General features: G+C 39.0%; 11 protein-coding genes and 1 long non-coding RNA gene across 18 annotated transcripts; 9 read left to right on the plus strand and 3 right to left on the minus strand.

Moving 5' to 3' along the window:
- Nucleotides 1–4,995: 4,995 nt before the first annotated feature.
- On the plus strand, nt 4,996–12,092 carry LOC124639609. The gene is made up of 5 exons (XM_047177051.1): nt 4,996–5,084; nt 7,540–7,676; nt 8,247–8,571; nt 11,801–11,912; nt 11,993–12,092. Exons 1-5 carry the CDS (start codon nt 5,024–5,026, stop codon nt 12,090–12,092), a joined length of 735 nt encoding a protein of 244 aa, XP_047033007.1. The 5' UTR covers nt 4,996–5,023.
- A 213-nt stretch (nt 12,093–12,305) lies between these two features.
- Nucleotides 12,306–16,492, plus strand: LOC124639493 (O-acyltransferase like protein-like). The gene is made up of 7 exons (XM_047176881.1): nt 12,306–12,463; nt 13,415–13,600; nt 13,779–13,958; nt 14,248–14,398; nt 14,894–15,071; nt 15,378–15,520; nt 15,793–16,492. The coding sequence occupies exons 1-7, from the start codon at nt 12,318–12,320 to the stop codon at nt 15,898–15,900; spliced, it is 1,092 nt and encodes a 363-aa protein (XP_047032837.1). The 5' UTR covers nt 12,306–12,317; the 3' UTR covers nt 15,901–16,492.
- Nucleotides 16,493–18,025: 1,533 nt separating this feature from the next.
- Nucleotides 18,026–33,753, plus strand: LOC124639556. Of its 2 annotated transcripts, none has more exons than XM_047176982.1 (10): nt 18,026–18,304; nt 23,815–23,877; nt 24,270–24,436; nt 28,036–28,156; nt 28,466–28,587; nt 29,084–29,422; nt 29,726–29,851; nt 30,494–30,665; nt 31,282–31,368; nt 31,749–33,753. In XM_047176982.1, exons 1-10 carry the CDS (start codon nt 18,119–18,121, stop codon nt 31,839–31,841), a joined length of 1,476 nt encoding a protein of 491 aa, XP_047032938.1. In that variant the 5' UTR covers nt 18,026–18,118; the 3' UTR covers nt 31,842–33,753. The 2 variants fall into 2 exon arrangements, with proteins under 2 accessions (XP_047032938.1, XP_047032939.1); XM_047176983.1 differs by lacking the exon at nt 18,026–18,304 and adding an exon at nt 21,815–22,237.
- A 375-nt stretch (nt 33,754–34,128) lies between these two features.
- On the plus strand, nt 34,129–41,181 carry LOC124639413 (peroxisome assembly protein 12-like). Its single transcript, XM_047176762.1, has 7 exons — nt 34,129–34,377; nt 35,103–35,211; nt 35,555–35,757; nt 36,006–36,235; nt 36,724–36,865; nt 37,222–37,307; nt 40,327–41,181. Exons 1-7 carry the CDS (start codon nt 34,258–34,260, stop codon nt 40,436–40,438), a joined length of 1,002 nt encoding a protein of 333 aa, XP_047032718.1. The 5' UTR covers nt 34,129–34,257; the 3' UTR covers nt 40,439–41,181.
- LOC124639416 (poxin-like) lies at nt 41,180–53,691 on the minus strand. 5 transcript variants are annotated; one of them, XM_047176765.1, is made up of 5 exons: nt 53,555–53,691; nt 46,512–46,688; nt 44,767–44,880; nt 43,851–44,042; nt 41,180–42,267 (listed from the first exon to the last, which is right to left on the minus strand). In XM_047176765.1, exons 2-5 carry the CDS (start codon nt 46,677–46,679, stop codon nt 41,992–41,994), a joined length of 750 nt encoding a protein of 249 aa, XP_047032721.1. In that variant the 5' UTR covers nt 46,680–46,688; nt 53,555–53,691; the 3' UTR covers nt 41,180–41,991. The 5 variants fall into 5 exon arrangements, with proteins under 5 accessions (XP_047032721.1, XP_047032725.1, XP_047032720.1 ...); XM_047176769.1 differs by having other exon boundaries at nt 53,559–53,655; XM_047176764.1 differs by lacking the exon at nt 53,555–53,691 and adding an exon at nt 52,821–52,976.
- Nucleotides 53,692–58,094: 4,403 nt separating this feature from the next.
- Nucleotides 58,095–61,451, plus strand: LOC124639420. Its single transcript, XR_006985465.1, has 2 exons — nt 58,095–58,741; nt 61,038–61,451. It is a non-coding gene; the product is annotated as an uncharacterized LOC124639420 (long non-coding RNA).
- Nucleotides 60,359–63,560, minus strand: LOC124639417 (protein GUCD1). The gene is made up of 5 exons (XM_047176770.1): nt 63,337–63,560; nt 62,932–63,118; nt 61,534–61,624; nt 61,005–61,192; nt 60,359–60,612 (listed from the first exon to the last, which is right to left on the minus strand). Exons 1-5 carry the CDS (start codon nt 63,452–63,454, stop codon nt 60,411–60,413), a joined length of 786 nt encoding a protein of 261 aa, XP_047032726.1. The 5' UTR covers nt 63,455–63,560; the 3' UTR covers nt 60,359–60,410.
- A 53-nt stretch (nt 63,561–63,613) lies between these two features.
- Nucleotides 63,614–66,413, plus strand: LOC124639414 (2-methoxy-6-polyprenyl-1,4-benzoquinol methylase, mitochondrial). Its single transcript, XM_047176763.1, has 7 exons — nt 63,614–63,992; nt 64,158–64,307; nt 64,490–64,616; nt 65,059–65,197; nt 65,436–65,524; nt 65,743–65,854; nt 66,231–66,413. Exons 1-7 carry the CDS (start codon nt 63,809–63,811, stop codon nt 66,330–66,332), a joined length of 903 nt encoding a protein of 300 aa, XP_047032719.1. The 5' UTR covers nt 63,614–63,808; the 3' UTR covers nt 66,333–66,413.
- A 440-nt stretch (nt 66,414–66,853) lies between these two features.
- LOC124639418 (serine/arginine-rich splicing factor 1A) lies at nt 66,854–74,155 on the minus strand. Of its 2 annotated transcripts, XM_047176771.1 has the most exons (5): nt 73,832–74,155; nt 71,351–71,714; nt 69,828–69,910; nt 68,993–69,101; nt 66,854–67,816 (listed from the first exon to the last, which is right to left on the minus strand). In XM_047176771.1, the coding sequence occupies exons 1-4, from the start codon at nt 74,008–74,010 to the stop codon at nt 68,999–69,001; spliced, it is 729 nt and encodes a 242-aa protein (XP_047032727.1). In that variant the 5' UTR covers nt 74,011–74,155; the 3' UTR covers nt 66,854–67,816; nt 68,993–68,998. The 2 variants fall into 2 exon arrangements, with proteins under 2 accessions (XP_047032727.1, XP_047032728.1); XM_047176772.1 differs by having other exon boundaries at nt 66,854–69,101.
- Nucleotides 74,156–74,552: 397 nt separating this feature from the next.
- LOC124639419 (dynein light chain 2, cytoplasmic) lies at nt 74,553–77,400 on the plus strand. Its single transcript, XM_047176773.1, has 3 exons — nt 74,553–74,699; nt 75,828–75,951; nt 76,325–77,400. The coding sequence occupies exons 2-3, from the start codon at nt 75,844–75,846 to the stop codon at nt 76,484–76,486; spliced, it is 270 nt and encodes an 89-aa protein (XP_047032729.1). The 5' UTR covers nt 74,553–74,699; nt 75,828–75,843; the 3' UTR covers nt 76,487–77,400.
- A 3,463-nt stretch (nt 77,401–80,863) lies between these two features.
- LOC124639658 (phenoloxidase subunit 1-like) lies at nt 80,864–93,569 on the plus strand. The gene is made up of 15 exons (XM_047177101.1): nt 80,864–81,587; nt 82,606–82,725; nt 83,261–83,453; nt 83,876–83,978; nt 84,314–84,434; nt 85,389–85,594; nt 86,491–86,619; nt 87,029–87,152; nt 87,594–87,758; nt 88,918–89,046; nt 89,669–89,847; nt 90,366–90,511; nt 90,868–90,950; nt 91,347–91,499; nt 91,963–93,569. Exons 2-15 carry the CDS (start codon nt 82,615–82,617, stop codon nt 92,173–92,175), a joined length of 2,055 nt encoding a protein of 684 aa, XP_047033057.1. The 5' UTR covers nt 80,864–81,587; nt 82,606–82,614; the 3' UTR covers nt 92,176–93,569.
- Nucleotides 93,570–106,777: 13,208 nt separating this feature from the next.
- Nucleotides 106,778–109,824, plus strand: LOC124639898. Its single transcript, XM_047177409.1, has 2 exons — nt 106,778–106,795; nt 107,761–109,824. Exons 1-2 carry the CDS (start codon nt 106,778–106,780, stop codon nt 109,822–109,824), a joined length of 2,082 nt encoding a protein of 693 aa, XP_047033365.1.
- Nucleotides 109,825–112,212: the final 2,388 nt, after the last annotated feature.

Below are 112,212 nucleotides of genomic sequence, written 5' to 3' on the forward strand. Positions count from 1 at the left end.
TATTCAGCTTAATAAAATATGTAGGAACAAACGCTAGATTTTCGTTTACCAAAATATTGTAAAGTTGCTGAAAACTGGTTGTTTGATGCCGACGATGCCGTTGAGACATCTCCCCGTGCTACGAGACACCGACAAATGATATGGAAATATCTAACCACAGGACAACTGGAAAACCAGACATTTTGATTTTGATTTTGGTGCAATAAGTCATTACCACAGAACTAGTGTTCGAGATTTTGACAAAAATGAGTTCCCGGAGTTATGTAAACACGACAATTTTAATATCAACCTTACTGACAAGGTTAATAATTTAATTTGACATGCCCTGCAGGCTGGCTGCATTTCCGAGTGCACATTTGTAGGTTGCTCTCGATATTATGCATTTGCTCTGATTAAACAGACAAAGTTACCTTCGAAACTGCTATCCTCGAGTTTCATCAACTAATTAGTGGTTCTTGGCAGTCATTTGCATTGAACACATTTGGCATTCGCCCGAAGCCAGTCTTTCCAGCATCAGGTGGCCCGGATAACTGGGTTGAGGAGGTCAGATAGGTAGCTCGACAAAAACGTAAAACACTGGCATTCAGCTGCATCCGGTGATACTGAAAGCCAACTCCAACATAGTTGAGAAAAAGCTAGGCAGAAGATGAATACCTAAGCAGCTTAATTAAATATAAAACCGATACCACATGAAATATAATTCTTTTAATACATACAAACAAAAGCTACACATAGAGCTTTTGAAAAACTCCGTTACGAAAATATCTGCTCTTGACATTGGATAGCAATCACAGCAATTAACTCAACGACTATCACTCGAGAATTTGCAACTACTGGCCGGGATACGTGAACAGGTTCACCCGGCTTACAACTTGTAGGTATTACTTTTAAGTTGTGTCGTTTGAAATAATTATAGACAATCCAATAGGTTATTACTATTAAATGTTTTTTTTTTAAGAATACTTAGGGATATTTAATGTACTTTTGCATAAGTACGTTCAAAGCAGTTTTTGAAATATTTATTCCATTCCAAAGTGGGGCTAGTCAAAACGGCCTATTTGCAAGCGTCAACATCTTCTTCAGGTGTGCTGAAAGGTAGACCACGAAGAATTTGCTTAATTTTAGGGAATGTAATAAAATAGTTAGAAGCTTAAGTAAGGGCTGTCAGGTAGATGATCCAAAATTTCAACATTTTGGGAATTCAAAAACGTATTTGTTTGGCGGGCGGTGTGCGAACTTACACTGTCATGGTGCAGGATCATTCGTTTAGTCGTATAATGCCTAATTCGCAAAATGGCAAACAGTCGCAAAAAGGCCAATTCGTGAATGGACTAATTCTCGAAAGGACTAATTCGCGAAATGGCTAATTCACAAAAGGACTAAGTAGTAAAATGCCTAATTCGTAAAAGGACTCATTCGTAAAAGGACTAATTCGTAAAATGGCTAATTCTTCAAATGGCCAACTTTTACCAACTCATTCCATGAGTTAAATGACATGAAAAAACTAATTTAATTTTCTAGTTTATGTTCTATTTTATAACAAATGCAAACAAAACAATAACTTAGCAAATAAGCATTTATTATAAAACAATCCTAGATTGCGAAAAACACCACATCTTACAACATGTCATATAACTAAAAAAAAAAACAATTATTACGGCGAAAACTAAAAAAAAACATAATTATTATGGCGAAAAAGCGTTAAATCAACAAATCGCCTTACAATCATCATCTCAGAAATAAAATTCGCATTTAAAAGAATACAAACAAACCTTGCTTCTAGTAGCCAACATATAAAATATAACAAACGTCAAAAGGCACCTTTTAAACGTCATATAACTGAAAAAAACATAATTATTATGGCGAAAAAATCAACAAAGAACCTTACAATATGTCAAATAACTAAAAAAAAACATAATTATTCTGGCGAAAAAGCGTTAAATCAACAAAGCACCTTACAATATGTCATATAACTGAAAAAACATAATTATTATGGCGAAAAAGTTAAATCAACAAAGAACCTTACAATATGTCAAATAACTAAAAAAAAACATAATTATTCTGGCGAAAAAGTTAAATCAACAAAGCACCATACAATATGTCATATAGGTAACTAAAAAAACATTATGATTATTATGGCTATAACGTGTTAAATTTACAAAGCACCTTACAATGTCTCAAAAACAAAAAAAATACAACATTATAATAATAGTTGGTAATAAATTATCTTTTGAAAAAAATATTCAACAGATATTTTTTTGGCTTTTAATTTTTCTAATAATTTATTATACTGTGTGTCAAATTGTATATCTTTATTTCTACGATTTTTTCGTCGTATTGTAAAAAGATTCTTTATCATGAGTATGTCAAAATGTTGGGATTCTTTCTTTAGTTTATGGATAAAATTAAATAATGTTGGACCTTTTGGAATCAAAACATTTAGTCGATGGTGCCATCCTTCCAGTGCGTTTGTCGTACGATGACGTTGTCCAGCACAGCTAAGAAGTGTTGACCCCAATCTGATCCACTGCTTTTCAAAATACTGAAGGAAATTGTCCATATTACGAGTAGCTTCCATCTTTTCGGATATAATTTGCCACCCTTCTGCGATGAAATGTGATGGTAGAAGTGGCAGAATAGCTGCTCTCCGAATAATATTTCTGTGGTCACTTGTTTCGTTAACTTTTAGTTCTTTAGCCTTCTTCCAAACAGCTTTTTGGTAGTGATGAACAACCGCTGACTTTAACTAGTGGAAAAACTTCTTTGACCGCATTCATAGCTGCAATTTCATAATCGCTCTTAAATGTTTTTATCGTCACCCACAGGACGTCTCTAATCAAGTGAAAAAACCTAGTGTAGGTCATTTTACTTTTATCAGGTAGGAGTGCATACACGACAGGAACTAGTGATGTTGTATTTACATCAGAATTCAGATCTATGTGTAATGTATAAAGTTGGTAAAAAGGTTTTGGAACACTCTTGAATGTTCCATCACCGTACCAATAATGGTTACTCGATCCTTTTATAATTTTTCGAGATAATTTTGAAGTGAAAACCAGCATTTTATCATCTTCTCCATCTTGTGCGTTTTGGCGATGTGTCAATAAAAACGAGTGTATGGGGTCGGTTACTGTGGATAAACAGTTGAAGAAAATATTGAGGAAATCTCAGCATAAATGTTTAAACTGTATGTCATCCTCATCCTCCGAGCCTTTTTCCCAATCATGTTGGGGTTGGCTTCCAGTCTAACCGGATTCAGCTGAGTACCAGTGCTTTACAAGAAGCGACTGCCTATCTGACCTCCTCAACCCAGTTACCCGGGCAACCCGATACCCCTTGGTTAGACTGGTGTCAGACTTACTGGCTTCTGACTACCCGTAACGACTGCCAAGGATGTTCAATGACAGCCGGGACCTACAGTTTAACGTGCCATCCGAAACACAGTCATTGGTGGTCTAAGACATACTTAGAAAGTACATACAAACTTAGAAAAGTTGCATTGGTACTTGCCTGACCTGGGATCGAACCCGCGCCCTCATACTTGAGAGGTTGGTCCTTTACCCACTAGGCCACCACGACTTTTGTTTAAACTGTATGTATGCATGTAATTTAACTCATGGCAGGAGTTGGTAAAAGTTGGCCATTTGAAGAATTAGCCATTTTACGAATTAGTCCTTTTACGAATGAGTCCATTTACGAATTAGGCATTTTACTACTTAGTCTTTTTGAGAATTAGCCATTTCGCGAATTAGTCCTTTTGAGAACTAGTCCATTCACGAATTGGCCCTTTTAAGAATCGGGTGCCATTTTGCGAATTAGGCATTATACGACTAAACGGATCATTCGACGTCTTGAATATTTTTTTCTTAATTCGGTGATGGCTTGTGCAAACAAATAGTGGTATACTAGGCAGCGGTAACCGTTTTGCAATATTCTAGTATAATAGTGGCGAGGTGGCCACTGGCCACCCGTTGCCACAAACGAGGCAACCATTTTTTTTTAAGTGATTCTTGAACGAACGACTCTGGTCGGTTTTGGCTTGTCTTGGAAGACCCAGACAGTTGACTGCTGCTTGGAATATGGATCGCAAGCATACATCCAAGACTCGTCACCTCTGACTATATCATAGACATGCTTTGACTCTCCTCGGTTGAATCGTTGCGGAGTTTTGCGACATCAACTTACACGGGCTGTTCGTTGGTCGCCGCTAAGCAAATGGGGTGTCCAACGAGAGATCAACTTTTTTACGCCAAGTTCTTCGTGCAGAATTTTTTGGATAGTGGTCCCTGAAATGCTCACGGATGCCTCTATTTCACAGTATGTTACATATCGGTCTGCGAGAATTAGTTGCGGCAAGGCGTCGATATTATCTTCCGTCATGGCGTTTTTTGGACGACCTTCACGTGGCTTGTCACTGAGGCTAGAGTGGCCACGCTGAAATCCTAAATATTAGCGTTCTACGGTCCTAAGGCATGGTGCTACATCATTAAATACAGAACTAATCTCTTCAAAGCACTAGTAAGTCGCGACAACCCCCTTTTAAAGTTCTAGAAAATTATCGCTCGCAAATTTTCCTTAGACATTTCCATTTTTACAACCGACCTGCCACGTTTGAATGGACGATACAATAAAACTATTCGACCATTCTTTTGTTTTCGAATTCTAAATTCAAGAAGATGAAAGGCATATATTTTTTTTCTAATAATCGCGGGAAATCAGCAAACGACAGAACTTAAAAGGCAGCCTTACGTATGTAACGAAGAAGACAGTGGGGAGATCCTCGGTACAGGACATAGCTCTGAGGTCTGAGGTCCTTGCGTCAGACAGGTGTCAGACGCAGCGGAGTGCGATACTTAGTATAAATATAAGGAACCTCGTCGGCGCAGCTCATTTATACAAAATACACTAGCGTTTAGTGGTCAAATCTTAGACTGAGAAAAAGTAAACAAAATAAATAGTATTATAATATATTATTTTTAAATAGTGTGTGGTGTTTATGTGTTTGTTATAATAAGTGTCAGTGATGGTCACATGGCTCCTGTTAATAGTGCTGGCGGTTTCCGCCGCCGGCCTACAACTCAATGGTAAGGCGGTTTACTGTCTTTTCGAAAACTCTATAAATGGCCTGTGTAAATATGTGTCAAAAAAGTAAATGTCTGGTAAGTAGATATACAACACATATTGTGGTGTAAGTACTGGTAACCTTTAGAAAATAACTTCCGCGCCAAAGCTGAACTGCAGAGCTTGAGCTACGGTCATTCCACTCACACAATAAATCCATACAATAAAGTTTATACAGTAAATAGTGCCTTTCTTTTGTTTTTAATGTAAACGATAAGTTCTATTCAATTTCAAAGATTACCCCTGATCATCTTCTATCATTCCTATAAACGATTTTTGCATAACGTATCCAGTACCTATCCCCTTTTTTCGCATAATTTATTTTGTCCCAAATCTAACAGTTACAGTTTTTTGGCATACTTTTTTGAGACTTATTTACTACCATAATGATACAGTTACCGGCACGGATGTCGAGCCCTGACCTTCACCTGCGCACAAGCGATTTACTGCCTTAGTGCCTCATGCGTACGGGTGCGCAAAGCGACCCCCACTCTTCCGCCGAGAGCCCGACATCCGTGCCGGTAACTGTACTTTGATCGTATTTTGGCATAAGTATTTCTTTTTTAAATAATAATTAGCATACTTTCCTGATGTATAATGGGTCCTTTTGGCTATAAATTAATTATCATCCTACCACCTTTCTTTCCAAAAATACAATCAATACACGGCTTAATTACATTATCATTATCTCAGAGAATAATAAATAAATATAAATAATGATTTACAGAACCTACAACTCTCTTCGACATTAGCAATTGCTAATTTGTGTGATCTGAAACCCAGTTGTATGATCGCTTCCTCATACCCAGAAGCACTTGCGTTTAATGATTAATCCAAACGTAGGCAAATATTATTACCTATTACCGATAAAAAGTATTGCTAATCATTTCATTATTAAACACTAGTATTATATGCCACCCACTAAGGAACACACTTACAATAGACTATAACATTAAAGCGGCCATATTGTCCATTTCCCCATAGCCCGGCGACTGGCGGTGGCCACCCATCGCTTTTCCTGCAATGTTGTCACTTTACCGCTCATTGTGATCCACGCTTACCTACTGTCGCTGCGTGACCGCCAATATTACGATGCGGATATTTTCATTTATAACGATTATAGTAATCTTTTATTAGTTCCTAAATGCAGCAAGTAAACAATTCTTTTCTTAATGTTAAGTTAATATCCTAAAGTTTTTTTATTAAAAACATGGACTTGAAGCTTTAAAAATACTTGGATATTTTTATAAACTTTCTGTTGGAACCACGGAAGGCGTGTCCCAGGTGACGTCAACAATGTGACGTAAATCTAACCCATCATAGCCTCTAGACTTCTAGATAATTAGGTTTTTTTTTCATTTTATTTCTGTCTAGATGTAAATCTAGTTAATACGAATTTAAGAACAATAGTTAATGTTACAATGTAACTAAGTAATTATTTCATAATACGTGTTGCAGTTAAGTTAATTAAATAACAAGGAACATAATAAACACAATGGGTACAGACCTCTTATTACTTGATATAACATAAAAGAAACAACTACAAACAACATAAAATAATTACAAATAATAAATTGTATTTACCTTTTGCGCCGACTGGGTGCAGGTAAGCACGACAAGAGAGGTTCGTAATAACGTTCAAGTTCACCGGTAACTCGTCCAAAACCTTTCGGTCAATGTCACGCTAAAAATACTTTCTTTTCGAATATACAACAAGTACATACAATAACTATAAATATGACAGTATCTGGTTATTACTATATTAAGTTATCACAATCCGGAAGAATGACCTTATTTATGTCATTTAAACATGACAAATTATTATAACTGAAACACTGAAGTTTTAATGAGAATTTTATTTGCATGCTGAGAACTTTTTTTTTTTACGTGCTGCTGATTTTATTTATTTTTTTGTTTTGGAATTTTATAGCCAATCCAAAAGTCCGGATGCAAAAGTTGGTGGCTTTCAAGCCAGCGGATTTTCGGATTTTTCGCTCGTTCATCCGGTCAATATTACCGCGTATTTCCATACAACTGACAGCTACCGGTTTGTACTACGGCACCCGAACCGCGCTCTTTGCGAAAACAAATCATATTCAAGTCATTGGACTTAATTATGTCGCTATTTATATCGCAACGTTGTGATAGCGTAGGTAGGTATACCGAATTTCATGTTCATCTTAACGATGATCACCAGAGGTATCTCTTCGTACATGGTTCATACTGATTTTATAGGTAGGCCATTTCTGTGTACAGCAAATACCTACCTACTGGATGGATTTGCTTTATGTACCTATATCATCGGTCTCCAGCCAACATTGAGCACGACATGCTGGTTAAATGTCCAAGAGTGGGGTGATAAAAAGGCTGATAATGATGATTACGTGTTTTAATAGTTGCAATAACGGTTGTTCCCAGACGAGGAGTACTTCTCTTTGCCGCGGCTGTACGCGCTGGACGACTGGGAGGCGTGCGCGGCGCGGCGCGGCACCTACTGCCTCGGCGCCTTCGAGCTGCGCGCGCACAATAACCCGCAACTCTTGCATGTCGCACGGGTAAGCAGACAGACTTAAAAAAAACGTTATATGAATATTCATTAACTAGATATTGTCTAAACTATTTGCGCAAAAAATTAAAAATCAAACCAGAAAATATCTGCTGCCAAAAACTCCCCTCACTCGCACAAGACGTGCAGTAAAGGTGCGTCTACACGGCACAAGTAGCTTGCGCATGTTGAGGCACATGCGCGGGTTACATGCATTGTAAAAACGTGCGGGTCCACAGCCACAGCAAAATACCCACCCGCGTGGTTGTCACTTGTCACTTGCGCATGTTAACTTGCTTTAGCTGCATGCACCGTGTAGACGCACCCTAAATTAATGCATGAGAGGACATCACAAACATCTTAATAAGTAGTAAAGCTTTTGTATTTCATTTTCGTGATATCTAAAAGAATTCCGAATAATTTTGTTGAATTTTCATTGTTTGTTTTGTATTGTCTGGTTAAAATTTTTATAGGATTTTATTTAGACATCTTTATTTTTAAAGTTTGCATTGTAAACCACGTGACATTGGGTTAATGAATAACAAATTGTCATTGCTAAAAAATGTTTTCTCATTTTCAGCACTTTTCCGACGGCCCATACCAATACAACCACACGCTGATCCACCGAGGACTATGTCTGTCCACCTCCTGCAAGCACATGCCCCCCACAACTCCTGGAGAGACGTTCAGCCGCTGCGTGAACAACTTGACGATCGCCCAGTATGGCCTCGGCACCAACCTGACGACCTTCAACTATTGCAGCAGACCAGGCAGCGAAGGGAAGCCGGTGGATACCTGGGACATGGCTTTCTTGTACATCACGGGTCTGATACTGCTGATGAACGTGGTGGGGACAGCTTATCATGTCTTCAGAGTCAAGGACACAGAGAACGAGACAGAGAAACGTAAGTGTTTTTTTTTATTATCTGTGTTTACACTAGCTCTTATTCGCGGTTATTGTTCTTGTATGAAAAAAACAAGTGCGAATCGAATTCGCGCATCAGCTATTACGTAACATTGTTTATAAATAAGCAAAAATGCAGGTTTTTAAACGAAAGCTACAATATATTATAATTAGCATAAAGTATATAAGTCGCCAACACAGTGTATTTTAAATGTTAACAAATATTATGCACATAATAAAGAGTGATATCTATAAATACATACTTAACATGATTCACACACACCCAAAACTTTTGACTTTAAGTTATAGGTAGGTGCCTAATGCCTAATTTATACATAAATTCCTAAAAGATAATTATGTCGTAATGTGCTCTACCTATTTACCATCATCATGCCAAAAGAAATATTTCATAAAGAGTATGTCAAAACAAGGGATATAATAATACTTAACTTGACGTGTTGTTATCATTTTCAATGTATAAAAAGGCCAAAAACAGCGTCAGTTATTCGACTCGAACTTCTGCGATAGTTGAGGTTCGAGCGAGCGAAGTATAATCACTTAGATCATTTCCTAGTTCATCACTCGCTGTTCAGTCGAGTCAGTTAAGACCCTCCCGATGGCAACTTGCGCACTGCGCGCGCGCCGACGTCGTGTTGCCGCGGTAACGAAACCATAGCGCGATCTAACTCGATCCCAACGCCATCTATCGAGCCAAGGGGAAGCTTGAGATATTTTAGTTCACACATTTTTCGCAGTCTTGAAATATCAGTACAAAACAGGGATGGCGAACCAATGGCACGCGTGCCCGTGGTGGCACGTAGCTAAATAATTTGGGCACGCCATTAATTTGCAAGTTTTCAATTGTAGTTATGACCATAACGACGTACTATTAAATATGAGTTATTCCCAATTTGTCATTAGTACCGATTGGTCACCAACTATTTTTTCCATACACCAAATCCCAATTGGTCATTCGAGCAAAATAAATAATGATATTAAAATTTTGAGTTTCCTTTCGTCACCCGCATAAAATTTCACGTAGCAGAGTACCGTCAGAAATAAAAGTGTTAGAAGAAATTTTAAATGAAAAGCTTCGATGTAGGTAAAGGCTTCTCTATTCTCAACGATCCCTGTGCTCCTGATTATCTTCTAAATTATTTTAAGTTATTGGGCAGTTCTCATAGCCGTAACCTGCGTTCCTCTGAGAATTTGTTGCTCGAAATTCCATGTCACCGCACCGGATTTATGGCTAATTCTTTTGCTGTATCAGCAATTAAACTCTGGAACGCTCTTCCCCTTGACATAAAAAAGGCACCCAGTAAGTATTCCTTCAAGCGTAAAGTTCGCCATCATTATTTAAACTCTTTACCTAATTGAGTCGTCGTCACTCTTATCGATTTGATATTTTATTTTTATGTATATATATATATATATATATATATATATATTATTATGTATTAAGTATTTATGTATTGTAATATGTTTTTATTCATATCTATTCATGACTTTCTCTTTTTTTTTTTTTTTGTACTACCTATTTATTTTCTCCCTTTAACCCGATGGTTGACTGGTAGAGAATGCCTTGAGGCATTAAGTCCGCCAATGTACCTATTTTGTACATAAAGTATAAATAAATAAATAAATAAAGGTTTTAATAGCTCTCTTATAAATAATAAAATAATAAAATTTACATTAAAACACAGGTGAAGACAACATGGGCATTTTATAAATCCGAAAATGTGACTCGATACTTTTTGTACCGGTAACAAAAGTACCAGGAGCCCATAACTAGCAAAGAGATTGTATACATAAAAATATTCACAAACAAAAATAATTTGAATCTAGTCAGCAGTTGTGTTGCACATACTGCAGTTTTTTTTTTTTTTAATTCAACCTTGTTCGTATAAACAGAACGTTTCAGTTCAATTATCTTCTTAAACTTCTTGTTCTTACTATTTATTTAAAATAATTTTTGCACATTGTACAACGGCGGACTTAACGTCTTAGGCGTTCTCTATCAGTCTACCTTAGGGTGGTGGTGAAATAGACAATTACCATCCATACACAATTAAGAAAATATATTTATTTTATTTTATTTATTTAAATGTGCTTAAGTTTTGGTCGCAAATTGTGCTATTTACTGTTTTTCCGGTATTCATTTTTACTAACTCAACAACCAACTAGTAGTGCATTTAGACCACATGTTTTTTTTGCTAATACCGATAATAGTAAATAGTTACTTACACAAAACAATAGAAACCGGACCATACTTTGTCCCTTCTTCTATATTTTGTCTCTTTCTAGAAAACAAAAGGCTTCTATTTTATTACCTGATTTTATATATCGTAAAATCGTGACACTCTTGACTGCTATACTCCTGTAAGTTATGCGGTCCTAGTACACGGTGGGCAGTTCCATGGACACTCGTTGATTGGTATATTACTCATCTGATTTATGCGATCCTGGTATTTTGGTTTTGGCTGTGCGTTGTGTGACGGCGTTGAAATCGCGATTTTATTAATAATTTAATTAATCTTGCCATATTCGGAAAAAAACATATACAACATAAATTACAATATTGTAAAGCTTTTCTTGTTGACAGTACTTTTTACAAAATAAAGTACGGATGACGAATTGAGACTAAGCAAAATAAAATATTTTATCGAATGACAAATCGGGACACGTTTTTTATGGATGCCAAATCACTAAAATGACGAATTGGGCATAAACTCTTAAATATTGCTCGTGGATTCAACCGGATCACAAAGGAACTACGTCCTATATTCAGAATAGAGCCTATTTTATTTAGAGATCTGAGCTGATGTTCAAATATGTTAATAGGCGAATCAAAAACAAGTCCCTTCTTGATAAATGTTTTACTTTTTCTGTTAATAGAGGGGTAAAGCATTGTGTTTTTTATTTAATTTGGCACGTAAATCAATAAAGGTTCGCCATCCCTGGTATAAAACAATGTCGCTTTCTCTGTCTCTATATCTCTATCTATGCTTAAATCTTTAAAAATACGCAACGGAATTTGACGCGGTTTTTTAAATAAATACAGTGATTGACGAGGAAGGTTTATAATATGTATAATAACATTTAAATTTTATTTTTCTGTAGTGTGTTTAGTATCAGCATTGCACCCGTCCAAAGCCGGGGCGGGTAGCCAGTACCACTATCATATATTTTTACATAGGAATGAAACGTGAATGTACGATACATTTTTGCAGCTTACAAGCAATTAATGGCCTGGTCCGTCGTGGCGAGCTGGCAGCGCTTGACGGCAGATTATGGAGACAGCGACCCAAGGCTGAGCGCGCTTCAACCAGTGCATGGGGTCAAGTAAGGAAGACATTACTACATTCCTTTTGTAACTTAATTATTTTATGATACAGTGTTTCAGATTTTTCTGTATGTTTCAGAGCCTTGACGTTGATACTAGTGATCCTGGCTCACTCAGTTGTGGCCTACCACGGCGCGTATCTTTTCAACCCTCAATACTTCGAAAAGGTTGGTAATTGAACTCTATATTTTTGGCCTGATTGGTGAAATTGGTAAAATTAAAATAAACAACGATGCGATCTACAAAATTAAGTCTTAAAAAAATATATGAACAAAATGTATTGCCTCAAATGAAATCATTATCTTTAATCCCAATCATGCTCCAATTACTAGAGGACATAATTCAAAGTCAATCAATATCGTCCTCGTATCTTCCAGGTGGGTCCCCATGCCCCAGCTGCCTTCATGCAGAACGGTACCTCCATCGTGCAGACCTTCATGCTCATCTCCAGCTTCCTGCTGGCCTACAACCTGCTGCTGCAGTCAGACAACCCGAAGAAACAGCTCAGCATCACCATGCTGCCACGCTGTCTTATGCATAGGATCGCTAGGTTTGTCACTTATAAACTTTCTTATGGATTACGGTCTTGGGAAATGAAAAGGCAGCGAGCAGGAACCACTTCAGAATGGGTGTAACGTCTGAATCTGCACCATAGGATTCTTAAAAATAATCTACTTACATCAACGCGCTGTTTTAGATAGTTTACCGATGGAACTACACCTCAGAACGTCAAGGATGAACTTATGTGTAAACTGATGTCTTATAACCCGGTGTACATCTCCCGCCTACACTACACCACTAAGGCGGAGGACATCGTGGAGTACGTGCGCCAGAAGCTGAAGTACGCCCCGAGAGTGCAGCTGCTGGAGTCGCGCCATAACGTCAATTTCAAGGCGTTCGTGGTGCGAGTGCCGACGTGCTTCCTGCACCTCGTGTTGGACGAGAACTTCTGGCCACAGGACGTGGTGTTCCGTCGCTTCCGCGGACAAGTGCCACAGGACCGCACAGATAGTAGATAGTGCATTAAGTGAAGTGCTACTAACATAGTTTTAAGTTTTTATTTACTAACAATTTTTGTATAACATATGTATGCTAGTTTTAAGGTATTTATCTATGGGCCTTTGATGCCTGATAATAAAGATGATTTGATTTGAATAAAGATGATTTGATTTGATTTATAAAGATTACCTGCTTCATCTAAGTCCTTTTTTGTTTCCATTGTTATTGCAATAATTTGCAGACTCTTATTTACATAATACCTGGCCTGGTAGTGCTTATCAAATCAAATCAAAACATAAAAATAATCTTTACAGTTACCTTACCTCAAACCAGAATCACAACTTTCTAAATCAGTTGACACTACTGAATTGAAGGGATCAGCGAATTAGTTCAGTAAAATTCGTTTAAACTTAAATCGACGGCAACATAATTTCTAGTGTATAGCTATAATCATAATTTTTAGTGTACCTATGCAGATGATAGCTAATGCTTTTTTCGTCAGGATCTCCCCTCTGTACCTGTTCGTGCTGGGCGCGGCGACGTCGTGGTGGGCGCAGGGCGGCGCGGGCCCGCTGTGGCCGCCGCTCGTGCTGGCCGAGGTGGCGCGCTGCCGCCACAAGTGGTGGACGCAGGCGCTCTTCCTCGACAACTTCCTGCAGACACATGACAAGTGTCTCATTCATACCTGGTGAGTGTTTCACTGCTGTACTCCTCACAAGATGCAATTAATTACGAGTTTCACCGTTCTTTTCGATTCATTAATATGTATCAATGCTGATGCATCATTACAGCAGATTTGTGAGTTTTATTCGTAAGGATTATTATCTCTTTGCCCTTTATGGTTGATTCATCATCATCTTCCCCAGGTTCCTCACAGTGGACATGCAACTGTACGTGGTGTCAGCGATCCTGACGCTAGTGCTGGGCAGATGGCCGCGCGCCGCGCTGAGGGTCCTGCTGGCACTGACGCTCTGCGCCGTGGCCGCCAACTTCGCCATCATATACCACTGGCAGCTGCAGCCCATGGTGCTGCTCATGACTCCTGAGTGAGTAGGTCACACTACGTTAAACGAAAATAGGATCTCAGCTTCATCTTCCGAGCCTTTTCACAACTATGTAAGGGTCGGCTTCCAGTCTAACCGGATGCAGCTCAATACCAGTGTTTTACAAGGAGCGACTGCCTATCTGACCTCCTCAACCCAGTTACCCGGGCAACCGAATTCCCCTTGGTCAGACTGGTTGTCAGACTTACTAGCTTCTGACCACCCGTAACGACTGCCAATGATGTTCAATGACAAACTAACAACTAACTGATCGTTCCTCTCGTGTGTCCAGGAACATGCGGACCCTGTTCGTGGGCTCGCGCTCGTTCATCTGGCTGTACACGGCGCCGTGGGACAGCGCGCCCGCCGCGCTGCTGGGCGTCGCGTTAGCCTTCCTCCTCCGCAGCCAGCACAGCGACGGCTACCGGCCGCAGAATAGCCTGGTATGCTCATGCTAGTCATGCTTAGGTACATTATAAATCAACTGTCGCACCACAGGCGTCACTTGGAACTTGTACCTAATGTTGTATTAGTTAAAAAGTTGTTTAACAAGAACTTCAAGATCCACCATCAATTTCAGACAACTATTTATCGCCTTCATAAATTACTTTCTAAGTCAACCACAGCTTTAAGTGGTGAATAGGGTGATAGATAAAAGGTTTGCAAAGTTCTGCTCTGTATTCTTTGAAGAGTTAGGCCAAATTAAATGTATATAAACCCACATAAGGGTTCATCTACACGGTGCAAGCAGCTTGTGCATGTTGAGGCACATGCGCAGCTTACATGCGTTTTAGAAATGTGCGGGTGCGACTCGTGCATGTACCACAGCAAAACACCACCCGCGTGCTCTTGTCACTTGTTCCTGCTACTTGCATTGTGTAGATGCACCCTAATAAGAAGCAGACGCGTTATTTAGTCGCGTGTTGATTGTGTTCCAGTGCATCCGCGTGCTGTACCGCGTGTCGGTGCCGGGTCTGTTCGCGTGGGTGCTGGCGGGGCACGGCATGAAGGCCGTGGCGCACCCGCTGGCGGTGAGCGCGTTCGCGGCGATCGACCGCCCCGTGTTCTCCTGTCTCATCGCTTGCGCCTTGTACGGCTTCTTCAACAAGATTGACAGTGAGTACACCCACAGATTACCTTAATAGTTCTTCGTAAGTACAACTTTCAACTAAATGGTACCTTCATTGTAAAAAGTCAGTTCCATGGAAGATGTCAAAGTACATGGTTGGTTTCCGGATTAGGTACCGACATAATTTACTTTTGTCACTCTGGTTTTAAGCTTAATGGAATGTCAAAAACTTGCTCGCTGAAACCCCTTCGAAGTCTATAATTTGCCGTCAAAATAGCCCAGCGACTCGAGAGACATTATATTATTATCCTGTAAAATGAACCTTCTGCTTAAGCCACACTGATATTCCTCAGGACTCTGGTGGAAGTTCCTGTCGTGGCGCGGCTGGGCGGTGCTGAGCCGCATGTCGCTGTCCATCTACCTGATCCACTGGCTGTTCACCCTGACGCTGCTGGCTCAGCGCACCAACACCACCAGGGCTTCCGCCTTCGATATTGTAAGTTTTCAAGTCATCAGGAGTTACGAAGTCAAGGGGTTTTCTTTATTACACTTACATTCGGTTGGACTATGTATGCAGATGAAACATTGAGTGAGTTGGGACTCTCTTGAGGCATTAGTAGAATTTTTATCCCAGTTCAGAACGAAAATACACAGTCATTTGTTGCTTACAAAGTAATGTTGAACTGGCGTTAAAGTTTCGTATAAGAAGAGAATATCAACTAAATATATATTTTAAACAAATTAAACATATTATTACGTCTCTTGCAGGGTGGACACTGGCTCAGCACAGTTTTCCTGTCGTACTGTGCAGCGTTGCCCCTGCACTTGCTCATAGAAGTACCAGCGATGAAGTTCCTCCAGTCTATTAGTCCATAAGTACTAGAACTTCTATAATGTACATTACAGGTATTGTTGATTTCTCGGCAATATACTTACTCAGACTCCGACTTTACAGGGTAGGCCATCTATGCCAGGCTGGAAACTGATATCGATTTGTTTTTCTGACTGGTTGGCTGACTCTTAGAGCCGTGCTGTGTCTTCGTGATTGTTATCTAAGGAATATCTACCCAGACTAGAATAATATAGCATTTATAACGGGATGAAAATGTTTATAATGTCAAGAATTAGTACCGCTTAAAGCAGGAAAGCTAGCCTGCTTAAAGCGGCCTTTTTACTTAGGCATTTGAACGTCCGACATTAACGTCCCCACTCAGAAACATTTGATGGTCACTTAAGCCATTCCTTAGTGAAGGATTTGTATGACATTCCTGCCCGTTTTCACCAACTATCTCTTAACGTTTCCATAACTAAGTGTCACTTAGAATAGGGGCTCCCCCAATTATAAACGTTATAAGGGGCACTTAAACTTTGGTGAAAACGAAATTCGTATTAAGTGTTCCCTAAATGCTCGTAGGGGATCCCTAAATTTAGGTATTTGTTGGCGAAAATGGGCATCCGTCACTAAGGAGTGACTTAAGTAATCATTAAATGCCTCTGAGTGGGGACGTAAGTACTTACATATAAGTAAGTAAGTAATGCATATAATACCTACTGGTGTATAAAATGTAGGAAGCAATTCAGTGCATTTATTTAATAAACACTATGAGCATTTTTATTGTATGTACGTCTCTTCCAGACCTCGGGACTATAGAGTCCCGGATTTTTGGGAGGCGAACGTGGGGCCGAAGCCAACACGCTGAAGCCCTTTTGAGACAACTTTAATGAAATGGTGACACAAAACCGACGATTATTCCTGTATACACTATAGAAATGTACCCAAGGACAATCCCCGGTTCCGTGTTATACTATTGCTAACTGTGGATGAAAACTACTTGGGCTATTGTGATGGGATGCTATTGGACTGGTAATGGGGATAACTATGGGAACTATGGCACCTGCCGTTAACAATGTTTGCACACGTAAAAATGGCAGGTGGAGACTCGCCAACTCACTTACTGGGCCCCCGGGAATCACTGAATAGCAACAAGAGGGCAACAGGTACATGAGCGGCTGAAGGGTGAGGATACCTCGGCGGACTTTAAACGCAGATCACGCGCTCCCTGTGGGTCCAGCATCACCGGCCCACTCGCCACTTACTACGAGGCACCTACCCTCCGAGCGGGCTGCTAACCCTGCTCTTGCGACTCCACTCTGACCGGCCGATGAAGGCAAGCCAAGAGGCGGGAGACCTATCCCCCGTCATGCTTCACTCCGGCAGACCGGAGATGGGGGACAGTATACTCTCCCTGGAGCACTCGGGTATATAGCCCCGCGGGGTCGCTACTCCCCGCCATCCGCCTCAGATGCCCTGCGGGGCTTATTGTATGTACATATTATTATTATTTTAAACTAGCTGATCCCGCGAGCTTCGTATCGTTCAAACCTTCCCTGGACCTCTACAAACATTTTAAAACCAAAATTAGCTCAATCGGCCCAGCCGTTCGCGAGTTTTAATCAGACTAACGAACAACAATTCATTTTTATTTATATAGATAGATTACTCGATGACGATGAGCACATTATTATAAAAATCGGTACCTTATTGTGTATAAACTCGTAGCTGTAGATATGTAGGTATAGTTTGTAAGATAGGTATTATTGGCTGTGTAAGTGGTAAATTAATTTAAGATGGAAATACTGAATTTTGTAATTTATTGAATAAAAATAAACGAAACAATATAGTTTAATGAAAGTGCAGTTTTATTATGGTTTTATTCAACTCCAAATCAAAATATAACTTTAAAATGAATTTCAAACAAACCAGTGTTTCAATTTGAACTGTTTCTGCTATTATGTTTTACGTTTTCATCGCACACGTGAAATACTATCGGTCTATTTTTGAGCTATAATAAAAATGTAGTTAACTTCTTCGCTCTCTGCGTAATAATAATTCACCACTTGTGTGATATCCGAACGCGCCTTATTGACATTGACAGCGGACGTCAGTTGTCTGTCATCTCGTGCGTGACGTTTGTTCGTCTGATCACCACTCACCAGTTTATCAAGCTTCGCCATTAACTCGCAAATAGTTGTGATTGCAGGATCTGATCCTGCCAATATTGTGTTGTTAGGGTGCTAAAAGTGTGGTGAAGTGATGGGGAACCACCACAGTCACGAGACTAAGGTCGGTGGGGAGCAATCGGGCAGTGGCACCAGCACGCCGCGAGGCTCGCAGCGCGGCGCTGGCTCGCGCTCGGGCTCCGGCGGTGACTTGCAAGGCTTGGCGGAGGCCAAGGAGAAGGCGCCGCCGTCTATGGTGCCCGTGGAGAAGCTCGGCAAGGTGAGGATGCACTCGAGTGTGCGGTTAATTGGCGAGGGTCATCGTCAGGGTTACGTTGACGTTTCCTGTTGCTGTTTGTTTTGATTCGCGTTGATAACGATCGTATCGGTAAATCTCAGACGTTTGACAGATCGGGATTGGGTCGTCGACTGATTGAATCACGGAATGTTTTCAGAATATCAACGTGACTAATGTGTTAGTTGCTAAAGATTTGTAAATATGTATGATTGTAATGCGAGCGCTTTTTGGAGACGTCTCGTATCATCGTAGTTAAGTGTTATTTATGAGTGCTAGATAAAGATGATTCATAAAGATTCTGCAAATGTTCTTTATCTAAAGCTGGTAGGTTTTCTTCAAACAAAAGAGAATGATCATGATCCTAACTAGGAATAAAAACGATTACACTTGGCAATGTACAAGGCTGTTTAGTGTTTGTATTGAAACAACAGAATGAATGTTGTCTATGACTTGTAAATATTGTACAAAGACTCCTGGTGAACTTGACCTTGGTCAACAGCCTCCTGAGGTTGTTGTTGTGACCTCAGGTGCCAAGGTTGTCTACAATTGTGGATTCATTTCAACTTTGCGAAATCATAATGATTTATAGCTAAGTAGAGTTTCTACTTAATATTGTAAAAAATGAATAAGTAAGTAGGTAATTATTTATTTATTTATATGCTTTGCTGTTTATTTTAAGTCATAAATTTACCCATGAGAAAATAAATCTTCTTATATAACTGACATTAAATAACAATAAGTAGCTTGCCTTACCATTAAATATTAACTGCCATATTTTTTGGGAATAAAATGTTATTTCTTTATAAGTCAAAGTCAAAATAAAGACTATGAAAATTTCCAAACAGCGATAGATCCTATTAATAATTTGACAGTAAATCTATAAGATTTATGCTTCTGACCTCAATCAATGAGATGTAAGACAAGCCCCAGTGGAATGTTCCCGTCGCTCTATGATGTAAACTGTCAGTAATTGGCGCCCCAATCATAATTACATGCATTGAGTGTGAATATAGAGTGGCTTCAGCGGGCAGAATAACACAGAAGGTTTACCTATGTAAACAATAGTAATGTGAAAGATCTTAGGAAATCTTTTATCTTGAAGCCAATATATAAATTAATTAGCAACAAAACTTTTAAAATATCTTCTAAAATGTTAACTAAGGCAAAAGTAACTTTTTAGGTAAAGGAAAATATCCAGCTTCTGACTTAACATCAAAATATCCAGCTTCTGACTTAACATCAAAATATCCAGCTTCTGACTTAACATCAAAATATCCAGCTTCTGACTTAACATCAAAATATCCAGCTTCTGACTTAACATCAAAATATCCAGCTTCTGACTTAACATCAAAATATCCAGCTTCTGACTTAACATCAAAATATCCAGCTTCTGACTTAACATCAAAATATCCAGCTTCTGACTTAACATCAAAATATCCAGCTTCTGACTTAACATCAAAATATCCAGCTTCTGACTTAACATCAAAATATCCAGCTTTTGACTTAACATCAAAATATCCAGCTTCTGACTTAACATCAAAATATCCAGCTTCTGACTTAACATCAAAATATCCAGCTTCTGACTTAACATCAAAATATCCAGCTTCTGACTTAACATCAAAATATCCAGCTTCTGACTTAACATCAAAATATCCAGCTTCTGACTTAACATCAAAATATCCAGCTTCTGACTTAACATCAAAATATCCAGCTTCTGACTTAACATCAAAATATCCAGCTTCTGACTTAACATCAAAATATCCAGCTTCTGACTTAACATCAAAATATCCAGCTTCTGACTTAACATCAAAATATCCAGCTTCTGACTTAACATCAAAATCAGTTCAAGATAGTTTCCCTTTAAAAGTAATAGAACTACAGGCACACAATAAATCCAACAGTCAGTCAATCTTAGAACACCCCACATATTTGCCACGGGCCAAAAACTTAAAATCTAAAGCATCTGCTGTATGCAATCAAAAATGCGTTTTTTTGGCAATTAATGAAAATCTTAAGAACACTCAGTGATCAGGGACATATCAAATGAGGTTGATGAATATTGCAATTTATTTATTAAGATCATGTCTAGAATGCCTGTGCCCCGGTAGCAGGTAGGTGTGCTAAATGACATCTAATTTATCACAACAGAGCAAATAGACACATCCTGTACCAGATGTGTTGAATATTTCTGTCTTGCAGACCATTAATATAATTACTGTAGTGGTCTTAGTACAATGAGAATTATTTGAAATTAACTACTGAAAGTTTATGAGACGTTTCTTGTACTTCTGAGTTCCAGTTTATTGAGCATTTAGTAGCTGTGTTGTGGATGGAAATTAAACTTTTTGATTAGGACAAATATCATGTTTGATGTCAGTGTTGCAATATTTTTTGTAATATGTATAAGACAACTTATATTGCATCTATGTAGAAAGTTACTAAAATTGTTATATTTTATGAGGCTTAATTTTAGGGTTCCCTACTCATTTAGCCACGCATTTAGCAGACAATTCTAATCTTCCCGGATGAATACATATGTAAGTTAATGTGGGTAAATGTCATAACAAGCACGAAATCAGATAATTAAAGAAGATTGGCCACTATTGCCAGTTCGCAACCCAAAACACGACGTCTTACCTGTGACCGTAATATTAGCACGCATTACTGCCGGCTATCATGTGACGGTATCACATGACGGCCGACCGCCGACTCCAATTGATACAGATGCACTAATTGTCGGCGACGCTGTCACGCAGCTAATTACTTTATCGATTATTTACATTCAATCGATTAATTTGTATAAGGAACTTAGTACGACGTGAAGTCTGTCTTTGCAAATGAATCGAAGATATTTAGCTTCGTTGCTGTAAGGAACTCATATAGCATAGCTAGCTGTTTCGAATAATGTGGAAGTTACCCTTTCTGTTTGAGGTGGTAAATCATCAAAGGACGGAAAGCGAGCCACTCATTACCTACGGCGGACGCAAGTCTTTTGACACCTGACGCTCATGGTGTCACTCACTACTACCGGAGCTTCCGGGATGAGAGGAAAACTATTTCAAAGCGTTTGAGCGTCTTCATGACGTAAAACTCGCAATAGTCCCGCGTTGTTCGCTACTTTAGCAGGTAATGGCCCAATAGCCTAAGAAAACCTGTTCTTTTTGATCCACCACTACACACAGTTCTTACCTACTACGACGCATTAACGCTCAGTATTTACCAGGAATTCTTACCGCCTGCAGTTCTACTCAATAAGTTAAAGTATAGATGTGGTCAGGACCGCAGAAGGCTTATCCAGCCGTTGTGAACATGTCACATACATCCTACACACGGAAATTATTCGTTTTCCTGCCGATTTTAGATCCAACAACAAAAAATCTGGACACGTAATCGATTTAATCGGAATCGTGTCCACTATTACCTGCCATCACTATGAAATATCTTAATGTTTGTTAATATCGAGTAATTCGGCCGTGACAATCTTATCAGGCGTGCGTCGATAGATAGCCGTGATTCCATGCCCTCGCGACTGCCACTCACCACTCTGTTTATGTGGATAAATAAATACATTGCGTAAACTATACTCATAATAGTGGCACTAAGAAAAACTTTTGTAATCCAAAGAGTTAAGCCGTAACTCCGAGGTATTTTCAAGTTAAAATAACCGCAGAATCTATATGTAAAACAATCGTTTGAAACAATACAAGTGATAAAATATATAAACAATACTGAACCTTTTTGCGTGTGTTTAATTTTTTAAATAATAGATAGCTGTGAATGACTGAGGAGTAATAAGTAGAAGTCTGCGTGACAATGGATCAGTGGCAGAGCTTGGTGAAGAACATGCGGTTCTCCATCGTGGGCATACAAGTGAGCAGGATCAAGAACAAGAAAACTGCCTCTCCTACGTGTAAAGTACGTATATTTGCTGAAGACAGGTAAACACAAGAAGCTCGAAAGGGCAACTGTGAAGCTAGGAACAGCAAAATACATAAACGAAGTCCCAGAAGTCAAATGAATTCGCTAAAATCTGTCGTGAATTCAGCTAATTTAATTCCTCCCATAGCTTTTTATAGCTAGAGGAAATGAAACGTCAATAAACACCAAATGTATAATATTCCGCGCAGACAGGTGGCGTAGGTGCGGCCTTATTGCTTTTGGGAAACTTTACTGTTTCAGCTAGGAATGATGACGTTATCACATAAACAGTATTACCAATCGCAGTAAATAATTTAGGTACGTCAGTAAAATCTCCATTTCCTCAATAGTATGAGAGAAGTTTTTGATCCGTATCAGAACATATTCAGGACTCCGTTGAGCTCATAAGTCCGTTTTTGGCAGATTTAAATAACAAAATTTTGATATTTTTGTTCAAAATTGCTGTCATTATTATGTTTATCAACTAAAAGCTATGATGGATGGCCCTTAATCGTTGTTAATGACTGATAGCGAACCGATATTTGCACATGCACTCACTTAGATAAAGCAATACCATTCAGCATTGATTTTCAGACTGTCTGTATTTCTAAATCTGTATAAAGAGGTCAACAAGCGAACATCCGCAGAATAAAGATGGAAGTAGGAAATGATAGTTTAACACAGTTGCTCCACAAAGTGGCTTTCTCCGCTCCAGCGGTGCACGTTTCCACGGTGTGACGTCGCAATCAGCTGACTAGCGCGTTTCCATTGTTTGACGTGACGCCACAACATAATCTAGTGTAAACCGAACGTGGCGTAGCGTGCACTTGACATAAATCACCAATATCACCATTAAGCTATTAAGACGCTCGGATTATAAACAGATTAGGCTGTAATGGCTATCGGTAATGTGGAATATAAAATGTTTATTTTTGGATTTACCAGCTTAGCGAGCGCCATATGCTTTTATTTTATTACAAAAAGAATATACCTACATCTGAAGATGTTTACACACAGTAGCCTTGAGTGCGGTCGGATAGTGGTATCGCTAATAAAAATTGGATAACTCCTGTCCGTCTAGGACACTACACTCTCATTCTTCGCATTCTAATATCGTCCCGTAAGAGCATTTCAATATTCATACACTGTATGTTCTTTTCTTGATGTAGATTTAATGTATGATTACAACCTGTGAATCATATTCCCCCCTAAACAACCTCCTCGGCGTTACACATTTTAGCACATTTGGAGTTGTTGATCTTGCGCGGATATACCTAATTGTTTTTTTACGTATATACACGTTTGTGCGCAAGTTGCGTGTCAATTTGTATTGCCTGTAAAATATATTAACGCTCTATTGAAATTTTGCACTATTTTAAAATACGAGCCGGATATATGATGTTTACCTTAGTATATTGTATATCTCCTTAAGTAAATATGGAATTTAGAGCGTCACTAAAACAGGAAAGAACCTTGATTGATAAGACTAAGTTATGCTTTGTGATCCTACTTTATTACGAAGGACGGCAATCCTCTTTTCCAATCTCTATTTAAATGAAAACTGTTTGTTGCAGTTGCTGGTGCAGAGGTCACAGAAAGAAGATGGAGTTAATGGTGTCACAGAGAAATCCTTCACAGTGAGTAACAAACGTATTCTACCTAGCGATGACAGAACACTGAAGTTCTATAAGTACCTTGTAGTAGGATAAGTAAATCAAGTGCCATTCAGAGTGTAGTTCCGAGCATATTACGCATTCCCTTTGCGCGACTCAAGCGATGTTCTAAAAAACTATCCACTTTGGCAAGAACCACTATATACACAATATACTTTCAAATGGGCTATGAGAGTGAAGGAATAATGAGTGCACCTGTGTCTGCGCAAATGCTTGTGCAGTGTGCAGTTGTGCACTACAATATGTCCTGCGCAGTTGGCTAATCTCCTTATATGACAACAGCCGCCATAGCCTTACTTTCAAGACCCCTTGTCGTATTGTTGCCTGACCCACAAACCTCTGGCTGTGATCTCCAGAAGTACCTGTTCCCGATGTACCCGGAGCTGGCGCGGCAGTTCTTCCGGCACATCCACCGCGCCGCTAAGTGCAAGAACAAGCACATCCCGCTCACCGCCTTCCGACAGCAGTGCGAGAAGATCCTTGCCATGCTCGACGACGCGCTCATCATCGAGACATATGTCAGGTAACCGATGCATAGCCAAATAATCGAAGGTATATATCTAGAGAATCTAGAAAATAACAATAATTCAGAGACATTGTGCAGACACAATTTCTCTGAATTATTGCTCAATATGGAAATATCAAAGACTAGCCGTTTTCCCGCGGTTTTACCCGCGTCCCGTGGTAACTACTGCCGGTACTGGGATAAAATATAGCCTATGTTACTCGTGGATAATGGGGTCGTTCGTCGTTTCGCCCCACAAGCGATTGGCACCGCGGTGCCAATCGACGAAGCACAATTTTTGAATGGGTGGATTCGCACCACAGATTTTGTTTTGTTTTATTCGGGGCGAATGGCCCAAGATATCTTAAGCATAGGTCGATTGGCACCACTTAGCAAAACATTTGGTTAACTCATTTCGAATATTGTCAATTACAATTATTTATTTGTACTGTCGCTACGAAAATTGACATCATATACCAGGAGAGCAGAAGTGTAAATGTGAGTGAATTGTGTTGAAAAGGATTAGGGGGGGAAACCAAGGGAAGGTTCATTAACAGTTGGCTAGTAAACTCAGCCTAAAATGCACGGGCCAGATTACCATGAGAAGAAAGTAACGTTGGTAAATCGTCCCATTTTAATTAATTTCCTGAAATCTGGTAGTTGTGAAAATTTTCACAGCTCAAAATCATCAGGAGGCCAAAAGACTTAGATCTTTTTCATAATTTTCATCAGAAATATTATAAGTAAAAATATTCTTATCCATTATTTACGTTTTGCTTCAAAATTGAGATTATTTTAACGTATCATGGGTACTAGGAGTTCAGCATTTTAGACAAAGTCATCCTCATCCTCCGAGCCTTTTCCCAACTATGTTGGAGTCGGCTTCCAGTCTAACCGGATGTAGCTGAGTACCAGTTCTTTATAAGGAGCGACTGCCCTATCTGACCTCCTCAACTCAGTTACCCGGGCAACCCAATAAATACCCTTTGGTTAGACTGATTTGATTTGAAGGCGCATAGACAAGATGGCGACGGTGATAGAAGTTTTGCATCGAATGATCCGATTCGTTAAAATAAAGAATTGATTAATAATTTTATAATAATAATACAGGGCATCTGAGGCGGATGACGGGGAGTAGCGACCCCGCGGGGCTATATATCCGAGTGCTCCAGGGAGAGTATACTATCCCCATCTCCGGCCTGCCGGAGTGAAGCATGACGGGGGATAGGTCTCCCGCCTCTTGGCTTGCCTTCATCGGCCGGTCAGAGTGGAGTCGCTAGAGCAGGGTTAGCAGCCCGCTCGGAGGGTAGGTGCCTCGTGGTAAATGGCGAGTGGGCCGGTGATGCTGGACCCACAGGGAGCGCGTGATCTGCGTTTAAAGTCCGCCGAGGTATCCTCACCCTTCAGCCGCTCATGTACCTGTTGCCCTCTTGTTGCTATTCAGTGACTGATTCCCGGGGGCCCAGTAAGTGAGTTGGCGAGTCTCCACCTGCCATTTTTACGTTGTTGTCAAATAAGTGAGCTCTAAAGTTATAGTTAAAATACTTCTGATCAGGCATTACGGACTTAGAATTCATGTGTTGAAAGTTAGTACAAATTAACTTCCATGTCGCGATTCAAAATATCCCGCCGATCAACGGTAAAGACATATGTCAAAACCTTGTCGAGCAGAGGGGTTAATTCTACGTCGGTAAAATTATGGTCTCCGAGTAATGGTAAGCACAGTAAGTTTCCAGTTAACTGAGTTGTAATGTGATTGTTGCATTCAACAAGTCGTTTTATATTACCGACTTATTAACTGAGTTTTTTTTTAATGAAAATTATGAAAAAGATCTAAGTCTTTTTGCCTCCTGACAATTTTGAGCTGTGAAAAATTTCACAACTACCAGATTTCATGAAATTAAGTAATGGGTGCTTATGCTTTTTAACTTCGAAAATATTCTGAATTTTGTTATATTATATTATATTTAGCTATTCCACGCGGTTTCACAGACGCCCCGAGGGATTTACTTCAGGTATTTTATGCTGCCCTAGTACATTGTAAGATAACACTGGGTACTAGAAAAGTTCAAAAGTTCAGATACAATAATGCATTTTTTCGGTTTTGAAGTACACCACTTGGATAAAACTTCAGTAGGTGATGATACTACACTGAAAAATTTATAATAAAAACTGCTTATCTTCTTTGCTGCAATCACCCTTTCAAAAAAAGAACTGTTCCATATTGTGGGGCGAATCGACCCATTCCAAATGGGTAGTTCGTCGATTGGCACCGCGGGGCGAATCGACCCATTCAAAAATTGTGCTTCGTCGATTGGCACCGCGGTGCCAATCGCTTGTGGGGCGAAACGACGAACGACCCGGATAATGTAGCTTTCGAATGGTGAAAGAATTTTAAAAAACGGTACAGTAGTTTATGAGCCTATTCATTACAACCAAACAAACAAACAAACAAAGTTTTCCTCTTTATAATATTAGTAAAGACTAGCTGACCCAACAAACTTCGTATCGTTTGCCTAAACCTTCTCTAGACCTCTACAAACATTTTAAAACCAAAATAATCCAAATCGGTCCAGCTATTCTCAAGTTTTAGTGAGACTAACGAATAGCAATTCATTTTTCTATACAAATGGGAATATTAAATATACCTGCCATTCATTTATAAGGTGGAATGAAGCTGACCACAGTGGGACCAGAGCAGAATTTGGTGCAAGATTTTTTACTCGGACAAACTTTGTAAAACTTTACATATATTAAGATGTAGGTAAATGCGTTAATAATAACAGTTGCAGATTAGAATCGCATGTATCCTATCAGAATTACGGAAACAAACATCCGCCATGACTCATCACTTAGCTACTTTGATGTCTAGACTTGTCGACTTTAAAGTACATACCTACACCTATTGCTAACTGAACCAACTAGGTAAATCATTTATAGAAATAATGTACAGTCTTTACATTTATCAGTTTTGCGTATAAAAACGTACACCTGTCTATTGATGTCCAACGTTACACCGTCTGCATTGTGCCTCAACATCTGTCAAATGGTTAAACTTACAACAATTGCCTTCAGTTGCTTTTGTTTCGCTTCATTCACTCTTGAAGACAATACGACACAAATAACTGCAAGGTCGTTATATCAGATTCGGTTTAGTTCGATATTTGTTCACTTTACAAGACAACAATGCCTTTTGCAAAAATTTTGGAATTCGCTGTCGCAAAAGAACAGACTGACCAGGTTGAAGAGGCTTACCTGGCTAGGACTAGGAAATTCGCCATGGCTAGTATAAAAAATTGACACACTAACATTAGGAGAACCCTAACGGGTCTCACTTGTCTTGACAGCAGAAACTAATGAAGTTTGAAGAGTATCAAAAACACGTAATGTTATACACGACAATTTATGCAGAAATAACAGATCCTCACATACATAAATCATGGCCTATATTAAGGCCGCTACGTAACATAAAATAAGAAAAAACAATGAGTAACAGCGAAAAGACGCCCTTATTTGTAAGCCTATTTATTACATGGGCGTGCTCATAACGCTCACTACGGTAGATCCGCCACAAAGGTTTTAAAACTATTAGTTCAAGTGTCCGTTCCGTTTGTCAGGATGTTCGCTGCGGAGACGGACGACAACATGGTGATGCCGGAGGGGCTGCGCAGCCTGCTGTACACCAGCTACAAGCTCTCCATGGACCACTACCCCGAGGGCCCGCAGACCTGTCTCATGGTGAGGTCACATCATTACAAATACTACTAACCAATAGTGTTTCCTCCTTCATATCATACATCTTTTTATCATCTATCTCTCCACTATGTCAAATGTCGATGCCCAATTATATTCATCACTCTCTTTCTCTCTCCAATTTCTTCGGTGAATGCCAACATCACCTTTTCAACTGCAGTCCAATTACCTCAACTCTTCTGTCTGATGTTTTCTCCTATACATTTAACCAACCCTGTTATTCCATTCCTGTTATATGAGCTTGCATTACTTTGAGGTGTTATGTGATGCTATAATAGAAGTGAATGTATGCAGATCAACAAGACGCTATCATCGGTGGTGAACGGGTGCTTCAACAACAAGGACATGCACAGCGTCGGCTTCGTGGTGCGCTGGCTCGAGGAGCACTGCCACAGGCTCATATTCCCTGTACATAGGTGAGGTATTTAGTTGCTTTTTGCATTGCAAATATATAATTTATTACAGGTACAGAAATTGGATGTATCAGGCATTTTTTAAACTAATTCACAAGTATATTATTGCAAGTTTTTTCATCCGCAACATTGCAAACCATGTGGCAGCACGTGTGATTTCATCTGTCAAATGAGAAGATAAAAAAAATAATCGGTGGATGTATCCCTACTAATATTATAAATGCGAAAGTAACTATGTCTGTTTGTTATGCTTTCACGTCTAAACCATTGAACTGATTTTAATAACATTTGGTACAGAGATAGAGTTGACCTTAAGAAAGAACATAAGATAGTTTTTATCCCGGATTCTTGAAGAATTCTCTTGGAAACGCGGTATAAGCGAACACTACGCGGGCGAAGCCGCGGGCGGAAGCTAGTTAGCTATATTTTATAAAGGCGACATTCAAGATCTTCTTTTCAGCCCATATAACAAATATGTTTTTTTCTACTCCCTACTTAGATACTGCGTCCACATGCTAGCCACCCGTCACCGGGACATCGAAGCCTCAGTAGAATCGAGCGGCTCCGGCGCCGGCCTGGAACTAGGGACTCCGGTCCTGGAGCGCGGCAACTGGGCGGCTGGGAGTGCCCTGCTCCCAGTGTCCGTGGCGTGGCTGCTGGCGGGCACGGCGCCGGCGCTGTACTCGCGGCCGGTGGCGGCGCCGGGCGCGGGGCTGGCGTCGGCGGCGTGGCTGGCGCGGCTGGTGTGCGCGGTGCCGTCGCACTGGGTGCCGCTCTATGCCTCCAGGGATCATGGCTTAGGGGCGAACCGGTTCTTGCATCATACGCTGGCGTATAGGTATGTGGGTGGAGTTGGTTGTAGTTTTTCTTTTGTTTTTGTTTAATTGATTTGATATTTTTGCACTAATTCAACATATTATTTGTATGATTGTGACCAATATTTCCTCATCTCCCCGTGTTTAATATAAACTGCTCTGTAGGTAATATTTTTGCATTTAACCTTCTAAAAATGCATCATGTTCCTCCAGGGACACTAACTTTTGAATGGGAATCACAGAAATTTAAACTTATAACGCCAGAAGACTTACAATTTTCCTTGCTAATAGCTTGGTAATTGCCATTATATTATCTTGTCCTTCAGAGGTCCGACGCTGGTGCTGGTACAAGCCGGCACCCTGGTGGTGGTGATATGCGCGGCGGCGGAGTGGCGCGAGACGCACCAGTACTGGGGCTCGCAGGACTGCGCCCTGCTGCAGCTCATGCCCACGTCAGTATGCCCTGAAGATAGATCCAAGGGTTGACAAGCTCATAGGATACTGTCTTCGGAATTTTATATAAACTTCTTAGGGTCCGTTCAAACAGAACGGCTCGGAAAGCAGAGCCATTCTTAACACATTGAAAATTGAGTATTTAGTATTTGAAGTAAGGTTTATTTTTGCATGCGCACTTCTTTTGTCATTAAGAATGCTCGAATGCGCTCGGTGTGAAATAATAAGAGGTATCGTGTATTTTTTCTTGACGTTTGGCTCCGATTGCATGCTCTTTAATGCTCGCGCAGCCGATCGGCTCCGGTCTGTGTGAAAAGAAAAATGCACGCCGATGCTAACCGACCAGGTCTATCTGAACGGACTCTTAGTGTGCTGATGCGCAAAGAGTATGGCGCAATATTTTATGATCCAAAGAATAAATTGCTTACCTAGGAGTTATATCCCCTTTAGTTAAGTAACAATAACACATCATACTTTCAAATTGTACACTTAAAAAATATTGGTCTCACTACAAAAACTTAAACATGTGTCAAACACTTGTCTAAAAAAGTGTGGCTGCATAATGTTTTAGCCTCAATAATCTTATGTCACAACTACTATTTTTATGGCAAAATGTTCAATACAAGCTTTCTAATGTGCAGGTTCGCTGTGGTAGAGAAGGCGCCGAAGATGTTGTACCTGAACACGTGCATCCGCGGGTACCCCAAGGGGCTCCGCGCGGGCTCGGACCCGCGCAAGCCGCTGCTCAGCATACCGGAGGACTTCGACTCGCTCGTCTTCAAGGGGGTGCCCTACGAGCTGCAGTCTATTGAGGTAACTACAAATATTTACTCACACAGAACATGTCACAAAGCATTTATTAAAAAATAATCTAAAAAACAGCACTTTTAGAACATCAAAATTAGGTTAGTTAAAACCTTATGAACATTATGGAACACAATAAATGAATATGAAATTACATGATACAGCCCCCAAAGACACCCGCCCTTTAACATTTTCTACGTGTTTTTATTGGGAAGAAGTGTCAGTTTTGGCTGTAACCAAATTACTCAATTGCCTCCTCTGCTTAATATAGGTGTATACTGTTTTATTTCAAAAGTTAGATCTATTTCTGCCCATCATAAAGTAAACAAGTTGAAAAACCTATTTGTAAATTCATATTCTCTTATTAAATTCATAATTAAACTATGTATTTATGTTGTAGTTTACGTATATAAAACGGATGTAATATTTGAGCAGCCGTTAAATAGTCTTGAGACTGTAAGGCTTACAAATATAATCATCGGCAAGGATATTGAGCCCTGACCTTCACCTGCGCAGGAGCGATTTATTGCCTTAAGTGTACAGTGCGCAAAGTGATCCCCACTCTCCCGCCGAGAGCTCATTATCCGTGCCGATATGGCTAAGGCTTACATGTGTATGTCCGCAGGTGTGGGGCTGCGGCGACACGGCGTCGCGGGAGACGCAGCTGGAGATCAAGAAGTGGCAGGTCAAGGAGGCCGAGCGACAACGACATGTACGTGCACTTTATACTTCCAAGCATTGGACACATAACAACCAAGTTTTATAAATTCAGTTCGGAAACTAGTTATACTTGAAATGCGCTTCTAAAATTCATGTTTCTACTCCACGGTGTACGGAACAACGGACGACTCGCGCTTCACTCGTTTTATTTTACCCTGGCGTAGCAAAACGCCATTTCAACTTTAATTCAATTTCAAAATCTTTATTGCAAACTTAGTAGGTATAAAAGCATCCTACTTAAAACTCTCGTGCTTAAAACTTAGTTGCCTGTTAAGGCATTGCAATATATGTACATATATTTTTTTATGTTTGTTTTATAAATAAACCAACTTCAATTTATATAGTTCTCAAATTATATTTTTCAACTTCTAGGTGAAGCTGTCGGCTGCCGACTGGATCGAGCATCCCGACAGATACCTCCTGGAGCTGGCCGGTCGGCCGCAGTACAACAACTCGGCCAGCTAGTGATGTCACTCTCGGCCAACTAGTGATGTCACATACTCGGCCAGCTAGTGATGTCACACACTCGATAGTTAGTGATGTCACCTCGACACAGTGCTAGTGACGCGCCTTAAACCTCGGACTATACTTGTAACCACTTATATGTCGGTAACTCATTATTAAGGCATACGGTGGTATAGCCCAAGTGACTAGTGATGTACACTGCGGTATCGATAGTCGCAAGTGTTGAACGCTTTACTACGTAAGTAGCGCACAAATGTGCCGTCTATCATATCATACATTTGCTATTGTTTTTCGACCTTTCTATCGATTTTTATTCAGAATGTCTAATTTATAGGGCCCAAATTATCCCTTGAAATCATGTCTTATTTGTGCACTTTTCAACAATGTGCTTTAGGAAATTAAAGCCATAGGACCTAGTGGATCTATCCTACTATATATTTATGTTTAGCGGTGCTTCAAAACTTGTGTGAATTGTTTGTGAATCGAAAATGCACAGTCAAGTCGTTTATTGCACTTCTATGTTACAATCTTCGACACGTACTTATTGTTCGTACTTAAACCTTATTTATTTCACCTCTGTATCTATCAACTTAGTAATTTAAAAACTTTAATTCTTATTATTTAACATTGTCTCGCTTGTTTCCTCAAAACTAATAAATCTTTGCTAAATAAAAACCTTTTTACAGAAAATCATAATGTTGCTCAAAGAAAATTATATTTTCGTATGAAAACATTGCTTCATTTATATGTAATGTATCAGGCTGGGAGCCCAGGCGATTTTGAAGTGCCTTTTTCATATTTTATCAGTTTTTCAACGAAATCTAAAACAGGATTGATTTATCAGATTGAATTCGGCCTTAAAAATGTAGTAGTCTTATATTTTATGATAAGCCTTGCCTGATAGAAGAAAAATATTTTTATTGTAACACATGAATTATATAACAAGTTATTATAAATTGAACTCATAATATTTGTATTTATAATTAAGTATGGGTTTGTATTCAAAGCCTAAACATTTTGATATTGAAGCTCACTAATATTATATCGTTATTATAAAGTACCTACAAGTTGCTTTTAACATGAAAATGAATTTGCTCATTCAACAGTCATCTACATAAGGCCTTTTAGATACAGATGCATTTTACTGTATGATACCAAACAATATAACTGACTGGTAGAATGAAAACATGTTTGATAATGAATAGAGCACGAACTTATTAAGAAGCATTTGACGCAAGCTTCATATTAGTTGTATATCGTTATTCGTTCCTATTGTATAAGCCATATTCGCGAGTCACTTAGGATCTATGTAATTCTCATAAACGGTATTTTGTTATATTATAAATGGACCAAAATGTTAAAATAATATTGTATTTAAATGGTAAGCAGCCAGTTTATGTGTAAATGTAATATGTTGGCGTGAAACTAATCGCGATCTCAACTGTTTGGCGAAATACAAGATGGCCGCCACGAATAATTGTATTTTTAATATTTTTGAAAATTATTGATGAGATCTTATAAGTTTTAGTATGAATTTAGGTTAAAACCCGTTTTGTCATTATAACGAAGAAATGAAAAATAGTAGGACGAACAGTAAACTTATTTTAATTTAAAGATGGCGCCTGATTCGCTTGTGGACATCTCAACTGAAAATGATTCGTTGTCGTTATTGATATTATAAGAGATCGCGAGTAACATTTTATAGTGTTCAGTATAACAAGCTGTATTGCTATTTATATTGTTAAGGATTATTGTTTTATGTTAGACATCACAGGCATTAGCTTGACGTAACACGCAGTCAGTAACATGCGCTTTGTAATTGTAATATAGGTGCTATTGAATGCTTTGTAGATAGATAAGAATTTTGTGTATTATAAATGTAAATTATATTAATAAATGAAATATTTTATTATGGTCTGTTTTTTTTAAGTACCTACACTACGTCCAGCCTTCTTTATCTTCTAAAACTATTATCTCAAGGACTACCAGCCGAGCTCCGTCTTGTTGAAGGTTCTTGGAATTGGCTTGAATTTTTTTTCTATATATCATGCGCCTATGCGTTAGGCCTGGGTCACGTGGCACGGGAATGGCGTCATGTTGATGTTTCCGCCCGCGGCTGCCGGCGACGACCTTCTCAAGCTTTTAAGTATAGAATTAAAGTTGAAAATAATTTCACACTGAAAGTGCTAGCCGCGTCGCCGCCTGCCGCTACCATTCCCGGTGCGACTCGGGTGAAACTTTGAAATCCAGAAACAAAACTACACTGTTTCTGAACGAAGTTTGCATTCGTATTTGACAGTGACACGTTAAATCTGTCAAAATGACTGCCACTGACACTTGTTGGCTAAGATAATCCTCAAAAATGATAAACAAACTGGGATTGTGATTATATTGGTTAGCAACAATTAGCTGCAGCATGGCGGTGTACGCGGCGCACTTGACGAGGACCCTGCAGGGCACGCCGACCGTGTTCCAAGTCACCGCGCAGGAGGCCCTCGGCGCCACCGTCAAACCGGCGCTACGGAAAGTTGCTGAGGTGAACTTTCAACCTTGCTTTAAATCTTATTTGATGAGCTACCAGTCATCATCTATAAGAAACTATTAAGATATTATATTAGTGTACTTTACTAGCCTACCAAAATGTTGTGTGAATCGAGTTTGGACTTTAGTGTTAAATTTTTTTTAAATAAAATCAACTGGTGTTTGCTCAAGGTACTGAGAGAAATTTGTTTTGAGTCTCAAATTAATAAGTTCTGTTACATATTCACCAAGTATATTATATTAGCTATCGATATTTTTCTGTCTTTATAAAGAGTTTTCTCATTTATTGTTCATTTTATCTTTATGGTCGAGATATGATCCACCGTAAACTCAGTCACTCATTCATGCAATAAAAAATTCTAAGGTTGGTCAGTGGGTTGTCTTACAGTAGTGGAGTTTATGTTATATTCTAGTATTCATCATCATCATCCTGCCCATATCCCAATTTTATTTGGGGTTGGCGCAGCATGTTTTCTCCTTCCATACTCTTCTATCTACCGTCACCTTACGAGTAACATTGTAGTATTATATAGTTATCAGCATGGATATTGAGCTATCGGGGATCGCTTTGCGCACTGTACATATAAGGCAATAAACCAATAAATCACTTCTGGTGAAAGTCAGGGCTCAATATCCTTGCCGATGATTATACTGAATATAACTTACACTTAATTTATTGTCTGTTCCTATAATAATTTTACCTAAAACATCTGTTCACAGTACCTAGCAGCAGTGTACCCCAACAAGTGTGGATGGTGCGTGCGCTGGTATGATGAGGTGTTCCTGCTGTTTGACTCCTGTCTGCAATACTACTACCTCAAACATTATGGTCAGTAACCCTTCACTTAATATACTATGCTGGTAACAATCGTTTTACTGTTAATTCCAGTGGATTAGCGTGGCTGTCCACTGCCCGGGCGGTATACAATTTGCTGCCTGCCTCGACTAGGTATTGTGTAAAGGTTATACAGAATGTGGCTTTTAGGCTAACAGTTGTACCTAATTACCTATACCACCACAACCGATGAACTGAACAGATTTTGATAGGTGTAGATTCTAGTGGGCCTGGCGCAACTGCATCCGGTCTGTCTGAGTCGAGTTCTAACTGTTAAAATGTATTTCTTTTGTTTGCCTGAAGCAAATGATGATCATGATGATGATGATATTTTTAGCTGCATCATTCTCGGAAAGTTTCTACGACCTGATCCGAGTGCCGACATCTTCATCGAATGAGTTCAGCAGTGGGCAGCAGCTGCCGGTGTACCTGGAGCGAGCCTCGCTGGCGCTGCTGGTGCTGCTGCCCTATCTAAAGGACAAGCTTGAGGCTGTGGTGGAACACTGGAGAGAGGATGACGAGGATGGACGGTTGGGGAAGGTAAAACCTAGACTATAAGATTAAAATTTTATGCACATCTCAATACTCAATTCTTTATTAGCATTCTATGTCTTACAGGTGGTACATTTTATAAGGTAGACGGGCACAGCTTAAAGATAATATAGAGTTTTGCAGTAGCTTACATCTTATCTGAAGTTTTTTCTATCTTAAAACTAAATCTTTTCTGCAGTTTTATGTGGGTCCTTGAGGATATATTTGATGATAATTTATCCTGTTTCCTTTGATAGTCGACACAGGACCGTCTCCGCCGCGCCGCTACCCGCGTGTACCTGGCGGCGCAGTCGGCGTGGTGCTGCTGGCGGCTGGTGCAGCTGGCGCGGTACACGCGCGGGCGCAGCGCGGCGCAGTCGCCGGCGCTGTGGGCGCTGGGCGTGGCGCTGCGCCCCGCGCCGCCGCGGCAGCCCTCGGAGCACACGTGGGGGGATCTGCTGACCAGTGTCGCTACTGGAGATATTGGGTGAGAGATTCTTGTTTTTTTTCGAACTCATGCTCAATCTCTAAATATTTATTGCATGTTAAGATTGTTCAGTTGTTAAATACATATAATTTATAAGTTCAGCTTAACGGCCTTTTGCAAGTGTTGCAAAAATGTGAGGGCTAATATTCTACTTATTAGTAAAACGTAGTAGACTCTCACACAGAGGTGGATAGATTTTTTGAAATTATAAAAAAAATAAGATTCATCATTCTCATTATATTATGTTATGTACTTGGTCTTGATTAATTTATTTATAAACTTTCTATTTGAAAATTTTTTTTGCTCTGTTAATAACGCGCATGTTTTTCCGGACTATCAATCTATTTTTTTATTATTTAAACCTGAATCCTCAAAGACCAGGAAATTAAATACATACTTATCTCATTTTTCCAAAAAACTCCAAATATTATTTTGTTTTAAGATTTTTGTTCGGTTATCAACATATAAAACGCTATTGTATACCACAGTTCGGCAGCGGAGTGCCTGCCGCTCGTAGGCGGCGCGATGCTGCGGGCGGTGGAGTACGGCGCGTTCGGCGTGCAGTTCCTGCGCTGGTGGCAGGCCGCCGCCGCGCCGCAGCAGGCCTTACCCGTGCCGCCGCCGCCTAAGGTTTGTGACCCCCGATATTCAATATTTATCAACACTATATTAGCTTCACTTGTAACTAACTATTTATGTAAGAAAATCTTGTAATCTTACTTTGACCCACTTCCCGGTCTTCGGTTAGGGCGAAATTTTACACGCGCCCTGAGTTCTTATGACAATACATGACTAACTAAGAAACGCCATTACAAATTCCAATATGGCGGCCCTCCCAAGATAGCGGACTGGCTGTTTAAAATACACCCCCATGATTCGGACAATTTGGACTGTAGTTCCGAGATTAGCACCATCAGACAAACAAACTCTTCATCTTTTGATCAACGGTTCTATTGCTATATTTATTTATATATCTATTATTCCAGCGGGACGAGCGTTCCGTGCGGTTCCGTAACAAGTGCCCCGTGTGCCTACAGACGTGGAAGATACCCACCGTGCTGCCCGTGTCCGGGTAAGTCTGTCATCTACTTTATCTAGGTAAAACTAGTTTTAAATATAAGTGGACTCACCCAAGATTGATGTGAATAAGCCTAAACCTTCAAATGAGATTGCACAAAGTTTGATCTAAATCTGACAACCTCTTGTCTAGTTTTGCTCTTAAAAACATTAAATGCAATGCTTCAGGCAATGTTATGTGGTAACTAACTCTCATCCAGATAAAAATAATGTAATCGAACCATTTGTTCCCAAGATAAGCGCGTTCAAGCCATCGAACAAACTCTTCACTTATCTAGACACACGGCAGTGTGTCCGCCAAGTTCGAGCAAAAAAAAACGACACACCGGCCTTGGGTTATATTACACGAACCATTTCGGGCCAAATTCTACCCCCCTATAACTCAAAATCTATTTTATTTACGCATATCAAATTTCTAGTATCTGTTGAGACCCCCTCACTTATCTAAAATACAAAATTTCATTAATATATCTTTTGTAGGTCTTGAGATATTGACGTCAGAAAATCGCTATTTTTACTATACACTCACTGACTGACTCACTCACTCACTCATCAAAAACCTAGACCACTTCCAATGGTCGAATTGACTTAAATTTATCTATATTTATATAATATATCTTCGAATGGTCGTACCGATCTGACGTTTCGTTACAAAGGTTTGTATTTAGTCAAAGTAAAGTAAAAATCTGAAAACGGCCAAGTGTGAGTCACTTTAGAAAATAACGAATGTGTAACTTTGATCCACGAACATAATATATGATAACATGTCATGTCAGTCAGTTGGTAAATCTAGTCCATCTAGTTAATCTAGTTCATTTCTTTGTAAGAAGCATAGTGCATATTCAAAAATCTGAAAGATAGTATAAATGAGACATTTCCTTAACTAACTTAATCATAAGAAAAAAATAAAATAAACAACCTTACAAAAATAAATGAAATCCCACCCAAAACAAAAATGTGAAAGGTTGCCAAGTTAGATAATATGGGAATGCTTCGCCTATAAAAGAAGTGAGATCTGAATAAGTACCAAGTTCCATACAAATACCTCAATTAAAAATAGTTACTTTTTAATGATGTTACTTGGCAAGTTTTAATAGAAAATTATATACTTGATTCATTGCGTTTAGTAGGTTTATAACAAGGTGTGTGAATACTTGCCAAGAACCATAATTAAAAAGTAACTATTTTTAACTGAGGTATTTGTATGGAGGGAATGGAACCGGCGAGAAATGTCGTGCGGTGTTCCGCAGGGGTCGGTACTGGGGCCGCTCTTGTGGAACATCGGCTACGACTGGGTGCTGCGCGCCGACCTCCCTAGCGGCGTCAGCGTGGTCTGCTACGCTGACGACACGCTGGTTCTGGCACAAGGGAGGTCGCACCAGGAGGCGGCCGACATAATGACGCGCGGGGTTTGCGACAGTCATCGAGAGGATCCAGCTGCTGGGCCTGGAGGTGGCCTTGCACAAATCCGAGGCCATGTGCTTTCATGGGCTTCGGAACGCGCCACCTTCAGGCTCCCAAGTCACGGTGGGGGGGGTTACCATCGGCGTCGAGAGGGCGATGAAATACCTGGGACTCGTCCTCGACGGCCGGTGGAACTTCGTCGAGCATTTCCGACGTTTGGGCCCCAAACTGGAGAAGGCAGGTGCTGCATTCAAGCGGCTCCTGCCCAACCTGGGCGGCCCAAACGCCCCCTGCCGTAAACTCTACGCGGGGGTCATGCGGTCCATGGCCCTTTACGGGGCCCCGGTATGGGCACGTTCGGTACGGCCGCGGGCTGTACACTACCTGAACGTGCCCCAAAGGGTGATAGCCATTAGGCTAATCCGGGGGTACCGCACGATCTCCCGCGAAGCAGCTGGCCTACTTGCTGGACTGCCACCGTGGGATCTGGAGGCGAGGGTCTTCTTGCGCCTGTACGACTGGCGCGAGGAGGCTCAGCGCCGGGGGGAAATCCCGTTGCCGCGGCAAGTTGTCGCGCAGCGGGCGGAGCTCCGGCGCGATCTCATGGTGGCCTGGAGGGAGCGACTGTTGCAACCCAGTGCAGGGCACGCCACCATCGTGGCGGTAAGTCCCCTCTTTGAGGAGTGGCTCGGGAGGAGTCACGGCGCCCTCACGTACCGCATGACGCAGGTCCTCACCGGACACGGTTGTTTCGGGAGGTACCTGCACCGCATCGGTCGTGAGGAGGCGCCCGGGTGTCACCATTGTGCGGACAGCCCCGAGGACACGGTGGACCACACAGTCCAGGTGTGCCCCGCATGGGAGGGGCACCGCCGGGTCCTCGTCGAGGCTTTGGGCGGCGGCGACCTCTCGCGTCCGGCCCTGGTTCAGGCCATGGTCCGGGGCGAGAGGGAGTGGGATGCCGTCGCCTCCTTCTGCGAAGCGGTCATGCTCGAGAAGGAGGAGGCGGAACGCCAGAGAGTTCGCACCTCTCATCCCGGCCGCCGCGCTGGACCAGGTAGACACCATGGGCGCCGGGTGTCGCGAGATAACTCCTGGCCACCGTAGGCGTGGGTCTGTGGGCGGTGAGTTCGGGTGGCTCATCGTCTCTCTGTCTGCTTAGACGACAGACCCGTGTCGACGGCGCGCGTTGTTCCACGCGCTCCTCAAAGAGATGTCAGCAACCCCAGCGGCGCCCAGCAGGGCCAAGGCCTGCCGGGGCTGCGGGTTGTTCGAAAGAGATACCGCGGCCCTGGTACATAAAAGGCCTATGAAGGAACACGACGGTTTTTAGTCAGTAAGAGTCTGACACTCCCTCACCGCTGCTAACCCACAGCGGGAGGGGTCATTTGATGATTTTTGAGGTCGGAAAAAAAAAAAAAAGGTATTTGTATGGAACTTGGTACTTATTCAGATCTCACTTCTTTTATAGGCGAAGCATTCCCATATTATCGAACTTGGCAACCTTTCACATTTTTGTTTTGGGTGGGATATAATATCACATTACATGATGTGCAGTCTTTACCCAGCAATGTGACAAGTTCAACAATAACATTTTGTTTGTGTCTTAGCTACATATTCTGCTACTCGTGTATATCGAAACACCTGCGCAGTCACTCCGCCTGTCCTCTCACGCGCCTGCCAGCCGCAGAGACAGACCTAGTACGGCTATACCTCGACTAGTCACCACTACAGGAAGAAAGAATAATAGTGTAATATCTGTGTTATTACAGTGATTAACTAGTCATACTATGATGATGAGGCAAAAATGTCAATTTAAATATTCCATCACAGTCCATGTGTGTGTTCACCGGCCAGTATGCTAAGTTTTATTTCGGAACACACTTAATAATTATGTATTGTATAACAAGCATTGATGATGATGATGTCCTCCTAGCCAATTATCGGCTACGGCGGCTGGTCTCATGTAAGGAGATCAGCCAGCTGCGCAGGACATATTATAGTGCACGAGCATTTGCGCAGACACAGGTGCACTCACTATTCCTTCACTCTCATAGCGCGATTAGGACATGTCAGACTAATAAAGCTAATTCCAATTGTAAGATTCAGTAGTTGTGCATAGTGTTGACAATGATCTATTGTTTATAGACTGAATTATGTAAATATTAAGAAGACATTTATTATTTATATGAAGTAAATACATATAATAATACGTGTATTGAATGCCAGGTAGGTACTTAGGGAGTGAAAGAAAAAAGGTTCGTGTCAATTTGGTGTAGGTTTGGCAAACAAAATATTTGGTTTACCAGGGAAGTGGGTTTTGAAACTATTTATAGTATTAAGTTTTCAGAAATAAGGTGCAATATTACTGTGTAAGATAAGTAATGTTAATGTACGATACTATTGTTATATATTTGCATATAAGAAATTAAATTATTATATTTTTAAATAAAACACAAGAAATATTCCGTTTTTCATTTATTTTTCTAAGAAATATGTAACAAATGTTTATGATGATACAAATACTTTTTGGTATTTTGTAATGTTGCTAGCCTTAAAATATACACTTGTAGGAGCAAACAAAATTAAAGGCAGTAGTAGAAAGTGCCCCTAAAAATTGTTTTTGAGAAATAAAAAAAAAAAACATTCAACCAATTTTTTTACTGTTTAGTTTTTCTAAAGTCAACTGTTTATTTATGCACTGTGTAAAGAAGTTTCCCGCTTAGAGAAGCGTGTATGAGCCAGTAGGTGTTCCTGTCGCCCCCGGCAGACTGGCCGCCAGTGCGCTACACTCGCGGCGCGTCTGCTGGGAACGAAAGAAAAACGTACCGAGCAACACATGCTTCTCATTGCTCTACTGTTGCACTCGTTGCTAATGACTTGGACAATTAACTTATAGAAACACATATTTTCTGGTCGGTTAACTAATAATAATTATGTGTGTGAACTGTGACGCAGAAGGCAGAAGCTTCGTAGTGCATCGTTGATTTTGTTTTGATATTGATGTGGTATTTTGAATGGCTACTAGGCGTGTCTTGCGATAATTTGTACTGTATGAAATGGTAGTTATTTACTTACTCACTACTCAACAATTGAAAATGTTGTCTATGTAATAACAAATTATGTAGTAATGCAGTGTATCTAAACATCACTTGCAGACTTGTTAACTAACTAAAGTATTAAAAAATTAATCCTAGCAAAATCAACATCAGTAGGTAGCAATTCCGTCACAATTCCTGTCGTGGCGAATTTACTACTTCTACCCAAGAGCCAGCTCACAAGTACTCGATATTGTCGGCGCTGACTCCGTGTAAGTACTGGTGCGAGATCTGACGGCCGTTCTTGGCGAGCAGCACGAGGCGGGGGGTGGCGCCCCGCCAGAGAATAGGGGTGGGGGGACCAGCGGGTGGGGCGTCGATGGGGGGGAGGCTGCTGACGTAGGCCCTCAGCTCATCGCGGCTGGGGAAGGTGCGGTCACCGTACACGCCACAACCCTCAGGAATGTCCCGGACTTGCCACGCTTCTGATGTGTCGAAGTATCCGCCTTCACCCTGCAACATAGAAAAGTAATGTGTAAGCTCTAGACAAAACACTCCGTTGACTCAAATTCAATGGACGATATTGTTCTTTCTAACACGCTTAGGTATATTAATTTCACTTGTATGTAAGAAAATCTTAGAATCTTAATTTGACCTATTTCCCGGTCTTCGATTAGGATGAAACTTTACACGCTCTGAGTTCTGATGACGATACATGACTAACGTGTTTTTTAAGTTTTTTACACTATTATATTTTCAAACTGAACTTGCAGATGCTGCACCCTAATAAAGATGGAACAGGTATTCAATTTAGGTATTATTGTATAGCTTTTTGACGTGACAACGTCTTATAAAGCGATGGAGCCGGCTGCACGCACGAAAAAACATGACTCATGCGGCGTTACCTCGCTCTGAGGCGTTACCTCGCTCTGAGGCGTTCCATCGCACAATCGGCCTACGCGTTCGGCAGCGTTCGACATCTGTCTCTCTCCCAATTGAGTGAGCGATGCGTCCGCGTAAACAGCTGCTTGAAAAGTGAATGTGGTGTAAATTGTTTATAGCAACGATAATTGCGACGATAAAGGTAATGATTCTTTCGATATTAAATATATGTTCAGTGATATATTGTCCAATATTCGTGCTTTCATAATTAAAATAAATAGCATCAGTCCGCTAGTGCAGCGATTGTAGGTTATGCTATAACAAAACTATAATAATAAGGTAATAGAACTATTTCACGATGAGTAAAAAATCAATTGCTTTACTATTCGATCGAAATAATTATGGACCATAGCCAGTGTTGGGCAAAATGAAATCTAACTACTGATTACTAACTACAACTACATATTGTAGTTAGTAATCAAAACTGCAAATTACATTAAATAATCGTAAAAAGTAGTTAAAAAATTTGATTACTAACTACAAATTGTAGTTGCAATCAAGATTACGAGATTACTTTTTATAACTACCTACACATTTTAAATAATCAATCGCGCGTTCATGTACTGACTTGTCGTTTGCTAGTTAAGTACAGTTACCGGCACGGAAGTCGAGCCCTGACTTTCACCTGCGCAGAAGTGATTTATTGGGTCCCTTTGGTGGTATGAAGGGAGCGCGGGGGCGGCGGTAAAGCGGTGACTGGCCCGCAGCGCATCGCGTCATAGCCGTCACTCGGGATTGGTTTTTAGCTGCGGTTGACGTACGTCAGGACGACGAAACACTTCGGGCCAATTTAATTGACACCAATTTTTATAAAATATATTTTTCTTTTCTTTTGACGTGACAACGTCTTATAAATCGATGGAGCCGGCTGCACGCACGAAAAAACATGACTCATGCGTCGTTACCTCGCTCTGAGGCGTTCCGTTTAAGGCTTGTAGGGCAAGCGAGAGCACGCAACGAGCGACAAAGAGGCACGATCGGCCTCCGCGTTCGGCAGCGTTCGACATCTGACGATCAATTTCTTATGACGTTGTCACGTTCGACTATCGTCAGTAAACCGCCTTTACAGACAACCGTTTTTTTTGTAGCAGTTTCTTCAAGTTACAACAGACATGGTGTTAAATACTATGCATTTCTGTATGGGTATGGCGTACCTCAAAAGTAGACACAGCATAATGGTTCCCCCTCTTAGCGGTGACGAGGGAGACCAGCTCCCCCGCCTGGTTGACGACGGGAGTGCCGGCCACGTACAGGTTGGCGGACTCGAAGGTGGGGGCCAGCCGCCACTGAGCCAGCACGCCGTCGCTGGACACCACCAGCAGGCGCTTGCTGCGGTTGATGAACACCTGGAAACACGTAATGTAGGTTTATGGGGATCGTTTAGTAGATACTAGCTGTTGCCCGTGACTTCGTTCGCGTGGAATAGTGACTTCCGGCAGATTTTTGGTTTGACCAATAGATGGCGCTGTATGTCGGGAATAAATTTTATTTTTGTAATAAAATCTATCCTATATACTTTCTCAACTTCCAAACTATGTCTGTACCAAATTTCATACGGTTCAGTAGTTTAGGCGTGAAGAAAAGACAGACAGACAGAGTTACTTTCGCATTTATAGTATTAGTTTGGATTTGGATATATCTAAGGGGCGGTTTTATAAATCTTTGAGAAAAATGTAGAAGAGAGAAATATTAGATAGGCCCATAAGTCACAAACAAGCTTATCTTTACAGATATTCGTTCTCCGAATCAATTCATAATTTATGCAAGATTAAACTTGTTTTGATGAACCACATAAATAAATGTACCCAATTATCCAACTTGAACTAGGTACCTATATCCAGTTTTCAACGCTCATTCATCGGGAAGTCCCTGAGTAAATGCGTAGGTAGAGTGACACGCGCTCGTCCCAATTTTCTTAGTATGCACAACATATGACGTAGGTATATGGTTTATTATAATTTTATGTCTTAGTGTAGGCATAAGTATTGTTCTGTATGATATAGTGTTTCTATGTTCCATAGTTGCCTGAAGGAAAGCAATAAATAAATAGTATAAGCTTGTGACCCTTACCTTCTCAGCAGTATTTTCGTCGATGCGCACGTAGCCGAGCTCCCCCAGCGGCGCCAGGAGTTGTTCCGTGAAGATGTCGCAGTAGTGGTGCGTCGTCTGAGACAGTTTCTCCACCTGCAAATATCATAGAAGACCTAAGAAAAGATGGATAGATTGCCTGAAAGAGGACTGAAGAAGGGACTCGGTGCCCGTATGACGAGTAACAGGGAAGAATGGAGGCGGACGACATATTGCGCTGACCCCAAATAATATTGGGAATAGGGCAGGAAGAAGAAACACATCATAGATAACACTGACTTACAGCTGTAGCATAGTCTATGATGTTTGGGTCGTCTGTGAGTTGCAACGATTTTTATAAATTGTGGAGCACGATCATGGTATGTGTTAGTCATGAATGACTCAAAGTTGCGGGGCACTACCTCCCATTACAGAAAGAGTTTCATACGGGCTTAATCATATTATGTACGTTTTCGAAACTTCATCTAGGTAACATAACAACACTCTTCGTCCTTCGTCCTTTCTACTAACAAAAAGTTTCTGGATTTTATGTCCAGGGGCTCAATACTCAATACTCAATACTCAATGACTTTATTGCATTCCATAATGTGTACAGGCTGGTGGGTAAAATTAAAAGAAACAATTATGGACCCTGTCGGGCACAGCAAAGTTAGTTTTTAGACGAGAGGACGAAGAGAGCTTTTTAAACATAATAATATTGAATTAAATGTAGAAAATCTTATTATATTTAGATATTTGAGTAAGTATTATTTCTGTGTAGATTTATTTACATTTTACTTATTTATTATTTATTAAATTTATATTCGTTTATTTATATATTATTAATTTATATTATAAATATTCTATATTATGTATTAATCGTTATTAATTATTTTATTTATTTATAAATTAGCTGTAGTTTTTTTTTTTATTTTTATTTATGACTCAATAGTAAGAATTTAATTAAAGGTATTGCACGGTAAGTAAGGTAAATAAATTGATATATTAAGTAGGTAGGTACTAGGTACTAGGCCTACTGCTTGTTTATTCCAGTTATCCTAGTTTCCCTAGTTGTATTTATCTTTGAAATATTCGTCAATTGTGTAGTAGCTTTTATCTAAGAGAAATCGTTTTAGTTTATTGGTAAATATATTATTTGATTCAGTGTTTTTTATGTATTCTGGTAATTTATTGTAGATTTTAATGGACGTAACAAACGCACTAGAGGAATGCATATTTAATCGTGAGGTTGGTAGATTGAGTCTATTTCCATGTCTAAGTTTGTGTTTTGTTTGGATGTCTGCTCTTTTACTGTAGAATTGTGGGTGCTTCCTTACAAATTTGCAAATTTCAAATATATAGAGGCAGGGTAGTGTTAAGATGTTTAGTTTTTTGAAATGTGGTTTACATGAGTCGGTGTCTTCAATGTTGGTTAATATTCTTATAAGTTTCTTCTGTATTGTAAATAGTGAAGGTGCGTCTGTACTGTTACCCCACAATATTACTATATATTTAATTCTGCTCAATTCTGCTAAGTTAATAATGTGACAATTGGATAACAATTAAGTCTCAATAGCAGTTTTAACCTTTGCAAACATATCATTGGTTTGCCATTTGCCTGCCATTTGGTCTATAGAGGATAGTCTGCTCTACAATTTGAGTTTGAGTTTAATCATGAAGATTCGAGTCTTTAAAACATAGGCTACTCTTTTGATTAATCAGTAGGTATGTATGTATCCTTGTATTACCTGTTCGGGGGTGCAGCAGTGGATGGGCCGCGCGTCTCCAAAGCTGGCGTACTGCCTGCCATCAGCTCGACGGTGCAGCTCCGCCGGGATGGCCATGCGCTCCACCAGGCCGCGGTACGTCAGCCCCGCGGGAGTGTTGGACGTCGGGAATCCTGTGCGCTGTGACATTCTTGCGTTCTGAAGGAGGAAGGAGTTTAGTTATTGCTTGTTAGGTGTGGTAAAGAATGAAAGTAAGTAGTACCTATGCTAGTCATGTAGCTAGGTGAACTGCCTGCTTTTACTGAATTGTTAAATGTTTTTCATCACCGTCTATTCATCATCTTTACCTCCTCTCTATACCTAGTCACCTCTGTGAGGGCCTGTGATCATACCTAAGAAAAAAACGAACCTATCTCAACTATGTATTATTTGATGTCATTTCGTCAGTCGTTATCGCACAAACCTTTAAAATTTCCATAGGTACAGCTGGGTGCTCATTTCTCTTGATTACGAAAGAAAGGTAGATCAAATCAGGTAAGAATTAAGATTATTGGTAAACACATATCTGATAAAAGCACCTACTTGTACTAAAATTAAGAAACTACAATAGATAGGGATAGAGAACGCCTTATTTGGCTGATTGCGATGCGTTATCATTTGCCTTTATTTACGTACAGTCGTCACCTGATTTATTGTAATTATATTATTGTTGTACCTACAGAGGGAGCCTTGATTGCATAACAGCTTGTTATCGGCTTGTTGGTGTGTTTGTCACGGCCAGCCAGCCGCTCCTACTGATACCATGAGAACAACTAAATTTCTATGCTAAGTAGGTAATTGATTGGCAACCTCTTTTCAATTTGGGTTCATAACCGATTAGGAAGTTGATTCTAGAATTTAGGTACGGGCTTTGACAAAACAAAGATCATCTATTCTAACACTTATTAATCAACAGTTGGGGAAGAATACTGTGGTCTCTTGTGAGGGTTGCTAAATTGTTCGCAGTAAGATACCAGTCAGGTTTGCTAGGAAGGTTAATTCCATAGGTTTTTTCAGTTAAACACAGCGATATGGAACAATATAGGAAACCTGACTTAAATATCTATAATAATTTCCTGGCGCGAGAGTTAACCCCGATTAATTAATTATGAGGCTAAGGAATTATTTGACTAATTTTAAGATAATGGGTGCACGACAAACTGAAGTCAGCACTGCGCTTTACCCCTTACCGTTGGCACCAAAATGAAATCAACAACCATTCAAGTCACAAAATTCAAGCTTCTTAAACCACGATTAAAAAAAAACAGACACAATACTTCCCGCCCTTTTAAATCCAGAGCAAACTGCCTCACAAATATACGACGACACCAAAATTCCCTAACATTCTCGAGCACAATCTGCGCAGACGCATAACAACACAACAACGCTAACAACAAGAAACATACCCGTTGTGTGCGGCCGTCATCTGACAACTAAGACTTGTATCAGCCGCGGCTGATGGCTGCTATCTGAGTCTCTGCTGATAACAAGCCACGTCACCCTGCATTGTTTCACTAAGGATCATACAGTCATCTGTCTTCCGTCATGATAGTGTCTTAGGATTTTGTGTTCACGAATCATTAATTTTCTTCGAAAGTTTGAATAATTTTGATAGTTTTAGAATTTGATTTTCTTTGTCATTCATTACCCAGCTACAGCTTGCCTATTCATCATTAGGTGTTAATGTAAACGCTAGATCTCCACGAGATAATACTTTACTGATACCATAGAAATCTTATCTAATACCTATCTATGACTTACTCAAAATTTCAGATCACACTCGGCTAGCAAAGATTTTGGTTTCGAAAAGTCATGTAGGGCCCGTGTCACCCACACGATGATGAATGTTGAATCGGTATCGCAGGGTGATTCTTAGGTACAAAGAACAAATAGGAAATGTGTACATATCGCTTATAACAAGTAATATGTATATGTATCTTAAAAAACCGGCCAAGTGCGAGTCGGCCTCGCGCACGAAGGGTTCCGTACCATTATTTAGAAAATGAGCAGAAAAATCACGTTTGTTGTATAGGAGCACGCCAAAATATTCGTTTTATTCTAGTTTTCAGTATTTTTTGTTATAGCGGCAACAGAAATACATCATCTGTGAAAATTTCAACAAAGGTTTATGAGAAACAGCCTGGGGCCCGATTCTCCTAATTTTACTTAAGCGACATACGATTGACGTTCGACTCGATTCGACTGAGATCCGATCCCGACTCGATTACGATTGAAGCGTATGTGGCATTCCGCTATTTTTTCTTTGAAATAAACGTTTTTATCCTTTTCTGTCATTCAATAATGAATCATTTTGTCTGCAAATGATTTACGATTGCAAAATGATTGTACAGCAAACTACCGTATAGACCAAAATTACCAAAATAACAGACCAATCGCACACCAATCAAATGTCAATCGAATACGATTGGTCTTTTATTAGTAGCAGAATGCCCGATATGGTTAAAACTGTTATTGCGATCATATTGCGATTAGATTTCTATTCGATTTTGACATTATTAACTTAGGAGAATCGGGCCCCTGGTGACGGACGGACGGACGGACAGAGCAGCGAAAACAATAGGGTCCCGTTTTACTCTTTGGGTATGGAACCCTAAAAATTAAGGTGCAGTTGCGCCTAGCGCCTAGGTACACATAAAATGCACGTTAAATTAAAGAATGCCGCAATAAATTGTCGTCGATATGAAGTTAACAGCGGTGTTAGCGCTTATTAACAGTGCGGAAGGCATTATTTACGATTATTGTTTACTGTTACATGCGTTTATGAGCTTCTTCAGGGTTCGCCTCAGCCTAGTATAACTCTTATAGGAAGAAGCAGTGAAAACGGGACGTTTTTGGGGGTGGTCGACGAGAAAAATTGCTAATTTCAATAAACATAATTTAGTTTCATATCTATTTCCTAGTATTGTTATTTATATTTGTAGTATGCTCAGATCAAAGATGATCTGAGGTAGTATGTATAAAATATAAGTTAGCTATTGCTTATAATTTACCAGTTTTAGGATTGACTCGTAGCTCGAGGGAGCTTTTTAGTTTATGCACATAAGTTTTCAAACGGTTCAAAAGTTGTTTTAAAACAACAACTTAATATTTAATCACCTATGTTAAGCTATAAGTAAGTAGGTGGGTACTTACATAATTATTATGAACAACACAAACAAAAACAATTCACTGAATTCCGCACTCACACCAAGGCTATCACGGAAGGACTGTGCCAACACTACTAGCACTAGGCTGTGTTACAATGTTGTGAAACAACACAATTGCTCATGTCTCACTCATAATAAATTAGCAAAGAACCTATGACTCAACTGGTCAAAACACCCTTTATGAATAAGATTTGAAAGTATTGTTTATCTTTGCATTTTACTTGTCTTTCTTGATAATTTCTTAATAATAAGCCTATGCCATATTACGCCTTAATGTGCCTACAAGGACAAAATCTTGGCATCTGTAGTTCTGAGTAGTGAGTCATCGCAAGTCAGTGCAAGCTCTTGCCGGGGTCAAAGCACTTCGAACAGTCACTCTGGGGGACTTTCTGCACGAATATACATCAAGATCAAAGACTGCAATTCTACAGATGGACGGATTTAGTAAGTATACCTGGTACCGTACTAAAATACCTAATAAAGAGGAAACAAGCTCCCGCGAGGAAACGAATAGCGCGGGATTTTTAATGTAAAAACTTAACCCTGTTAGCAAAGTTGGATAAAAATATAGATTGTCATACAAATTCAACATTCTTAGGTACCTACATCCATACCTATTTCGGGGTGGCGGTGTTAAAAAAGTTGTGTGGAAATCGAACCTACGACCCGCGCCACAGTGCCACCCCAAGCAGCAAAATAGTCGAGTAAGAATTTGTTTACTTAGCCTTTAATTGTATAAGAGCCGAGTAACCGTTCTTAAACCACTCATTTATCGTATGATAGCGGTAATCTCGACTATTTGGCAATATTTGCTAATGTGTGCTTTATGGACGTTGAATAAACGTTTACAGCACTATGTTTTAGCACTTTTACTCCACCTTTTAGCAGATGCTGAATTAAAGTGTCTAAAATACTCGTTACTCGATCGTTTGATCTATAGCAGTCGTATAATAGCTGCAGAATAGCTGATTCGCTGAATTGGGTGCTTTTATACAGCCACTACTCAGCTCTCTTTTATGTTTCTATAAGAGCTCTATAAACGTAATCAAAATGCTTATGGCAAGATTGCTGCTGTTACTGCACACTTATAGATTAACTCGTATAAAAGCTTTTATACGATATTTACTCAGCTTAAAGTAGAATTGTAGAGTTCTGAGAAACAGTAACACCACAAGTCCGTCCATTGTGAATTTCCAAGCGCGAGTCCGAGTACTTTAAGTGGTTCCGTAGACTCAAGTAACAATAATTTACAATTTAAATGACGACGGACAACATTAAGAACTAGGGCCGAGTCATACAAGTGATGTTGAAATAAGTTCAGATATTGAATGTACTGAAATCAGTTCTGATTCAGAAAGCAGTGAAAATGACAGTGTCGAAAATAATAATTTTCAGATGAATTTAAGAGAATGGGCTCTTCAATTAAATATATCTCTTGCGACATTTAGACACCTGGCAACTGTTTTAAATAAACGCCTGCCACATGTTCTCCCTAAAGATCCACAAACCTTATTGACTGATTTTCTTCGGTTTGACTTATCGTTTGTACTAAGGCCACATCCGTTAAATTTATCTGATAGTTTCCTTCCAAGCCCGTCCCAATTTTTCAAAAAAATAATCTTAATTAAAATGATTTTTTTGGTCTCGTACCAATAAGCGAACCCTAAATCCTTGTGCTATAAATGTGGTGACCAGCACTCTTACTCGACTTTTAATCGAATAAGTTCGCTGTAATTACAACTGGATTACCAATATGGCCACAGCATTTAATATAATTAATTAAAATATATTTAATTTATTAAATTAGTCGTCCAAATTTAAGAAAATAGACAGCGCATGAATGTTTATGTAAAAATGCCTTTGGGTTTAACAATAAAGCTTGTTGCGCATGATGTTTTGAAGTAGCGACATGAACAGTAAAAATAAACATATTGATTGCTAAAAACTTAATATAAATGTAATATATTATTCCTTTTTCTTAGCCTTTGAAATGGAGTTTACAAATAATGATTTGAACTTTGTAATAAATTAGGTAAGAGCCTCCGTAAGATCATTAACAGCACTTATTGGTCGAGTAAAAGCATTTTATCTGCTGTTATAGAACTAAAATGGCGAATAAAAGCAATTCGGCTTCGCTATTATAGCACAATTTACCTGTATAATAGCAAATCGAATGCGTTTATTGAACTAAATATCCTATATACCACTTTTACTCAAATCTTACCGCATGTTTTAGTTGCTTACTCAGCGCTTATTCCACTTTAATAGGACTTTAGTCTGAATAATTTGCGCCTTTTTCGCGTTGAGTAAACGTTTCGAGCACTTTTACTCGACTGTTTTTAGGACTTTTATTGAACTTAAAGGCGAAAATAGAACGTGCCCTCGACCATTATAGCACGTCTATTTGCTGCTTGGGACACGTTTGCACTAACTACCTACTGTGCCAATCGCATCTTGAACATTTAACTTTTGACACGTAAGTAGGTATTAAACAAGGTAGGTAATTTACTGAGAGGTAAACTTAACTAAATAAAAGTCTACTAATATTTTGACGGATTTAACTCACAACTATCACAGTCCGTAATCTCGTCGTGTGAAGATCGGAGAGCAAACTAATGCTGCGTAGTAATTTAGTAAACATGTGTGGCCAAGACTTCATAAAGTTAATTTATCCGGTTGCGGGGATAGCTTCCGTATTCGGCAGTACGAGTTTCTATTAAATGTTTCTTTATCTACAATTTCTTCGCATGTATAAATGGTAAAGACATTTTATATAAGACTTTTTCATAAGACATAAGACTTTTTACTAAAAGAATTACTAAGGTACCTAAGTCATGCCTCTTTTGTAGTTGACCCGAATGAATTTCCTTAATCTCAATCAGTCTTTGTACAAAAATGGATACATTTGCCCCTGCCTTAAGATGACCTACTTATGAATTATTCAATGAATGAATTGCCCCTAAAATCAATAAGTAATCATACAGGCAGACAAGAGCAAAGAAATAAGCTTATGTAACAATCACTTAAGTTTATATTTCCTTCTATTTTCACTATTAGGTATCTATGTATCTACTTATGCCCCTATCAAAGAGCCCATGGCTTTGTAAATAAAATCAAAACTCACCAAGTTAGCCGTTAACGCGGAACTTAACGCACTCAAAAATACGATCAAATAAACGACAGCCATTGTGTCTACACTAGTAAAATAATTTAACTAAATCCAAATGTCATTTACTCACGTATATATACCTACGCAGGTTATTATTGAAATATATATGAACTACGCAAATTAATTGGCTATCGTTCGCATCTGACTGAAAAACCAGAAACTAAGTAACTTCAATACTAAGTGGGGCTTCCCCCAAAATAAAGGTAAAATAGGATATTATTGAATACATTTAAAAACTACTTTATTTTGCCTGTTTCCTCCCCCTGAAAACTGTAACGATTTTAAGGTAAGCTAACAGAACTACTGGATACTTTAGGATACCTTACTATATTTTATTAGAATTTATCGAATAATTAGATCATTTTATTCGACGGCTAGGCCGATACTTAGATGGGATAGATAATTTTAAAGAAAGCCATTTTCTGTTTGGCTGGTACCTAAGTATATTGTAGATCAACACAATTCAGGCGTAATTCAGGTAGGTATCTACTTCTTATATTCATGTTAATTGAGAAGATATAATCTAATCGATACCATTTTACAATAAATAAAAAACTATAATTGCATATGTAGGTACATTTTATCATAGGTACATCATCAGTTTAAAATAATGGCAAACCGTTATCAAATACCAAACTTGTCACAACAGTTCCGATTATAATTAGTTAAGCTACTTTAAAAATACTTACGAACACTTTTACGAATATTATCGTGATTTCACAGCACAATCACATCACAGCATCACTTGACTACCACCATGACATAAGCACTGATGGAAAGCTACTCTCACTTATATACCGACCCCGCTTCAACTGTACCATTACACCAATATAGACCTTATTGCATCATCGTAAAGACCAGAATGACTCGACGACTTGGGGAAGGCACCCTACGTTGTAGGGTCAGACTTGAAAATATCCTGTCAACGCATGTCCTGTTTAAATATAAACATGTTTTTAAAGTACTTCCTTTGTTTTAAAAGAAATATACTTTGTAAGGCCTTAAGTAAGTACCTTTCAACAAATAATTTTTAAAAGTATCAAAAGTGCGCTATAGAAATGAGATCATGAGAGTTACACAAAACGATTTTCTAAACCTATAACGTCCGAGTTATCACGATTTTAAGACTTAAGTAAAACTGCAGGGTACGACACTGGCGTAGGTACCGTAACCGAAGGTACCGTTTCATTACGGTAATACCTTGAAAAAACTTAGATCAACAATTTTATTAAATGTTTAGGACTTACTCTCAAGAAATTCCTCGTTTCCAAGTTTATACGTCTCCATTACTCTGATTATTACATTAGACACTATGTAATACAATGTCCCGTGTCTAGTTTTCGTACGAAATTATAAAATTGTAGGCTTTCAACATATTTTTCATGCTGACTGTATTTTATTCTGAATGGGAGGGACTGACACAAGTGGGTTGACACGTGTTTTCTTCCCTCTCATTCTAATTAAGTCTATCTTTATTAATTGAACAGAGACAACGATATATTTTCAGAAAGCCGAAATGATCAAAGAGCAATCATTTTACTTCAGATTTTAAGAAACTGAATGTTATGTTCTCTGTCTAACACTAGCATTCTTTTAATGTGTGAAAGAGACAGGTATAAAGATTTTAGTTATTTCTGGTAAGGGTAACTCCGGGGTTTTTTTTCTTTAGTGTCTCTGGCCTGTTTATTCCCCGGATTTAATACTAGTTGTTTTGAATATTGACCAACGTTGGGCAATTCATTGTTCAATATTATTGACGCAGTAGTCACTTAATTAACTATGTTGTAGGGACATAATCAAGCTATTACCATATTGTACTTACATATTTCTCATGTTACTTGCCTGAGACTCACGTTAAAACATACATTTTTTAATAAAAAACCATTTTAGTGCATGTACAAAATATTTAATACATACAAATCCAAATTTAGTCTTTTGATGATAAAATAATCATATTTCCATAAGTACATATTTGTACATTTCATTCTATCTAACTCTATCTTTCATTATATTGACTAATACAATAAAAAATCTTTCAACGTAAACCTTCATATAATTATAAACAAAGAAATACAAAACAAATACAATTATTATGTACCAGAAACAAGATAAAATCTCAACACTTATGTGTTTATTATATAATTAATTTTATCAATTGGAAAACCAATTGAATACAATGAAAAATGATGATGATTATGTCTCATCAAGGACCAGTTTAAGCATTTAGCAGGTAGCTGGTTTTCTATCTTCAACAATAATCTTATATGCAACTTACAGAAAGCCAGGGCCCCGATTCTCCTAAGTTAATAATGTCAAAATCGAATAGAAATCGAATCGCAATATGATCGTAATAGCAGTTTTAACCATATCGGGCATTCTGCTACTAATAAAAGACCAATCGTATTCGATTGACATTTAATTGGTGTGCGATTGGTCTGCTATTTTGATGATTTTGGTCTATACGGTAGTTTGCTGTACAATCATTTTGCAATCGTAAATCATTTGCAGACAAAATGATTCATTATTGAATGACAGAAAAGGATAAAAACGTTTATTTCAAAGAAAAAATAGCGGAATGCCACATACGCTTCAATCGTAATCGAGTCGGGATTGGATCTCAGTCGAACCGAGTCGAACGTGAATCGTATGACGCTTAAGTAAAATTAGGAGAATCGGGCCCCAGCTTGACAGACACATTTTAATAATATAGTGACATAGACAACGTATCAAAATAGTTGTAAGTACTCAAATTGTGCAACTTCGTATAGTCACACCAAAGGACAATGCCAGGGTCTGGGCTCAAAGTTTGCCCAGCAGTGGGAGTAGTTCCAGCTGGTTCCATAGTGCACTCTGAACACGAAATCCAAATATTTTTGAAATCGGTCCCAGAGGTCCCGAAAAAAACCGGTTCAAATGTTCTCCATAGATAGTCACTTAACAAAGCCTGAGCCATTTGCCCAGCAGTGAAAGTGGTCGAAATAGGTTCTTTACTGCACTGTTAATACGAAATCCAAATATTTTGGAAATCGGTCCCAGAGGTCCCGAGAAAAACCGGTTCTAATGTTAAACTTGAACAGTCACTTTATAAAGCCCAAGCCATTTGCCCAGTAGTGGGAATGGTTAGAATAGGTTCTTTACTTCACTGTTAACACGAAATCTAAATATTTTGGAAATCGGTCCCAGAGGTCCCGAGAAAAACCGGTTCTAATGTTAAACTTGAACAGTCACTTTATAAAGCCCAAGCCATTTGCCCAGTAGTGGGAATGGTTAGAATAGGTTCTTTACTTCCCTTTTAACACGAAATCCAAATATTTTGGAAATTGGTCCCAGAGGTCCCGAAAAAAACCGGTTCAAATGTTCTCCATAGATAGTCACTTAACAAAGCCTGAGCCATTTGCCCAGCAGTGAAAGTGGTCGAAATAGGTTCTTTACTGCACTGTTAACACGAAATCCAAATATTTTGGAAATCGGTCCCAGAGGTCCCGAAAAAAACCGGTTCTAATGTTAAACTTGAACAGTCACTTTATAAAGCCCAAGCCATTTGCCCAGTAGTGGGAATGGTTAAGATAGGTTCTTTACTTCACTCTTAAGACGGAATCCAAATATTTTTTAAATCGGTCCCAGAGGTCCCGAGAAAAACCGGTTCTAATGTTAGCCAGCCATTGTTAGCAAGCCATTTTAAGCAGCCACAAACCTAACAACCTCTTTTCTTGAAATAATATTCAGATAGTTAGTGGTTTCACTGTTAACAGGAAAAAAAAAATAATAAATTGAAAAGTAACTATTGTTTCTCTTGCTTTTCAGTCTCTATCTACCACAATCAGTCCTAAGTTCGTGTAGCGTCATGCAATTAATATCCGTAATGGCAATGGAAAAATCTTATCAAGACAAATAAAATAAGCTCGAACACGAGGTAGTAAATAGATACCGTTGAGGAGTTCCCTCGTCTCACTGTCGACTCCACCGTCAGGTCAGGTCTTAACCTCCACTGTTTTGTGGTGTCGGAGACATATACCCAAATGACAAGTTTTTATTCGATATGTGCTTACAATTTCCGAGATTTCCCTATTGTTTTAAGGTTTCTATCACCAGACCCTGGACCGAATAACAAAGGAACCATTTGGAAAGTAAATTCTTTCAAACAATAAAATGATTGTTTAAATCGGTTGGTAAATGACGGAGTTATGCACGTACTTACGTAAAAAGAATACAAACGAACTGAGAAAATCCTCCATTTTTTGAAGTCGGTAAAAAAAAAATCTCGTTCAATACCTCGTATTTATCGATTAATATTAAAATGCATTTCAATTAAGGTAATAAAAGTGGAATAGTTAAGAGTTCGTAAGCATATTTTTCGTAATATTGAATAAGAGTCAAACCAGTTTTTCTCAGGACTCCTGGGATAGATTTCGAAATATTTCGGTCTGGGACCTATTATAAGCCTATGGAACATAATACACTATGCAGTTACTGTGGGCAACTCTTGAGCCCAACTTCCATACAAAGAATAGCATTGTCCTTTCCAATAGACAGATAAACAAACTTATTTATTTGGTTTTTACCGCGGACACGAAGTTGACGTTGAAGCCGCGTACGCACGTACGAACAAATTTGTTGCGTTACATGATATGCAACAACTTGGTTCGCACGTGCGTACCACTATCGAACATCGAACACTCTGTTCGTCAAACATGTTCGCGGCGATCCTTGTAGTGTGTTCTGTATGGACGGTGTTCGAAGAGCTTTAATAAATGTTACGCAACAAAACTGCGAACATCAAAAAATTCTCCGTTACTTCACAATCGACTACTTACAACGGCGCCGTCATGGCTACTAAGATAGAGTTCACGACTGTTGTTCGCGAACTCGACTCGAACTATGTTTGCGTTCGTGTTCGAATATGCCGTTCATACGTACGAACCAAATGTTCGGGTCTGGTGTTTGTGTTCGCTATGTTCGTGTTCGTACGTGCGTACGCGCCTTGACATAAACATATTGCAACATATTTAGATTGCACAAGTTTACCGTTGACCAACTTAATGACATACAGGTATCGGACAATACCTACGTAGGAAGATACCCACTATGCAACATTAGACAAATGTTAACATGAGACATTCTTGTATTCATCAATTTAACAAATAATAATTAATAATGGAGGCTGAGCGGACCTTCCCGCAATCTACAATATTCAAGATCAATGATAACAAAATTACAACAATAATAAATTCAAAAAAGCAAGCTAAAAATAACTTAATTTCTATTGGCATAAATCCCATTGAGACGGCACGGTATAATTTGTTGGTTCTTTCCCAAGCAATAGACAAAAATAGGCAAATGCGTAGATTTGACGCTCTATGGTCTGTGAATACCCGTGTAAAGGTGCGTTCACACTTGTTGGCACGTGTTAGATAAACATACAGCATGGACGACGTTACTAGTCTTGAAAATTTATTGAAAAAGTTCACGGTCATAGAAAGTGTTGCAACAGTTGTATATTTACAATCGAAGCACAGTACTAACATATAATACATTAATCTCACAATTTTTGTGCGTGGTTCTAACTAAATTTGATCTTCCTTGTAACCCTGCCCTAGTCTTCCATCTACTAAGCCCGGCCTACATATTGCTTAGCCAATGGCAATCATTTTTCAACTGTTTGATAGTGAAACCAATCTCAACCAACATGGCCGCTAACAAACCAAATAATCATTGTATCGAACAAAAGCTAGTTCAAAATATTACGCAGATCGGCTTGTTTTTAACTGCAGTCATATAGTACTAAAGTTTATACAGTTGTTATATTGTTGTAAGTGATAAATTTAACTAGCAGTCGTATGTTTTGCTCATTATGTTTCATGATTGATTGCTAGCAAGTAAGTATTGTAAATTTATTGATTTTGTTAGTGAGTTAAGTTCTATAGATTAGGGTAATAATTATCATCATAATATATAGTGAGTCGAAATTCCTCTAGTTATCGTTCAAAGCGCATTTTGTGCCTGTATGAATGTGCATTTGTAAGTCAACAGGTTTCAGGCAATAATACCGATACTGAAGCCTTTTTTTTCATGAAAATTTCACTTGACGAATGTTAAAAACAGTAGGAGCAGTTTTAATTTCGTAGACAGATTTTGGATGGATCAAACCCAGAGTAAAGCTTGAACCTGATAAAAATATAGGGTCAAAATGAGTAAAATACATCAAGATGGTTCCCTTTATTTTTATTTGCTAAGTACTATATCTACTTGCTTATTTAGCTGTGTACCTCTTTCTTTTCTGTTGAGTACCAAATTCACGCAGGTTTCTGAGATTAAAAGAACATTGATGCTCATAATATATTTAACAATAACTTCAGTTTAGGAGATCCAAACATCTTACAACTTTGAGTTGGAGTCAACTCTTCATTCTCTCATGTTTTCTCTTCTAATAAATATTTTAGACTACATTATTAAAAAAACTACACTATAAATCTAGCGTTTCTACAATAATTTAACTACACTTAACAATAGGGATATTTTTAGGAGAGAATATGTAAATAGTAAGTAGATGAGCAACAAAATATATATTAAGTATATTTTCTCTCGCATTAGCAAACTATGTCTAAACTAACGATGATACAAATTGTATGGAACATTATCGTTTTGTAAATAAAACAGTCACAAAGCCAACTGTAAATTAAAAGGAATCATTTGATTTTGCTAATCTGCAAAACGGAAAACATAACTCTTATGCCGTCAGTTGCACAAAGCTCCATTAAAGTTAAAGCTTCAATAAATGTATTGCTGTCACTTTTTATCTTGTTGACAAAGAAAGAGTCAGCAATAGATTTAAGGAATCTAACTTTAATGGAGCTTTGTGCAACTGACGGTAAGTCGATATCCCTATTAAAATATTGCACTAAAAAAGGCACATTATAATAAGTTTCAATGGAATGTATTTTATAAGCACATAATTATATTTACCTTCAAAAACAAAAACATTAATATTTCTCTAATGGGACCAAAAAAAATTTGTAGCTTATTCTACAAATAAAATAATGCATATTTTAATAAAAACATTATGCAGTCCGTTAATTTAATGTCATGAAAATTTTAATTGTAAATAGAAAATAAACAATACAACAGTATTAACCCAAATAAATGTCATTTTTTTATTAACAAAATAAATATCTTATTTAATGTCATTCTGGGAATAAGCCATTATCAACATAATGTACTTTTAACTTAGAACACTTATCAATAACAAAACCATTATATTCTGAACTAAACATACCAATTAATGCATACTTTTGCATAATAATAAATTTCTTCTCATTTGTAAATATTTTTTAAATTCGAAAATTGTCACGACTCTATAATCACCAAAAAACGTTCTTAAACTCTGCTGGCGCGTGCGCATATTATGTCAACAGCAAATGTTTATTTGATTGTGAAACTATTATCGACATTGTACTCATCTGCATAGAGTCTAAAATCAAATAATAAGTCATCAATTTCTTGTGTCAGATAAATATATTTATTATCAGTGTTACCTTTGCAAAGGGTTCAGGGCGTTTTTTCCCTAAAATCCCTGTACACAAGTATGACGTCATGGTCGGTGCCGGACGCGGTGCGGGCCCGCAGTAGCCGCGCGGGTGACGTCACGCACAGCCGCGGGGGGAGGGCGGGGTCGCGGTACAGGAGTTTGTGGCCTGATCTACCCACTACTAGGATGTAGTGGCCACTGTATGGGCCGCCGAAACAACGCCTGTAGGATAGATTGTAACGATTAGTATTGAATCTTTGAAAGGGTACCGGGGTATATTTGATTTAGCCCCTAATAAGTAAATATAAATATTAGATTACTTTAATGCTGACATAGTGAGAGGAGGTATTACATATTTATAAAAAAAAATCACTTTCTCTGTCCCTATGTATGCTTAAATCTTTAAAACTATGCAACACATTTTAATTATTCTGCTCAAAGTTGTTCTGTTCTCAAGTAAGTAGCTTGTAATGTTGTAATTGAGAATACAGATTCTTTGAACCTATTTTGATGTGGTTATTTTTTTAATAGATAGTGATTATCTATTTAGTATCAGCATTACATCCATGCGAAGCTGGGGTAGGTCGCTAGTACATGTATTAAGAAGCCCTTACCTGAACTCAGCTTTCAGCTTATTATGCTTACAGAGGTCACAGACCAGTAGTGTGGCATCTACCAGCACTATGACAGGACCCGAGGTGCACAGGTGTGTGAGCATCTCTGCGTGAGTGAGCGAGTGCTTCTGCACCACTATGCCGTTGGCTGAGGCCTCGTCGAAGCGAAGCTGCACGCGTTCACGGTCCTGAGGAGGAAACAAAGTGTTCTTTGTAAGATCAGTACATCATGGTAGTTAAGAAATAAGACTGGGAAATGAGCTCTTATTGCAAAATGTAACAGACTAGCTAACTCATAGGGTAATGGGATGTCTTACTGTTTTCCTAGACTTAACCAGCATTTTTTTAACCAACTTCCCAAAAAGGAGGAGGTTCTCAATTCGTTGGGATGTTTTTTTTTATTGTCTATATTAATATGCAATAAAACTTCACTTTCCATGATACAGACACAATAGTTTAATAATCAGTATGTATGACCGTGGTCCATTATCAGCTAATAATCAATTATATTCTTTGTAGTTGATCTTACTATATTGATAATCCTGTCATAGTAGCCATGCCTTCTGAAGTCCTCGTTGACTCCAAGAGTTGTGGTGTACATGCAGTGTCTGATGCCAAACCTGTATACAATCAATTTTGTTATTATTTCAGAACAGGAAGTTTAACAGGAAAATATCCTCTATACTGATTATATTTCCACATATTGATAACGTATTGTTTTGCCAGTTTTAACATTATTTTCAAAATGATGAACTATATTCTTCATTTCCATATTTTACTAGAAATATTTTTGTGTACATTTTATCTAAAAAAAGCAAACACTCAAAAATGTGAAGAACACAGAACCCTTAGCCTTATAACACATGCTTCAAAAATACTTTTAAAAATAATCCACAATAGAATCTACAAGAAAATAGACCAATTGATAGGACCAGACCAATATGGTTTCAGCAAAAACAGAGGCACTAGAGAAGCAATATTAGCATTGAGAATGTTAATAGACCGCCAACTAGATTTGGGACTTAATACATATTTAGCATTCATAGACTTAGAAAAATCCTTTGACAAAGTAAATTGGAGAAAAATTATGATAACCCTGAAAAATATAGGAATAGATTTTAGAGACAGACGAGTAATATATGAAATATATAATAATCAGGAAACTCTTGTTGAAATAGGAGAAGAGAAGGCTAAAGCCAAAATAAAACAGGGAGTTCGACAAGGCTGTACCCTATCACCGCTATTATTTAATATTTTCATTGAACAGGCAATAGCAAAAATAGCAGAACAACCTTTTGGAGGAGTTAAATTTAATGGGCAAAGGGTACTATTTATACGGTTTGCGGATGATATAGCAGCGGTAGCGGAAGATCACTTGCAACTTGAAACTTTGCTTAACCACATGGACAGAGTTTTCACCGAATTTCAATTAAAAATTAACGTCAACAAAACAAAAACTTTAATAACAACAAAAGTAACACCAATTTATAAGACCATCAAAATTAATAACACAGAAATAGAACAAGTTCAAAGTTTTAAGTACTTGGGAAGCAACATAACATCTGACTCTCGGTGTTCCGCTGATATCAGATGCCGAATAGCAATGGCCAAACAAGCCTTTTACAGCAAAAAATATGGAACGGAAGGTGTGTACGTGGAAGGGAAGGTCGAAGGAAAGAGAGGAAGGGGTCGTCCAAGATATAGCTACATCAAGCAAATTAAAGAAAAGGTGAAGGTTGTGACGTATAAGGAAGTTCAGGAGTTGGCGCTAGATAGGTGTAAATGGAAGGAGCTGCACCGACAAGAGCTGGGCTCTTAAATTAATGATGACATTTTATCTAAGGCAAGTCATTATATTGAAACTTTTGAAACAGTAGGTTACAAACTTTCCATATACCTAATGGTTCAAATTAGTAAGTTCACTGACCTCTTCAACAAATAGCAGAGGTCTATAGTCCAGGTGGACTGCCGGAAGCCCTCGTCCTGGCAGATCTGCTCGAAGTTGTCGAGCATCTCCTCTCGCTGCGGCGCCGCCAGCAGCATCAGCACGCATGACACGCCGCAGTCCCAGTTGTAACGCTGCGGGAAGTGCCGCACTACGTGTTCTATGTACCCTGGACAGGACGTAAGGAACTGACGTAGCTTTTTACCTTAGGTGTACAATTCTTTGCGAATTCTTATACACATGTACGTACAATTTTAGCTGAGGCAATCTGATATTGCAAAGTAAGTGCAGGTTTAATCTTATTGAGCAAAAGGATTCTAATAAGTTATGGTTTTATATCAATAACATTAGTAACCGGTAGTAAACAGTCTGATACCGAGTACTTACTTTCTTTCTCAGTTGACATTTCTTTTCCTAATAATTGGTTTCTGTACTCCTCACATTTCTCTATCAGTATTTTCCATATATTCCTTAATCTTTTACGAATTTTGCGAAATTGACTCATTCATTTCAATGTTTGTTGTGACTTTTGAAATGACATTTTGGTGATAACGTTTAATTATGTTATAAGCCTACGTGTGGCTTATCAACTATATTTATTCAATATTGTTTCCTTTAAACTAGACTCGGTAAAATTATATTTATAACTGGAAATTATGAAACTAAACTGATTGTTTAAACATTTCTAACAATTTATGTTTGAAGATAAAAAGTAAAATAAATAATAATTAATAACTAAACGTACGCGTACCTACTGAAAAAAAACATCTCTTGTCAAATTTTGACAGTGACAGTCAGTCAGCTGGGCCCAATCAGGATTTTCGAATTTTCAGTCGATGTGGTTTTCCAGAAATAAGCAATGGCACTTAGGACAGGGTTAGCTAAGATATCCAATATAAGATGCGTAGTACCACAAAGATTCAGGCCGCGCCCCATGAGCACGCAGACCGCCACCAAGGAGGCCGAAACTACAGAAGGCATGAAACCCGGGCAGACGCATTTTGGATTTCAAGTTGTTGATGAAGGCGAAAAGACCAAAAAAGGTAGGATAAAATCCTAATGCTGGAATCTTTTTAGGAGCCTATTACACAATAGCATTGATTCCAAAATCATTTTATTTACTGTTCTGTCAGTATAGAAAAATATAACCCAAAAACTATCTAAGACTGACCAATACTATTCTCATGAATCTTTTGGGCATATTCCAGTTCACGAAGTATTCGAGACGGTAGCAGAGAAGTATGACCTGATGAATGATGTGATGTCCATGGGCATCCACCGCGTGTGGAAGGACATCTTCATACAGCGGCTGGCTCCTAGACAAGAGACCAAACTCTTGGATATGGCAGGTGGAACTGGTGAGTTTTATGAATAAAATTAAATCTAGATGTGTCTCTGTCCAAGCAAGGCATAAAATAGTATAGTGAAAGAAGAAACAACGAAATGAAATGATTTATTTGCTATGAATGTATGTTTGTATATTCCATCCATTTTACAAGGCAGTATTGAAAATATGAACTGTTATTGTTTCGTGTTACAGGTGACATAGCATTCAGATACATAGAGTACCTGCAGAAGCTGGGGCCATCATATGGAGGTCAGAGCAGTGTCACGGTGTGCGACATCAACCAAGCTATGCTGGATGTCGGCAAGCAGAGGGCACAGAAGTAAGTATTCATATCATTTTCAACAGGTGTTTCCATTGCTAGGAACATTGTCACCTTAGTAAAACACCACTAAGTGGCTTATTGATAACCAGCCTATCATGTAAATTATACTTTTCTATATCTTGGACTCCAATGACTGAGTTAAGAAGGAAAACATCTTGAAGAAACCTGGATTTTGTCAAATTGCCATGATGGGCACATATTCCATCTCTATCTGATAATAGGAAAGTGCCTTGCAGGGGGACAATAACATACCTGATGAAACAATCTAGATAGAACTATTACTACATAAATAAAGTTAATACATAACATACATAATCTGTTGAGCTTGCACTTGATTTTGTAAAGTAGTAAAGTAGGTATAGCTCTCAGGTTGCATCTGTATCAGCAGAACGTATTTTGTTTATATAATAACTTCAGGCTAATAATATCCCATCTCCAGACTAGGTTACACAGCGGAGGGCTCCGGCGTGGCGATAGACTGGGTGTGCGGCGACGCGGAGAGCCTGGCGCTGCCTGATGAGAGCTACAACGCCTATACCATCGCATTCGGCATCAGGAACTGCACTCATATTGACAAGGTAAAACCTACCTAAAAACCTTGTTAACTAGCTGCAGGTTATAAAGATACTATAATTACATCAGAGGATTCAGAGGCTTAGCTGCTCCACATCCCATGTCCCATTCACAGTTCATGGGATACAGACTGGTGATAGATGAGAAGTCATAGTAATAGGCTCCTGTTTTATCCTTATTTGGCGCGAACTGCAACCAACTATTTGCTAGATTTTTTCACACTACTGTTTGTTGAATGTCCAGGTCCTTGAGGAAGCGTACAGGGTGCTGACACCTGGCGGCCGTTTCATGTGTCTAGAATTCAGCCAACTACCCAACAGTACCCTACAATGGTAATTTTTCAATACATATGAAAAGATTATTTTGCAGGTGACATTGTGTGTTGAAGGAACTACTTGCCGCAACTGTTCAGGGTGACAACTATCTCCTTGTCAATCGATTCAGCCGATATCCTTCTTCATTCCGTTTTTATAGCGAAACTAACCATTTGTGTATTAATTTTACTCAAGTTTGAGTTACTTACATGACGTTATATTATGCTCGTACGCAGGGTATACGACCAGTATTCATTCCAAGTGATCCCGGTACTGGGCCAGCTGTTCGCGGGACAGTGGAAGCCTTACCAGTACCTTGTCGAGAGCATCCGACAGTTCCCTGATCAGGTATATATCCTTCCTTCTCTATGAAGTGTCATAGACGTCATGACAAGAAGTTTTAGGCATAGCTATATAACCCTGTAACTGGAATACAGAGATCAAATAAGTAGTAGCGTAGTAACTACATATTACAGTAATCTGTGGTAGTAGCCTTTTGTAAAGTATTAGTACCCAGATGACAAACCTGGTAGTGAAAAGTTCTATTTACTTATTACCAGTTCTTGCACGGGAAGTAGTGGCGAACTTAACGCATTATTCGTTCTCTATCAGTCTACCTTTCTGTGATGGAGAAAATGGTCTAGTATTCCATTTGCTTTACTGACTGACGACGAAGTCTTCGCACATTTGACCATTATAAAACCTGCCGTCATTTCGTTCCCAGGAGAAGTTCAAGACGATGATCGAGGACGCGGGTTTCCGTCAGGTGACATACGAGAACCTGACGTTCGGCACGTGCGCCATACATTCGGGCTTCAAGATATAGTGCTGTTATATTCGAATATACCGCTGTTAAGTTTACTTCTAGATAGTCGTTTTTTATGTAAATAATAGTATTACTATTTAAGTTATGTTGTTTCAATTTATAACTCTCCATTATGTTTACACACATCCCCACAGCAGATTCGGGGGTATCAAACGATATAGCAGGAGTTCCCAACCAGGGGGGCATGCCCCCCTTGGGGGGCGTAGTGGAATACCAGGGGAGGCGTAATCGGTACGTTTAATTTTCGGAAATAGTACAAAATAGTGAAAAGTAAGTAATGGTTTTCAAGTGTAGATACATATATCTTCTCTTATTAGATCCTTAAAACATAAATATCTACAAATATCTGCATGGAACTTTTTGTTTTTAATTTTAATTCAAATAAATGTGTGTTTTTAATGTTTTTAAACTTAAGGGGGCATGAGAATATTATTTTTGAATTGGGGAGGCTCAGTGAAATAAAGGTTGGGAAACCCTGCGATATAGGATTTTCAGGGGTTATTGAATAAGGAAAACAAGTATCTTTTGTAAGGAATTTATTAAGTCCATCAAACTGTGTTGGTCTTTGGAATGCAGATCCAGTACCTAAATTACATCATGTATGTCCACACATTACAGCTATGATATCGAGCGTCGGCGACGCGCACGTTACATACTATACATTTGTGATTTATCTCGAGTCCCTAACATCACATAATTACAATTTCTATTACTTACATAATACGTCAATTTTTAAAACAACATCCATTCTCGGCCAGACATCCAGACATACGCCTCGTATCGCTGTCACGCAGGTAGGTTGTATGAAAGCTCATAAAGCATGCTAATTATTTATATATGACACTGAATTGTTAGGTCTAACACACTAATGAGCAAAGCTAATAGAAAATTTCTGTCATATCGTCTCTGACCGACGTCCTACGTCTAGGAAATAAACGGCAGACATCGAGAAGCAAATAAAGTGTGAGTTAAGGATATCCAAACAAACATTAATACTCTGTACCGAGCGTGCACTCAACATAAGTTATTTTGCAATTAATTTGAATATTCATACCCAAAGGTCCTGATCCTGATCCAGCGCGGAGGTGGCGCCGCAACCGTCCGATACCAAATCCAACATCCCAAAGGGAACTTTACATCCACGCGACAAATAGTCAAATGTCCGCCAGAGATCCGCCGGTGCGGTCCGATCCTACACGCGAGGCTCTATCCTGACTCACACCTCCAGCCAAGCACATCCAACGAGCCCAATCCACAGTGGATGAAACAAAAGAAAATGCTTTTAATTATAAACAGTCGGGAATACAACGCGAGCGGACGCGGCCGAGCTACTGCCGCGCCCGCGTCGGCCGCCGGCCGCGGCCGAGTCTCGACCGCCAGTCGGCCAGTCTCGGCCGCGGGCGGCGCGGGGCCGCTACAGTAACGTGTCTTATGTCTAGCGTGTGTGCCGTCCGCCGCCGCGCCGCCGCCCGCCGCTCCGGCAGCTGTCGAAATATACACCTTCAGTTGTCATACGGTATAGCGAGCGAACACAGGGAACTCTGCTGATGGAGACCAAGACCAACTCCACTACATTTAGGAATCATTTCTAGTAAAACTTGAACAAATGAGCTTAGTCTTTGCACTCCATGTGCTTAGTAGTCTGTGGTCGCCGGTACTAGCAATAGGGAGCTTCCAGTTTACGTACTCCGTCCTCCACATTCGGACATCGAGACAGTTCAATTAAAATACAACAAGATTAAGTCGATTATGCAGTACATGTTTTGTTATTATCCTGTACTTTTACAATTGTTGATAAATAGGAGATTAAAATATTTTTTTAAAAGTAATAATTATAAATATCTCTCTTATGATAATTTAGATTATCTTCCAATTTATGAAAATAAATACTGAACACGCATTTTACGAAATTAATTGAAGCACAAACTCATAAAAACATAATGATACTTTTGGAATGCAAAATAAAAAGATTTAAAAAGGAAAGAATAACTTTAGTAAAGCTATGTCAATTATAATTTGCCAAAGTATGTCTGTATTCCCGCAAACCTGATAAATCCATATGAAATCCATATCCTTATAAAGTCCGGAGATATTTTCAATTATTTGGAAAAAGTCCTGAGTAGTCCAGTGTTATTCTCAATAAGCTGTCAACTGCTATATCCAGTGTATCCTTCCTTTACTGTAAATATTGCTGTCGCTTATGTAAAAATATTTCCAAGACAGTATAAATATAGATACGGATTTTAGTCATTCATTATATTACAAAGACATTTGATAATAAGATAAAATAATCCTTAGAATTTCATTGAATAATATAAAACATTTCACCTATGCTAAGCCCTACAACATTTATAAGTATGCTAATGAAATTGACATTGTAATTGACACTGAGCAGTAAGTGATGCGCTATTAATAATTCTCAAACAAAGTGAAGAGATCACAAGTCATTGCAAATGCATGGAATGCACAATTATCATTTACTTTGTAATTTGACGACATTTATTCAGTCTAGATCTCATGAATCGTCTGGACATGTTCTTTAAAACCTTTTTAGTCCAAGACGTCAATATTTTTTTTAATCTATGGTGACATGTACCATAGTGCAATGTATGAATCTCGGCTAGGCTTGTAAATGTCGGTCAGGGCAGTGGGGTACCGACCTGTGCTCAGTAGTTGTGGCTGCGCGAGCGGCTGCGCGAGCGCGAGTAGGAGCGGCGCACGGGCGAGTACGTCGGCGAGCCGCGCCGCCGCGGCGAGTACGAGCGGGACCTGCCATATACATATTATTAGAGAAACAAGAATCGATACAACATTGTTTTACAGTCAGCTGATACCTTTTCTTTCCAACTAAAATAAGCAAAAGTCAGGAGAAAGGACTAGTCTGTCTGGTAGTTAATAGTGGTGATTAATTTATCTCCTAAGCGCCATCAGGGCATGTAAAGCCCTGGCTAATATGTTGTGATGTGATGGCTAAAATCCCGAAACCCTGCTAGGATTTTTATCTTGGAAGAAAACTACTTCAGATGACTCCAAAATAATTAATTTAGTTCTCATTGCAGTTGTTGTACAAGAGCAGCATAAATAATATTATCACACTATGATTACACTAACAATGCTGGAAAATACTAACCAATGTAACAACAAGGAAAACTAGGTTCTCTGAATATTTATATAGATAACTAATACATAAAAACCAGTAGCATATAGAAGCTTGTGCAATGCTAATCTTGTTAAAGGATTATATTGCACTACATAAAAATAAGAAACCACTTTATGGGGGAATTCGATTTGCACCATATTTAGTTTGACAATGCATACAAAATGATGGAGGGACTCACTTCCAAGACAAGATCTGACTGCTCTAAGATATATCCAAGTGTAGTCAGTCACCACTGCACATACCTCTCTCTACGGGATATTATACATTATACCAACAATGTTACCTGTCTATTAGTATTAAATAAATATAATATAGGTATGAAGAGGTTGTCTGACCTGTCGCGATCTCCGCTGTAGCGGTCAGCGCCTCCACCGCCGCCACCGTAGTCTTCCTTCACGCGAATGTACGACACCTCGCCCTGCACAACACCATAACATTAGTTTGAAGCTATTTTACATTTATTGTATATGCCGCTAATTATAAAACAATAGAAAATCATGCCCTTTGTATGCCGGAGCGCTGATAAAAGTAAAGTTTCGTTTGTCGTAGTTCTAGCCGAAAGACGTCCACTGCTGGACAAAAGCCAAAGGGGGCTCCCTAGGGCAGCTAGGGAATCAGCAAGCTGAAGTGGCAGTGGGCTGGCCATATTAGCCGAAGAACCGATAACCGTTGGGGTAAACGAGTCCTAGAGTGGAGACCACGCCTCGGCAAACGTAGGGTAGGACGTCCTCAGGCACGGTGGAGTGATGACTTGCGCAAGATGGCTGGCAGGAGCTGGATGCGAGAAGCCGAAAATCGATCTCAGTGGCGTGCACTTGGAGAGGCCTATGTCCAGCAGTGGACTGCAATAGGCTGATGATGAGGGCAGCTAGGGATAATTTGTTCATAAGTCACCGCGCTGAGCAAACGTGAAGTACCACCTACTTTCTTTACAGAATGCAAAATATGAAATTACTTTTGCTATTCAGAAGTCAGTTGTTTATGTTCAGTAGACAGGCCCTAATGTCATTATCAATTGATGTTGTACACATATTAACTTGTTTTTGTAAGTATAATCTTATCAGTGTTTACGAAACGTGTAAGCAACGCCAAACTCTTTATTGTGAATATTTACAGCAGTTCTTTTGTGAATTGCAAGATAAGATTTTATCTCAAACAAATATGAGGGATTTTCGACTTTTCATATAATTTTAGGACTTTTAAGATTCATTCAAATACCAAGAGAGACATCTCTTACACTAAAAGTTCAAATCTTCTCAAAAAGAAGTGTTCAGGTTTGAATCCATGCTCATTTTCATCAAGTAATTTATTCCATTACAAAACAATAATGTAAATTGAAATCATTAACTATTGATTCTTGAATAATTCTAATGTTTTACCGAAACCATTATTCACAACTACTGACAAGTTCATTGACCTCACGTGCCTCCCTCCAACAAGTAACCTAACACCATAGATAACAAAATCAATACAGAGCACAAAGGTATCACCTTCGCGCCTTCGCCGACCATGGAGGATCAATACCTTTGCATGTCTGTATGTAATACACCTGGCTTCATAGTGCCATAACCACCAACTTTTGGATTTATTGTTTTCGAGCTTTGTTAAGTTTTTCGACAATATAATCGAAACTAGGGGTTTAATCACGAAGAGGGTAGAAAACTTTAACTTAATGTATTAGGGGTGGATAAAGTGGTTATAAACTTGTAGAAACAGCAGCTAAACCTGTTAATGACTTAACAATACTGACTCAAATAGGTATTGGGTATGGTAGAGAGCTACGAAAGCTGTTTATTGTAGTTGTTCTGTACAGCTTTAAAGGGTCTAATGACTAATGGATAGTCATATTCCAACTCACCTCATGACTTCTGAACCTTGAATCATCAAGTTTCTTGACAGCATACTTCATGTCTTCGTGACGCAAGAACTCGACAACACCGGTGCCATCTTTGAAGGTGTCGGCGAAGCAGACATCGCCCGCCTCGCGCATGTGGTCCTTGAGGTCCTGCCAGGAGCCGGAGGGCGGCAGGCCGGTGACGAGCACGCGGTACTCGGAGCGCCGGGCCGGCGGGCCGCGCGTGGCGGTGCGGGCGCCGAAGCGCTCGGGGCCGCCGCGCCCGCCTCGGCCTCCGCCGCCGCCGCCGCCGCGCGGGAACTCCACGCGCAGCCTGTAGCCGTCGTAGTCGTAGCCGTCGCGAGCGCGGACAGCATCATCTGCATCTCTGGAAACATAACACGTTTTCAATCAAAACTGATGCTATGATCAATGATGCACAAATGCTTGATTTTACTACAAATATACAGGTTTCGTACCAGATACATTGTTTCATGAGCTGAGATGATTTACTGTTCACCAACATACCAACATTAACTTCAATGTCAAATAAGTTTATTCAAATTGTGCATGTCATTCACATACAATATTTAATGGCGTTTGGATATGAGTCATCATTATTATTCCAACAATTTGTACCTCAACAGTGATAGACTCAATTGCTATGTATTATTAAAAATGTTTTATGCATAGCTTAGTACTAAAATAAAGTTTTATCAACAAAAGACTGGTTTTCCAATATTTTGCATTCAATTGTAGGCACACAGTGTAACACATTTATCAGTATGTTAATTAATGCATTAATTAACACAGCATGAACAAAAGCCAATGACAAACTGCATGGTCATACTATTGTTAAACCATTCAGCTGTCTTTGTAGTTTATTCTCAAGCAGTCATGATAATAATAATTTCATATATGAAGTGAAGGTCTTGTCAAGATATGTTGGACTATTCTTTTTGTGACAGAATGTAATAAAATATAACTTTAGTATACAAAATTTTGTGTTGTGTGTATTTTGGATTGCTATGGATTTTGTTTTTTAAGTATGAACAATAACAGTGATATGTATAGTACACAAGTGTTGATAAAGCCACAATTTGATAACAGTCTGTGCCTCTGTGGTTAATTTATCAGGAATGGCATTAACCAAGCATATTATTATTCTTGATAAAGTAAATACCATTAGCTTAGAATTATTTTTATGTGTTTAGTAATTAAAATTTTATGTGTAGTAAATTTTTATGTTCACTATGTCAGGTAATAAATGCAAATGTGACTTGTTTATTTGTTTTTAAAGACACACTTCCTGACTGAAACGCCTACTTCTTCCAGAGGCAGAAATTTAAGCATTAGATAGAACTTCCCAATTAACTAACTTCATCATCATCAGCCTTTGTATACTCTCACTGCAGAGCTATGGCTTCTTCATATACAGAGAAAGACTGAGCATTAATCACCACGCATAAGGGTGGATTGGAAATTTTGAACACCAATGAAAAAATAGCTAGTATAGGTAGGTAGAAATCATCTGGACTTGTACTCTACACCAATCCACTGCCTTCAACAAGTTGTATAACTGTGTGTATGTCACTTATTATAAAACAATGTGTGGGGTAAGTACGATGAATAAATGAGGAATGATTATTACAGATGTAACCTGACGATGAAATGGATTGGTTGACTGAAAAGACATGAATAAGAAGGGAGTGATGTTAGTATGATGTCTTACAGAGAAATGGAAGATATGTATTGCGCCAACCCCATATGAACAGGGCAAGAAGAAGAAAATAAATTGTATCTGGCATATATCAGGGCTCCCGCATTCAACAGGTCAATGCTCATTTCTTCTCTATATAAAAAAATGCCTACACCCTGCAGTGGGGCAGTAAAACGCTAATGATGATGAATAGTAAAAATATATGGACAAACTATTGGGCATGTACAAGGTATCAAATGCCTATGGAGTTGCAGAGATATTTGATACTTGTTAGTACTAGTCATATTTATGCTTTTGTTTTTCAGTTTTGAAAAGACAGGGATGATGAACACTTAAAACACAGTGGTGTGCTACCTGAGTAATACACTTATCAATCATTCAATTTGTTCTATAGGTTATTAACAGTTTTGAAGATCTGCTGAATTATATTTTTTATGGGTGGAGGTAAAGTCCAAAGGAAATAAATATAATTTGTTTTACAACAAACAATCCAAATACCTACCTGTTTGTTGAATCATTTTCCCCCTCAAAGCACTAATTATAAATTCACTATGGCTGCTTAGATATCTGCATATTGTGTTTGGATATCGGTCGTCAAGCAATTATAGAAAATAGCAAAACAAAGTAAACATTCAGTATAAAATGATAAGTAGGCCAATATAAACCACCATAACCTATTATGTGTACACAACAAAGAGAAATACCTACGCCTACGTCCAATAATTACTAACACGCAAATGCATGCTAACTTAAACGTAACATGAACAAAATCATGATCAAATTACCTCGGGTCCTCAAATTCGACGAATGCAAATGGTGGTCCTTTTCTGTTTTTCAGATCAACGAACGTAACTTTGCCGAATTTGTAAAATAGATCTTGAATGTCCTTTGTCCTTATGTCGGGGGGAAGGTTGCCAACGTATATTCTGCATTCATTTCTGTTGCTGCTGCTTCCGCCTGACATTTTAACTTATTTATTGAATAAATTAGGATATAATTTACGTTAATTTCCTTTATTTCTTGGGTAACGCTTCGGCGTTTCTCATTAGGAACTTATCAAATATGGCGTCCGAATTGACAGCTCAAGGAAACGGAAATAAAACAATATTGACAGATTGCCGTAGCTCAGAAAAGTCTATGGTCAGCTTTTCTTTTTTCAAGGTTTTCGTTCTAAAACATGAGGACCACGTAGCCACATTTTCATCAGTTTTCATCATAATTTATCGATCACTAAATTAATAATAATATACGATATTCACTCATTTATGTCCTATTTTCAAAATAATATATGTTTTATTTTAAAAGCCTGGTTAAATGTACTATAGCGAAATACATTACACAACTACTCCAATAGATTTCCACTCAACATTGGAATTATGTGTATTTTTAGCTGAAATACTTACTTCTTTGTGAAAATACGAAACAAAAAGTAATTTTTTATTTATCCCAAAGTTTAATGGCCTCATATAAAATGTTTGAAAATACGCCATAAAGTTTATTTTTCGAATATGTTTGAATTTAGAACGCCCTCTACCGCAATTAGAAGAAATCTTCGCTGAAAGAAGCCTGTGAAAGAATCCTCTGGAAAGTAGGCATTGAATCTCCGGTTATCAAAATCTTTACGTGAGAATTTGTTCTTATCCCGAAGCAAAAGTGAGTATTTCTTTATTTTGGTGATTATTTATTTATTGTAAAGCATTTTAAATATTTTATTGTGCCAGTTTTCGATTATTTCAATATCCACAAAATGGTGTGCGAAAGTCCGAAGGCGGAACAATTTATATTCTGCAAATACTCACAAAGATGTGCAACAAAATGGTTTTATTGATTTAACTATGATGTTTCTATAGTGATAATCTGCGTTACGCTATATTATCGTTATCTTCCGAAGCGCTAAGCTAAATTACATGTCGGAGCCTCGTTCCTAATTTCTCGTATCGGCTTTGATGACGGGCATTAGTGCTAGTGCTTCCGTTAGAATTACAACTAAAAGGCCGTCGCAGATTGTAGAAGAGGTCAGGTAAAGTAGACTGCGCCACTGGTATCATGGGTTATTCTGCGCTTTGAGTTTTTTCCACATTGCGACAATTATTTCTTAGTGGGTGAGGAACACATTTTGTAAAGGGCGCGCATTGAGTCCCGGATTTCGCGCTTGACCTTTTCTGGAGGTTATTTATAGCACTTTGTTGTTCAATATAAACAAGCAATGTCCCCCTCGTGAGAGTTGAACAAAATCAATCATATCGGAATGTTATCGACGAGGTTCGGGAACCTATAACCTTTCGCATTGACGCTATCGGTTATCTATTGCAACAAGTAGGAGCTTATTATGATTATGCTAAGCTCAATGAGCAAAATAATTTAATTAAAAAGTCAGGCCCAAACCTGACAGCTTAGAATTTGTTTTCAAGCTCTTAATTTCTCCAAATATACATACCTAGAGTCACAATGATTGGGTTAACAGCCAAACTGATAAGATAGTGGAAACAACCCACTATCTATTATTGCGCCTTCCTAGGACTACTTACTGCTTAAAAAAGCGACTTTTTCTAAAAATGTAGGCTAATGTTTGTTCACTAAATAGTTTTTTTTTTTCATAATAATTTAATTTAACCTGCTTTTAGTACCTGAAGTTGGATAACATTCTAGAGCCAATTTCTCCACATAATACCTACTTGTGTAATATACTTGAGATAAGTTATCTACAGTAGCTGGTAGAAAGTGGAGATTAGGATCACTTTAATATTCTAATGGTTACTCACCCCACTATGTTCTGTGCAGACACATAGCCGACAAGATGTGCGACCGCAAGGCGGTGATCAAGAATGCTGACATGAGCGAAGAGATGCAGCAAGATGCTGTGGACTGCGCAACGCAGGCATTAGAGAAGTTCAACATTGAAAAGGTAGGTCTAGATCTCACTTATTAATATTTGTCACACTTTATTTTCACAGTTGAATATCTAGGTGAAACTTCTGGCAAAAAACTTCTGAAACCAATTAATTATTTACACAAAGGGAAGGCTTTAATAAAAATCAACATACTACTAATAATTATTTTAACAATACACATTATAATTGACAATAAGCCACAGTGTGCAAGGTTCCCACGAATGATAACTTTGAGGTTTTCCTGTTGTGGTTAGTGCAATTTCTAAAATATTAATTCACATGGTTGATTACTTATTACATACTACAAAGTTAATTAGAATATGAACGGAGCTAATGCTAGTTGGTGGAGATTGGGACACGTTGCTGAGGGTGCATGTTCTGTTGCAGGACATCGCGGCGTTCATCAAGAAGGAGTTCGACAAGAAGTACAACCCGACGTGGCACTGCATCGTGGGGCGCAACTTCGGCTCGTACGTGACGCACGAGACGCGCCACTTCATCTACTTCTACCTGGGCCAGGTGGCCATCCTGCTGTTCAAGAGCGGCTAGGCGGGGCAGCGCCCCTTCAAAATTTTATGTTGTTAGCACAGACGCAGTATTACCGGGCGACGAGTGGCAGCGTGTCGCCGGCGGCATGTGTGCAGAGTGACTGTCTGAGTGTCTGAGTGAGTGCCAGGTGACCGGTGACTGATGTGAGCGGCACGCCACGCGACTAGACTAGCCTCAACCCACTGTTTATTATTTAACGATGCTGGACATTAGCTGCGTCGAATCTCTTCACTTCTTAGTCCCCGGCGCACTCGATGTATGTTTGTACTGTGTTAGCTATACTTAAGAATCGATATTGACTTGGGTAAAACATTCACTTCTAGTGTATTTATATTAAAAATTTTAGTTAATTATTCCTAGACTTATACCTAGCATAGCGTAAAAGTCATATGTTAGTATATAACTAAATTTATTGTTTAATTTCTTTGTTAATACACCCTGTGAAAATATTTTTCAATACTTATTAAACTTTCTTACAAACCAAACAACATCTATGATTGTTTATATTTATGTACCTTCTAGTCCTACTTCTGAAAATTATATATGTAAAAACTTATACAAAATATACACATTTCAGTAACACAATACACAGACAAAATTGCTGCCTCAACATCTTTGTTCAATAAAGTTGATAACCAGATTCACAATGTTATTACATGGTTCTTATATGGTTCAATTTTGGTCTCATGATTCCGGTCTCGGACTGTTGCCCTGCCTATTTTATCAAAATGTAAGCCCAAACAAATTCACCAACACAGGTACTCCTTTTTATCAGAAGTTCAACATACCCATACCTACTAATATATACCACATATTGTCTCTTGTGATTATATAAATCTACCTATATAACTTATCTAGGATCTAATGTTTTATATATGTATCTAATCGAAATAAAGCATTTACTTTTGACTGTAGATGATATTTTATTACACAAACCCTCACATTTGGTCTATCTGGAAATGAAGGAGCATTTCCTCTTCTTTTTTAAACCAACCGAACCGAAAGAAGGGTTTTCTCAGTTTGATCACTGTCTGTATGTGTGCACCCAACCTCATGAAAGGATAAACAGATTTGGAGTTAAGATTAGCAGCGGTGGTTTTAGCCATTTCACCAAAATTAGCTCAGCCATTTTAATTTCGCTATCATATTTTGCGACCTACATAGATTCGTCGTCATGTTAGCATCTCCATCATGTACCTAGTTATAACGGGTCTCTATGAATGAACTTGTGGTAATCCAGGGGAAAACTCCGTCCTGGCATAAGTTGGATGCAAGAATTTCTTCAAAATCTTAGAATACAATTTTAAAATATTTGGAAATTGCAAGATGTTGCAAATTGGAGAGCTAGTGAACATAGCCTTGCGCGCTACTTTGCAAATTATTGTTGATTATAATTATAGTAATATTGTTAATTTGTTCCACTTTACACGGGTGCCGCTGCTAATTGCTTACTTATGTGAAGATAAATAATGACACCTAATTATTGAGGAGGTGCCTCCTACTACATGTAATGCGGGTCCCTGCCGCGGTCCTGGCTTTCACTTGAGTACCTATACCAGTCTACCGTCATCTTTCTGGGGCCCGATTCTCCTATGTTAATAATGTCAAAATCGAATAGAAATCGAATCGCAATATGATCGCAATAGCAGTTTTAACCATATCGGGCATTCTGCTACTAATAAAAGACCAATCGTATTCGATTGACATTTGATTGGTGTGCGATTGGTCAGCTATTTTGGTGATTTAGGTCCATACGGTAGTTTGCTGTACAATCATTTTGCAATCGTAAATCATTTGCAGACAAAATGATTCATTATTGAATGACAGAAAAGGATAAAAACGTTTATTTCAAAGAAAAAATAGCGGAATGCCGCATACGCTTCAATCGTAATCGAGTCGGGATCGGATCTCAGTCGAATCGAGTCGAACGTGAATCGTATGACGCTTAAGTAAACTTAGGAGAATCGGGGCCCTAGGTTGTGACTAGGGGTAGGTATCGGGTGTGTTGAGTGTAGGTTGAAGGAATCTAATATGAAATCGCTACTGGTAGGCTTATTGCAGTCGTTCGGGACCATAGTGCAGAATTTATTTACTCAACAAAAAAATGCACCACTACCCGAGCCATCAATAGTAGGCAGCAACGAGTTTTAGTGGTGCATTAGTCGGGAATCAAACTGAGGACCTCTTGTACTTCACTCCAATGCGTTTTCCAATGGATTTTGTATATTGTGCGTAGGTATGGGTGTTAGCTTTCTGCATGGTAGCTCCTATTACCGGAATTAGAGATCTAATAAAACTGGTTAGGCATCGATTAGCACTTGGTATAAAGGTAGGTAAGTAAGTATATAAATGTTCATGCAATCAAGTTTTCGCAATCAAAACTTAATTAAAAGCTTTCTGCAGGAGTTGTAATAAAAACGGCAATAGCATGTGGTTATAACATGCTAATTTTCAAGGACAAAGGGTGGATGGTGTTCTAGCTTAGTTAATAAATTCCATAGCGTTGTGTTTGGAATAACCAACTTATGAATATTTTAACAAACCTTCACATCGGTATATTATTAGGCAAAATAATTAGCCAACACAAGTTGGTTTGGTATGTGAATATCTATGCATATGTGTTCCTTTTACGTTTGCTCGTCGTTGGTTAAATAGGTCAATTAAGGCGCGGCTACTTTGCCGCTGTTACATGAGCTGGGCTGAGCATGTTACATTTTAGCGCTCTGCCAAACTGGTTAACTGGTACCTGGGGCCCGATTCTCCTAATTTTACTTAAGCGCCATTGGATTGACGTTCGACTCGATTCGACTGAGATCCAATCCCGACTCGATTACGATTGAAGCGTATGTGGCATTCCGCTATTTTTTCTTTGAAATAAACGTTTTTATCCTTTTCTGTCATTCAATAATGAATAATTTTGTCTGAAAATGATTTACGATTGCAAAATGCTTGTACAGCAAACTACCGTATAGACCAAAATCATCAAAATAGCAGACCAATCGCACACCAATCAAATGTCAATCGAATACGATTGGTCTTTTATTAGTAGCAGAATGCCCGATATGGTTAAAACTGCTATTGCGATCATGTTGCGATTCGATTTCTATTCGATTTTGACATTATTAACTTAGGAGAATCCGGCCCCTGGGTAGCTACCTAGCTCCTTTACTGTATTTTGATGTGCCACTCATTTTAATGGAATTAAAAATGATGGATGATTGAATGCTAGGCACCAACTTCATGAGGTTCTAATTACTCCTGAGAAATAGGTAGGTAGGCACAAAATAAGCCAACGGAAGTTTCGATCCTTCGGAACTTCAACTACGCAATAAAACTCCACTTGATTCGATCTACATACATGCCTAATCCCGTGACTAATCGCCGCGATTACCTATAATTCAATAACGTATTATCAATATAAACGGTAGGTAGGTACCTATAGGTAGCTAAGCACCTACCTAAGTGATATTGTAAACAAGGACGATTTTACAATAGGTATCAAAGTAGATTCGGATCGATACTTAGCTACCTACCTACTTATAAAAGACTGTTGCGTTGTGTATTCTATAATAATGTTTACTTTCTAGTTTTCGAGAAGACTAAGAAACTGATAGCAATAAGCCATAGATCATGATAGTTTTTCTTTGGAATTCTCTTCTTTGGAAAGAGAACTATTATAATGTAGGTTCCAATCCAGACATGGTATCTTTGTAAACCTACCAGCCTTGACCTACCTTCTCACAGCTACATACTTTTATTTATATCGGTGTGCATCATGTTCTCAGCGCAACCTTGTCAAATAAAGCCCCTAACTTACCCGATAAAAGAAAGCCCTCTTTTGTTTCGCTGTAAAGGCACAAATCAGCCTTATTTATAATCATGACATTTCATTTAGACGTAGGGTTGCCAATTTTTTTTACAAGAAATAAAGTATATTCAGGTCTATGAAGATGATTAAACAGTAGGTATTTTAGCAAAACAAACAGTATTTATTTATTATTTTTGTAAAAATATATTTGTGAGCGTCTAAATGTAACACATAATAATGTGTCTGCATTTTGATGCTGAAAACAGTATTTTGTATACTTTTTTTTTGTTAAACAGTAAAAAGTATAATTTAGTGAAAAACAGTAGAATACTGTTTAAAACAGTATAGTTGGCAACCCTATTTAGACGTGAGGCGATTAAAATTTGCTTCATACCTCGAATTAATTATGCCTGCCTACATATTTAATGAATACTTAGAATGAGGAAAATGTAGCTATTCTAGGATTACAAGTTCTAGGTCACATAAATTAAATTCGTGTAATAAATAGAGTCGCAACATGCGGGCGGGTACTTCACCTAGTTATGTTCGAAACTATCGATTTTTACATATTTTTATGGTAAGTTATACCGCAATGTTAAGCTTTGGATGTTTTATAGAATAAACAAGTAGTGAGTGGGAGGCGCTTCTGAAATAAATGGGTTTAAATGTAGCCTTAATGTTCTTTATTTGCGTAACATGATGCTGATTTTCCCTGAAGAGTTAGGGGCGTTCTAAATAGCCTTATAAATAGGTACTCAAATTATTTGCAGTTATACATGACAGTACTGTTTAGGTAGGTACTCTATGCATGACCCGGGAGTCAAACCTTCTTGCTCGAATCTAGTCTAATTACAAAGAGGGAGCACCTACATACTTAGGTGACTCATGAAGAAATTGTGATATAACTGTGGGGTTCGACTCCCAGATGTTGACGATGTTGTGTTGAGAATGTAAGTAGATTCGTCCCCTATTATTTATATCATTATTCATATCCTTTAATATGTAGAAGTCCCATAGCAACTACTACACATCGCCTAGTACTGTCAAATATTGTGGTCGGTACATCCTGACCGCAGGGCGTCCCATCGCTCCCGACTTATCAGAAACGTGTCATGAGTTTGCACACGACGTTCCTACGGGTACTCTGGTACCTACAGGACATATGGGTATCGTGTGCAGGTTTCTGGGTATATATAGTGTGCTCCAGGCCTGGAAGACCATACTCGAGCCGTGGACATCACGGCTTGAACAAAGTAAATAGTAATATTTTGTGGAGCAGTAGAAAATCTTGTGGTAAGTTGAATTTTTTAACTATTTGTTAATACTTTTTTTTATTTACGAATTTTGTACCTACACATCTTTCTTTGTGTGGTTTTGCAAAATTATTTTAAGTTATTCACATCCTATGTTTATGTGATGATTCGGTTATTGGCGCAGTGGTTGAGCGATTAGCTGCGCTGATTGTCGTGGGTTCGATTCCCGCGCGTTTTGGTAACAGTTAATATTTATTCGTTTATCTGCCTAGTTTGATAGTTAATTTGAGACTTTATAGAATTGTTTAGTTACAATCCTGGAGATGGCTACTCGAAACAATGTAATCATTGTAGGTACCTAGGTACTTCCTGTACTTGCCATACTTAGTCGCTACTTATTTGCACTTACATATTAGCATAATTAACTACAGTTAGCTACATAGATGTTATATATCGTTAGTATTCCAATCATGCGTGAAGCTCTTGAAACTGTGCCCTCGAGACTTGCTGACACTTTATATTGTACCATGTTGCAACTAGCTATCTATTTTTATATAATAGTATCGTAATTTGATATTATGATACTTTGCATTTTATTGCAAAAAGATGCGGAAATCAGAGCTTGAAACATCATCCTCCGAGCCTTTTTTCCCATAAAAACATAAAGTGTACCTATAATTAAGTTTTAAGCCATTATTACCAGGATTCATTAAGATCGCAACTTTCATCTAGGTATTATTTCCCTATCAACCTTTTTGAGGCAAATATACATAGAGCACTAGCTTCTGCCAGCGGTTTCACCCGCATCCCGTGGGAACTACTTCCCGTACCGGGATAAAAAGTAGCCTATAGCCTTCCTCGATAAATGGGCTATCTAACACTGAAAAAATTTTCGAATCGGACCAGTAGTTCCTGAGATTAGCGCGTTCAAACAAACAAACTCTTCAGCTTTATAATATTAGTATAGATTATCACGCTAACAAAAAACAGCACTGTTCTCTCTAAAAAAATTTGGTAAACTTCTAAATTTAGGTAAATCTACATAATTTGTTTTCCAGTAAGACAAGATGTCGGACGCTAAGAAGAACCTGTTGCTATTCTTCGACCGGCCCTCGGAGCCGTGCTTCATGCAGAAGGGAGATGAGAAGGCTGTCTTCGAGATCCCTGATCACTACTACGTAAGTTATGAACTATTGTAATCAATAGGCTGTACTGTAGTCATGAGACTGTTGGAATTATGCCTTAACTAATGTTTGTCATATTATCTAGACCTGCGTTGTCATCATATAAATTTGCTAAGCTATTTCCTAAATGGTTTCTTTTACCTACTGCCTCGTTGGTCTAACTGTCGCAAGCGCGGCTACTGAGCACGAGGTTTCGGGCTCGATTCCCAGGTCGGGCCGAAATCGCTTTGTGGGTTTAGAAACTTTCACAAAGCAGCCCGTAGTCTTGAAGTTGGTGATTGATGCACCCGTGCATCGGAGAGCACGTGTATTTCAGTGCTGCGCCTGATCTCTCTCCGGTGGTGTCAGATTATCGTCCCATCTCGTTATGTGAGTGAAGGAATAGTAAGAGCACCTGTGTCTGTGCAAATGCTCGTGCACTATAATATATCCTGCGCAGTTGGCTGATCTCCTTCCACGAGAACAGCCGCCATGGCCGATAAATAGGAGGACACAAATAAATACATTAACCCTTTATTTACCCTTCTAGCCCGACAAATACAAGCAGTTAACAAGCACGATCTCCAACCGTTTCGGTGGTGATGCCGGCCGAGCCATCCCCGTGCGGAACATCGCGCTGCCCAACCTGGCGCTGCCCATGGAGCTGCCCTACAACGACCAGTTCTCGTTGTTCGTGCCCAAGCACCGCGTCATGGCGGGCAAGCTTATTGACATCTTCATGGGTAAGTAGTAGGAGAAGATAGGAATTCGACATTACTTGTAGAGGTCTTATGACAAAATTCCATCTCTGCTAACCAAAATGACAAATGGGTAAGTTATTGAAATCCGCAGTTAGTTGCTAAATAGGGTCTTTTTTATGGTCTGTTTGGCAAAATTCGCTTTGGACATCTGTATCAAAAAGTTTTCCGTGTTATTCGCCTGTTTGATCATCATACTCAAAGTAGTTAAAATTGTAGTTGTAAGTCCTTGACAGCTTAGAAGGCAAAGAAAAATAAAAATGGGCGATGCCCAATCTAATCTACAGCAAAACTACTGGTTTATCTTCCAAACTTCTCTGTTGGTCGTCGCCCTATTTCACAGTTGCTTATCCCAAGAACACCTGCATCATACCTCAATTCCTCATGATACTACCCTCATGTTACAGGTATGCGTGACTTAGAAGACCTGCAGTCGGTGTGTTCCTTCTGCCAGCTGCGCATCAACCCTTACATGTTCAACTACTGTCTCTCCGTCGCTATACTGCACAGGTAAACAGCATTTAACATCAGTTTAGCATATAAAAGTCATCATTATTTTAAAGTTGTTGACTAGCTTCCATTAGTGGTTTGACCTACTTCCTGAGGGAAGTACTTCCCGTGCCGGGATAAAAAGTACCCTCCTATGTAATTCTTATAACTGCTATGTTTCATGAAAATCCGTTGAGCCGTTTTTGTGTAAAGAAGTAACAAACATACACCCTCGTGTGATAATTATTTCTGTCTTTGTCGACTGCTACAGAATGATGATATATCAGGCTTATTATTGTTCTGTGTCTTCCCCCATACATTTGCTACCGGTTGTAATTGTATCACTATGATTGTAGGCCCGACTGCAAGGGCGTGAACATCCCCACGTTCGCGGAGACGTTCCCGGACAAGTTCATGGACCCCAAGGTGTTCCGCAAGGCCAGGGAGGTCAGCAACGTTGTCACCTCCGGGAACAGGGTGAGCACATAATATCTATTCACTTACATACAATATATCCAATATTTACTTGTTAAATAAATACATTTAGGTTCAGGTAAGTCCTGACTGAATATCTCTAAAAGGTGAAAATCCATTCATATTTTGTTTAGCCTTGTTTTTGCAAAAAAAAATTGAATTTGATTTTAGCAATCTGTTCATTTACTGACTGTTGCTAACGATGCTTTTTAGTAAGAAGCTTGTCAGCTATAGCAAACAATTTGTCACAGCTGCCACCCATTTCCCCTGTATTTTTTATATATGTCGGAGACGAACACATCATCATCAGGATGGCACTATCGTCCGACATCAGTTAGGGTAATCGTACAAAGAGATAACTCAAAAAGAACTCAACACTCAAGAACGTTTATTCAAATTACTAAGAACAAAAGACAGCCCCCAAAACGCCCGCCCTTCGCCACTTCCTATGTGTTTTGGCTGGGGAGAAGAAGTGGCGGAACAAACTCCCCAGCAACACAAGTCTGTCTGTTAGGTTAGAAGAACCATTACAATACAAAAATCATAATACTACAATAACACTAGGTGCACTACACGTAACGAAAGGCAGTAACGCTACGACTCAACTAATACTCCACGAACACTCAATGAAGACTCAACCAAGACTCAACCGAGACTGCGCTAAGCCTGAGCTCCGCGGACGCCGCGCTGACCGCCACGACTCCGCCAAGCGCGCCAAATTGTTGTTTCACCGGAAACGCCACCAGAGGGCGCGCTTGCGTCTCGTTCAGTGACCGTACTATTGACTATCTCCGACATATACTTATTTATTTGTATCGGATCCAGCACGTCCTAATTCTGCTCTAAGAATCCTGCAAGATTCCTAGTAAAGATAAATGAGCCTGATTTTCTTATTATGCTATAAAATTGCCATTGCTCATATATTAAGATTTGCTTAAAACCCATCTTCCCTTTCAGATGCCAGTGACCATCCCGGTGAACTACACAGCGAACTCGTCAGAGCCGGAGCAGCGCGTCGCGTACTTCCGCGAGGACATCGGCATCAACCTGCACCACTGGCACTGGCACCTGGTCTACCCCTTCGACTCGGCTGACCGGTCTATTGTGAACAAGGACCGGAGGGGAGAGCTGTTCTATTATATGCATCAGCAGATTATTGCTAGGTACGTCGTGTATATTTGGTAACTTTCTAGAATTTAAATACAGGGGAAGCCTCTTTGGGTTGTGGGATTGTTCGAAAGACTTGCTGCGGCTCTGATACATGAATGGTTCCAATAGGAATATGGTGGGTTTTAGTGAGTTGGAGTCTGACACTTACTCATGCTGGGTCCACAGCGGGAGGGGTTATTTGATGACGTACCACCAGAAAAAATAACTATTCGAAGTGTCAATTACGACTAAGTTTGCAGTTCTCAGTGTTATAATAATGCTTCCGGTTTTTAGATGGATTTCTGTCAGATGACAAGGGTATCGCACTCGCATGACAGGCTTTGATCATCCTCCGAGCCTTTTTCCCAACTATGTTGGGGTCGGCTTCCAGTCTAACCGGATTCAGCTGAGTACCAGTGCTTTACAAGAAGCGACTGCCTATCTGACCTCCTCAACCCAGTTACCCGGGCAACCCGATACCCCTTGGTTAGACTGGTGTCAGACTTACTGGCTTCCGACTACCCGTAACGACTGCCAAGGATGTTCAATGACAGCCGGGACCTACAGTTTAACGTGCCATCCGAAACACAGTCATTGGTGTCTAAGATATACTTAAAAAGTACATACAAACTTAGAAAAGTTGCATTGGTACTTGCCTGACCTGGGATCGAACCTGCGCCCTCATACTTGAGGTTGGCCCTTTACCCACTAGGCCACCACGACGTCATGACAGGCTTTGATATCTACAAGAATTTCTTTGTTGAAGGACCGAAGCGAGAATGTACATTCTCATAACTAATAATATGTGACAAAGTTTTATTATGTACTTTTCGTCAAGTTACATTATTATGCCTCGTTTCTCTATTTCCAGTTTTTAGTTGCTTTACATGAATGTACCATTATTTCCCAGATACAACATGGAGCGTCTGTGCAACGGGCTGCAGCGAGTCCGGCGGTTCATGAACTTCCGCGAGCCCATCGACGAGGGCTACTTCCCCAAGCTCGACTCGCAGGTCGCCAGCAGGGCCTGGCCGCCCAGGTAACACATACATATTCATTTATTTATTTATTTGTAGTACTTTAACCACTTATTCACTAGTTACAAAAAAAGTTGCTACACATCTATCATTATAGTCAGTAAATCACTTTAGAAGTACTTACATACAATTTGAATTCCATACATTGTGTCATCGTTCTTGATATAGAAGAACAAAATTGGTGTCCATGTTGAGCCATTTATAAATAAAATGAAGACCAGACTTTGAATTACAAAAATGTCTGTCAAAAGTTGCTTACACTAGAAAAACTGAACTATAGCAAAATTGCTTACCTACATGTTGAAAACCCCATTCTAAGATCAAACCAAGTCCAATTTGAACGACTTCCTCTTCTTCCAGAGGTAACCGGGTAATACATATTTGCTCATATAAATATTTCCCATATTCCAGGTTTGCAGGCACCACAATCCGCGACCTGGACCGGCCGGTGGACCAGATCCGCGCCGACGTGTCGGAGCTGGAGACGTGGCGGGACCGCTTCGTGCAGGCCGTCGAGAGCCTCACTGTTACACTCGTCAGTACTATTACCTATACTTTGATGACGATATTATGACCAATATTACATAATTATCAAGCAAGATTATCAACATTTGTAAAGCTTTCTTCTCTGTTACCAACTATGTTGGGGTTAGGTTTCTGTTTAATCTAGTGTTTTACATAAGGAACGACTGCCTATTTGACCTCCACAACCCAGTTACCTGGACAACCCAAGATCCCCTGGTAAAACTGGTTGTCAAACTTTCTTGCTTGTAATGTGTGTCGTAATGATTTGCCCAAGATGTTCAAATGACAGCCGACTCTGGCGAAAGACGAAAGAACTCGTTATGATAAGATGGTACCACGGTTCCAAGCTGTTATATTTAAAAGTATTTTTGAGCAAAATTGTTTCTAGATTATACGTCAAGAGTTATTTATAGTCAACAGGATACCTAACAACGTATATTTTCCTCCACAGCCGAACAACCGTCAAATGCCACTAGACGAGGAGCGAGGCATCGACATCCTGGGCAACATGATGGAGTCTTCCATCATCAGCCCCAACCGCGGCTACTACGGCGACCTGCACAACATGGGACACGTCTTCATCTCCTACTCCCATGACCCTGACCACAGGCATCTGGTACTGTTCCTCTTCCATCATCATCATCTAGTCATCATTTTCCCCAACAATGTTGGGGTCGGCTTCCAGTTTAACCGGATTCAGCTGAGTACCAGTGCTTTACAAGGAGCGACTGCCTATCTGACCTCCACAACCCAGTTACCCGGGTAACCCGATACCCCTTGGTTAGACTGGTGTCAGACTTACTGGCTTCTAACTACCTGTAACGACTGCCAAGGATGTTCAATGACAGCCGGGACCTACAGTTTAACGTGCCATCCGAAACGCAGTCATTGGTGTCTAAGATATACTTAGAAAGTACATACAAACTTAGAAAAGTTGCATTGGTACTTGCCTGACCTGGATCATCATCTAGTCAACCCCTCCCATTTCCAGTATCAACAGAAACGGTTATGAGATCAGATCTGTGTAACCTTTTCCCAGCTATGTTGGAGTTGGCTCCCAGAACAGATGTAGCTGAGTATAATTCAAAGTCAAAGTCAAAAACTTTTATTGAAACTAGGCTAGTTTTTAGCACTTTTTCACGTCACATCTACAAAAGGACAGCACCCCCAAAATGCCTCCCTTTCATTTCAGTGACCCCCTTTTACTTTCGATTGAGTGTTTAACTGGACCCATAACCCAGTTACCTGGGCAACCCAATATACCCTTGGTAAGACTTGGTTGGCGTAGGACGTCCACCAACGAGGTGGACAGACGACCTTATGTCGGTCGCCGTCGACGCTGGATGCAGGTCGCCTCCAGCAGGTATCTGTGCAGATCTAAGGGGGAGGCCTATGTTCAGCAGACACGTCCTATGGCTGAGATGATGATGATGAAGACTTGGTTGTCAGACAGGTGCAGCCAAGTATCAGTGGATAACGATGATGTGATGAATGATGTGATGTTTAGTGTCTGTCTATGTGACTTCTATAGCGATGTCTCCTAAGCTCGATTAGTTGTCAAGCTGATTACGTGGAAGTATGTATTTCTGTCTGTGACAGCAAGATATGGTAGGCCGTATGATGGTCCAAGTAAAGAATTCTAACTTGCCCAGTGATTTATTGTCTAATTGCAAGTTTTGATCACTCAATAACTTTTGCTTATAAAGTCTACTAGGTCATTAATATAATTTGGGCATTATAGGCAGTGTGATAATCCTGATGCTATGTGTTTGCAGGAACAATTCGGCGTGATGGGTGACTCGGCGACGGCGATGCGGGACCCGGTGTTCTACCGCTGGCACTCGTACATCGACGACCTCTTCCAGCTCTACAAGTACAAGCTCAACCCTTACACCGATGATAAGGTACATTATTCATTCAAACCATTGATATACAAAAACCCAAAAGAAAGTGTCGGATTCTGTATCTTTCTATAAGGTACAAGCATACGTTATTGCAAGTTTAACTTTACGCGTGTAAGTCGTTATTACAACGCACTGTAGTTAAAGCAATAAAATTTTACGATCGAAGTGATCGGCTAGGACAAAGCAAATGAGCGCACAATTTTGAATGTTGCGCTCATTTGGTGAGGACGTTTTTGAGACGCTAAGTGTGCATCTTGGGTTTTTATGTATATCAATGACTCAACTATCAAAGAATTAAGAGTGGACTCAGTATTGAGCCCAGAGGAACACCTGCATTGTTTAGCATTTACGTGTCTTGAAATCAACTCTGCTTCACGATCTTGTTACTTATACATGTTTGTAACTGTGTGAAAAAGCATAGATACATATATTAATTTTATTTCGCGAGAGCATAATCATTATTGTCTTATATATTTGTCAATGACATTATCTTGACTTACCAATGCCTTCGCCAAAAAATCTTGGCAACCAGAAATTTTTGGCACAAAGTCATAATTGCTTCTATGGTCCAATCCTCCAAGCATTGTCACAGTACTTAATCCACAATATCCCCCCCCCCTAGCTGGACTTCCCCGGCATCCGTCTGTCCAGCATCTCCCTGGAAGGCCCGGCAGGCAACAACACGGTGGGCACGTTCTGGGAGCTGAGCACGGTGGAGCTGGGCCGCGGACTGGACTTCACCCCCCGAGGGTCGGTGCTGGCCAGGTTCACGCATCTGCAGCATCAGGACTTCACTTATGTGTGAGTGTTGGGGGTACAGACTATAAATGTTTTAGGGTTATAGGGAAGAAACCAACGAAAATCAACTTCTCAAAAAAGTGTCTTATGATAAGTCTATTGATTTTTGTCCCACTAAACAAATAACTGTTCATCATCATCACCATCATCTTCCGAGCCTTTTCCAAGCTGTGTAACAATGTTTTCTAGTCTAACTAGATAAAACTGAGAATCAGTGTTTTACAAAGAACGATTGCCTAACTGACCTTCTCAACACAGTTACCTGAGTAACCCGATACCCCTTGATAAAACTAGTTGTCAGACTTTCTGGTTTCTAACTACCCGTAAAGACTACCAAAGATATTTAAATGACCGCTGAGAGCCATCAGTTTGTTGTGCCTTCCGAAACACGGTAGAACTCGTCATGACGAGACGGTCATTCACTGACCGGCTGCGCCAAGCATTGCTTATTCGTATTATGTAGCTTTAACTTAGCCACGTGCCATATATCATTTTTTATATATTCTCCATACCTTCTCTAGTCTGGAAGTGAACAACACATCGGGTCAGGGTGTGATGGGCACGGTGCGTATCTTCATGGCGCCGGCCGTCAACGAGCAGGGCCAACCGCTCGGCTTCGACGAGCAGAGGAGGGCCATGGTCGAGCTCGACAAGTTCACTGCTGGCTGTAAGTATATATTGGATTTAATATTTTATTGTAGGTGGATTATTTTAAGCTGATAATTTTAAGTATATAACTCTCAATAGGCAGTATTTCCAGTTTCGTATAAATGGGATCAATTTGTTGATATATTGTAGTAAAAAAAAACGTATACAACATTGTATTTAAATTAACTGATACACTAAATTAAAGTGAGTTCTAAAGTACCTTTTTTTCTTAGCCTGTATTGTCCCACTGATAGGGAAAGGTCTCCCCATTTTGTCTTCACAACTCTCGATCTTTTGACTTTTCCTACCAATATGATTATTGTTATTCTACATTACTGTATACAAAAATCATAAAATAACTGTGCATATTCGCAGTACGTCCGGGCAACAACACGATTCGTCACCGCAGCTTGGACTCCTCAGTCACCATTCCCTACGAGAGAACCTTCCGCGACCAGGTAAGAGCCAACATATTGTCTTATAAACATCTGAGTATTTTTTTTTATCACATAATATAATTACTTTACCCTTACAGAAAACTTAATCTAATTCGACATTAGTATGAATCATGGTGTTTCTTGCCCAATTTTCACCATAGCATTTACTTATTAGAACTGTGTAAAACTGTAAAGATTTATGATAGTTTTATGATCTGTAGATAGATGCTACGCGTTTTGATTTTATGATAAAAATACCGGAATGTTAAGATAGAACAATTTGTATCTTTTTACTGAGCTTAATTCCTAAAATTTAGCCCAAATTTAACTTGAACTGTAAAGAACCAATGCTAAATCACGTATGTTTCTTATTTTTTTTTCTTTTAAATCCAATTCTCAATGAATATATTTCTCCAGTCCGCCCGTCCCGGCGACCCGGGGTCTGCGGAGGCGGCGGAGTTCGACTTCTGCGGCTGCGGGTGGCCGCACCACATGCTCGTCCCCAAGGGCACTGCGCAAGGGTACCCCGTCGTGCTGTTCGCCATGATCTCCAACTGGGCTGAGGACAGGGTATGGACCTACTACAGTTTGTACTACAGTGTCTCATCTCTTTACTATCGTATTCCATAGGTCGGATACGACAGTAAAGAGAGGCAAGGAATAGAGACTAAACATTTGGCTGCGCAAATGTACATATCTTTTTGAACAGCAAACGGATTTATATTTGCATATAAAATAATAAATTATTATTTAATAGTAGCAAAGAGATTTAAATGATTACTAGGCGTTGATGAAAATATTACCCAAGTTAAGATTAGTAATTTTGCCGATACACACCTTCGAGAAATGAAATATTAATTTGATAGTATTATTTATTCCTTACATAATAAAATTGATCACTTGGCTAACTAAAGGTAAAAAAATAATTTATGCCACATTTCCTCAGCCATGTCTTGAGCAAAGCGAGCATAGCTGCACTATCATTTTCTTGAAGCGAATCACTTCATACAATTAATTTACCTCATCTTCCCAGGTGGAACAAGACCTAGTAGGGTCCTGCAATGATGCAGCATCCTACTGCGGCATCCGCGACCGGCGCTACCCCGACAGGCGAGCCATGGGCTTCCCCTTCGACCGCCCGGCGCAGGCGCAGGCTCTGTCAGACTTCCTCAGACCCAACATGGCCGTTAACGATGTCACTATAAGGTTCTCTGATACTACGAGACCAAGGCAGCAGAGGCGGTAGGAAGTAATTTAAATATATAGTTTATACATATAGGAAGTTTTTGGCTAGTGTGCAAAAAAATACTAAAATATTCTATCATTAATTTTTCCACTGATAATAACTGATAAATGAACAGAAAGTTGCGCATTGGTTGAAAATCATCCTGTATAGTGTACGTTTGTAGTAGCTTATAACTTTATGAGAATAAGTACTTCTATCGACTTTTGTATACCATCTGAGGATAAAAATGTGCTACAATATGAAAAAAAACCTACCTCTGAGAGTAATTGATAAAAGCAGTAACAACATTATAGATACTATTAACTAACTGAATATTTTATTCGTCATAAGAAAATACTTTAATAAACACAGAATTTCAACTTTGAAATGTAAGACAGATACAAACATAGATGGCGCCACATTTAGCTTCTAGAAATAATTTTATTTTACAAAATAATCTTATTATATTAGGTATTTAGTTAATTATAATTCATAATTATCACTTAGGTACATTACTCCTATTTTAGTCTTAATGCCGTGGTGCCATCCGTACATAGTTAACGTAACTATTGGGTGTGTAGGTCTGACCCGTCTGACGCGTCTGACCGTCTGCCCGCGAGGGCGGAGCCCCGGCGCAGGCCTTGCGGCTGTCGGGAGTACGGCCCGGGCGAACTGGCCGCTAGTATAAAGAAACCTTATTATTATACCAAGTGCCATCATAAACATCATTGTTTTAATTAAATATATTTTAACTGTAGAAGATGACCATTTAATAAGTAACTAACTAATAATTTTGCAAGGAAAATACATATTTTGAATAGCAAATATAGGTCTTCTCTACTCTTTTTACCCGACTGTGCCAAGCAAAGAGGGTAATTATCTTCATTTATAGAGTTATTATATACCATTTCTATCATGTTGGTCTGTCTTTTAATATCTATCAGGTCGTTTCTCAATAAAATATATGTATTATGTTCTGAATAGTCTATGACAGTGTATACTATGTAATGTTTACCTACTTAACTGTTGTTATAAATACAAATTAGCTGGCACCCAATAGACAATTAAATATTAATCAATTAACTGTTAATGTAATGATAACTATGTACCCACAAATTAAAATGCATATCTATCATTTTTTATTGCATTGCTCATACATAACTGTGTTTAAAAATAACTATTTAAAGTATGCTAAATATATTAATAAGGATTCTTTAAAATAATGTTGTTACTGAAACGAACTTGGCTTATATCATACCGGACTCCGATTTTACTTTTGTTTATCATATTTAATAGTATATAAGTTTAGTTTTAAGTAAACGGGTCTGTAAATACGTAGAATAGTTCCTAATATTATGTACACAGTGTAAATAGATTTGTGACTCTTGAGACTGAATATATTAGCCTTTTGCCAATTTGTTGTTTTATTGTTCTTACCACTTAAGTTCATTTGCTGGTACATAGATTATAGAAAGTTTTCGAATATTTTTGACCATTTAAAATATTTAGATCCTACATAAAAAATACAGCTTGAAGACTTGGACAGCTTCCTCTCGGACTGGCCTCAAACAGCGATGGATAGAGAAAAGTGGAAGGCTATGGGGGAGGCCTTTGCCCAGCAGTCGGACAGCATAGGCTAGTTAAAAAAAAAGAAACAAAAAAATGGCGCGATATACTACATGAAACATACGTCATATTACACACAGTGTTTAAACTCGAAGTGATTTTTTAACACACATATTCACAAAAGACAGCCCCCAAAACGCCCACCCTTCACCACTTCCTATGGGTTATTGCTGGGAAGAAGTGGCGCAGCATGCTCTCCAGCAACACAATATGCCGTCTGCAGATTGGAAGAGCCTTTAAACAATGTTTTATATAATATTCATTGATTGATTTTATCACACCACCATATGCTCGATAGCACTCAACCTACATACTTTAATGTTCAACATTGAGTAAGCCTGCCATTTAAAAGCTCTTGACCAGCACTTATAGCACAGCTTCTATAGCACCAAGATCAATTCCAGCGAATAAAATTTTTAAATGGCTCAAAAGGGCTCAAAACTATAATTGCGCTGGAATTGAACTTGGTCCTCCCAATTTTGCATTTTTCCTCTTCGTGGAAGATAGACAATCCCCTTATTTTAAAATATGGTTCTTGAAGTTTCTTGCTGATTCTTCTACTTAAGAACAATATTTTGGGATTATACACCTTTCTTCTCGTCTTTCTTTCTTCTGACACACGAGTCTATTCAAAACCTTTGATTATGACTCCTATTACACTTTAGTCTTAGACAATTGCAAGGTCGTCTCCATGCACCAAAACCAGATGCAACGAAAATATCTCAGCAATGTTTGTATCAATTAATTAGTAATTAAATATCCATCGAGTTCGATTGTACAGTTATCTGCTGATATCAACGTTTAGGCTGCTAATTAGGGACTTTCTTTAAATTGTTGCGTTGCTCTGCGGAAGGCACACTTCGGTCAGAGATGGCGAACACAGCACAGGTGAGATAATTGCTAAGAAATTAATATTGTTCGGCTTTTCAGTGAGGTGAACTGTGAATAGTTAGTGAAACGTCATGTGGACTACTAAAAAGAATAATTTACTTTTCACCTTTCGAAATATTCTTATTTCAGTGAACTTAACGGTGATTTAACTAGTGCTACTAATTTTGTTCCCTATGTCAGAAAGCGTTCGATTTCTTCATGTGGAATTTCTCAACAGCCTCTATTTTCCTCCAATTAGTGCTTACTTACTGCGCGTCTACTTTACACGTGGCTCAAAATGGAAAATAGAATGTACGGCACCTGTAACTCTGTAACTGAAGCGTAAAACAAACAGCCTGACATAGGAATATTTTTTCGTGCCTATATTTTTTGGGAATTCGATATCCCTAGAGCTCTTACGTTATTCGTTTTTTACTATAACGTGGGTAGTAGAATTTGGAAAAACCTGATATTTTCGTTTGGTCAGTCTATTTTTGAAAGTAACTATATCAATTTACAAAGCTGCCCCTTGAACTTTAGTCAAAATTAAAAACCGGCCAAGTGCGAGTCGGACTCGTGCACGAAGGGTTCCGTAAATTACAGTTAAATCAACCTATCTCAAAAACTATAAGAGATACTTTGATCAAACCAAAAATCGTTGAAAGAGTTAATTAGCATGCATCACCTCTATTTTTTTTAGAATTTTATACCCCGTAGTTATAAAAATAGAGGGGGGGGGACATACTTTTTACGACTTTGAGAGCTGATATCTCAAAAACCGTTCACTTTAAGAAAAATGTTTTTTAGAAAACTTTATATCATTTTAAAAGACCTTTCCATTGATACCCCACACGGGTATGTAAATCGAAAAAAAAAATTTCATCCCTCAGTTACATGTATGGGGGGCCCCACCCCCAATTCTTTTTTTTACTATTTAGTGTCATATTTTTGTAGCGGTTCATACAACACATATTCCCATCAAATTTCATCACTGTAGTACTTATAGTTTCCGAGTAAATCGGCTGTGACAGACGGACAGACGGACAGACGGACATGACGAAACTATAAGGGTTCCGTTTTTGCCATTTTGGCTACGGAACCCTAAAAAATGACGCGGCCGTTTCGCCAACCCTAAATTAGCTGCACAGTCGAATGCAAATGCACGTGCGATTGAATAATTCTTTAGCCAACCACGATAATAGAGGGTGCTATAAATAGTGGCACATTGTTTAATAACGCTCCAATTATTGTGTTTTCTCTATATAAGTCAGTATTATTCAGCCCTGTATTCGTGGCGAGATCAAAGCATCTATATTTCATCGCGACCACTATGACTGGGTCATATAAAATGTATGAGGAGATACGCCAACGGATCTTGCGGCGAAACTCAGTATTCTGCACTATATCTTAGCTTGCTTCTCTCTATTGTAGTTGGGAAAATCTATACTGGTTTAATTCGAAACTAAGACTTTTTGTACATCGTGGCATTTTAAACTAGTCTTTGGAAAGTTTTGCTAATTATTTATGAGGATGTCTAAAGTTTTCTAAAACAATGTAAGTAAGAGAAAAGCTTGTAAAGTGTTAGCTGCATGGCAATCGAATTCATTGAACCTACGAAAGTGATCGCGATCTCGTCGTAATTAGGAATTGTAAATAAAACAGTAAATAGGTACTAAATAAAAAAACTATTTTGTGCACGAGTGTATAACGTGGTATTCATTCAACTTTAATGATTTTGCGGTAGATATTAGTTAATGTCTCGCTTTGTTAATCGCTTATTTAATTGTATGGTACTTGATAACATCACAGGTATTCTTCTGATTAGCAGACAGCAGCTTAGCAGATCCTAATTAAGACGTACATTGGGATAAATTAATGTTAAAATGTCGTTGTTTGAATTCAACAGATCCTGTTTCTGGTGCTGGTCGCGGCAGCGGTGCAGTGCCACGGCGCGCATCGCTACTACCACGGCCGATCCCACGGCCACTACCGTCCCCATGACTACCACCACCACCACAAACACAGCGGAGAAAACAGCCCCCACGCCGACCAAAGTGATACACCAGCTCAACAAGGCAAAAGGGTAGCTACTCTTCTAAACGGAGAAGCCAATGATCTGCTTCCTCATGATGTCGGAGCTTCACTAGCAGTAAACGGACCGACTCTCGATGGCGACCTGAAGCCTGACAGTGGCAGTGACGCCGGGTCAATTGTAGAACTCGGCTCAAGTGCTGATAAACCCGATGATGTTGGTGCTATTGTAGATAGTAATTTACCGAAAGATGATAAACCTGGTGACATCAATGGAGATAATAAGGCAGATGATAACGCTGCTGGTACAATTCATGTAGATGGTTTATTACCAGGCAGAGCAACAGACCTGCCGGCAGCTGAAGGAACCATAAATGTCGACGGGTTAACTCCCGGTGGCGGAATCGATGCTGGGATAAATGGTGGTCTGCCAAATGGTGATTTAGATAAACCCATTGGATCAATAAATGTTAATGGATTGGAATCCGGTCATAACTCTGGTTCTCAATCTACTGAGGATAACAGTGAGCCTGATCAAGATGACAACATTAATGATCATTCATCCAATGAAGGCAAAGATAAGCCGTACCACAAAATTGACGCTCATGTATTACCAAACGAAGGTGACAGCGCACATAATATAAACTTTAAACCCGAAGGTAATGATTACGAACCGGATAATGGGGATAATACTATAAATGTCGATGGATTGTCGCCTGGTGGTGATGACGATGGCAAACCTGAAGATGACAATAAAATTAATATCGATGGCTTGTCACCCGGTGACGACGAAGACAAACATTACGGTCATCATGGACATGGATGGCCCACAAGTCATGTAGGTAAGCCTCATTATAATGGAGGCGCTCCAAAGCCAAATCAGAACGACCTTGACGCAAGTTTCATTCAGAAACCTGATATCGATGTAGGCATCAACGGTGGATTACCACCTGGTTATTCATCAGGTGAGAACGTTGGTTTACCTGAGGTATCAGGTCACATTAGTAACAATGGTGACCTTCACCAAAAGCCAAACTCTAGGCCTTCAGTACAACCTCTCTTCCCTGGCGCCGACATCTTGCCACTTCCCTTGATTCCGGGACTGAATCCAACAATTGGAATACCCAATAAAGTAGACGATAAGGGCTTCAACAAAAAGAACAACTCAATGTTGATACCTGTTATGCTTCCAGGAGGTGGTCAAATTTTACTGCCGTCTAGTTCCTTGGGTGGCATTCCTTCTTATATTATCGTGATGATTAACGGTCGGCCAACACTTATTCAGAACCCTGGTTTGGGTCATGGATTGTCAGTCGGTGGCGCAATGCTACCGCAATGGTCTCAACTACCTGCCTGGTTAGGTACGTTAGGTGCTCATCTGCCTAGTGCTGGTGGTGCTGTGCTGGTCCCAAACAGCGAACCTGTTCAAACCGTTCCTGTACCTGTTCCGGTTCCAGAGCCAGTTCCTGCTCCACAGCCAGCTTTTAACATCCCATATCCTGCATACTACTGGCCTTCTCACTGGAACTCCGGAACGCCTAGCAGCCCTGATTTACAAAAACTGGTGGACCTATTGATAAACATCAGTTCGCGTCTGCCGAAGCCACAGCCAAGCCCACCAATGCGGCCAATACCATTGCCAGCATATACTTACCCACAGAACCCTTATTACCCACCCTATCCTTATTACCCACCGTTTGTGTACCCAGGTAAATATCCTGGCAATATACCTACTGGTCCCGGAAAAGCAGTCCCCGATGTCTCATTCAACATGACTGCTGATAAAGATCATGATTTATTCCGGCCACATATTGAAGAACCTGAGACACAGCCAGAAAGGCGCCCTGAGCCTGACAGGCAACCAGAAATCGAGAAGCCAAAACCAGAGATCCGCCCAAAGCCTAAGCCAGAAGTCCACCCAGAGTTTATACCTGAAGTTGAGGAGAAGCCTAAGCCAGCCATCCGGCCGAAGCCGAAACCAGAAGATCGTCCAAATTTCAAAGAAATTCCGGAGGTCAAGCCCGAAGTTATTCCAGAGGTTAAACCCGAAGTTATTCCAGAGGTTAAGCCCGAAGTTATACCGGAGGTTAAGCCCGAAGTTATACCGGAGGTCAAGCCAGAAAAAATCCCGGAGATTAAACCAGAAGTTGTTCCGGAAATTAAACCGGAAATCATTCCGGAGGTTAAGCCCGCAGTTATTCCGGAGCGTAAACCCGAATTCGTTCCAGAGATCAAACCAGAAGTGATTCCAGAGGTTAGACCAGAAGTGATTCCAGAGGTTAGACCAGAAGTAATTCCAGAGGTTAGACCAGAAATAATTCCGGAGATAAGACCAGAAATTCGTCCGAAGCCCAGACCTGAAGTTATTCCAAGGCCTCAACCAGAAATCCATGAGGAAATTAGGCCTGAATCTCGTCCGGAGTCGAGACCAGAATTCAACAAAGAAGAGCGTCCGAAGCCCGAACGTGACCCTAAACACGACACGCACATTCACATCACTCTTCCCAAACCCACTCACGTCGGCAAGCCGGCGCCCAGCCAGCCCGGCCTCGACAGCGGCCTCGTCGACATCCTCAACATCCTCCTCAAGTTCCCAGAAAGAAACTCTCACCCAACCAAAAATCTGGGACCACTGATCAAGTTACTGCTATCAATCTTGAAGCCTGGTGAAAAGACACAAACTTTGATACCAAGCCTGAACGAGCAGATCCAAGGACAGCCAGAGTTAGGCAACCTTGGCAGCATCCTGCTTCACATTCTAGATGGCCGCAAAGAGCCAAACCTGAACGTGCTAGTCGAGCCAGGCATGGACGAAGCCACACGAACAAACATCATACTTCTGTTGAACCTCTTGGCTAGCAATTTAGGTGGATCCTACCCTGACATGGGTTACTATCAGCCCCAGAACCCACTTCTATACTTCTTGGGCCACTTCCCCTGTGACCATCCGAATATCCCCGCGATATCAGGGATGTCGTCCGGGTCGAACCTGTGGCAGCTATTGTCCAAGATGTACGGGCGCAACTTCGGCCGCACTGAATTCAGGCTGGAGAGATCAGCTGAGGAGACTGATGATAAGCCAGCTGAGAAGGCCAAGGACTCACAGGTCAAGAGTGAGTTTGTTGCCGCCTAAGCTACTTATAAGTACCTTAAACAATAGTAATTAAGTACCTTTTACAATGCTGCATATAGGTTTCTGTGGGATATATTTTCAACAGAAATAGGCATCTTCAATAATAAAATATATAGATCTACGTCTTCATCAAATCATATTACGGAATTGCTAGTAAAAACAAACAATAATAGTGGTATTTAATTTGCTAGTAGTTAATTAATTCATGACTGTACTATTTAAAGTAAGTGTTAACAATTTTTTTCTAGAGCTGTGGGGGTGTCGAATGAAATGTGTATAAATAAAAGATTTTAATTATATCATACTGAATGTTTTATTGTAAACTATTTCCGAGCAGTGTTGACCGAATGCTATTAGGCCGCGTTTCCACTGACGCGGAGCTGGGCGGAGAGGAGCTTAGCGGTGCACAAATTGACTAATGACTATGCTTGAAATCTCCGCTCCGCTTCAATGGAAACAGTACGAGCGGGGTGGAGCAGAGATGAGCGAATATTCATACATCGAGGCGGTGCGGTGCGGAGGACAGCGAGCATTGGTGTGCAGAGCGGAGGACAGCGGGGCGGTGCGTGACTCGCGTGCAGTGTGTCAGTTGTCTTCGTTACGTCACTAGGCGCATACGTATCAAAATCCGTATCAAAATTAGTATCCTTCTTCTGTATATATGGTTTAAGATGACAATGTAATTCATGGAAAAGTTTTCTTGATACCCTATACGAAGTTTCGAAAATTTTGAAAATTCTCCATGCACAGAATGATATATGTTGTCGAATCCAGAATCTATGTTTTCTCTTCGAATCCAAAAAAGTCGCAACAGTCAATGCTACTTCATCTGATTCGTTATCTTCGTCTTTATTTATTTATTTATTTATTTATTTAGGCACACCAACAACTTATTTACAAATACTTTCACATATATAAGTAAACTATTGTAATAAGTCCTGCGTAAATATGTTAATTACAGGTGCGCACAACGTTCAAATTAAAAATAACTTAAATTAAACTAAACCAAACTATGCATAACAAAAATAATAATAAAAAAAAAAAGAAGAAGAATCGATAGAGGTAAATGACAAGGTACTATTCAAATTCAATTTTCAAGTCTTCCAGTAGAGAAAGATATAAAATGATTGTTTTGTCCCTTATTTATTTATTTGTTTCTTGCGTCATTCTTGTGTTTGAAATAAATGGATTTTCTTTCTTTCTTTCTTTTTTCTCTTTAAGCGACAACATGACGTATGGTCCGAGAGATTGAGTGTAACTAAGTGCAAAAATGCGCGATTCCTAAAGCATGCTCCACTCCGCTCACTGACCACTCACCGCTCTTCATCACTCGTCTCCGCCCAGCTGCGCTAGTCTCCGCCACTCTCCGCCCAGCTCCGCTTCAGTGGAAATACTGACCACTTTTTACCGCTCTTCTCCGCCCAGCTCCGCGTCAGTGGAAACGCGGCCTTAATATTTCACAGCAGATATATTTTATTACTAGCTTCTGCCAGCGACTTCGTCCGCGTTAGGGTCGGACTTTGTGCAAAGAGAGGAAGAAATAATAAACACCAGCCCCTCCAATTATCTAAATCTATGCGTACTTACTGCTTCTTTAAGTAATAAAATGTAAACTATTAATAATTTGTAATTTGAACGAATATTTAAACACAAAAATAACTTATAGGTACCAACCTATTTTATAAAATAACAACAAAAGAAAGTTAAAAATAAATTATTTAAAACCTAAAAGTCGCGCAATAAGGTTGAACGCTCTGAACGTCTATTCGCATCAATCGCACCAACAGCCAAATATTGTATGAAGCTCGCGCAGCCACCGCGCCGCGAGTCGCGTCGAGCGCGGCGACCGTTGCACAAAAATGATCCTTATAGCGTGCGTGATTCAGTATTCACGCGCGGTGGCTTATTACCGTTTTTCATGTATAACGTTGGTGTTTCTTTACCGATTTAAATCATTCTTTTTTAAATTAATAGATAATACTGTTCACTATGTTTAATTAGTGTGAGTGAGAGTGTTATAAACGAAATAGTAGACAAATATAATCAGAAAGCTCCGAACTGCTAAGCTACCGAGAGTTTTACGTGTTATTGTGAGTCAACCATAAAAGATAGACATATGCTGCCATGGGATATTTTTTACATAATTTTATGAAGAATATTTCCGTCGTACATGGTTTCTGTGCAGCTGTAACCATTAAGGCTGCACACGCGACGGAAGCTTAAAAAATGGAGTAACTTCTTCCGTTTTCCCAACATTTACCTTCACTGCTCTGCTCCTATTGATCGTAGCGTGATGGAAAGTATTCTATATCCTGCCCAGGAGTATGAAGAATATTTGTGCCAAGTTTCATTAAAATCCGTCCAGTAGTTTTTGTTTCCATAACGAACATACAGACAGACAGACAGACAGACAGACAGACAAAAATTTTACTGATTGCATTTTTGGCATCAGTATCGATCACTAATCACCCCCTAATAATAATGTCGGGACACCTGTTTCACACACGGTCGGTTAGCCCCATGGTAAGTTATTTATTAACTTGTGTTATGGGTGCTAACACAACTGATAAACTACATATAGCTACATATATACATATTTATAAATACATATCATAACACCCAGACCACGGCCAACAAGCATGCTCATCACACAAATGTCGACCGAACCGGGAATCGAACCCGGGACCTCAGGTTCGGCGGTCCGGCATGATGACCATTACGCCATCGAGGTCGTCAAATAGTTATTTTGGAAATATATTCAATGTACAGAATTGACCTCTCTACAGATTTATTATAAGTATAGATTTCACGTAGTATGAGGATGCAAAGTAGGCAGGCTTCTTTTAATAACTAATTCACAAACGTTCACTTACCTGAGTTGTATTACTAGATTTCAAAATCTAGACAGTTTAAGTTCAGCTTAGTTGGTTAAGTATTAAGATTTTGTAATAAACCACCAGACTTTAACTGGCAAATCTCGCAAGACATCAGTGAAGAGTGGAAGATTAAGCTTGTAACGTGGGCAGACCTAGAGTCTGCTGTGTCAGCGATAAGGGAAAACTGTCTGCTCTTGTTTGTGGCTTCTATCATCCATTTATAGTTATTACATAAATTATTCTTAAATACATTATGAAAAAGATTTGATCCACGAGTTCGAAAAAAACAGTACCTACTTAACCAAATGCAAAATTGTAGGTTTTGTTAGCAATCTTTCTAAATATTGTTTTCTCTCAGAACGCGAGTGCAACCGGGCGAAAAAGCAAGTTTTTAATACATATTTTCCTTAGGAAGTAAAATGAAAGTGTCCCGTTAGCTGCAGTAGGTACTCATATAAATTGCAGCGGAGTGCACTATGCACTATGCAGTCGAGTGCAGCGCTCAAGTACTCCACATTACTTTGGTGTCGATGTTACCTCGCGTCTAGCTCTCCTGTTACTAGAAGACAATTGTTACTACAAATGTGTTTGAATGCCTTTTGTAGATAGACTATTACGACATGAAAATTCTATTGTCAGCCTCAAAAAATGCACAGTCAATTTATTGTGGTAATTTTATATTCCATGTGACTAAGACCTTCAGAAATGCAATTAAGAAAAAGCTGAACTGAACTGAAGAGGTCTGGCCAAGTGGTCACTTTTGAAAGCTGCCAAAGAATGTAACACCCAAGACGAATTTCAACAAAGATTCGGAAATCTAGGTACCTTAATATAATCGCCATAAATCCGAAAAAACCTAACCAAAAAGCTCAAAATAAAATATTCAGACAATTTGAATAGGTATCCCATTTCACGGATTACCGAAAGCAGTTGAAAAAATATATTGTGTTCATTTGCTAGATCCAGTGAAGCCTGACCTACTTTAGTGGATAAAAAAAAACTTAACAAGTACATACCTAGACAGTAAATCTTTGTGGGGCCGATCCTGATACATAATGTATTACATCTATGTAGGAATAGTAAAATTTAAGTGTTACGTAAGCTACTAGCTCACCAGCAATTGCTATTGGTCTAAAGTCCTGAATATTTAGTTCAGTTAGAACTAGGTGCCTGGTCAGTATCTAATGGCTGGTCTATAAGGAAGATAACATCCTAAGATTGTTATAAAGGTGCATAGCTATGCCATATGCATACGTGACTGTTAAAAACTGAGAGTCTTTACCGATCGCGGAAAAACTTTTCTTTATGTTTAAATGTCTGAGTAACGGTTAGTCTCGTGGTTCAGAATAAAACTATGTCTATCTTTATATTCGGAAACATTCTCCATCGTAAGAAAAACCATTCAATTGCTAACATTGATTGTATCAGGTAGAAAATCTTCATCTTGTCAACCCTTCTATTGTAAGTTCCACAACACTTTTACTCACTGTCAAGCGCGGAATTGACGTGAATTTGCATCGGCCGGCTACACGCGTCCCTCGGGAAATCAGCCGGGAAACGCTCAAGCCATACGTGGCGACAACAACGCGGTGCTGTGAATAATTAACACGTATTAACATTGTTCAAACGGCATCCCGAATCAAGTGTTTGCTAAGGCCTGTTTGTTCCGACTGGACCTAGTTTAGTCTTGTTTGAACCGATATTTACCAGTAAATGATGGTCTTTGTCAGCTCTGTTTAAGGGTTTATTTGGAGATGTTACTTTAGAGGGATGTTATTTGTTTTTGCTTTTTTGGGTAAATAATTAAAATATGGATATGTTTGTGAACAGGAGTTCGTGTTATGTAAACAGTAGGAGATATGAGTTGGTCCCAAAATAAATAGGTCGTTATATTAATAAAGACAATTTTTGCTATCGATGTTAGAACTGCTATCTATGTAATATAAGGGTCGCAAGTGTGAATACTGTACTGTATTATTGACGATATTGCGCCCTATTTAGCTCGTATATTTAATGAGTGCATTGACTCAGGTACCTTTCCTGAACTTATGAAATACAGTAAAGTTATACCTCTCTTTAAATCCGGGAGCAAGAACGATCTAGGTAACTTTAGACCGATCTCAATTCTGCCCGCGTTGAGCAAAATTTTTGAAAAGCTAATTTTAAATCAACTCCTCCGGCATTTTAATTCATACAATATTTTACATGCGGAACAATACGGTTTTACAAAGGGTCGCTCCACAACGGATGCCGGAGTTGCTCTACTGAAACATATATTCAGTGCGTGGGAGAAGTCACAGAATGCTATCGGGGTGTTCTGTGATCTTTCCAAGGCGTTCGACTGCGTCCAACATGAAACGCTTACCCAGAAGCTAAAGTACTATGGTATTAGAGACAGCGCACTTAGTGTTATTAGCTCATATTTAAGCGGTAGAATGCAATGTGTTGACGTTAATGGTGTCAAATCTTCCAATCTACCCGTTCGTTTGGGCGTACCGCAAGGGTCGATTTTAGGTCCATTTTTGTTTCTTGTATACATTAATGACTTGCCATATTATTTAAAATCATTGTGTGATGTAGTATTGTTTGCTGATGACACGTCTCTAATTTTTAAAGTTGATAGGAATAGAGTAGATTTTGATGACGTGAATTCTTGTCTTTCACTAGTAACGCAATGGTTTACAGCCAATAATTTAGTTTTGAATACGAAGAAAACAAAATGTATTAAATTTGCTTTGCCCAATGTAAAAAATCTCGGTCCCGGTGTAATTTTGAACAATGAGGAACTTGAAACGGTACATGCTACGACTTTTCTAGGGATAACAGTAGACTCCAAAATTCAATGGGGTGAGCATATAACTGGCATCACGGGTAAATTAAGCTCTGCTGCGTACGCTGTCAGGAAAGTAAGAGCTCTCACCGATGTAGCCACGGCGCGTTTAGTGTACTTTAGCTATTTTCACTGCATCATGTCCTACGGAATTCTTATGTGGGGCAATGCTGCCGATATCGAGAATGTTTTCGTACTACAGAAGCGCGCTGTCCGTGCTATATACAAACTTGGTGCTAGAGTCTCCCTTAGGGAAAGGTTTAAGGATATTGGTATTCTGACTGTGGCGTCTCAATACATTTATGCCAATATAATATACGTAAGGCAAAACCTAGATTCATATAGTAAAAACAGCGACGTACATCATTTTAATACTAGAAATAAACACAAGTTAACCGCACCTAATTATCGTTTACATAAGGTACACGGTTCATTTGTGGGGCTTTGTGTACGCATTTATAACAGAATTCCGGTTCATCTGTTGGAATTAACGGACAGTTCTTTTAAAAATAAAATTAAAGAAATTCTTGTTAAAAAGGCATATTATAATGTTAATGATTATTTCACAGATAAACGCAGATGGCAGCTCTGAAGTGGAACAAAAGTGCTTTATTTTATTTTGTATTATTCGGTGTTTTAAATTAATAATAAATAAAATTGAATTGTATAACTGTAAAATAAATTAATAATAATTAAATTGTAATAGACAGCTGTGTTGCTGGGAAGTTTGTTCTTCACCGCTTCTTCTTTCCAGCCATAACACTAGGAAGTGGTGAAAGGGGGGCGTTTTGGGGGTGCTGTCATTCTTGTAAAATTTTGACGTTAAAAAGTGCTAATCGTATTAGCCTATTTTAATAAATGATTTTGACTTTGACTTTGACTTTGAATGTAAAGCAAGATAGGCTGGGTTATATTAATCATTCTACTTCAGGTGAAACTGAAGAATTTCTCAGTTCTGTGTGAGGATCCTTTCATCGCATAGCGAAAAGCTTAGTGTAAGATCAAACGCATCTCTGATCACATGAAATTGTTTTCTAGCATTCCAACTTCATCATGACTTTCCAAACACTGATTTCAATTTGTGGTAATTACTTCACCTTATATTATTTCAATATTGTAGCATTTGTGACGCACTAATGTGTGGTCAATTAATTTCTAATTAAAGGGACATTACGGGCCAGCCAACACGTCGGGTTTTCCATTGTATTTCATTTAAATTATCAATTCAATGATTAAACTATCATTTGGTAGTTCGACATGGCAACTTACGTACAGGTATGGACGTTATTTATTTTATTGTGTTGTTTGATTTATTTATAGGAATGAAAATCAGTTGTTACTCTTCTGATGAGCAGTTTTAAAGCCTATAAAGTTTTCTATAGCCTAAAAATAAGGAGTTATTGTCAAAATGTTAGACATTTAACCCAAACTCAGTGACGGATTTACCGTAGTGGTCAATGTGGACCTACCACGACCCTTATTGGTTAGTGAGGTACCTACCTAACACTTCTTCACGGTCTTTTGAGAATTTGAGATTGACAGATTGATAATCCGCCTATTCTTTGAAGCACCGAGTACCGAACAGATAGGGCATCCGATTCAATTTTGTTGAAGCAAACGGCCAAGCTTTGTGCTGAATTTTTGAACCAATTTGCTTTCAGATCGTTATGTACATAATGATAAACTATTTCAGTATCCGCAATGTCTTGTTTTAACTCTACTTTAATTTTTCCGAATGCATCTCATCTGACAAACAAACCGAAAACAAAATATTGATTAACTGAAAATAGCCTGATGTGTGTTTATTTTAGTTTTGTGTAAATGTCGGCCATATTGTGAGTCCATTGTGAAATTAGTTAGGTACTAATTGTGTAATGCACTTCGGAACAGTGGAGGGTAAAGTTTGTTCAATATCAGATTATATTTGTGCTCAAATAGTGTAGCTTTTAAACTTTTTATTCTTGGAAAACCAAATTAATTTAATTAAAATCGTGAGAGCATTTTTTCTTCATACATACAAACGCGGAATTGTTCCAATAGTCATTATGACTTCATTTGAATCGAGTTTTCCTATCGTAATATTAATTTACTATATCACATTAACTTCATGGAAGTAGTTAAAACAGATTTATGTAGAAAAATAAAAGATAAATTACATCCCTCACCCCAGGGGACTGGGCACGTGTACTAGCTACAAATAAAAACTATCAGTAAGTTGAAAACTTAATTTCCTGTTTCAGGTTCTACTACCGTTACTCTACGTAGTATTATCCGAGGCACAGTTGATTCATCACTCTTACTTCAACAACCCAGGATTACATCACCAGGAACCATATGACAATGTTGTAAAAAACCGGCATCACAATGCGTGGTTTCACCACTTTGTGGAAACTGATGAACCTCCGTACCATTCAGGCAGCAATGAAAGAAATGATGACTATGGGCATTTTGACCCATTCTTCCACAAGGATCCATTCTTTTATGGCAATGCTTGGGGACATATTGGAATGCCAGAAATAAGCAACACATATAATCCAAATGCTGGTTATAATTCGCATAGACATGAACCATCTCATGTAAGTTCAGAAGAGAAACGGCCGGAGGACCACAACGATTCAAACCGTGAAAAGCCGGAGGAAAAACCTGAAGAGAAACCCAAAGACTTACCGCACGTAGATAAGCCAGAAGATAAAGAAAAAGAAAACAAAATAAAAGAAGAAATTAAAAACAACTCTGAGATATTACCTCCAAAAACTAATGAAATCAAGAAAAAAGATGACAATAAAGATAAGAAAGACAAACCAATAGACCTCGACAAAAAGAAGGATTATCTACTTGTAGGACAAGGCAATAATGGAAATAATCTTTACTTATTACACGAAAATGTGCCTAACCCGAGCACGGTTGTTATACCCAATGGCAATCAAGCTGGAAGCAACATCATATACGTACCACTCAATCCAGGACAAACTAACAATCCGGTTTATCAACTTGTAAGCGGTCAAACTGCTCCTGCTGGGTCTACAAATATACCAATTACACAAGATAAGTTAGGAGTAAATGGTTACAACAATGGTGTTCAGAACCCTGCACAATCTACTGGGGATTATGCAGCTTCTATTTATCAAAATCCTAATCCTAGTTATGTAACTATTTATTCGAACGGACAATTGATTCAAATACCTGGTGTTGTGGTGAATCAACAGGCTAATAATGCACCTGTACAAAATGGAAATACACAAGGAACTAGTTATGTAGTTGCAAATACGGTCCCGAATAATATGCAAAATGTAGCAACTGTCCAAAACCCCAATGTGATCTATGCTACTATCCCAAATCAAGGATCGAATGGTCCAATCTATGTTCAAATGCCTAATTGTATGAGTGGATGTTCTGAGACTGCCCAGAATCCAGTTCAAGGAGTGAGTAACGGAGCTAATTTTGTACCAAACAATGTGGTCTATCAGCTAAATCCTACTTCTCAAGTTGGCGTGTCAAATAATTATGCTCAGCAAATGGTGGCTCCTCCTCCGCAGGGTTCAATAGCAGTAACTATTCCAAATCAAGGCGTTGCCCTTAGTAACCAGAATGTGCCTTCTCCAACTTATCAAACAATTACAATGCCAGCCAACAGTGGCTCTAATGGATACAATCAGCCAATAGTTATGAATCAAGTTCAAGTACCAAATCAAGGAATATCAAATGTCCAACCTGCACAAATTGGTGTTCAAATGCCAGTACCTGATGGAAGTAGCAGTTACAACCAACCAGCTGTGTCAAATCAAAGACAAGACGCCAATGCACCCAACCAAGGAGTTTTGAGCAACCAAAACAATGCATTACAAGCAGTTGAAGTACCAAACAATAATGGGTACAATCAGCCTATGGAAACAAATGCCAATCCAGTCATGAATGTAGAAAGCCGGGATGAGGTACCTAACAGCCAAAATGAACAAGGACAGCCTCAGGTTCCTAATCAAGTGGACCAAGGAGCTACGAACGTTGTTGGTAACTTAGGTGAAGTTGTTCAACCTGAAAATGCACAACCTCTTGTACCACCTACCTCTATTATTTTAGACAGTAGCAACTTATCCGCCTTAGGAGCACAGCCAGCGATCATGATCTCTGGCTTCAAAGATAAGGGTAAGAAAGAAAGTAAAAAGGATAAAAATGATACTGCGGAGAAGAAGGACAAAAAAGACAAAAGTAAGAAGAAAGATAAGAAGCCTAAAGATGGAGAGAAAGTGAAGGACGGAGACAAACCCAAAGATGCTAAACCTTTTACAAATAAGAAAAAGCGCTAATTGTTATCTATTTAAGGAATAGGTGTAACCAATAAAGTTGTGGCACAGCATTTTCAAAATGTTAAAGAAATATGAAATAAAAAGTACCTCTCTTCTATAAATGCCTTTTATTTGTTACCCTTTTTGTCATACTGTTGGTGGAGGTGACAACCTAGAGCACTATAGCTTTTAATAGAAACCTGATAACTGCACTTATTTATACCTGCATCACATCTCCCGTCACAGATTTATAGTAGAGACAACGTTATGCAGATTCAAATGAAAAGTTGGTAATCCGCATGAGCGGGTGAAAAAAATATGAAAAGAGATTTTACTCACCTATAGCCCAAATATATTATATTCTTTGTTAATAAGCCGTGCAATGACTCTATGTCGAGTCTAATATCGTAAAATTAACAGTGTGGAAAAAGGGCAGCATGGGCTCTTCACGTCACTGGCTGCGTATTTGCTTGATTGACCAAAACGTCCGACGAACTTACGAAAAAAGAGTTTAGCTAAAATGCATCTGAATATCTAAAGAAAACAAAGAAAGTAATTAATAAGGAGGTGCTCAAGTTATTGGTCAGTAAACATCTTATAAACAGTAAAATTGTCAATCCTAGAATGTCATTAAATCACAGGCTAATTATCAGCTGATTACAGAGCGACGTACAGCAACGAAATTATTTGGTCAGCCACAACGATAATCATAGTCAACCGAAGTGGGTTCAAAACTGGATTAAAATAAGAAGATCAATTACTCAATCGTCTTTTCTAAGTTAGATGAACTTTTTGAGTTCTTAATTGAATTCCACAAAGACATTTTAAGACAATCCTATCATAGTTTCGCCATTAAACGGCAGTTCGACAGTTTCTTTGACCACAAACGGTTTTGAGGACAATTTGTACTATGAAAGCAAGTATGAACAAATTGCTGGGACAAGTTCCCAGTGACCGTTTTCAGTCGGCTGATCAAAAACAAGGAAGTATTGATCGAGAGGATCGGGTTAAATGCTCTGTAAACGGGATACACTGGTCGAATGGCGAATTGTGTGTGTGTGTGTGTGTGTTTTGTGAACGGTGTTTGGTTTGGAAACTATGAGACTGCAATTTCAAAATTTGTTTCGGGCGGTAGTTTCGGTTTCAGGGGTCTGTTTGTAAGTATACAGGTATTACATATGTATCCGGTTTGACGTTGAAAGCTGAAGTGTCTATAGATTTTGATTTCTACTTCATACATTTTGAAGTATATGCCTAATATTTATTTTCTAAATCGCAAATTGCCTATTCATGAATAACCATTGCCTGAAAACTATACCGGGAGGGCATCGTAGGCACCAAAATTTCGAATAGTGTAAGGTCAGAGATAAAGTAAAAATACATCAAATATTTCGAAAGTGTTTTTATTAAATTGGTAAATATAAGAAACTTGGATAAAATCAACAACTCAATACAGTAATATGGTTTAAACTTGCTGTGAGTTTGTGTTGTGTTGTGCGAATTATTACCACTATTTATTTATAAAGGACTATACAAAAGAGGTTGAACAGTGTCACTACACTTTTAAATAAACTTTTTTATATTTCGATTTAAATAAAAAAGTTGTTGCCAATATTTTTCTATTCTTAAAACCAATCACAACGAGACTGAAATTGAAATTAAATTGCTTCTCAATAATTAGAATTCTAAAGTGACTTTTGTATAACATTAGGCAGACATATTGGATTTTTTCTCGTGAATGCTAATAGCGACAATGTTCAACATCCATTCCAATGTTATTACAGTACAAAATTGAATACATTTTAATTTATATTCACAGATCATAAATATAAAACTTTTTTCACAAAAATTATTAGAAAAATAAGAAAAAACAACGAACATTAAAAAATAACATAAAAGACATCTTTAAAAGATAAAAAAAACTTATCACTAAAATCTTCATCGCAAGATTATTTAAAAATTTCTTCGTTTATCATTTCTATAATAATAATATTTATTTTAATCTGAGAGATAATATTTTAAATGTGTTAAAATTTCTTTTTTTTTTTAGTAATGACTAATTAGAATTAATATAAGCATACCTTCGTTCTAGACTATCACAACAATCAAAGGCATAAGTTTGGACCTTGGCTTGCAAAGGATAAGGGGTGTTCTCTGACCCGGGAGGGAAGGTAGGGGGTAAGGCTCGGGTAAGGCGCTCTGCATACCCAACCACTTGCGGATACAAACCAACTTCAAATACGAATGTTAATGAGACCCGCATTTATAGCTTTTGATCTCAAAAGTGACAATTGTTGATACTGGCAGATTAAACACTGGAACCTTTTTAAAGTGTTCAAAGTAAAATCCATAGATATAATATTACTAAACAAGATTGCGCACGCTCAAAATATATATTTACGAAAATGA

This window comes from Helicoverpa zea, chromosome 19 (genome assembly GCF_022581195.2).
Source record: "Helicoverpa zea isolate HzStark_Cry1AcR chromosome 19, ilHelZeax1.1, whole genome shotgun sequence".
NCBI classification, from domain to species: domain Eukaryota; kingdom Metazoa; phylum Arthropoda; class Insecta; order Lepidoptera; family Noctuidae; genus Helicoverpa; species Helicoverpa zea.

Coding starts and splice junctions, on each gene's coding strand:
- LOC124639414 (XM_047176763.1), top strand. CDS start 63,809: ATGGCACTTAGGACAGGGTTAGCTAAGATATCCAATATAAGATGCGTA. Junction 63,993..64,157: donor AGGCGAAAAGACCAAAAAAG/GTAGGATAAAAT, acceptor GGCATATTCCAG/TTCACGAAGTATTCGAGACG. Junction 65,855..66,230: donor TCCGACAGTTCCCTGATCAG/GTATATATCCTT, acceptor TTTCGTTCCCAG/GAGAAGTTCAAGACGATGAT.
- LOC124639658 (XM_047177101.1), top strand. CDS start 82,615: ATGTCGGACGCTAAGAAGAACCTGTTGCTATTCTTCGACCGGCCCTCG. Junction 83,454..83,875: donor GCTTATTGACATCTTCATGG/GTAAGTAGTAGG, acceptor CTCATGTTACAG/GTATGCGTGACTTAGAAGAC. Junction 85,595..86,490: donor CATCAGCAGATTATTGCTAG/GTACGTCGTGTA, acceptor ATTATTTCCCAG/ATACAACATGGAGCGTCTGT.
- LOC124639493 (XM_047176881.1), top strand. CDS start 12,318: ATGCAGAACGGTACCTCCATCGTGCAGACCTTCATGCTCATCTCCAGC. Junction 13,601..13,778: donor AAGTGTCTCATTCATACCTG/GTGAGTGTTTCA, acceptor CATCTTCCCCAG/GTTCCTCACAGTGGACATGC. Junction 14,399..14,893: donor ACCGGCCGCAGAATAGCCTG/GTATGCTCATGC, acceptor ATTGTGTTCCAG/TGCATCCGCGTGCTGTACCG.
- LOC124639556 (XM_047176982.1), top strand. CDS start 18,119: ATGGGGAACCACCACAGTCACGAGACTAAGGTCGGTGGGGAGCAATCG. Junction 30,666..31,281: donor ACGAGCTGCAGTCTATTGAG/GTAACTACAAAT, acceptor GTATGTCCGCAG/GTGTGGGGCTGCGGCGACAC. Junction 31,369..31,748: donor AGGCCGAGCGACAACGACAT/GTACGTGCACTT, acceptor TTCAACTTCTAG/GTGAAGCTGTCGGCTGCCGA.
- LOC124639417 (XM_047176770.1), bottom strand. CDS start 63,454: ATGAGTCAATTTCGCAAAATTCGTAAAAGATTAAGGAATATATGGAAA. Junction 61,193..61,533: donor ATGACAGGATTATCAATATA/GTAAGATCAACT, acceptor TTTCCTCCTCAG/GACCGTGAACGCGTGCAGCT. Junction 60,613..61,004: donor AAGCTGAAAGCTGAGTTCAG/GTAAGGGCTTCT, acceptor TCTATCCTACAG/GCGTTGTTTCGGCGGCCCAT.
- LOC124639609 (XM_047177051.1), top strand. CDS start 5,024: ATGGTCACATGGCTCCTGTTAATAGTGCTGGCGGTTTCCGCCGCCGGC. Junction 5,085..7,539: donor CGCCGGCCTACAACTCAATG/GTAAGGCGGTTT, acceptor GGTTGTTCCCAG/ACGAGGAGTACTTCTCTTTG. Junction 7,677..8,246: donor AACTCTTGCATGTCGCACGG/GTAAGCAGACAG, acceptor TCTCATTTTCAG/CACTTTTCCGACGGCCCATA.
- LOC124639413 (XM_047176762.1), top strand. CDS start 34,258: ATGGCGGTGTACGCGGCGCACTTGACGAGGACCCTGCAGGGCACGCCG. Junction 35,758..36,005: donor AGGATGGACGGTTGGGGAAG/GTAAAACCTAGA, acceptor TTCCTTTGATAG/TCGACACAGGACCGTCTCCG. Junction 36,236..36,723: donor GTCGCTACTGGAGATATTGG/GTGAGAGATTCT, acceptor TGTATACCACAG/TTCGGCAGCGGAGTGCCTGC.
- LOC124639416 (XM_047176764.1), bottom strand. CDS start 52,883: ATGGCTGTCGTTTATTTGATCGTATTTTTGAGTGCGTTAAGTTCCGCG. Junction 46,689..52,820: donor CCGCGTTAACGGCTAACTTG/GTGAGTTTTGAT, acceptor TTCCTCCTTCAG/AACGCAAGAATGTCACAGCG. Junction 42,268..43,850: donor ATGCTGTGTCTACTTTTGAG/GTACGCCATACC, acceptor TCTATGTTGCAG/GGTGAAGGCGGATACTTCGA.
- LOC124639419 (XM_047176773.1), top strand. CDS start 75,844: ATGTGCGACCGCAAGGCGGTGATCAAGAATGCTGACATGAGCGAAGAG. Junction 75,952..76,324: donor AGAAGTTCAACATTGAAAAG/GTAGGTCTAGAT, acceptor GTTCTGTTGCAG/GACATCGCGGCGTTCATCAA.
- LOC124639418 (XM_047176771.1), bottom strand. CDS start 74,010: ATGTCAGGCGGAAGCAGCAGCAACAGAAATGAATGCAGAATATACGTT. Junction 71,715..73,831: donor GTCGAATTTGAGGACCCGAG/GTAATTTGATCA, acceptor TTATGTTTCCAG/AGATGCAGATGATGCTGTCC. Junction 69,911..71,350: donor CAAGGTTCAGAAGTCATGAG/GTGAGTTGGAAT, acceptor GGTGTTGTGCAG/GGCGAGGTGTCGTACATTCG.